This window comes from Dama dama, chromosome 1 (genome assembly GCF_033118175.1).
Source record: "Dama dama isolate Ldn47 chromosome 1, ASM3311817v1, whole genome shotgun sequence".
Lineage (NCBI taxonomy): Eukaryota > Metazoa > Chordata > Mammalia > Artiodactyla > Cervidae > Dama > Dama dama.
The window spans coordinates 29624000-29745674 of NC_083681.1; the positions used below are offsets into that span (position 1 = coordinate 29624000).

General features: G+C 45.2%; 5 protein-coding genes across 10 annotated transcripts in view; all 5 read right to left on the reverse strand.

Moving 5' to 3' along the window:
* The window catches only part of SCN4B (sodium voltage-gated channel beta subunit 4), an 18086-nt gene extending 10647 nt beyond the window's left edge, over nucleotides 1-7439 (reverse strand). Inside the window, exon 1 of the mRNA XM_061129232.1 lies at nucleotides 7291-7439. Coding sequence (XP_060985215.1) covers nucleotides 7291-7351 — 61 coding nt within the window. The 5' untranslated portion in view covers nucleotides 7352-7439. The remainder of the gene's footprint in view (nucleotides 1-7290) is intronic.
* Nucleotides 7440-21562: 14123 nt separating this feature from the next.
* SCN2B (sodium voltage-gated channel beta subunit 2) lies at nucleotides 21563-35603 on the reverse strand. The gene is made up of 4 exons (XM_061129300.1): nucleotides 35096-35603; nucleotides 26147-26313; nucleotides 25621-25831; nucleotides 21563-21759 (listed from the first exon to the last, which is right to left on the reverse strand). Exons 1-4 carry the CDS (start codon nucleotides 35163-35165, stop codon nucleotides 21563-21565), a joined length of 645 nt encoding a protein of 214 aa, XP_060985283.1. The 5' UTR covers nucleotides 35166-35603.
* A 9260-nt stretch (nucleotides 35604-44863) lies between these two features.
* Nucleotides 44864-75430, reverse strand: JAML (junction adhesion molecule like). Its single transcript, XM_061145177.1, has 10 exons — nucleotides 75276-75430; nucleotides 70687-70749; nucleotides 67344-67498; nucleotides 65507-65732; nucleotides 59706-59818; nucleotides 56775-57012; nucleotides 53377-53515; nucleotides 50399-50459; nucleotides 48664-48750; nucleotides 44864-45367 (listed from the first exon to the last, which is right to left on the reverse strand). The coding sequence occupies exons 2-10, from the start codon at nucleotides 70727-70729 to the stop codon at nucleotides 45275-45277; spliced, it is 1155 nt and encodes a 384-aa protein (XP_061001160.1). The 5' UTR covers nucleotides 70730-70749; nucleotides 75276-75430; the 3' UTR covers nucleotides 44864-45274.
* Nucleotides 75431-76394: 964 nt separating this feature from the next.
* On the reverse strand, nucleotides 76395-103215 carry MPZL3 (myelin protein zero like 3). 3 transcript variants are annotated; one of them, XM_061145193.1, is made up of 6 exons: nucleotides 102698-103215; nucleotides 89820-89875; nucleotides 85946-86156; nucleotides 83444-83609; nucleotides 81612-81672; nucleotides 76395-79371 (listed from the first exon to the last, which is right to left on the reverse strand). In XM_061145193.1, the coding sequence occupies exons 1-6, from the start codon at nucleotides 102768-102770 to the stop codon at nucleotides 79345-79347; spliced, it is 594 nt and encodes a 197-aa protein (XP_061001176.1). In that variant the 5' UTR covers nucleotides 102771-103215; the 3' UTR covers nucleotides 76395-79344. The 3 variants fall into 3 exon arrangements, with proteins under 3 accessions (XP_061001176.1, XP_061001168.1, XP_061001173.1); XM_061145185.1 differs by having other exon boundaries at nucleotides 89820-89986; nucleotides 102698-103171; XM_061145190.1 differs by lacking the exon at nucleotides 81612-81672 and having other exon boundaries at nucleotides 89820-89986; nucleotides 102698-103175.
* A 2302-nt stretch (nucleotides 103216-105517) lies between these two features.
* Nucleotides 105518-114629, reverse strand: MPZL2 (myelin protein zero like 2). 4 transcript variants are annotated; one of them, XM_061145146.1, is made up of 7 exons: nucleotides 114322-114620; nucleotides 113188-113354; nucleotides 112538-112748; nucleotides 110058-110205; nucleotides 109410-109454; nucleotides 107358-107433; nucleotides 105518-105868 (listed from the first exon to the last, which is right to left on the reverse strand). In XM_061145146.1, the coding sequence occupies exons 1-6, from the start codon at nucleotides 114377-114379 to the stop codon at nucleotides 107370-107372; spliced, it is 693 nt and encodes a 230-aa protein (XP_061001129.1). In that variant the 5' UTR covers nucleotides 114380-114620; the 3' UTR covers nucleotides 105518-105868; nucleotides 107358-107369. The 4 variants fall into 4 exon arrangements, with proteins under 4 accessions (XP_061001129.1, XP_061001150.1, XP_061001136.1 ...); XM_061145167.1 differs by lacking the exon at nucleotides 113188-113354 and having other exon boundaries at nucleotides 114322-114629; XM_061145153.1 differs by lacking the exon at nucleotides 109410-109454 and having other exon boundaries at nucleotides 114322-114616.
* Between the last annotated feature and the right edge of the window lie 7046 nt (nucleotides 114630-121675).

A 121675-nucleotide genomic window follows, 5' to 3' on the forward strand; every position in this document is an offset into this window, starting at 1 on the left:
CTAAGGCTGCGTGTGAGTAATCTCATAGCATCGTCACCTCTCACCTGGAAAGAGGGTCTTATTAATCACATTTTACAGGTGGGAAAAATAAGGATCAGAAGAGCAAAGTGCCTTGTCCCTTGGCCAAAGTCCTACAACTTAAAGAGGTAGTTGAAATGTGAACTGGAGTGTGACTCCAGGGCTAGTGGGCAGTTGAGCAAACACTTGCCTGCACCACCCCCTATGCCAAAGTTTCCCTGGCACCTCTTCCCAGACTGTAGCTTCTCTCAACTACTTGGACCGTCAGCCTGGCGTTCCCACAGTGTCAGAGCTAAAGGACCTAGGTGGTTTCAGGTTAGAGACACTAAGTTGCCACTGCCTGATTTTAGAGATGGGACAACCAAGACCCAAAATGGGAGGAGACTTGGCTGAACTAACTGGGTTTAGTGGCTGAGCCACTTGACAACCCCTCTCAGGCCAGTCAGCTCCCAGCTCTGCAGGCAATTCCCAGAGCTGTTCTTGTTCCCAAGACAGGTAGGGTCAGTCTTTATTTTAAAGTTTCCAACCTTGCTCCCATCCTCATTCTCAGGGAAGGACCTCTTTTATCAAGCTTAATGTCCTCATCGTATCAATACATCACAAACCAGTTTCCTCTTGGTTTGAACACATGAGGTAAGTATGCCTAGCGCCACCTGGGCAATGCTTTTTAACTTAGAAGGAGGAGACCTCCCCGGCAGTCCAGGGGTTAAGACTCTGCACTTCCACTGCAGGGGGCTCAGGTTCAATCCCTGGTTGAGGAACTAAGATCTCACCTGCCATGTGGTGCAGCCATAAATAAGTAAGAGGAGTTCCATGAAGAGCTGGAAGCCCAACTCTGCTCTTAGGACTCCCTCAGCTTCTTCATGTCCCTCTTCACTTCTGAAGGCAAAGTGGACTGCTCTTAACACAAAGCTCAGAAATGACAGCCCATAGTGCAGGATCCCCTGCCACTGTCAACAACTGCTGGTGTGTGCTCAGCATTTACTATGTGATGGCTACATATAACCCCCACACCCACGCCCTGAGTGGTGTACCGTAATAGCTCCATATTACAGACATGGCAACTGAACATAGACAGGTTTGATGACTTGCCTAAGGTCAGCAGAGGGGCTTTCCACATGGTGCTAGTGGTAAAGAACCCGTCTGCCAATGCAGATGTAAGACACATGGGTTCAGGTTCAATCCCTGGGTCAGGAAGATCCCCTTGAGGAGGGCAAGGCAACCCACTCCAGTATTCTTGCCTGGAGAATCCCATGGACAGAGGAGCCTGGCAGGCCACAGTCCATAGGGTGGCACAGAGTCGGACACGACTGAAGCGACTTAGCACACACACACACAAAGGTCAACAAGAGACATTTCTAGCATCCCAAAGCAAGAAAGCCCTACCTTACATCCTAAAACAGCAGATTTTGCCCACCAGAGTTCCAATTAGTGCTGAGGGGTCATTTCAACTAGCCTTCAATCTTTGATCAGCTCCTCTGTGCCAGGAGTTGTTCTAGAGCAGTGGCTTTCACAAAGGGTCAGAATCAACTGGAGGGCCCTTACAGCTCGCTCTGCCAGCCCCACCCCAGCAGTTTCAGATCCAGCACCTAGAGTGGAACCTGAAAATTTGCATTTCTAAGAGGTTCCCAGAAAATGCTGCAATCAGAGATGACACTTTGGGCCCCACTGTGCTAGAGGATTTCTACCTATTAACTTCAACTCTGATTAGAATGCCAAAAGATGGGTATCATTTTTCTCGTTGTACAGATGATTCAATTGAGGCTCAGAGAGATTAAGTCACTTGCCCAGGGTCACATAATAAATGGTGGATCTGGAATTGAGCACTGACTGTAAAATAGGATGGGCATTTTACAGGCACTGTCTCATTTAATCCTCATGATAATCCTAATGAGGTAGTTATTATTTTTATCCCCAACATGCAAAATGAAGAAACAGGCTCAGAGAGATTAACTTGCTCAAGGCCACACAACTGGTGAGTGGAATAAGCAGAGTACAGACTGAGCTCTGCTTTCCACCACCCTGTGATGGTGCCTCTCCAAGAGAACAATGCTGTCAGGGCCAGCCCTCCTTAAAGCTCCTGGCTTTCTTTTCATTTCTCCCCTCCCTCACCACCTTGCCCCAGAGATCTATGGACAGGAGCTGTCTGCATGTGATTACGCCCTCCTGCCTAAAAGATGGCCTTCAATTTTGGTTTTGTTTGTTTTGGGGTTTTTTTGCCACACTGCATGGCATGCGGGATCTTGGTTCCCTAACTAGGGATTGAACCCACACCCCCCGCAGTAGAAGCAAGGAGTTTTGCTTGCTTCTGGACTGCCTGGGAAGTCCCAAGAAGACAACCTTCTGATGGGAGACCTCAGTTTTGCCTCTCACCGCCCCCCACCACCTCCACAAACCAAAGAATAGAGTGCAGTGTGGTGATGGGGAAGCACTCAGCAGAAGGAGCTTCCTGATGCCTACAGTGCTCCCTCTGAGCCTGAGCACATGTTCCAAGGAGCACCAGCCTCTAGTGTCCAGGATCCTGGGGGAGATGGGGGATCCAAATCAGGGGCCAAACGCCTCCCCCTCAACCTCAACCAGAATAGACTATCCAAGCAACATCAGAAGTGAAATCTTTTTGACCGTTTTAAAAGCAAAAACAAACCAAAAAAAAAACAGTCCAGGACAGAGGAGAAAAGTATTTCTCTAAGGTCTGACTCGTGACGGTGCGCATTTCCGCCTGATTAGTGTGCGCCTGTGTGGATGACTTAATTCTAATGTCACAGGACTCCCAGACTCCCAGAGTGAAGCATCGCCATTCCCACCGTAGCCTGGAAGGGACAGAGGGAAGGCAGAGATGTTTCCACGGTGAAGTTCAGAATCCTGCCTGAATGAAAGCATCAGAGATGGGGAGCAAGCCTGGCTTCTCCACTGCACCCCCTCCAGCAGGCAGAAGTCTTGTCGGCCGTGTCTGGGAGGCTCGTGCGGGGGGAAAACCCAGAGGCCTGGCTCCTGTGCCTTCTTCCCTGTGAGCCTGGGCTGTGGGCAGAGAAGGGGGCAGGGTCAGATCTAGATCCACTAGAGGACTCAGAGAGGTACTTCAGTAGGATGACCAAACCAGGATGGATATGTCAGCAGGCACATGGCAGACCCCACCTGGCCGGCTGACCTTGAGAAAATCGGAAGTGCTAAATCCTCAAACCAGGGATGCCTGTCTTTCCTACCTTCTAAGCTTGGTATAAAGCTAAAAACACATGAGCTTATAAAACATGAGAAGGGCTTCAATGAGTTCATCCCTCTGGCCTGGGCTCTGCCGGTAGAGGAGCATAGTGTTTAAAAGGAGGCAGGCGGACAGGGCTGGCCTAGGTCTGGATGAAACCAAGTCACTCCAGTTAAGGACCAGTGTCAGCCAACAAGATCTCCAAGCCATTCATGCACTGTTTTATACTTTCACCCTGTACTACTTTCTGGAGGTAATTATTTCCATGTGGTTACTTCCTCGGATAAAGAAGGACTTTCTTTGTCCCAAACTAAACTCTTTAGAATTTCTAGTGATCTTGTGTGCGTTTCAGATTGGGGGTCCCTCTCCAGCTTCGTGGAATGGGTGGGAACAAGTCCTCTGATCCATGATCCTGTGGAATTCAATCCTAAACCTTGTCTTTGCTCACTGAAAGTCCCTAACTACTGAACCATTCTCAGAACAGCCATTTTCTTGGCTGTTTTCTGATCGGTCCCCTCCCATCTCATGCGATTATGTCTAAGGATTGACTCAGGCCTCCCATTTAAAGTAAAAACTTTACTTTAAGGCAAATGTTATAAAGGCAAATCTTATCATTAAATACACCAAGGGGGATCTCATGGCTACCATCAGACATTCCAAGGCAAATGCCAAGGCAGTAATCTTCTGCCACCTTTTCCCATATCCGGGTACAGTGGCACCCAACTTAGGGTAAGAGGAGGAAAGAGGGCCAGCATGGAGCACACTCTAAGTTTAGCTCCCCAGGCTTGCCTGGCAAGGCAGGCAGAATCGTGGCTGACTTTAATAGGGAAGCTGAAACACTCTGGCCCCAGGGGAGTCAGGTTCAAAGTAAGAGCTGGGAGGGAGAAAGTGGGCCGAGGCCAGCAGGACAAGACCCCTCCTGGGGTGCAGGCCCTAGGGGCTGTGGGAGGCAGGGCTGAGCCAGGCAAAGGCTCCTGGGCCCAGAGACAGAGGAAAGATTCCAGCTCCCTCTCCCTAGGCAACCTGCCGGCTTCCTGCGCACCCCCAGGAGCTTTGCAGGGATAGAAACATTCCCCTGAGACAGCGCTGGATGCTCAACAAAACCAGCTTTGCAAACAATTCCAAGTGGTGTGCCCACCCCTCCTCTTGCAGGCCATGGAATGGGTGTGGCTTCTGCAGAGATCCTTACACCCTCAGCAGTGGGGCAAGGTGGGAGAATCTGTGCCTGAGTTCTACCTAGCATGCTGGTCCCACCCGCCACAGCAGCCAAAATGACTTGGGACCCCACAAGCCTGCATGTCCAAAATAAGAATGAATCCCCAGTTCCAGATTCCAAACCTGGGGTCTTTCTCCTCTTCCCTGCTTTCCCATCCTCTTTGCCATGAACCGCTTACTTACCCTTTCCTTTTCCTTTCTCTGAGTGGGACTAAGCACCCTCTGCTTAATTGCCTTCTCATTAAACAAGTCCTTAATAAATACATACCCAGGGAAAGAGGGTTGGGCAACAGAGCACCCTCACAAGTGATAATTACACAGAGATCACAGCAATTAAGCAAATCAGGCAATAAGGAAGGAGTGGGTAGGACAGATATATTACCAGTTACAAGCTTAGGAAGGGACTGACACCTTTTTATCCTCAATTGCAATACTGCCGTCTTGAAAACTGTGTCTCAATTTAAGAAAGGAGCGTCTGGTCAGATTATCAAAAATCAGTTTCGTCTCAGCCTAGGAGATTGAGTTTGATGAGGGGAGAGGAAGCTGGAGGGGTAGAGGACTCCTGGGAGCTTATGGCTCTGTACCCAGTTTCCATAGTTGTGAGAACAACAGCTCTGGGCCCCCAAGCCTCTATCCTTCCACACCCAGGCTCCCGAGCTCACTGCTTCTTCAGTCCATCAGCACGACCCCTGCTGACCTTCCCCTTCAGCAGACTTTGGTTAACTGAGAGGCAAGTTGGTGTGATAAAGCCCCAGAGACCTGGATTCTGGCCCACCTGGCCATCAACTGGCTACACACCAGTGAGCAAGTCATCTTCCCTCTCTGGACCGTGGTTTCTTCATCCTGAGGGGAGCTCTGTGCTGTGGCTTCCAAAGCTCCTGCCAGCTCTGATGCTCTACCTGGCTGTCCAGTCGTCTCTGCATCTCCCCTCCTGGACCAAGAGCAAGGACGGCGTCTTCGTGCCAAGCTCAAAGCAATGCCACTGGGAGGTCTTATCTGTGGCTGCCTGGGCAAGGTCCAGGGAGGGACTCAGGTTGTATTCCCTCAGCAGACCAGAGGAGAAATGGCAGAGCAGCTGGGGCCAGTTCCAGGGTCTGCTGGTCTCCCCCTATGAATCACTCTGCACTCTCCTGGGCACCCAGAGGGTAGCTCAGGGAATCTTCCAAACCTGTTCCGATGGGCATCTGTCCCTCCCTAGTCTCTCAGCTCAAAGAGTGCTTAGAGGAGGTGGGGGTTTCCACCTGGAGAAAAGTACCAAGAATCTGTGCCTGAAATCCCAACACACACACACACACACACACACACACACACACACATGGCGTATGGTGGGGTTCCCCACAGAAGACAGGTTCTATGAATACTCTGGCACTCGCATTCCACCAGCCAACCAGGCAGTAGGAGAAAGGGAAGCCAGAGGTGCTGGTAAGCAGGCTAGTTTAATGGCGGTGTGAGTTGGAATTCCCCAGTGACCCATTCCCCTTGCCATGCCCACAGTGATCAGAGATGGGATGAGGGGGAGCAGAGGGCCTCTGTGCCCTGTCCATGAAGAGAAGCCTCAGGCCTCGCAGAGACCCACTTCTTAGGGTCACCGTGGAATCAGCACACCTGTGCCTAAGCTACAAGAGAGAACACCAGCTGTAGGGATGTAACAAAAGCGGTGGCTCCTGAGTGAAGGACATACCTTATCCCCGCTCCACCACGAGGTGCTAACATGACAGGTCAGCACACGGTTTACATTGGCAGGAGCAGCAGCGGCCACCCTTAAAGACTTCTGTCTTCCTGTTTTCAGCCCAAATGCTTACATCGTGTGCCCAACCCGATGGGGGGAGCTGCCAAAAACCAAATCTGACAAATACAAACAGGAAGAGGTGTAGGTGCCAGAGATGGAATCGGCTTACACTGAAATCCAGCTTTGACTTCTGAGAGGCTACATACTGGACTACTAAATATCATTCCCGAATCTCTAGGAGTTTGATGCTCAAAGGTATCATGCATAAAATAGACACTAATCATCTGTTCCTTCTGTGTTCTCCGGATGTGCCTCCTTAGTCTTCATACTCATCCCAAAAATAAAGAGCCAGGAGCAGGTTAAACAGGTCCTACCGCCCAACCCCATGGACTCTTTACCTAAGAAGAGACACAGGATCCTTCCTAAAAGGGGGAATTTCTTGGCAGTCCAGTGGTTCAGATTTGGTGCTTTCACTGCCGAGTGCATGGGTTCAATCCCTAGTCGGAGAACTAAGATTCCCACAAGTCTTGAGCCATAAATAAATTTTAAAGGAGGGCTTGAACGATCCTCCAAGTCCCTCCAACCCCATCCAGTCTGCAGAGAAGGCAATGGGCACTAGAGGAAGTAGACAGAAGAGGAGCCAAACAGAAAAGGGACAGGAGGAAGGGGAGCTCCCCCACCTTGAACTGGTGCACGCCAGTGCCGGGGAAACAAGCATCCAAGTTGCAAGGAGCTCTGGCCTGGAGTAGAAACCAGCATCCCAACAGCCACACGTGCAACCCACCGGGCATCTCCTACACCCGATCCCAGACACGTTCCCCCAGCCGGCTTAAACCTCTGCGGCCCCGAGCTCCAGCTCTAGAAGCTGAAAGCACTAGAGACAGCAAAGAACTAATCGCCGGGCTGGCGGGCGGGATGGGGCGGAGGACGGTGCAAGGTCCCCCCGGCAGCTCAGCAGTCCAAACTGCGTCCTGGAAGAAGCGGGAGCCACTCACTGGGGGCCCCGCTCCAAAGCCCACCCTGTCCAAGGTGCTGTTCTTCTAAGTGTCCCCTCCCTGGGGGGGGGGGGGGGGGGCGGGGGGCGGGTAGGGGGGAAGAGGTAGAAGAAACCAAGCGGGGGCTGCCTTACCCAAAAGCCCAATGCTCAGCCATCTCGCCCGGGCTGCGCCTTGGTCGCGAGCCCCGGGCATCGTTCTGTTCTCTCCGGAGCGCCCCCGGGGCGCGGGGACAGGATACAGGGCACACCCGCGCTCGCAGCCCGCGGTCTGCAGTGGGGCCGGAGGCTGCCGGGGAGCTCTGCGCCGCCGGGCAGGGCTCGGGAAAGTTAGCGCGGGGAGCGCGAGGAGGGGGAGGCAGGGAGGGAGAGGAGGAGCCGGCTGCGGGAGCGGCCACCGGGGGCGCGGGGAGAAGGAGGAGCCCGAGGAAGAGGAACGCGAGCAGGGCCAGAAGGACCGCCGAGCCAGCACCGAGGCGACCGACGCTGCGCCTCTGCTCTGGAAGCTCTCCAGCCGCAGGAGGGGCGGTGGCCGCCGCGGAGCCCGGGGCGCCCCCGCCTCCAGGTCCCGGAGCCCCGGGAGCCGGCCGCACCCCCAGCAACCCCCTCGCGCGCCCCCCCCACACACACACCCCTGCTTCCTCTCCGGCTCGGGCTGGGCAGCTGCGGCTTGGCACTGCAGGGCCGTCCGCAGCCGCCCGCATCATCCCGTGCGCTGAGCTGCCAATTAGGAGGATAGTTTGGGGAGGAGTCGAGGTGGAGCTTCTCGGGTGTTGGAAGGCTGCGATGTCTGCTTTGGGGTACACGAGTTTGGGTAACGGCTCCCTCTCCCGAGGCCGCGAAGGGACCGCTCGGTCGCCCTCAGCCTGCACTGCCGCAGCCGGTGGGCGTGTGCGGGCTTGTATGTACACTGCGGCCGCCGACGCGCGTGTGTGCAGCCCTGAAGCCCAGCTGTGCAGGGTCCCACGGACCCGGCTTCCAACTGCAAACGGCCCCCGCCACCGCACACCAACCTCTCGCATTGCTTCATGGACTCCTCAGAAATCTTGATGCTCCTGGTTACGGAATCTGGCCAGGCTCTACCGTTGGGGCCAAGCCCTGATTCACCCTCCCGGGCACCCCTACTTCCTTTTTCCACCTAGGCCACCCCCTCACCCCCGACCCTCCATTTTCCCCCCTCTTCCAAGGGTTTCCTGTGTACTTCAGAATCCTGGAAGACTCCCTTAGGCTCTCCTCTGTCTTGAAGTGGGGGTGGATTAGCCCAGGGTAGGAGGTGCGTGGTCACAGCCAGGTCAGAGGGCTTTTCCCCAGAACCTCTGGAGTTACAAGGGAGCTTGTCTCCCGAGCCTCAGTTGGTAAAGAACCCACCAGCCAACTCAGGAGACGCTAGAGACACAGATTCAATCCCTGAGTCGGGAAGATCCCCTGCAGTAGGAAATGGCAACCCGCTCCAGTATTCTTGCCAGGAGAATTCCACGGACAGAGGAGCCTGGTGGGCTACAGTTCATGGGGTCACAAAGAGTCCTGAGGTGACTGAGGGCACACTCTCCCACGCATGCACCCATGCACAGTGCTATTCCCGATGGTTTAGTAACTCATGTCTGCTCTCCTCCTCAGGCCCCCTACCAACCATTCCGGCCCCCTCCCTCCACTGCAGGTATTGTCTGCATTCCTGCCCCTCCATCCTTTGCCTGTCTGCACACTGGTTCACACTTGGAAACCTGCTTTCACTTCATGGCCTGACCCCTGCTACAGCCCCCTACCACCCACCTTCTTGACTTGAGGGTTCTTGGTGGGATTCAGAGATCATGGACCCCTTGAGGTTGTATGGGGAATGCTGGATGTCTATGTGTTTTTTTCTTTTTCTTTTTTTCCTGGGAGAAAGATTCGGTATAGCTGTGATAGTGGTACAGTGGCTCTGGAGTTAGACGCTGGGGAATCAAGTCCCAGCTCCAGCGTTTATTGTTGGATGACCTTGAGCAAGTTATACAATCTTCTGCAGAAGCCTCATCTGTAATATGACGAAAGTGATGATATTTACCTCATGAAATTGTTAAGGGCAATGCCACCCTTATACCTGGGCAACAGGGGCCTCAGCCCTGGGCTACTGAGTTTGGAGGGTCTCACTCTGGCCCTCCTTTGATCACACACCCTCCTCCTCACTGGAAAAGTGGTTCCTGGAACAGGAGGGAAGGGTAACCAGACACCTCATCTTCTAGACCATGCTCCAGACATCTGGGATCATGGAATTCTCTGTTCAAATGACCTAATTCTGAGCAGGCCTCTTCCCTGGGCCCATCCTCTCAGGAGATGCCCCTGCAGAATGTGTACCCGCAGGCCTGGGGAGAGGGCAAAGGGCAGCTGTTTGCAGAGGGTGGGAGTGGATGGAATTTGACATGCAGGTGGAACCTGACATCCAGGCACGCATCAGAGACCCTGTCCTCCAAGGACCAGGGAAGAGTGGGCCAGGGAATGGCTTTGGGGCCTGGCCTTAAAATTAAGACTAAGAAAAATCCATCAGAAACAGAAGATAATAGGTAAGTTTTCACACTTTGTTATCTTGATCGGTAACTTATATTTAGACATATATGTAATTTCCATTTGTGTGCTCACCCCAAGCATCACAGACATCAAATGTAGACCTATGGAGACTGGATGAGATGTTGTTGTTTATCCTTTAGTCTCTAAGTTGTGACTGACTCTTCTGCAACCCCATGGACTATAGCCCACCAGGCTCCTCTGTCCAGGGTTTCCCAGGCAAGAATACTGGAGTGGGTTGCCATTTCCTCCTCTAGGGATCTTCCTGACCCAGGGATTGAACCTGCATCTCCTGCTTGGCAGGTGGATTCTTTACCACTGAGCCACCAGGGAAGACCTGGATGAGATATTATCACATGTAAAAATGCTAATACAGTTCTAGGCATAGGGTCAGCTCCCAGTACATTTTAGTTCTTGCTATTCTCAAAGAGGTCTGGGTCCCTAAAAAGTCTAAGCCTCTTTCTGTCTCCAAGTTTGCACGTTCACCCCCTCCTTTGCCAGGAGGTCCCAGACACTAGATCCACAGGGCCAGGCATCGACGCTGCTCAATTTATTTTTACAGCAGAGGTCATGTTTCTCAGGAGCTGGAGCCTGGGGTGAGTCAGGAGGTAAGCCAAAGGGAAGGAACGTGACCCCTGCCCAGAGAAGGGGGATGGGAGGGGACAGAGCTCCCTGGGTAGCTCTAGATCCTGGTGACCCGAAAATGTGCCAGTTTCCTCCATGCCCTCCACCTTCTCAGCTGCATCTCTGCTCACCAATTCTTAGAGCCAGAAGGGTGCTTAGGAAACCCATATGCCTCCCAAATGAAAAAACAGGCTCAGAGAGGTAAGATGTGTGGGCCAAGGTCACAGAGAAAGTGATTCCTCAAGTCAGAATTAGAACCTACCCCATTATTTGATTCCCTCCCTCCACACCCCCAGCTCTCCTCTAAAGAACATCAGGAGGGCTCCACAACTGGTCAGGAAAAGTGTTTGAGAGACGCATTAGCGGCTAGAGGAATTCTACATTTAAAGAGCACTTTCCTCAAAAATTCTCAAAACCCTAGTCCATCGATTGATCCATCCAGGGATGCCAGGGGAGAGGGCAAACAAAGGTCAGAACTCCTCTGTACAACCTTTAGAAAACTACTTCTTTGCGGAGCCCTCCCTGACATAAACCCCCTTCATCCAACTCAAGAGCCCCAGTCTGCGTTCGGGGAGGGGGATGGGCAGGTACCTTGGCTCTTTTTCCTCCTCCTCCTCCTCCTGTTGGAAGTCCCTAGATGGAGGGATGGCAGTTGGGACACAGCCCCCAGCTGCACCCAGCAGGCTGGATTCCTGAGGGTGGGCTCCTGCACACTCGGGTCTTGGGCGGTCTGGCTCAGAAACACCCTGAAGAGCAAGTTTTCAAGGAGGCATAGAGGGATTGGGCGCTGGGCCAAGGAGCTGTCAAGGGAGCTGTTATCAGGTGGGAGGAGATAGGGCCTAGATTTAAGGGGAAAGGATTTTTTTTTCCTAGGGGGTGGGGGTGGGACGAGGGAGGGTTCAAGCGGTTCTTTGAAGCAGTTAGTCCAACAGCCCTCTCTGAGACAGGCGAGCCTCTCGGTTCCGGCGCTGGGCCTCCACCCCCGGCCTTTCCGGGAGCAAGATGGGCGCTAGGAAGGGGCGCAAGCAGGAGATGAGGGTCAGAGTGTCAGAGTGTGGTGGGGACCTGGCCCGGGCAGGAATGGGGGCAGAGCTCTGGCTCACAGCCTTCCAAGGAGATGCCCTTACCCGGGAAGGCGCGCACCCCTGGGCGCAATCCCACCTTCCACGCTGTGGCGGGGCGGGGGCGGGGGGGGGGTGGCGATATTGGTGGGGTAGCATTGGGGGGGTGATGGAAGATTCCATCCCCTATCGGTTCTCAGAAAGCGAGCCAAGACCCCGGCAGGGGAGGAAGGGAGAGATCTGGTGAGGTCTCCAGAGCTATTTTAAGAGGAGTTCCTTCTAAGTAAGGCGAGCCTGGCAGGGAGCCGCGCCCCCCCACCCGCTCCCCTCTCGCCCTTGCCTGCCGCCCGCCTCCCCCGCTCCCCCACAAGCCCTCGCGGCTCCTGTCCGGGCACTGCAGGTAACGGGGCTGGAGGGCAACCCTGCTGACTCGGCTCTTAGAGGCAGAGGACGAGGGGCTCTGCAGGGAGCCCCCCAAGCCCCCCACCTCACAGCCTCTCCCACCAACCTTGGGCCACTTGCATCAACACCCCAGAGCTTATAACCCGGTTATAAACAGAGCCCCAACCTCAGGACCGCGGGACTGCAGGAGCCAGGAAGCTCTGCATGAACTTCAAGCTGAACGCCCCCCAATCCTTCTGCCCCTGAGGTTGGGGTTGTGCGGATGTGACCTGGACAGACGTTTGGGAACGTCTTTCTAGTGTACCTCGGTCTATTCGCTGCCCACCCGTACTCACCATTCCTGCCCCCACCCCCAGGTCAGTGCCTGCTTGCCCTAGCCACAGTCTCAGCATAGGCTGAAGTTTGGCAGGTGCTGAGGGGGTTAACCCGACAGTGTACCTAACCAACCCGCAGGCACGGGCTCGGCAGTCCAGCAAGGAACCAGTACTGGCCACCTTGCCTGCTGCTCCCCAGCCCACCAGGCATCTGAGTTGGGGTGGAGATAAACACATCCTGAACCCTCCTCAGGCATCTCCACTTTCTAAGGGTTCTGGGTACCGGCAGGTAGGCAGCCACCTCCTCCATCCCTCCCTTCCTCTTTTTCTGTTTTCTGCCAGGTTCTTTCCAAACATCCTCTCAGGCAAAGGGGTGGGGGGTGGGGAGCCCCAGACAGATGAGCTCACTGGGAGGAGGAGGGCAGAGAGAGGAGGAAGCTGAAATATCCTGACCAAAGAGATGCTCACCGGACTGTCCTAAGCTGGAGAGGGGTGTGTGCCCCCTTCCAGGACCAGGCTCTGCTTCCCTCACTGCAACTCAGAGATGGGGTGAGTCCTGGGCATCCCTTTATTCTGGGCCACTTTCGGGTGGGGTGTGAAGCCCCACGGCAGGGTCTCTGCCATCCTGCCCAGCACCCCAGAGCTGTGTTTACCTCTCTGCTTCATGGGTTACCATGCCTCCTCACTGCCTTCCCATCAAGGGAGGATGGGGGCTCAGGAGGGCTGGGGGTCGGAGGCATCGGGAAGGTGGTCGTTGATCACAGGGGGACTGCCTTGTCAACTGAATGGCCAGATGTCCTCCCAGAACCCTAGACCTGGTCCTGCCGCTGAGCTGGGCACTGGGACAGATTGACCAAGCCAGAAGCATAAAATGGAACAGAGCGCCAGGCAAGCCTCCCTGGATGTTCTGGTCCCATCCGCTATGAACATCTTAGTGCAGGAGCAGTGGATCTTGTAAAGTGAGGGGAGAGGGAGGACGTGGAGTAGGAGAGGAGCTATGACAGGGGCAGAAGGTCAGGATTTGGCCGAGAGGAAGGGAAGCAGCATGGCAGCAGGGGAGCGTCTGCCCGGAGTGAAGGGTCACCTGGGGAAGCTGGAGTGAGACACAGACCGAGGAGGTGGGGTAGCGATAGAAACTGGTCAGCAGGTGAAGAAGAGTTTTTATAGGTTTTCAGAAACCAAGAGAGGAGAGGGTGGCCGACAAAGGCCAGAGCTGTCTGCACAGAGCTGTGGGGTCAAGGGCCAGGCCAGGCAGGGTGGGATGTTTGGGGCCCAGTGGGAAGGCTTTGCCTCTGCTTCCAAACACTTTTGCCCACCTCTTGTTGTCCACGGTCATTTTGAGACTGGCTCCAAGTCACCCTTCCCCCACCCACTCCTAGGCCTCTGGGCTGCGAGAGGCTGGTCCACTGCCCTTTCTCATAGTCTGATGTGATGGCTTTGGCATCACTCCACCCTGGGTTTGAATTCTTTGCTAGTATTTTCTAGCTGTGTCACCTTGAGTGTACACATACTTAGTATAACAGAACCTTGGTCTCTTTATCTGTAAAAGTGAGAAAATAATGCATACTGGGGGAGCTGTCCTGAGGATAAAGTCAGCTGATGCACACAGAATGCTGAGCTCAGGGCCAGGTACAGAGTAGATACTCAGTACAAAGTGATCATCCTAATTAGTCTAGCCAACTGTCACTCATCCCCCCAACCAACCTGGCCCCACCCTCCAAGCCCTCTGAGGCTGGATATGAACCCACCCTGGCTTCTCCAGTGGCTCAGTGGTAAAGAATCCGCCTGTAATGCAGGAGGCACGCAGGTTTGATCCCTGGGTTGGGAAGATCCCTTGGAAGAGGTCATGGCAACCCACTCCAGTATTCCTGCCTGGAGAATCCCCTGGACAGAGGAGCCTGATGGGCTACAGTCCATAGGGTTGCAAAGAGTTGGAGTGACTGAGCATGCATGCCTGAACCCACCCATGCCCACAGCCCTTCCCAAAAGCATCAGCTCCTGTGAGAGCCCACATGGTATGCATTTGAGCATGCTATGAGACAAGGAAGGGGAGGCTGAAGACTTCAGCAAAGTTGGGAGGGCAAAAGGAGGCAGTGGAAAGGATGGTTACCATTTTCTGCAGTTTTGCTTGAAGGACAGGGGATACTCTGCCCCTGCTGGAGGACCAAGCATGCAAGTTAGGCTTGGTGTGATCTTTGGAAGGAAGCTCCTGAGGCTTCCTAGCTCCAAATTTCCACCCTCTCCCAGCCTATTTCACACTGTGAATAGGGGTTTGCCACCTGCCCTCTCCCCACCATTGCTAAGTCAAGTAAAGATGACCAGGGCAGGCGGGTAGAAGGATGCAGAGGCAGCCTGGGGTAGAGCGTGACTGAGGAACACAGCAGCCAGACAGGAATTTGCCCTTGCATGTGTCCTGTTCATCTTCAGCCAAGCAAGAGTTAATCCCACATTTGTCATTTGAATCCTAAGATGACAGCGGCAGAGGGTCATTGCCAGTAAGTTTAGACAGCATCTAAAAGTATGCCCTAATATATGCATCTTCTGGACAACACCCCCAAGCTAGGCTTGAAGACCTTCCGGGGTGGCGATCTCATTACCTGAAAGAAACTCAACCCTCTGCACAGCTCTGACTTACGCTAGATCTGTACCCGCCTCTGTCCACCAGCTCTAATGTTTCACCCTGGGACAGAACAGGACAAGGCTAATCCCTCTCCCCTGGGGCCACAGCCCTGACCACTTTTGGGCGTCAGCTGTGACGTACACTTCTCCTGCGAGCGGAACCCACCCTCTTCATTTGTCCATTTGCCCACAGGGGGCTCTCAATCTGTTGAGGCAAACAGTTCTTAGTCCTCACGCCACCTGTTCACAGGGAATTTGTCACGGCTGAGAAGCAGAGGCAGCTACGGTCAGGACAAAGGTGATTTGCCAATGAGGCAAAAGGGAAAGGCCCTCCCACGGAAGCAGAGCATCCAGTGTCCACTTGCCCCCCTTCCCTAGCACCTCATGGACCCTCAAGGTCATGATGGCCGGAGAAAAGAAGCTGCTTTGTGAGGCTTCCCACTACTAGCCTAGTGGAAGCACTCAAATCATCCAGTCCCACCACCTCCATCCCACAGTCTTTCTCTCTTTCCTAGACAGAGACGTCCTTGGCCCCGCAGAGGAGCAGGGTTCGAGGCTAGACTAACCTGTTTTGGCACAAGTTTATGTGCCGTGTCAAGATGCCAGGATCTAGTTCTAAGATGAGCTTCCTTCCCCATCACCCTCTGGGACCCTCAATCACTGGGTGACTGGAGCCTGGGCTAAAAGGTGGTTGGAGCCTTGCACATCAGCATCGTAGCAGGCAGGAGTGACTAGAAACTGGCGGGCATCAGGGTGAGGTCTGTGCAGGGCAACGCCACTAGGGCATCTGAGAAGCATGCCTGCAGAGCCCAGCCAGCATGGACCTTCTGAGGTCCTGAAATGCCAAAGGAGGAGGAGGGCAGGAGACCTAGTGGGGGCCCATGCTCCTCCATCCGGCTGCCCAGCCCACATTTCACCAGGCCCTGCTCCTGCTTCCTCTCACCTAAAGGTTTCTAGATACCACCCCCACCCTGCAAGATGGAAGGAAGACAAGTGGTCTAAGAGGGACTGGACACACACCAGCCTGAGGAAAGTCACTCTACTGGGGTGTAGAAGAGGACCCAGAAAGGCAACTAAAGCCAAGCTCTGTCAATAGCCTACTGTGTGACTTTGGGAGAATTACTTACCCTTTTTGAACCTCAGCTTTAAAAACTGCACACTGACAAGAAGCATGGGGCCTCTTGTGCAATTCAAGCCCTCTGGGGAGGGGCAGGCAGGCGCCTGGGCTGGTGTGTGCTGCTGTGCGGAGCTGTGCCAAGCGCTAGGCCCAGATGAGATGTGGGCTGTGGGAAGAACAGGCGACCTGGAGCCTGCTGGGAGATCCTAGATTGTCCTGGACTCATCAAGTGGCCTTAAGCAAGTCACTTCCCCAATCTGGTCCTCAGTTTCCCCTTCAGGATAATCAGGAGACTTGGTCAAGTAGTCCCTAGGACCCGTCTCATGTAAAGATCTACTCCCTCCCCACCTCTGCCATTCTTCTGGCCTCTAAAACTGGTCCTAGAGACTCAGGCCCAGCACATAGACTCCTGTTCCATGGCAACTGGCTGTGGGCAGGCCGATGGCATGAGCCACACGGGGGCTCCGGTGGGAAGCCAAGGAACAGTGGGGACAGGGAGGCTCTTGTACAGGCACTTCCACTTGGGGCCACGGGAGGCTGGTGAGCAATTCTGAACACCCAGGTGGGAGCTAGCCTTTCCCGGACACGGCAGTGCCTTCAGCAATCAGAAACAAACCTCCCCACAGGGCCCAAAATATCAATTTAGGGCAGACACCTGAGCCAAACCCAGCCCTCCCAGAAGCCAGTTGTTACTGTTTAGTCTCTAAGTCATGTCCAACTCCTTGTGACCTCATGGACTGTAGCCCACCAGGCTCCTCTGTCCCTGGGATTTTCCAGGCAAGAACACTGGAGTGGGCTGCCATTTCCCCTTCTAGAGGATCTTCCCGACCCAGGGATCAAACACACTCCTGCATTGGTGGGCGGGTTCTTTAATGCTGAGCCACAAGGGAAGACTCCCACAAGCCAGGCCCAGCTCTGAGGTGTCCTCCAAGGCGCTGATGGAAAAGCCCTGGGCTGAGTTAGATGCTGTGTCCACCCAGAAGGAACCAGCCAGAACCCTAGCACCTTCTACTCCTGAGTCCACATCACCTGCGTCAGTTTCCCTGTTAGAAAGAAGCATCCTATCTAACATCAGGTCCTTGGAAGGACCCAGGGTCTCCGAGGACAGACATCCTTTTAAACTAAGGTAGCTTCAGTTCTGTCAAATACCAGACACCTCTGCTTAAGGCTGCCACCTTCTATCTGGCTTCTTTCTTGGGGAGCAGCTGCCAGCATTAGGACTATGAGTGTTAGGCTCCTCCTGGAATATTCTAAAATGCATCTGACCACTCACCACTGGTGAAGGTCTTTGGATTACTGGGGAGCAGGCAGAAATGAGAAAGAAACCAAGAAAAAAACAGGAACCAACCACTTCAGCATTCCCTTGACATTCAGAAAATTGAGGCTTTTCTTGCCTAGGTAAGCTTCCTAGGCAAGGGGTTGTGTGTGTCTGTGTCTGTGTGTGTCTGTGCGTAAGAGAGAGAAAAATGCAAAGAGAAACATAATAACAGGAGGCAAGAGAGAAAAAGACTGTATGTGTCTAGGGGAAGCAGAACCCCTGGGCCAGGCAGTTGCTTTTGGTCCTAAATTGAGGGCTGACTTATCAATGCATAACTAGGATATAGCAGTTCGCAGGTGGGACATGAGCAACTTGATTCCTCCCCGCAGCCACCCTCATCCGTGAAGTTGCATGAGGGCAGACTCTGCACCAGCTGTTGTCTTATTTTCCTTGAGCCTGAAGCAGATGAAAGAGATGTCTGCCTAGTCAGATGCAGCTTAGCAACAGGGAGCAGGAAGGATGGCCCATCCACCCTCAGAAAGAGTAGACAGCACCGGCATGACAGTCAGCCTTGGGGGCTTGAAGTGTTGTTGTCATCCAGAAATAACCAAAAGCCCTCCAAGAAGTGGGTGTTTAGCCACCCTGTCCCCAGGGTGCTTTCAAGGTGGATGGAGTCTGCCAGGATTCTGGGAAGGCCACGAGGGGAAAAGAGGAAACATCTGACAACAAAAGGGGAGTGGAACGACCTCATCCTTGATGGGGACCTGGCAGCATCAGTGACGTCACCAGGAAAGGAGTAACAGGGGCCCCTGTGACAGTCCTGGCACTGCTTCAACTTGCCCCACCCCCTGAAAAAAGTCACACTCGAGAGAGGTTCAGGGGAGACCGTCTGTTTATTGCAGCCAATACATCCAAGCAAGGAGACACACTGCGGAAGAAACTCAGTCTGCTCCCAAAAGCAGACGCCTCACAGCGGTTGGGTCACAGAGGACAACCTGAGTTTCTCTCCCCACCACTTCTTCCATCACCACATAGCACATCAGTCCTAGAAAATGCATGAGTAGCTGTGTTTTCCCCTCCAAGTGCACAAACAGCCATGAGAACATTCCATAATTTGCCTTTGGTGAATCAACTCAAAACATTGAGAAATGATTGTTTTCCGCCCCCACCCAATGTAACTTTTGGGGTGGATGTAGTGAGATGTCCTATATTTGTATATATAATATATCTCTACCTATATATAGACTATGTACAAATGCATCGGCAAGCTTCAATAAAGGACAACATCAGCAAGAGGCACAGCAAAAGACACAGGCTGTCTATCCTTAAGACACAGATAGGAAGAAAAATCTCTTGATTCATCACCTGTTCCAATTGCATCAAGCCATTCCTATGGCCTGGGACTATCTTTTTTGGACCTAGCCAGTATTTTCATTTGTCCATCTGCTTAACCTGACCTTGCAAATACTTACCAGCCTGGCCTCACCAAGGAGATTCACAAGGAGAAATACGGATCCAGCTTCTCCTTTTTATAAATCGAGAATAAACTGTGATTAGCCCAGAGCCAGGGGGCAGACAGCTATTTCCAAAACCAGTTCCAAGGCACCTCAAGGCATTTCAGTCCTGAAAAAGTGTGCTCTGTTCTTCATAAGCTAAATCCCATGGGTTGGCCAGCCCATCTCTCTTTACAGGGACTCTTAATTAGGAGAAAGAGGCAGGTAGGGGGTTCCGAGAGAGCAGGAGAGGCAGGAGCAGTTGAGAAAACCAGCGGAGTGCAGTGATGGGAATGTGCAGCCAGAAGTAGGGCTTGAGCCCCACGGTGCAGGAGGAGGTACACACTAGAAAGCAGGGTGCCGAGGGGACATCTCACTGGCCTCCCACCTCTACTCACAGAAGCCCCGTTTTGTTCCCAACCTCATTGCCTTGGGGGAGGTAGCTCCATGAGGCCTCTGGAAGAGGCTCTTAAGAGGCTTGGGAAGAAAGAGCATATGAAGATGGGCACCTGGGACAAAGGTGGTTCCTGGTCCCTCCCCATCGGCTCGGGTGTCTGAGGCCCCTGGAGAGGCACTGCTCTCCCTAGGACCCTCCAGGTCAGGGCAGAGAAAGGAAGGAACCTGAAAGTCTCAGGCTTCTTTTATAGAGAGTAGAATTTCTTAGAATAAACCTAGGGAATCTTGCAAATAATTCCCCTAAATGTTATGAAAAAGAAGAGTTCCCAGCATCTGCACAGATCCTTCCTCATCCTGGAAGAGGAGAGCACTTAAGAAGTTGCCCAAGAAAGCGAAATCTGCAAGGGGCAGACATGTTATCACAACCACCCTTGATCTCGGCTGGAGATCAAGGTGCCCACCACCCACCTCTCCCCTCCCGGCTGGTTGGCTTCAAGGATGGGCAATGTCCAGCCACCCCAGGCATCCTGGGGGCTTAGCCCACCCCCCATTGGCAGTGTGTTGATTGGCAGTTAGGTACTGATGACTTAGGATTTCCAAGTGAGCCGGACTCATCCCACCTTGGAGCTCTCAGGCTGTGGCCCATCCCCCGCTCTGTGCGCACTCTGCCTGGCCTCTCACCCTCTTCCCTATTGTATTATCCTCCCTTTTCCCTTCCTTTCTTCCCTTCCCAGGGCCCAGATTCTGGAATTTCTTCCTTCTTCTCCTACCCCAGCCCTGGAAGCAGTAGCTGCAGAGGTGGAATTAGATGCACCAAAAAAAAAAAAATCTTGGTTCCCGACAGTGCTGACCTAGCGGTTCCCAGCTCTGTTATGGCTTTGTGTACATCCCCAGCACCTGGCACAGTGCCTGGCACATAGGAGATGCTCAATAAATGGATGATGAGTTGAAGTGAATTAAAGTGAATCGTCCATATTCTATTGCTCTCTCCCCTTTGCTGGGCAGAGGCAGAGAATGGTCCCAGAGGCTGCTGGAGTTCTGTCTCCGCCCCATTTACCCAGACTCGGGTTCTGGAGTCCTGGGCACTGACTCCCTGAACCTGAGCAGGGCCTGAGCTCTGAGAAAGATTGGGAAGCACTGCAGACGGTACGCCTGGGGCAGGGTGGGGCATTCCGCCAGCTCTGCCCTCCCACTGCCATCACCCCATCCCAGCCTCAGTCACAGCCCGAGGGCTGGGCTCCCAAGAGGTGAGCGGGGCTGGAGGAGCCCGACTCCCTCCCCTCATCTCTTCCACAAACTGTAGCTCTGTTGATTCAAACTGGAAACTGAGAAACCCAAGGAGAAGCAGGGCCCCTGGTTTCTGTGACTCTGACCCTCAGTCTCTCGGCCTGTAGCATGAGTGACTAGGCTAGTTGATCTCCGAGGGCCTTCCAAGGCAGTTTCTCTCTTTCATCCTCTCCTGAGGTTTAAGCAGTTCCCTCTCCGTGTGAGTAAAATGGCAGTGAAAGTTGGCTCCCCACAAATGCTACTCTGCTCTCTCCACAGAGAGAAATCGTCCAGGCGGGGGAGGGTGTAACATGGCTCCAGATGTGACATGGCCACAGGGTCTCAGAGGCTTCCCTCGGGGCCAAAAGCCAGGTGAAATCCTGCTGAGGGTCACGGGAATGTTTGAGCAGAAGCCCTCCGCTCTGCACACCAGCTCCTCCGACGTGGCTCCCACCCGCTCCCTCCTCCTCTCCACACCTGAGGCGGCTCCTGGCCCCGTGAGAGCCGCCACCCTGGGCGAGAAGGCAGTTGACCGGGAACTCCATGCCACAACAGAGCCCCAGACCCTTGTCTGTCTCCGCTAACTTTGAACTTCATCTCCTGTTAGTGGGTAACTGTGGTGAAAAGGGGCCACCAGCAGACAGACGCGACCCCGGCCCCACGGCCTCGCTCAGCAGCCCTTGGGTACTTTTCTCTCGCTTGGCAGCCAGTGGAGACCCGGGGCGTCTGTGGAAGCAAACGAGGGGGGGAAGGGCGAGGAGTAGAGCTCCGCCGGCCAAGGCTTGTCTCTGGCTGCCTCCAGCCCCGGCTCCCGTTCCTTCCACACCCAGGAAACGCACAGGTTTCCTTCAGCAAGCCCCCAAGTTCCAGGAAGCCGTCACCACCCCCGTGACGAGGCCGCCCGGGGCCTCGCGCCCCCGCCTCGGAGGGGCAGCCCCAGGGCCCTGTCCCACCTTCAGGCCCCCCCTGAAGCCACCGCCAGATCAGCCCACGCCCTGGGCAGGCTGCGCAGCGGGCTCCTGCCCTCTGTCCGCGCCCCTCCCGCAGGCCTCCTGCCTCCTCTCAGGGGCCGGCAGTTTTCACCCCGCTTCTCCTTCCCCCCGGCCCCACCCAGGGCCCACACTTCCCAGACGCCCGGCAGGTTTCTCAAGTCACAGAGAGGTGGGTCGCTCTTGGTGCAGGGGACAGGGAGGAGGGGCTCAGGAGGAGGCCCCCGGCGGGCCCTGGGTCCGGGCTCGGGGGAGGCACACGGAGGGAGGGCGGGCGGGCGGGGCGGAGGGCCGGAGCGCGCGCGGGCGGGGGCCGCGGGCCGCCCGCCGTTACTTGGCGTCGTCCGCGTTGCCTTCCCCGTCGGTCTTGCCCTCCTCCTCCGTCTTCAGGTCGTCCGTGCTCAGCTTCTGCTCTTTTTTCCTCCTCACGCACTTCACCACCATCAGCACCAAGATGACCACAGCCAGAAAGCCTCCGACGGAGGCGCCCACGATCACGGCCACCGTGGAATCGCGCTCGGGGGGCTCTGGAGAAGAGCGGAGACAGACCCGCTGAGCGCTAGGGCTGGAGAAGGGAGCCCCGCCCGCTGGCCCCTGCTCCCTGCAGCGCGCGCGGGTGGTCCTGACTTCACTCTCCTCTGGGAAAGCTAGGCAAAGCCAAAAATCTACCCAGCCTTTCAGCGCCCCGCCCACCCCATAATCCCAGGGCACCTGAAATCCCCAGGGGTGGGAGGCCCCATACTGTATCCAAGAGCATGGGCTTTGAGGCCAATGGACCCAATCTGAGTCCCGACTGTACGGCTTTCCCTTTTTTTTTTTTTTTTAAACACTTCTTTAATAACACTTCTTTGCGACCTCATGGACTATACACTCCATGGAAATCTCCAGGCTAGAACACTGGAGTGGGTAGCCTTTCCCTTCTCCAGGGGATCTTCCCAACCCAGGGATGGAACCCAGGTCTCCTGCACTGCAGGCGGATTCTTTACCAGCTGAGCCACCAGGAAATTCAAAAGTAGGAAGTCAAGAAACACCTGGAGTAACAGGCAAATTTGGCCTTGGAGTATGGAATGAAGCAGGACAAAGGCTAATAGAGTTTTGCCAAGAGAACACACTGGTCATAGCAAACACCCTCTTCCAACAACACAAGAGAACACTCTACACACGGATATCACCAGATGGTCAACACCAAAATCAGACTGATTATATTCTTTGCAGCCAAAGATGGAGAAGCTCTATGCAGTCAGCAAAAACAAAACTGGGAGCTGACTGTGGCTCAGATCATGAACTCCTTATTGCCAAATTCAGACTTAAATTGAAGAAAGTGGGGAAAACCACTATACCATTCAGGTATGACCTAAATCAAATCCCTTATGACTATACAGTGGAAGTGAGAAATAGATTTAAGGGACTAGATCTGATAGACAGAGTGCCTGATGAACTATGGATGGAGGTTCATGACATTGCACAGGAGACAGCATCAAGACCATCCCCATGGAAAAGAAATGCAAAAAGGCACAATGGTTGTCTGAGGAGGCGTTACAAATAGCTGTGAAAAGAAGAGAAGCAAAAAGCAAAGGAGAAAAGGAAAGATATTCCCATTTGAATGCAGAGTTCCAAAGAATAGCAAGGAAACATAAGAAAGCCTTCCTCAGCGATCAAAGCAAAGAACTAGAGGAAAACAACAGAATGGGAAAGACTAGAGATCTCCTCAAGAAAATCAGAGATACCAAGGGAACATTTCATGCAAAGATGGGTTCGATAAAGGACAGAAATGGTATGGACCTAATAGAAGCAGAAGATATTAAGAAGAGGTGGCAATAATACACAGAGGGACTGTACAAAAAAAGATCTTCATGACCCAGATAATAACGATGGTGTGATCACTCACCTAGAACCAGACATCCTGGGATGTGAAGTCAGGTGGGCCTTAGAAAGCGTCACTATGAACAAAGCTAGTGGAGGTGATGGAATTCCAGTTGAGCTATTTCAGATCCTAAAAGATGATGCTGTGAAAGTGCTGCACTCAATATGCCAGCAATTTGGAAAACTCAGCAGTGGCCACAGGACTGGAAAAGGTCAGTTTTCATTCCAATCCCAAAGAAAGGCAATGCCAAAAAATGCTCAAACTACCACACAATTGCACTGATCTCACATGCTAGTAAAGTAATGCTCAAAATTCTCCAAGCCAGGCTTCAGCAATATGTGAACCGTGAACTTCCAGATGTTCAAGCTGGTTTTAGAAAAGGCAGAGGAACCAGAGATCAAATTGCCAACATCTTCTGGATCATCGAAAAAGCAAGAGAGTTCCAGAAAAACATCTACTTCTGCTTTATTGACTATGCCAAAGCCTTTGACTGTGTGGATCACAATAAACTATGGAAAATTCTGAAGGAGATGGGAATACCAGACCACCTGACCTGCCTCTTGAGAAACCTATATGCAGGTCAGGAAGCAACAGTTCGAACTGGACATGGACCAATAGACTGGTTCCAAATAGGAAAAGGAGTACGTCAGTGCTGTATATTGTCACCCTGCTTGTTTAACTTATATGCAGAGTACATCATGAGAAACGCTGGGCTGGAAGAAGCCGAAGCTGGAATCAAGATTGCTGGGAGAAATATCAATAACCTCAGATATGCAGATGACATCACCCCTATGGCAGAAAGTGAAGAGGAAATAAAAAGCCTCTTGATGAAAGTGAAAGAGGAGAGTGAAAAAGTTGGCTTAAAGCTCCACATTCAGAAAACTAAGATCATGGCATCTGGTCCCATCACTTCATAGGAAATAGACGGGGAAACAGTGGAAACAGTGTCAGTTTTTATTTTGGGGGGCTCCAAAATCACTGCAGATGGTGATTGCAGCCATGAAATTAAAAGATGCTTACTCCTTGGAAGGAAAGTTATGACCAACCTAGATAGCATATTAAAAAAGCAGAGACATTACATTGCCAACAAAGGTCTGTCTAGTCAAGGCTATGGTTTTTCCATTGGTCATGTATGGATCTGAGAGTTGGACTGTGAAGAAAGCTGAGGGCTGAAAAATTGATGCTTTTGAACTGTGGTGTTGGAGAAGACTCTTGAGAGTCCCTTGGACTGCAAGGGATCCAACCAATCCATCCTAAAGGAGATCAGTCCTGGGTGTTCATTGGAAGGACTGATGCTGAAGCTGAAACTCCAAATGCTTTGGCCACCTTATGTGAAGAGTTGACTCATTGGAAAAGACCCTGACGCTGGGAGGGATTGGGGGCAGGAGGAGAAGGGGACGACAGATGATGAGATGGCTGGATGCCATCACCAACTCGATGGACATAAGTTTGAGTGAAATCCAGGAGTTGGTGATGGACAGGGAGGCCTGGCATGCTGCGATTCATGGGGTCGCAGAGTCGGACATGACTGAGCAACTGAACTGAATTGAACTGAGTAACATTTCTTTTATTAAAAACTTCTCTTAACAAAAATTTTAATTTTTAAAAAGTAAAATATAGAAAAGCTGCAGCACTCCCATATACTCTTCACAGTTTGACCAATTAGTAACATTTTGGCAACACTAACAAATTTGCCAATTTGTTTTATAAATTTTTTATTCTATATTGGAGCTTAGCCGATAAACAGTGTTGTACAGTTGTACAGTTTCACGTGAACATCGAAGGGACTCAGCCATACATGGACATGTATCTGTTCTCCCTGAAACTCCCCTCCCTTCCAGGCTGCCACATAATATGGAACAGAGTTCCATAGGCTCTACAGTAGGTCCTCACTGGTTATCCATTTTAAATATAGCAATGTCTGATTGCACTATTTTTTAAAGTTCTTTTTAAATTATTTATTTGCACCAAATCTGTTGCTGCATGTGTGATCCTTAGTTGTGGCATGTGGGATCTTTAGCGGCAGCATGCAAAGTCTTAGTTACAGCATGTGTGATCTAGTTTCCTGACCAGGGACCGAACCCAAGCCATCTGGACTGGGAGCACAGAGTCTTAACCACTGGACCACCAGGGAAGTCGCTGTACTATTTACTGTGTGACCTTAGGTACCTTACATAGCCTTGGTTTTCTCATCTGTAAAATGGGGATGAGTAAGGGTTGTATGAAGACGAAATGAGATAATGCATATAGAGAGTGTACCTGTACCTATAACTGAGACATAGTAAGTGTCCAATAAATGAAAGCTGTTCTCAGGATTCTTAAGGTCATGATCATGATGGATAGCATCATCAGGACTCTCAGAGACACAGTCCTCAAGGACTGGAAGGAGTAGAACAGATGCCTTCCACCCAGCACACGCTGTGGCTCCCACCCCTCAGGAGGGCACAGCCTCTCCCAAGGCGCCCACTAGCCCTGCTGGAGAGTAGTGGGCTGGGAATGGGCAGGCCCCCCAGCAGCTTCTCACCTTCCATGAGGACCTGCAGATAGATCTTGCCATGGCCGCGGTGGCGGTCGGGCGGGTTCATGATGTAGCAGTTGTAGGTGCCCTCATCCTCCAGCTGCACTTTTCTCAGGGTGACTGACACGTCATACTTGCTGGGGTTCCCCGAGAACTCCACGCGGTCTCGGAACCGCTCCAGCTTCAGGTTAATGATCTTCATGCGGAACTGGAGAAACTGAGTGGGGGCGAAGGACAGGACGGGGTTGGGGGGGGGCTGGATGAGCAAGGAGCTGCAAGGACAGCAGGACCCCCTCCTCCCCCCCCCCCCTTTACCTGGAAGGGAGGCAGTCACCTCCAGATCTCTGCTGCCCTCCCAGGGCCACCCAGGTGTGACAACACACCTCTGCCGATGCCCTGGGGAGCAGGGTATACCCCACCAGGGTATGCCGCAGTCCTGGTCCAAGGCAGGGACAGGTGGTGGGAAAGGGGGGCTTCATGCTGTGGGGCTCCTGCCTCCTCCCCCATCCCCTACCACCATCCCAGGGCTCACCATCTCTTCGGAGCAGTTGTTACACTCCTGGTAAGTCCAGTTCAGGGAGAACTGTTTGTGGTTCACGGTGTAGCAGGAGTTGAAGGTGCAGGACAGGCGGGCATCAGAGCCATTGAGGACGTTGAGGGTGTTCGGTACTGTGACTTCCATGCTCCTCCCTGGTGGCACTGTGGACAAAGTCACACCCAGTGAGGATTCTGGCTGACGCTGCCGGGGAGGGGAGCAGAGCTCGGGCAGCTGGCTGAGTCCCTTGTGGCTGCAATTTGTCAGGGGGTGGGGTGGAGTGGGGAGGCAAAACTCATATGGGGTGCCTGATGTGGCCCTTGGAGAGAAGTGGGGGGAAGGACAAAGCTGGGGTGAAGAGAGATCAAAGCATCCGTCAAGCCAGGGACAGACAGATGGCCTCAAGCCCTCCCTCTACCTGGCTGTCAAGACACCAAGGACTGTCATGATGCCACAGGACTGTCATGGCCACCTGATGGCTGAAGACCTTGGACAAGGCGCTGCATTGTGCTGGCCTAGGTTTCCCCTTCTTCCCACCGCTTCCAACCATCTCAGCAGAGCCCATGCCCTTCCAGCTGCAGCTGCAATGTCTCCAGGGCACGCAGGCTGGAGGACAGATGCAGAGGCCTCATCCCGCATACCCCAGGGCCGAGGAAAGCCTGTGCACTCATCCCAGCCCAGCTCCCTCCTCTTCCCCAGGGTGGGGATGGCAGCTGAACAGAAGAACAAGCACAATTCAAAGGGATCAACTGATGGGTCTACAAGGACAGGAGTCCCTTTTGGAGACATCAGGCCTGGACTGCGAAATGCCAGTGGATGAATGGACTGGATGAATCAAACTGGAATCAAGACTGCTGTGAGAAGTATCAACAACTTCAGATATGCAGGTGACACCACACTTATGGCAGAAAATGAAGAGGAACTAAAGAGCCTCTTGATGAGGGTGAAAGAGGAGAGTGAAAAAGCTGGCTTAAAATTCAACATTCAAAAAACTCAGATCATGGCATATGATCCCATCACTTCATGGAAACAATATGGGGGAAAAAAATGAAAAGTGGCAGATAATATTTTCTTGAGCTCCAAAATTACTGTGGACAGTGATTGCAGCCGTGAAATTTTTTTTAAAAAAGCTTGCTCCTTGGAAGAAAAGCTATGACAAACCTAGACAGCATATTAAAAAGCAGAGACCTCATTTTACTCACAAAGATCCATATAGTTAAGGCTATGGTTTTCCTGTAGTCATGTAGGGATGTGAGAGTTGGACCATAAAGAAAACTAAGTGCCAAAGAACAGATGCTTTTGAACTGTGGTGCTGGAGAAGATTCTTGAGAGTCCCTTGGACAGCAAGCAGAGCAAACCAGTCAATCCTAACGGAAATCAACCCTGAACAGTCATTGGAAGGACTGATGCTGAGGCTGAAGCTTCATTCCTTTGGCCACGTGGTGCGAAGAGCTGACTCACTGTAAAAGACCCTGATGCTGGGAAAGATTGAGGGCAGGAGAAGAGGATGACAGGATGAGATAGTTGGCTGGCATCATCAATTCAATGGACATGAGTTTGGGCAAACTGAGAGATAGTGAAGGACAGGGAAGCCTGGCATGCTGCAGTTCATGGGGTCACAAAGAGTCAGACAGGACTGAGTGACTAAACAACAACATAGAAGAGAAACAGTAATACTAAGTATCAATCATCCATTCACCCATATACCAAATATTTACCAAACATTTCTAAATCACCTTCTCTGCCCCCCTAGACACTCAGTCTAGGTCCCAGGGTTATTGCTGTGATGGAAGCAGGCAGAGATGCCCTAACTGAGTTTGTATTCTAGGGAGGGGGACAGATGTTAACAGGGAAAAGATAATAATGTAACTTTAGTGATACACAGCAAGGGCTGTAAATAATATAAGGTGCAGGGTGCTGTTTGACATCAAAAGTCAGGGAAGGCTTCCCCAAGGGGTGCCCTGTAGGTGACCCCCCACTCGAGTGAGGGAGTAAGAAGTTTTCAAATTTTGAAGGAATCTGGGGCAGGAGAACATCCAGAGGAAAGTTCCAGTGGTTGGAATGAGCATCACGTGTCTGGGGCACAACCCAGCAGGTGATCAAAGGGGCAGGTGGAAAGAGCTGAGGTCCCAGACTTAGGCAGGGACCAGGCTGCCATTCTTGAGATAGGAAGCCACTAGAGGGTGCCCAGGGAGCAGCTAGGAGGCACAGAGTTCCCACTAGACACGGTTCAATCCTAGCTCTGCCTTCTATCAGCTGGGAGAACGTGGGCAGGTTCTTCCACCTTCTGAGCCTCAGGCACCTCCTGTGTAAAATGCACCGATGATACCTACCTGCTGGGGTTATTATAACAATTAAATAAGACAAAACATACAAACCAAAGGGGAGAGGAATTCCCTGGCGGCCCAGTGCTTAGGACCCGCACTTCACTGCGGTGGCTGGGGGTTCAGCCCCTGGTTAGGGAACTTAAGATCCCGCAAGCTGCACAGCATGGGCCCCCAAAAATTAAAAAATAAAGCAAAAGGTAGCCTTAAATTCTCCTCAAATTCTGCCCCATAGAAGGAAGGGCTTCCGGAGCACTCTTCTGGCAGGGGCGCCTTGGAGCCTGGCCCCTCAGGACAGCCCCTTGGCCTGGGATTTGGCACAGGGCACTCCTTCTGCAGAAGCTGTTTTTTGTGCCAAGCTGCGGAAGCCCCACCCCAGACGCAACCGCACTGCAGCCTGGAAGCAGGGATAGCAAAGTCCTTCCGCTCAGCTCATCCCTCGGGATGAGTGGCCAGGGCCCAGTAGGCAGCACTTAAGAACAGGGGATGCTCTGAAACCCTGGCCCCGGAGGTCAGGACCTAACCGTAGACAGCGGGGGCAGACAGGCGGCCCCACCTGCAAGGACAGGCTGCTAGGTGTGCTGAGGTGCACGTCAGGGGAATATAAACTGGGGAGGCTGAGCCCAGAAGAACAAAGCCCAGTTCTTACCTCCCCACTCACAGCGTTATGAAAGCACCGAGCTCGGTGCCAGGCTAGGAGGAGGTGTGCGGCAAATGCCATCTCCACCCCCGCTCTGCAGAGGCGGAGGAATCTGCAGGGAAGGAGCCTGGCAGGGCCTTGTCCTGAGCTTACCTCATATCCCGGGAACACCCTGCTTCTCTAGCACCTTCCCTGGGAAGGGTCTGCCCTTTCCCAGGGCTCCTGAGCCAAAGGAGCCTCCAAGTGACATTAGAGAGTAGGGCGGGTGAATCTGGGTGACCCATCCCTGCCTCTGTCCCGCCCCAGCCCACGACATCACTCCACACACAGAACTTGAACCCCACCAGGAACCCCCTCCATCTTGTAGAAGCTAGCACTCTTCGGGGAGGTCGGGACCCTGGGGAGCGAAGGGCCTTTTCTGGCCCGCAGGAGGGAGGCAGCCAGAGAGGTGCAATGCGGGTCCCTGCGGCATCTCTACCGCACGTCCGGCAGGAGGCACCAGGCGGACACGTGTGCCCTCTAGCGGCCAGAGAGGTCAACCGTCAATTCCCAACTGCAGAGGGAAACTCAGGAATTGTATCACAACAGATCCAGCTCCATCATTTTACCAACGAGGAAAGGGAGGCCTGAGAAAGACACACAGCGGAGAGGGACAAGCCGGGGCCAGAGTCGTGGTCCCTGACTCCCTGTCCAGCGCCTACTTCCACCTGAGGTCTCCCGGGATCCCAGCTCAGGGCAAAGTCTTGACGTCCTTTCACCAATCCAGGCGCTCCTTTAAAGATGAGTAAATCATCATGCAACACAGGCAGAGCTCTGAGCAAACTTCCGGGCTCCTGATGAACTCTGCTGCTTCAGGAAAGTAGCAGAATCCACAGCTCAGGCCACAAAAGGACTTCATAATGATAACAACAAGGCACTTACCATGTGCCAGGCTCTGTTTTAACACACCCCCTACTTTCCAGGTGAAGAAATGGAGCACAAGAAAGTTAAATGAATAGCCCAAGTTCACAGCTAGTAAGTGACAAAGCTAGATTGGAACCCAGACCGCCAGGCTCCAGACAGAGAGGTTTGAGGGGTGGAGATTGCGTGAGGGTGTGGGTTTTGTTCCAAGGGGTCCCAGAGACCAGGCCACCTGCTGTCTGCAAGGCAGGTCCTGTACCATAACTGTCAGCCCCCAGGCTGGCCAGAGGGGATTGGTCTTATTTAAAATGAACTTCCATTCAGTAGGGGGCTTCCCAGGTGGTACTAGTGGTAAAGAACCCCCCTGCCAATGCGGGAGATGTAAGAGATGTGGGTTCGATCCCTGGGTTTGGAAGATCCCCTGGAGGAGGGCATGGCTACCCACTCCAGTATTCTTGCCTGGAGAATCCCATGGACAGAGGAGCCTGGTGGGCTATAGGATCACAAAAAGTCTGACATGACTGAAGCAACTTAGCACACGTGCACCATACAAGGGGAGCCCATCGTCTTCCTGGTTGTCCCATTTGGTACCAGGTCTGGAGCCTGGGTCTCCTGAATTTCAGCTCACAGAAAGGACATGATCAACAGGGGTAGAGTAAGGATGTGGCTTTTGAGCTTAGTTCCAAAACATTACCAGGGCCCGGGCCCGCTCATTTTCTCCTAGACGCATCTGGGCACCATGGGCCCCATGTCATACAATGGCCCATCTTGCAGAGATCATGAACATTTGCTCATTACCTGTCAAACACTTTCCTACAGAGACTAGAATTGTCCTCATGCCTCCTTCCAGTCTATGAGGTAGATTACTTTTTTTCTTGGTTAAAACAAAACAAAAAAAAGGTTTGTCTAAGCAGAGAAATTACCTCCAACCCTTCTGGAGCAGGAAGATCCCTTGGAGAAGGAAATGGCAACCCAGTCCAGTATTCTTGCCTGGAAAATCCCATGGACGGAGGAGCCTGGTGAGCTACAGTCCATGGGGTCGCAAAGAGTCGGACACAACTGAGCGACTTCACTTTCTTCTGGAGCACACGGTCTCCTGCTGCCCCTGACTCCCAGGTGAGTGTGACATGCAGTCCATCTCCTGGGCTGCCTTACCATTTAGACCCATCACCTCAGGTCTCCCCTCCCAGGCCAGGCCACCCCCATGCAGCCATGAGAACCCTTGTCCTTATCACCCCTCACCCCCAACCACCGCTGGCTCCCTGGTACTTTCAGGATCTTGTCCAGGCTCCTGGGCTTCCAAGCCTTTAACCATCCGGGGCCAACCAGCATCCCAGCCTCATTTCCAGCTCCCAACCCTCCACACTTCCTCCACTCCAGTGACTCCAGAGTTCTTCTGTGGTTTAGTCGCTAAGTTACATCCAATTCTTGCAACCCCATGGACTGAAGCTTCCCGGGCTCCTCTGTCCGTGGGGTGCTTCAGGCAAGAATACTGGAGTGGGTTGCTATTCCCTTCTCCAGAGTTCTTACTTTTCTGAAAACACCACCTTCTTCCACTCCTCCATGCCTTTGCACGAGTTTTTGCTCCAGGTTGGGATGCTCATTCACCCTGCTGCACCTGAGCCCTCCTGCTTATCCTGCAGCCCCCAGCTAACAAGGCATCACTTCCCCAGTGCCTGAGCCTTCTCCCCAGCCTTCCAGACCAGAAGGCAGAGCAGTATCATGGCCAAGACTGGCGCTCTCGTACCCTGCTCTGATCTTAGGCAAGATGGTCCACCTCCCAATACCTCAGCTTCCTCATCTGTAAAACGGGAGACAACAATAGGCCCTACCTCCTAGGGCTGTTGTGAGGATTAAATACTAAAACATAAAGCTCATGGCAGTGCCTGGTACATGGTCAGCCTCACCAAATGTTAGCTGCTCTTATTATCACCATTGCTGTTGTTTCATAGCACGTGTAATGTGGCATTGTTATTTATGTTCCCGAATCCCTCTGGAGACTCTGGGGAGCTGATTCTTATCCATCTTGACACCCCTGGTCCTAGAACAGTGAATGACACACAGTGGACACTCAATAAAGTCTGTAGGGGGAAAGGAAGGCCTTTTCCCCCATTTGTCCATGTACAGTGGGCTTGAGTGAGGACCAGACTCCACTTTCTAGGCCTTGCCTAACATGACCCAGGGGCTTCCCAGGTGGCTCAGTGCTAAAGAATCCACCTCCCAAGCACAGGTTCGATCCCTGGGTTGGGAACATCCAGTGGAGAAGGAAATGGCACCCCACTCCAGTATTCTTGCCTGGGAAAATCTCATGGACAGAGGAGACTGGTGGGCTACAGTGTCCACAAAAGAGTCGGACACAATTTAGTGACTAAACAATGACGACAACATAATCCAGACTTTGGTGACCAGTCCAGTGACTACAGAGCCAAGGGTCTAGAGAAAAACTCTAGGAAAGATCAATCAGTTGGATTGCTTCTAATTGAGGACAAGTCTCACGTGCTTCTGCAATGGGTACCGCAGGTTGACCAGCTGTCCCCTGCCCCTTTGTCAGCTCTACGGTCATCCTCACAAACCTAGCCTTGTCATAGCCCCGCCCTTATCACGTGTGGCATCCCCCCATCTCAGGGACTGTTGCTGCTACAGCCACCAAAGTTTCCTTGTCCACCTGACTCCTTGGCCTTGGGGTGCCAGAGCATGCCTCATCACAGCACCAACCAAGTTCAAGTTCAAGGGCCTCACTCTTGCATCCTCCCCCATCCAGGTTTGCAGAAGCTTTAGCTTCCTCCCACCACCACCTCACAGCCCACACCCTGACTTCTTCACCCCAGACTCTATCTTCCCCTGAGCCACACCCTGGTTCAGGTCCCCCAGACACCCTCCCTTTCTTCACTTAGGGAAGGCTCTCCCTCCCACAGGAAGCTCTCTCTAATTCCCAGAAGAGATCGCCTGTCCTGCTTCCCCATCTCCTTATACACTGGTCACACACCCAGCTCCCCTCTTCTTGACCGTACTTAAGATTCTTTAATCCAAATTATTGTTAGCCTGTGCTGTGCTTAGTCGCTCAGTTGTGTCTCTCTCTTTGCAACCCCATGGACTGTAGCCCGCCAGGCTTCTCTGTCCATTGGATTTTCCAGGCAAGAATATTGGAGTAGGTTGCCATTTCCTCCTCCAGGGGATATTCCCAACCCACAGATCGAACTCAGGTCTCCCGCACTGCAGGCGGATTCTTTACCATCTGAGCCACCAGGGTGGCCCGAGAACACTGGAGTGGATAGCCTATCCCTTCTCCACAGGATCTTTCTGACCCAGGGATCAAACCAGGGTCTAGTGCGTTGCAGGCTGGTTCCTTACCAGCTGAGCTAACAGAGAAGCCCATTTTTAGCATAGCAGTACCATTTCTCAAACACTGGGGGGCAGTAGAGTTCAGTGGTTAAGAATGGGCTGAAGTCAGACCACCAAGGGTTCAAATCTCAACTCCCTTTAAACTATTCCTGTGAGCCTATTGGGCAAGTGACTTATCTGTGCCTGTTTCTTTATCTGTACCATGAGAATCACAGCATATCTACCCCACATGATTACCAATTGCCTCAGGACTAAACAAGATACGCAGTGCATGGGCATGTGAAAAGCATTGAGCACCTGCTATGTGCCAGACTCAAAAAACCCCAGGCAGTATATATTCTTCAGTTCACCCAAGAAAGGTGAGTAACTTGGCAATAGTATAAAGTAAATGACAAAGGTGGCTTTAAACCCAGATGGAATCCATCTTTCTACCACCCGAGCTTCTGTAACACTCCTGCCCTGCTAATACATCCAATAATTCAGCAAAGCTTGTTTGCCTCATCGTGCAGGCTGCCAGGGGCCCTGTGCTGTCTCTGTTTAGCACTCCAGCCCAATAGCCAGCATGTATGCTAAGTCGCTTCAGTCATGTCCGACTCTTTGTGACCCCATGGCCTGTAGCCTGCCAGCTTCCTCTGCCCATGGGATTCTCCAGGCAAGAATACTGGAGTGGGTTGCCATGCCCTCCACCAGGGGACCTTCCCCACCCAGGGACTGAACTCGCGTCTCATGTCTCCTGCATTGGCAGGAGGGTTCTTTACCACTAGCACCACCAATAGCCAGCACAGCATGCCAGAGAAGGAGAGAGAAAGAGGGTTAAAGAGAGGGAGTGAGAAAGAGACTGTGACAGGGAATATTCCCACTGACAGTCCTTGGACTGGATCCTCAATTGCTACGCCAGCAATGAGTAAGTTCAAAAGCAAGAGTGAAACTACCTAGAAAGCAGGTTTGCAAGTAACTCCCTCGCCCATCTACCCACCAGGAAGTCCATGAGTGGCCAGGTATGAAATTAGCATTTGGATCTCTTGACAGTCTGCAAGGGGGGCGGTGGGGGCGGTGCTGGGCAGTTTGGAGACATGATCTAAAGGGCCACAACCACCCTCAGTCCATGAGTTGCTTTTTTTTTTTTCTCCTGATCCCTTCACCTGACCCCTCCTCCACTCCATCTGGCCCAAGCCGGAGAGTTTCTTCATCAGTGCCTGCTTCAGCAGTTCTCATCCCAATGCAGAGATCATTCCTCAAGCCTGCTTCCCACCTACGCCCCCACACACAGCAACAAATCAGTGGTACAGATTTACAGGAAGCCAGACCCAGACTCAACTTTCTGCCCCCTACTCCACCACCGAATACTCTTTTCAATACCCTAAATCCACCAGATTCTGAAGATTCACAGACATTAAGTCCCAGATCATCTGTAGCAGCTGAAAGCAAAAATCCATGAAGAGGCTCTGCAGATCAACTTACCCCCTGCCCCCACCCACACATAGGTCCATTTCAGGGAAATCCACAGAAAAATCACCTCTCTTGACACCTCGGGGAAGCACTCAGATCCCCTGACCCAGCGTTTCTGTGACCAGATCACCCCAGCATTATGCAGTCCCCCAGTCCCAGCACCTCTCTCCCCAAGGACACCAAGGGAAGCACAAGCAATGTCTTCTTTCCTGCCCCCGGCCCCCATCCTCCTCCTGTTGCAGCTGCACTTCTGGACCCCTCAGGAGCATGCAGATGTGCAGTCTGACTTACCCAAAGAGAAAAAGAGAGTGAGCCCCGTGAGACTGAAGGCAGGGCGAGGTAGCCAGGCATTTCTGTGCATTTTCAGACTGAGATGTTTGTCGGGTGGGCTAGGGGAGAGGGTGATTTGAGGGGCCGAGGGCTACGAGGGAGGAATGGTTAGATGCTAAAAAAAAAAATGCACGGATGTACTTCAAAGACACATACAACATTAAGGAAGCTTTATTTCCATCTCTCTAATATGGCCGGCTTGTATGTTGCTGCTAAAAAGAGAGAGGGAGTGTGGAAGGGAGAGAGAAAAAAGTGGATGGAGTAAATTTTGTGGTTGGTGGATTTCGAAAAGCAGGTGGGAGGGCATAAAAAAGTCTTTCTGCAAAGAAAAAAGTCCCTCCAACAGCAGCACTAAAGTATGGCCTGCCTTTCTTCTTCACTGGAATGATTGTTGGGGTTTGAAAGTTGTTTGAGGAACCCATTTATCTCAAAGCTGCTGCGGGGTGAATTCTTTTTTGTCATTTAAAAACACCCAAAAAAGGAGATGATAATTTTTGTTTACTTGGAATGGGTTCAGGAAGTAGGCTGGGAGATTTTCAGGAAGTAAGAACTTCCTCATTTTTCTAGCATTTCCACTGAAAACAGAACAGCAGATTGGTGTAAAAATGTCTAAGAGACCTTATAATCAAATGTAATGTGAACTTTTGGGGAATCCTGATTCAATCAAATCAATAGTAAAAAGACATTGTTGAGATCACTGGGGAGAAAACAAATATGGACTGGGTGTTAGATTACATTAACAAAGAATACTTCATTTGGGGAGTGTAATAAAAAAAATTGTGGTTATGTTCTTTAACATTTTTCTGTTATATACACTGGAATGTTCATAGTTGAAAAGATAGGATAGATGAAATTTGCTTTAAGATATTCCAAGAAAAAAAATTATGGGGGGAGGTCAGTGACATAGGAGACATAGTAGTTGTTGACTGTCGAAACTAGAGATGGATGCAAAGGTTTACTGTATGTTCACTCTTTTGTTGTGCATGTTGGAAAATACTTCCTTTGAAAAAAGAAGAAGAAGGAAATAAGCTAAAATCGTAAGAGAATTTGGGGTGTAGTACCCAGTCTTCCAAGGAGACATTTGAGGAGAACACAGATTCTCATGCAGCCACTACACGCACTTGTGATGGGCCACTGAAGAATCAAGAGAGAGCCACTTGCTTCTTAGAGCATTGACTGTACCAAGTCTGAGCAAGTCTCTGCCTCGTTGTAAGGCTGGAAGAACTGATTTCTTCTCTCTTCCTTAAGTTTATTTTTTCATTGGAGTATAACTTCTTCACGATGTTGTGTTGCTTTCTGCCGTACAGCAACATGAATCAGTGTATACAAACGTCCTCTCCCCCTGGAGCCTCCCTCCCTCCTCCCATCCCACCCCTCCCGGTCGTCACAGAGGATGAGTTCAGCCCCCCATGTTACACAGCAGCTTCCCACTAGCTGTCCAGTCTACACATGGTAGTGAAACAGGAGACAGATGCTCCACCCCAGGGTAATGCAGTTGGAGATCCATTCCCTGTGGAACAATATAATATATACATATATATTAATAATATAATTCCCTGGTGGCTCAGACAGTAAAGAATCTGCCTGCAATGCAGGAGACCCAGATTCGATCCCTGGGTCGAGAAGATCCCCTGGAGAAGGGAATGGCTACCCGCTCCAGTACTCTCACCTACAGAATCCCATGGACGGAAGAGTCTGGTGGGCTACAGTCCATGGGGGTGCAAAGGGTTGGACACAACTGAGTGACTAACACAACAATAATAATTGTTGTTGTTCAATAATTATATGAACTATTAATAATATATATGATTATATATTCATATAATATTCATTATATATGTGAATAATTATATGAGTGAATTATAATTACATGCTGTTGTTCAATAATTACAACAATAATAAAAATGATATAATACTGTAGCCCACCAGATTCCTCAGTTCATGGAGTTCTCCAGGCAAAAATACTGGAGTGGGTAGCCATTCCCTTTTCCAGGGAGTCTTCTCAACCCAGGAATCCAACCTGGATCTCCTGCATTGTAGGCAGATTCTTTACCATCTGAGCCACCAGGGAAGCCCTAATATAATATAAGAGCAGGATAATTAAGGGAGGAGGCTGGGCCCTGCCTAGACCACATATTTCTCATTCTTGAAGTCAGGAGATCTCCCCAACCACATGTGCACAGAAAGGCTCCTTGGAGGTTAAAGGGGGAGTGATGTCAAGGGATGCTCTACCCACAAGCCTTTGTGGTAGAATTCATCATGGCTAAGAGATGCCAAGGAACACCCAGGACTGATCTTTAGGATGGACTGGTTGGGTCTCCTTGCAGTCCAAGGGACTCTCAAGAGTCTTCTCCAACACCACAGTTCAAAAGCATCAATTCTTCAGTGGTTAGCTTTCTTTATGGTCCAACTCTCACATCCATACATGACTACTGGAAAAACCATAGCCTTGACTAGACGGACCTTTGTTGGCAAAGTGATGTCTCTGCTTTTTGATATGCTGTCTAGGTTGGACATAACTTTCCTTTCAAGGACTAAGCGTCTTTTAATTTCATGGCTTCAGTCACTATCTGCAGTGATTTTGGAGCCCAAAAAAATAAAGTCTGACACTGTTTCCACTGTTTCGCCATCTATTTCCCATGAAGTGATGGGACCAGATGCCATGATCTTAGTTTTATGAATGTGGAGCTTTAAGCCAACTTTTTCACTCTCCTCTTTCACTTTCATCAAGAAGCTTTATATTTCCTCTTCACTTTCTGCCATAGGGGTGATGTCATCTGCATATCTGAGGTTATTGATATTTCTCCCAGCAATCTTGATTCCAGCTTCGGCTTCTTCCAGCCCAGCGTTTCTCATGATGTACTCTGCATATAAGTTAAACAAGCAGGGTGAAAATATATAGCCTTGACGTACTCCTTTTCCTATTTGGAACCAGTCTGTTGGTCCATGCCCAGTTCTAACTATTGCCTCCTGAGCTGCATACAGGTTTCTCAAGAGGCAGGTCAGGTGGTCTGGTATTCCCATCTCCTTCAGAATTTTCCACAGTTTATTGTGATCCACACAGTCAAAGGCTTTGGCATAGTTAATAAAGCAGAAGTAGATGTTTTTCTGGAACTCTCTTGCTTTTTCGATGATCCAGCGGATGTTGGCAATTTGATCGCTGGTTCCTCTGCCTTTTCTAAAACCAGCTTGAACATCTGGAAGTTCATGGTTCACGTATTGCTGAAGCCTAGCTTGGAGAATTTTGAGCATTACTTTACTAGCATGTGAGATGAGTACAATTGTGTGGTAGCTTGAGCATTCTTTGGCATTGCCTTTCTTTGGGTTGGAATGAAAACTGACCTTTTCCAGTCCTGTGGCCACTGCTGAGTTTTCCAAATTTGCTGGCATATTGAGTACACCACTTTCACAGCATCATCTTTTAGGATTTGAAATAGCTCAACTGGAATTCCATCACCTCCACTAGCTTTGTTCATAGTGATGCTTCTTAAGGACCACTTGACTTCATATTCCAGGATGTCTGGCTCTAGGTGAGTGATCACATCATCGTGATTATCTGGGTCATGAAGATCTTTTTTGTACAGTCCTTCTGTGTATTCTTGCCACCTTTTCTTAATATCTTCTGCTTCTGTTAGGTCCATACAATTTCTGTCCTTTATTAGCCCATCTTTAACTTGAGCCCACTCAAGTTACCTATGATATTAATAGTTAAGGGCAGGGTCAGAGTCAAGACTCAAGCTGTAGTCTGTGTGAAACACTGCATGTATCCAGTAATCCACATCACCTGTTACGAAGGGGAGAGACATGAGAACTTCCCTTGGGTTGTTTAGAGACATAGGGAAGAGAAAACCAGAATAGATGTAGCAAGATGCCTCTGTGTGTGTGTGTGTGTGTGTGTGTGTGTGTGTGTGTGTGTGTGTGTGTGTGTGTGTGTGTGTAACAGAATGCAGAAAGAGACAGGGCACAAAGGAATCAAATGAGAGGCCAGCACAGTGCTCAGCTCAGAGCAGACACAGGTGCTGCCTAGCTGCCCAGGGTACCCTGAATGAATGAATGAGTGAATTTGGAGAGGGATGGGACATTATCCACATTATCAAGAAGGCAATGAGATCTAGCCCAGGCCGCTGAAGCTGTCCTAGGTTGAGGAGGAGTGAAGTGGGTCAAATTTGGGTGGCAGTTGCTGAAGGCAGAGATGTGGGGAGAAGACCTCTGAGCTTATCTGTGCCTGGATCTCACAGAGACTCTGTCACCAAAGTGCCTCTCTCACTTCCCCAGAGTCTGGCACTAGCTGGCTCTTTCACAGAGCTCACAGCCCAAAGGCAGAGAAGTCAGAGAAGGACAGATGGGGTAGCCTAGGAGAAAAGGGTCTCCTGGTGGCCACAACCCTCAGATCCCAGGCCTCCTCTGCCATCAGCCTGGCCTGGCTCTCAGGTGCGCTCACAGGGATACACCGGCATGGCCCAGGGGCCCCAGCTCCCCCCCAGCCCCTCAGCCCCGTCCCAGTCTGCAGCACCACGCTGCCGCAGGCACATGTCAGGCGGAGAGTTTTAGTTTGATGTAGCCGGCCTCCTCCTTTTTCTTAATGCTGTTGAGCATGCCCGTGAGGCCCAGGAAAGCTGCTTGCTTACCCAGCTCCCTTGGTCTCACACTGGGTCCAAAAGCTTCTATTTGGGGGACATCTAAGAGACAGATCTAGAAGTTCCTTTGCCTCTATCCAGAATTTGGCTAGGAGAAGCCAAGCCTGTGACTTAGTATAGCCTTTGTCCAATTCAGCTCTCCAGGACCAAGAGTCAGAAGGCAATGGATCAGGGGAGAGGCACCCTGGCAGGGTGAGTTGGGAGGAGAGCAGACCTTGAGCCTCCCCACAGCTCAGCCGGGCTTCCAGATGCCCATCTGCTTCAAAAAGGTATGCCTTCCCCCAGGAGTCAATAAAAGCCTGGGAAGCAGAAACTCAAAGAGGTAATCAATAGTTTGCAAAACGAAGACACCACTATTGGAGACGGGCTATCTGGGGAATGAGGCCCTCTTTTCAGCATTTCTACCCAGTGCCATTTAACCCTGAAGACTGGATTAGACAGCACTCAATTTTCTATCCTGCTGGTGGGAGAATGTTACAAGTAACCCAAAGGAAGGTGGTTTCCTTTTACCTTTGGAATTCTTAGTTGAGGCTACAGAGAGCCTCCCTGGGTACCACTGTCTTACTGGACCAGCATCCTCAGCTTCACCTGGGAGCTTCTTAGAAATGCAGAGTCACAGGTCCAACCTCAGACCCAAAGAATCAGAATCTGCATGTTAAACAAGATCCTTAGATGTTTCTTGAGCACATGAAAGTTTAAGAAGTAATGCCTTCAATGAATATTAAAAGGTTTGCATCCCAGAAGCAAGAGGCAGTGCAGAGGCCAGGTATGGGAGGCTGGGAAGAAGGGGCTGGCAAGCAGGAACAAGCTTAGGATTAAATGTGTACAGCACCAAGTGGCCTGCCCAGGAATAACAATTTCACTCACCTTTCTTCTCTGCCCCGACCCTTCCCAAGCCATTCTGCACCAGGCAAGGTTCGAGGCTTCTCTGACCCCGTGTAAGAGCTTCACATCATGGTGTCTCGACCTTCGAAGTTTCCTCCTCCAGGAATGCCCTTCCTCCCCTGTCTGCTCAGCTAGCTCCTAGTCCTTCTTCAAAAATCTACTAAATGACTTCTCTGGTGGTTCAGTGATTAAGAATCTGCCTGCCAAAAATATAAGGGACACAGGTTTGATCCCTGGTTCAGGAAGATCCCACACACAGTGGGGCAATTAAGCCCATGAGCCACAACCACAGAATCACACGTGCTGTAGAGCCTGCCTGCCACAGCTACTGAAGCCCATGCACCCTAGAGTCTGTGCTCAGCAACAAGAGAAGCCACCACAACGAGCAGCCCGTGCGTTACGACTAGAGAGTTGACCCAGCTCCCAGCAATGAAGACCCAGTGCAGCCATAAACAAATAAAAAATAAATATATATTTTTTTAATCTGATACAAAGTAACTCCTTCCTTGTTGTACCTACATACTTCTCTCTGTGATGCTATGACTGACCCTGGGTCCGCTCACTCATTTATCAGTTCCTTCATACAACAAACTCAAATATCTAATGTCCCCTATGTGCCAGACTCAAGGCTAGAAAGTAGAGACATAGAAGTGGATGAGATACAGCTCACTCTTTGAGAGTTTACCTTCTAGACAGGGAGGTAAATGTATCAACTCTCATCTACAGTATCCCTGGGATTGCTTGAGCCAGGGACTATTGTCATTTTTTGTTTACATATCTTACCTCCCCAACTAGACTGTTGTTCCTTAAAGACAGGGCTTCTGTCTTATTCTTCTTAGTTTGTGTTAGGCCACTATTAGTCCCTGAGCAGATGAGAATGAATGCATGAATGAATATCTATTTCATATCTTGGGAAAGAGCAGAAACTCCATCAACCTGACCTTCCACAGCCAAAGTGTGGTGGAACCAGGTCTGGGAGCTAGGTTCAGCCACCCCATTCCCTAGGAATTCCATTCAGTGAAGGATTTTCCCACATGGAGTCAGATACTGCAACACTCACAGAAAAGACCTAAAGCAGATTCTCTAAAGAGTTTAAGACCTCTCAGAGAAAATAAAGCCCACACCCATGAAACAATTAGAAAACATCAAATGATAAAATCCAGTAAGTGTAGAGACAAGTAGAAACGGACAATCACCCGAGCGAGACTCAAACAGGTCCTTGAAGAAATGTTTATTTGGGCAGGTAAGAAGAAAAAGGGAATTCTAGACAGGGGAACACCAAGAGCAAAGGCTCAGAAGCACAAAAGACAAAGGTGTGTGAATCATGGGGAAAAAATGGGAGGTGTGGATGGGTAGACAAAATGGTGCCCAATGTCAGAAGGCCATGAGCATACAGTGTGGAGTTCAGACAAGGGTTCTGGGAGTTCTGGGACAAAGTAAATCACTGTTGCTGTCACCATCTAGAAAATATGAAAGGGTTTAGCTTTCTGTGAAAACTCCAAGTTCCCTTATTTTTTGGTGAAGAAGGGATGTTTCAAGAGTTGGCTTTAAAAAAAAAAAAAAAGTGTTGGTTTTTATAGAAGCGGTAATGGATCACCTGATCTCCCTTGAGGAAGAACGAAGCACATTTGCAAACCAACTTGCCAGGACAGAAGGTCAGGAGTTCTGAGAAACTTTGTTTATTCTAAGAAGATAACTGGTCTGGGCTGGGACAAAACTTGCAACCTAAGGTTGTCTAGGTCTAAGTAACTGAGCCAAATCAGTGGCAGGATGACCACTTCCAAACACACACACACACACACACACGTACAAAGAGCTGGTGTTTTATTAAAGAAAATTCCCAGTGTAGACATGTAAGCACACAGACTAGCCAAGAGCAGAAAGAGTGAGGTGGCAAAGAGAAACAAAGACTGAAGCGCTGGCAGAAGGCAGAAGCCTTTTAAAGGAGGCACAGCTTCTGCAGGTTCTCAGGGGACAGGCTGAACTGTTTTCAGTTCCAGTAGCCAAACTCTGATGGTGCCAGATTCTCCATTATTCCTGGGTGGCCCCACCCCCTCCACCCTTAGGCTGCTTTCTGTTGGCAAAAGTTTGCTTGCTTCTGGAAGCCTTTGAATATGGGAGCATCTGGTGTTCTAGAGACTTAAAATACTGCAAATTCAAGTAACATAACTGCTTGGATCTACAAGGAGATCCAGCTTGCTCCATCTCCAGCAGGCGTCCTGCCCTTCAGAATGTCACCCCTCAGAGCTATGCAAAACCCTTCCCCAAGTTTGGCTTCCTAACTCTTTCTTTGGATGAGAAGAAGGACTTAGTTATTATATTTAGGGTTGCAGGGCTTCCTGCCCATAGAAATAAAAAATAATGAGATGGGGACTGAATCATCAGATGACAAATCCACTGGGGAAAACATACTGGAAGGGAATGGAGGATCCAGACCAGGCTCTAGCCCCTAACCAACCTCATTTAGTTCCCATGATTATTTTCTATCAGGCAAATAGCCTCAAAGAATTGACATAAACTTTGTCATGTTGAACAGAGAGTAAGAGGCAGAGCCAAGATTTAAACCAGGTTTTTTTCACTAGAAGCCATTCCCTACACTATATGCCTTCAAGGTCCTGAATTTAGTAGACAACCACCCCTAAGCAAAGGGCATAGGGGGCAGGCAGGTCTTTCCCATGGGCCCCTTCAGGGCTATTTTCGTTTGGGGCAAAATTGTATTTGACAGCTGTGGACTTGCGCTCCCAACCTTGACTCCATGCCTGTGTGTAAGAGGAAGATTTGTGGAGAGGCAGAGTTGAGAGAGAGAGGAAGACTTCCTCTTCTTCCTCCTCAGAATGAAAGCTTAACCTTGAATGAATGGAATTCAAATTTGATGTGTGTAAGTCAAACCCTGGAGGGGTATGTGCACACTTGCCAGGGCAAAGCGTCCTCTGCAGGGAGGAGCACATGGAGAAGCTGCCCAGCCCACTCAGCCCTTATCCCAAGTATTCCCTTCTACTCAGAACAACAGATGTACAATCACCATCCATCCACTTCACTCGGTATCCTGAAGGTTGACATCACATGAAAACAATATTTGAGGAAATAGAAAAGGGCCCCTCAGCTCAGGAGAGCATGTTGCCTAATAAGTCAGAAAGGAAACCACTTCCTCCCCATGAACTCTTAGTATATGAAAGAAGTCCCCCCATCATGTCAACATGTGTCGCCTCTCTGGTATGTCTTGGACAGGATATTGCCTTCAATCCACATATTGTAAATTATTGACATGCTCCTTATTGAGAGCTAAAAATGAGGAAGAAACAAGTCATGACTCTTAGCCATGGCTGAACAAAAAGAGGCTTCAAGCCTCCAAGTGCAGACCAGAGGACAGTTGGTAAAAGAGAAAGTTAATGATTAGTGTGTTGTGGAGGGTCCTTGAAATCTGGAGAGTTAGGGAAATCACTCAAAAATGTAGCTCTGGGACTTCCCTGGTGGTCCAGCAGTTAAGACTCCACACTTCCAATGGAAGGTGCATGGGTTCGATCACTGGTCAGGGAACTAAGGTCCCATGTGCTGTGGGGTGCAGCTAAAAAAAATTAAAAATTACCTCAACTTGAGATTGGATCAGAAATCAGAGACCCACAAAAGATCTGCTCTTTATCCAGGCCCTAAATGGCTAAGAGGGGAAAATAAGACACAGTACATGAGGCAGGCCATATGGGAGTAAAGACAAGGAGATCTGAGCTGAGACCAGACTAGAAACAGGAGTTCAGAACCAGAGGATTTAAAAAAAAAAAAAAAAACTAGCCTTATTAAATCTTACTGCATTAAAGGAACCAAAAAGGAAGGAATCTCACATTTCAGACCAAGAGTTAAATCAGTGGCTGTCCACTTTGGTGACCCAGGAGCGTCGTTTCTGAAAAAGACAAGTGCTCCAGCTCCACCCATATATTCTATCCAGACCTCTGGTGGGGCCAGTCAAGAGCCACCAGCCACTCTGATATCCAGCCAGCATCAAGAAGCACTGAGTTACATCGAAGAGATGTATTCATGCCCCACTTCCAACCCATTCACACCCCCAAACTTCCTCAAGCCTCAAACCAGCCCCCAATGTATGAGTCACAGCAGGGCTTTCTTCCAGTCCCTTCAGTTGTTTCAGGAATTCCCAACTATAGATTCTTCACCAGCACTCCACATGCCCTTCAGCCAGGGTAGAAACACAGCATGATTGCCACAGACTGCATTTATTTAGGGATCATTGGCCAAAGGAACAATCATTTGGGGTAGTTTTTATCTCTGTGATTCCTCTCTGGAACCTTCCACAGAGAGCACTGTCCAAGCAAAGGGTCTGACCTGGATGCTCAAGGCCACTGCAGCAGCTGACCAGGGTCCCCGGGGCCAGGGTCTCACTCCAGGGGGACCACGTCCATGCTCCCCCTTATCAGCCTGTCTTCCTCCAGGCCTGTCTGGTCTCTGCTGGGCTTCGAGCCCTCCAACTTCAGCCCTCTACCCAAGCAGTGAGGCAGGAAGAGGACTGGGAGGGCAGTGGGTCTGAAACAACTGCTACATGGATGGACTCAGGACACACAGCAAAGAGAGTCTCTGCCTCAGCCAAGGGTGAAAGGACCACCCCTTCTTCTCAGAAGGCTTGCTCTGTTTTTGCAATTCCCCCAGTTGACCTTTTGTCTGGTGGGCTAGTTGGTGCTGACCTCAGAGAAGGCCAGACTGGGTGCTGTGGGGAGAGAGAAACAAAGCATATTTGTAAGAAGCATTTCAATCATAATAGTTACCATTTATTGAACTCTTCCCATCTGTCTGGGCTAGTTCTGAATTTCACATGCACTATCTCATTTGTTCCTCACAACCCGAGAGGTAGGTTTTATTAATATTTTCCCCATTAAGGATGAGGAAACTGAAGCTCAAGAAACCAAGTTACCTGCCCAAGATGATCCAGCTTCTAAGTCAGGGTAAAGATGCGGACCCTGGTCTGTCCAACTCCAAAGCTAGGGATCTTAACCATTGCGCCATACAGCCTCAGAAAGAGGACATGGTATGGTGCCCCTCCATTTAAGTAAATTTAATAAAAAGGCAAAGGTTCTGGGACTTCCCTGGCAGTCCAGTAGTTAGGACACAGGGAGGTACAGGGGGGAAGGGTTCAATCCCTGGTTGGGGATTTAAAATCCTGCACACTGCAGGTGTAGTCAAAAATAAAAATCAATGTAAAAAAAAAATCCATGATGAACAAAAAATTTAAAAAAAAATTTTTAAGCAAAATTTCTTTGTTACCCCTGCTCTCTATCAGATAACAGCCCCCTACCTAAAGTCTCAAACCAATGGTACACAGGCCAGAATTCACCTACAGCCTTGTGTAATTTGACAGTGTTTTAGAATAACTTGATGAGCCCCCGAAGGCCTTTGAGTTTGTGGCCCTGGTCTCCCATCACACTTGCTTTATTGGATCTGTTTCAAGGGGACATGGGTGCTGTTTTCTGCAGAGTTTAAATCTCAAACACCTGGCACTAAACATGAGACGCTGGCACTGAAGCTGGCTCACTTCTCCATCATCTCTGTCCCACAGAGTGTCTGCAAACAGTACCACCCAGGTGACGGACACAGATCAGCAGGCACCGTTATCAGCAGGTCTCTAAGACAAGGTTCTGGCAGTTACTGTAGCATCACATGGCAATGATGGGAGAAGGATGGGGGGAGGGGGAGTGACTATATTCAACTTCAGAGGGGAGCCCGTGTTTCACTTGGTGGAGCAAGGCCAGATTCTGATCTCACTCTTCCCTGGCAGAACCTTTCTCTGTTGCAATCATCTGGGAGTCATGTGTCCTTGGAGCTGGTATAACAGGAAAAAAACACAAGCCATCATCCTATAAACAGAGGAGGCCAGCCTTCCTGAACACAGTAGAACACTGTTCCCTGCATGGCTGGGGTGCCTATTGTGAAAGTCCTTCAGTTGGAGCCGACTCTCTGCGACCCCATGGAGTACACAGTCCACAGAATTCTCCAGGCCAGAATGCTGGAGTGGACAGACATTCCCTTCTCCAGGGGATCTTCCCAACCCAGGGATCGAACCCAGGTCTCCCACACTGCAGGCGGATTCTTGACCAAGTATTATTTATCTACAAATAGCATCATGTCCCTCGCCAGCTCATTCCTTTTGTCCTTACGCCTACTCACTACACAGCCAGTGTCTTTTCTAGGTGCTAGACTTTCCTGGAGAGTTGAACAAAGAGAACATAGGAATCAGACTCTGTATTATTACATGAAATCCAGCATGCAGCCTTCCAGCAGTTGGATTATGTCAAGGTACAATAAGTCACAGAGTTAAAAAAATCTAACAGTTGAAAAATACTGACTTTAAATGCAACTGGTGGGTAAATTTAGTTTAGAGCTTCCCAGGTGGAGTTTTGACTCAATGGACATGAGTTTGAGCAAACTCCAGGAGATAGTGAAGGATAGGGAAACTTGGTGTGCTGCAGTCCAAGGGTTCGCAAAGAGTCCTCATGGGGACATGACTGAGCAACTAAACAACAACAAATGTGGAAATACTCTGCCTGCCAATGCAGGAGATGTGGATTCAATCCCTGGGTCAGGAAGATTGCCTGGAGCAGGAAGTGGCAACTCACTCCAGTATTCTTGCCTGGAGAATCCCATGGACAGAGGAGTCTGGCGGGCTACAGTCCCTGGGGCCGCAAAGAGTCGGATGTGACTGAGCGCACACAGGTAAGTTCAGTAAACATTGTAAATTATAGGAAAATACCAGTGAAGGAGAAGCCCACAAGCTAACACTGAAGACATGTAACACTCCAGGATATACTAGACCGTGTATATTTCAATATACGTTGGCCACCTAGAATTGGAGCCAACTAGAAATCAGTGTAAAGATAGAACCATTAGTAATCTAAGGAATTCTAAAAGATATGTGCAGAGAAGAGGTCATACTCAGAAATGTAAAAAAATAAAATTTAATAACATGATAAAGCAATTAGCAAGTATATAAAACATCAGAATGGGCTTCCAGGTGGCTCAGTGGCAAAGAACCTGACTGCCAATGCAGGAGACACAGGTTGGATCCCTGAGTCAAGAAGAGCCCCTGGAGGAGGAAATGGCAACCTACTCCAGTATTCTTGCCTGGAAATCCCACGGACAGAGGAGCCTGGTGGGCTACAGTCCATGAAGTCACAAAAGAGTCGGATATGACTTAGTGACTAAACAACAATAAAATATCCCGACACCATAGGAAAACTGTAAAGGCTATGAACAAAGGAGCATTGGGTAAAATAGCATAAACAGTAGAGTTCTCATAGTTAGTGCTGCATCAAATTAAGAATGCTACTAGCATAAAAAGACTTGGGGAAAGACATGTAATTCATTAAGGGACCTGGGGCTTAAATCGTAAATAGCAATTCCTTAGCACAACACAGCACTAGGAAGTTACTGGTGCTGGGCTTGCAGGCATGTGTATATGAGCATCTAATGGGCATGGCAAATTTGTGTTGCATTCAGTTAATAAAGTGCAAATAATGACCTTATGCTGCAAAAACAAAAAAAAATCTAAGAGTTGGAAGGGACCTTTTGAAAGGGAGGAAAACAGTTCCTCATGACATGATTTTTGTACAGGATCATCTAGTCCCTCTTTACTACATTGTGTTAAACCAGTATTGTGCTGATGAGAAAGAGATCTTTGTCTAACCTCATGATAGCACTCCCTTCTACCTCTAAGATCAACCCTCTGCAGCCCTAGAGATGCTCAGAAGACTCGAAACTGGGTATAAGGACAAGTTTGCTACTACTCTTCTATCCAGCAGAGCTTCAACTTCTTACAATTTCCAACTACCTAGAAAAATCTCTGCCTTCAGCAGAGTGTCCCCTCACCCCACCACCACCGCACCTCACCCCCACCCCTGCTCCCGCTAGGAAACCTAGCAATGTCCATCCCCCGTGAGTCTGCCATATCCTTCCCAAGTCCTTTTCCTGCCTCCAGACACCGGGCTCAGCGGGACTCAGAACACTCCTCACCATGGTCATGTAGGTGGCCTCTGATTTTCCACATGATTCTTCCTCATCGTTCACCTCTTGTGTGGTTATTGAGGAGTAAATATGTTTCTAGAGGGGAGAAAATCATATAAATAGTCTTAAAACTCAACAAATCTTACATGCCAGAGAAAAGGCTATCTTTTCCATGTTCTTATGATCCCCTATGTTCACAGGGCATCAACCCCCAAAATCAGTGGGTTCTGAGGGTTATTGAGAGCTACAGAATGATCATAGGTCACAATAATTCAGTCCTCAGACTTCCTGAAAATTAAGAAAATTAACTCATCGGCAAAGAGCACTATATTCAGAACGAACTTCTTTGGTTCAAAAGTCAAACATCTGGGACTTCGCTGGTGGTCCAGTGGTTAAGACTCCACACTCCCAATGCAGGGGGCACGGGTTCAATCCCTTGTTGGGGAACTAAGATTCCACTTGTCCCATGGTGTGACCAGGGAAAAAAAAAAAAGTCCAACATCTTTGTTTGGATGGGCATTGAGGTAGCAGCAGAGAATTCTTATTTTGCCGAATGATTTGAATTTTGTGGTTATTTCCTCCCAATTAGAGTCTTGGCAGGACAGCATTCATTAGCACCTAATTGTCATCATCTCTCCCATAGGGCTTAAACGGCGGGAACAGCCCTCACTGAACTTCATGTCTGTGAGGTCAGGGGTACTTTGTGACTCCCGTCCCTGTCACTATCTGGGGAAGTGATATCATCCAGTGACAAATTCTTGGACTTCTGGAGTCCCCTGTACTATGATGTGAGAAAATCCTACTCTTGGGTCACAAACAGCCCAAAAGATGAAAAGGTATGCAAGAAGAGTTTTTCAAAAGAAAGAAAGGAAAGAGGGAAGGAGGAAAACAGGAAGGAAGAAAGAAAGAGGGAGGGAGGAGAGAGGGAGGAGGGAAGAAAAGAAAGAACAAAAAGAGTGGGGGGAAGTTCAAGGAAATTAATCCATTTCTCAGTTCCTAGTAGCAATTATTTATTATTTATATACACTATCACAAATTAATATGATCAAGAAAAAGTTCTTGATTCTCTCTTTCTAAAGGTTCCTGAATATTTAATCTGAATTGTTCAGTGAACTGAACTGTTCACTTCACTTAACCCCAGAATGGATCATAATCACCCCTCATATTGATACAATGCCTCAGAGATTATAGAGCACTTGCACATAGCATCACGTTATTTGAAACTCACAGCTGGGCAGATATGTTTGTCCTTCTCCTCATTTTGGGGATGAGAAAACAGAGGCTCGGGGAGTGGCAGAGCTGGGCTTGAACTGGCTTCCGATTCAAGTCCAGTGCGCTTTCCCCGGACCCTCCAAGGCTGGGCTGGGCTGCAGGGCCGGCCCCACCCACCCCACGCGCCTCACTACTCCTGGGCTCTAACTGAGTGATGGAGATCTCCTAAGCACTGCTCTGGGCCAGGCACTGGGGATGCTGAGACATAACAGTGAATGAGACACAGTTCCCAGGAGAATGATAAAGACACCACCTGGGTGCTGGAGCAGTCTCCACCTTGTCCTCACGGGGCACAGCTGCAAAGCGGCATAATTCTGTTTTTTGGTTTGTCTTTTTTTCTTTTGGCCCTGCAGGCATGTGGAATCTTAGTTCCCTGACCAGGAATGGAACCCATGTCCCCTGCATTGGAGGCACAGAGTCTTAACCACTGGACCACCAGGGAGGTCCCAAAATGGCAGAATTCTTCTCTTACCTCTGCACGAGGCTTCTCTGTGTTCTCCAGGCTTTTGACCAGGGTGGTGGAAGTGACTGAACTGCAAAGACATGAAAGCATATGCAATTAACCACCCGGCATTGTAGAGTCAAAGATGACAACACAAGACCACACAGAGTTTTTATAAAAAAGAGACCCCAGAGGAGGACCCACTCCTAGACACCTTCAGATCGCACTACACAGCTCAGCCTAGAATCTGATGGAGAGCAGAGAAGTATCTAGAGAAAGCCTGGGCTGAAGACAGCTTCAGCCTCTCTAGTAAGTGAAAGTTGCTCAGTAGTGTCCAACTCTTTGCAGCCCCATGGATTATACAATCTATAGAATCCTCTAGGCTAGAATACTGGAGTGGGTAGCCTTTCCCTTCTCCAGGGGATCTTCCCAACCCAGAGATCGAACCCAGGTCTCCCGCATTGCAGGCGGATTCTTTACCAGCTGAGCCACAAGGGAAGCCCTCCGCCTGTCTCCTGTCACCCTAATAACTTCCTGTCCAGAACAATTGTAAGTGAATAAATAGAGGGACTCCACGGGATTCGATTTCATCATTTCCGAGGACTAGGGAGAAGAAGCCAGACCAGCAGGGGGCAGCAGAAACTCAGCAAGACACCAGTTCAAAGGCTCTGGGACTCTCCCTGGAGGGAGGACAAGCAGAATTAACCCGGCAAACACCCAGGGCTGGGAGCTCGGGCCCCTTCCTTGCCCCTTGGCCTTTGATCTCTTGACTATCTGGCCTTCTGCTTTTGCTACTGAATAGCCTTCCATTTTTCTACTTTGGCCTAAAGTACAGCTAAAAACAACAACCAGGGTTAAAGCTAGAAGGGAATCTGGTTTTTTGTCTCAAAGTGTAAATATTTTAATCATATTTCCTGATTATAAAGTTGTATGCTCTGATTGTAAAATAATTCAAATAATACAGAAATGTAGACAGTCTGAAGTTCAAGTTCCAGTAAACCTCCTACCCTCATAGGACCCACCTTTTCTCCCAAATAGCACTATTAGTATTTTAAAATTATCCTTCCAAACTTCTCTCAGTGCATAAGTATACTCACACAGGATATATTTAGTATATGTGCTGCTGAAGTGAGAATTACATAATTTGCTTTTTTATTAAAATAAGATCTTACTATATATGGTATATTACTTCTTGGACATCTTTCCCCATCATCACATACAGGGTTGAGCAGTATTTCATCGACTGGAATACCAGTTCATTGGATCATTACCTTTCTGACAGGCACTGACAATGATTTCAGTTTTTAATTATAACCTTTGCTACAGCAACCATGTTTATGCACAAATCTCAACACATCCATCTGATTATTTCTTAGAATAAACAGATACACAGACATGGGAGTTCTGTTCTTCATTTTGAGAGACACTGAGGTCCAGGTCAGGGAAGTGAGCTGATAGGGAAGCCATATTGTCTAACTCTTCATTCTGTGCTGCCCACCTGCCCAGAGCAAAGACTTTCAATTTCAAAACCAAGTCAGAAAGCCCCTGAGGAGTCAAATGCAAACCTAGCAGATACCAGCAGTTTCTGTACGATCCATGTCCCATGGGGAAAGGAGACCTAAAAGTCAGCTCTACTCAGTCTAAATGGGGGTTCTTGCCCCTTGACACTATTTCAAAGGACAGTCAATTTGCCCTAGCAACACAGTTTATCAATGGTTGGATAAACAGAGGGATACGGCCCAGCCAAAACCAGTGAAACGCTAGTGTTCATGCCAGAGGATCTGCCAGTTTCTGAGATACTAGGAGAACTTCAGGTGGTGCAGCTGGTAAAGAATCTGCCTGTTCAGTGCAGGAAACAAACAGGTGCAGGTTCAATCCCTGGGTCGGGAAGATCCTCTGGTAGAGAAAATGGCAACCCAGTCCAGAAAATCCCACGGACAGAGGGGCCTGAAGGGCTATAGTCCATGGTGTCACAGAGTCAGACACAACTCTGAGCATGCATGTACAGAACCTCAAGCCTTTAAAAATACATTCCCTAAAAATAATTTAGGACCTGAGGCTATCCATTCAAAAGTAGCTTCTCATAATTAAAATGTGGTCCTTCAAATAAAGTCACTGACAACTCTCAAAATCTGAGCTTCTCTAAAAAGTGTATATGTGCTATGGGTAACCCAAAAATCATTTCTCTCAGGCATTGAATAGCTCCATTATGGTTCTTGCATAAGATTTATACTCTTAATTATGTTCTACTTGGACAAACATTTGTAAGTCTTTGTAATCTTATAAAATGACGATGATGTGGGAATGTGTAAGGCCTTTCAGGACAACAAAGAACAGAGGAGGCTTCGCTGGTGGCTCAGTGGTAAAGAATCCACCTGCCAGTGCAGAAGATATGGGTTTGATCCCCGGGTCAGGAAGATCCCTTGGAGAAGGAAATGGCAACCTATTCCAGTATTCTTGCCTGGGAAATCACACGGACAGAAGAGCCTGGCAGGCTACAGTCCATGGGGTCGCAAAAGAGTCAGAGACGACTTAGAGACTGAACAGGGAGCAAATGGGGTGGGGTCACTGTACGATGACATCTAACATGATTACCCCAGATGACAGCTATTTTAAAATACTCCCTTCTCGGCTTCCCTGGTGGTTCGCTGGTTAAAAATCCTCAAGCCAATGCAGGGGACACAGGTTGGATTCCCTGGTCCAGGAAGATCCCACATGCCATGGAGCAATTAAGCCCGTGCACAGCTCTGGAGCCCACTCGCCGCAGCGACTGACGCCTGAGCGCGGAGAGCCCATGCTCGGCAACAAGAGGGGCCACTGCAATGAGAAGCCCACTTGTCGCAACTAGAGAAGACCCACCACAATAAATAAACAACACTTTCTAAAAATAAATAAAACAAAACACACCCTTCTGTGAAAATGGTACACATAGGGTCTTATCACTCTCTTCCACTTCAGGCTAGAGGCACCTCAGCCTCCCCGTCCAAGAGATGGGAGCAGCCCCATACCTCTTACTTCCGAAGGCCCTCTTCACAATCAGTATCAGAACCGGAAGCAGCAGGATGGTGGCGCAGACAATCCCCACGATGATCACCAGCTGGTTACCACCCAGGATCTCTGGTCTGAGGGCTCCCGGGGTCACCAATGCTTGGGAAAGGAGAAGAGCAATGACAGAGCCTCAACATTCCAGAGAAGAGCTGGGGGCCTCACCAGTTCTATGCCAAGCAGCAACAGCCACGGCAGGAAGTAGGAGGAGAAGGCTAGACTTCACCCCACATGGAAGCACTGGTACTCCAGCTGACCCCTTTAGATTGAGAACCAGCCTCTGCCCACCCCATTTTACCCTTAAGATATAGATGAAGGTGGGTGGGTAAACAGAATATCACCTGACCTACAGTAGAGTTTCCATTTACACTAACAATTCTATCTTAAAATGTGGTTCACCAAATGACACAAATAACAGACATGTTAGAGGCTGCTGACCTTTCTATGGTGAAGTGATTGTTTTCAAAGGTATCTAAGCTACAACACAGCCCCACAGTCATGATACCAAGCATGAAATTTCCATCCATCTATATAGCACCCTTCACCCATTTCCTCAATTTACTCTGAACACATTTATCAAACATCTCCTGAGTGCCAGATAGTACTAGGCACAGAAGATACAAATAACACCAATTATTATTGGTGTAATAATACCAATACCAATAATGCATGGTCTGTGCCCCCAAGGAGGCAACAGTGTGCGCAGAACACCACACACTGCCATGGGTGCTAGGAGAGCAGCCCACATGGGGGCAAAGCACTGAGAAACGGGCGCCCAATTCTTTGGGGGCAGAACCTGAGAATCTGTCAGCAAGCTTTAAAGTTTGAGTCTGAAAGGAACTATCAAGGATTTTAGCAAACAATAGGAGAAGGATGAGGGTGGGGGAGGTAGGGACATTATACCCAAGGTCTGGGGCCTTTAGCTTCAGGATGGTGCTTGGAGAAACTAGCCAGAGGGCCATGGCTCTGGGTCAAAGGTTGCATTTGAGGGTATGATGGGGAATGAGGCTGGGTAGATAATAGGATCTAAGTCATGAAGCACCTTAATTATCTTGATGAGGAATTTGTTTCAATCTTTTGTTTTGCTTTGTTTTTGTTACTTCCGTAGGTGATGGAGAAGACATCGAAAGACTGTAGGAAGTTCAGATTTGTGATTGAGAAAGATGGCACTGAGAATGAGGGGTAGTGACTAAGAGTGAAAGCAGAGACTGGTGAGAGGACTACAGTCTAAGACAGACAGACAGTCAGAATAAGGGGATGGTGCCAGATAAGAAAGAAGACAGATCCAAAGTCAGTAGTAGAAATGACAGGACTTGTTGACTTGTTAGACTGGGGGTCCGGGGAAAGGGAAAAATCAAGTACAACTCCCAGGCATCCAGTTGGATAATTGTGTAGATAGTGGTGGCATCAACTGAGGTTGGAGAGATGGGCAGGGGACAGGTGTGAGTGGTGGATTTGGATTATTTGTGTGTGAGTATTTGTGGAAAATCTGGGTGGAGTTCATATACAGAGACAGATGGATAGACAGATGGATGGACGGATAGATAGATAGGTTGTGTGTAACAGAATATGTTAAATGTATACAGAACGTGGTGTTCAATACCACTGGGGTAGGGAAGGTCCAGGATGAACAGTTAGAGCACCACTGGTGATCTACACTGGGGGAGAGGGAGAAGTAGAAGACCGCTTGCAGAGTGCTATGAGTTAATGGAAGATGAGACAGGAGACCCCGAGTTCAGTCCTTCAGCAAGCTATCTGGCTGTGTCTAGAAAGAAATGAATAATGTATCATGACGAAAGTCGTGCAACTCAGAATACACTAAAAACATTGAGTTGTACATTTTAAAAGGGTCAACTGTGTGGCATGTGAGTTGTATCCCAATAAAGCTGTTTCAAGAAAAGGTAAAACACTGGCTATCTGTTTTACATATGGTAATGTATATGTTTCAATGCTATTCTCTCCAATCATCCCACCCTCTCAACTCCTCCCACTGAGTCCAAGAGTCTGTTCTTTATGTCTGTGTCTCCTGGAGGGGTGGTGTAAGGAGGGAGGTGGGGGGCAGTTCAAGAGGGACGGGACACATGTATGCCTATGGCCGATTCATGTTGATGTGTGGCAAAAGCCACCACAATATTGTAAAGTAATTACCCTCCAATTTAAATAAATAAATAAATAAATTTTAAGTGAAAGAGTGAAAAAAAGAAAAGGTATGACGTAGGGTGAGAGCTAAAGTAGAGAAGGACACAGGTAAGGGGAAGAGTTGAGTGTACGCATGTGCTTAATGGTAGAAGCCCATGGAAAGTATGAGCTTAAAGAGGCATATTGTGAGGGTCCTGAGAAGGAGGGGAGGGCACCACCTGAGCACAGGGGCTCAGATAAGCCCCCAAAGGGAAGGGAGCTCAGGATGGCAGGGAAAAGATGAGGATGGAGTAGATGTAGGTCTGTTTGTGGGTGTGGAGGGCTCAGAAGTTGCCTGAGTTCCCACTAATGGCTTCTCTTTCCTGTGAAGCAGAGGTAAGACTTCTGAGAGTGAAGAAAGCCATCTGTCCTACTTCCCTCTCCATCTGGGATCCTCCGTAATTGACAAGAAGGTGCCTCCATAGACTTAAGTCTCTGGCCAGAGGTATTGAGGGTAGAGGTGTTTCCTCACCCCATCCCTGCCCCCAACCAACCACAGCCAACCCCTGGGGCCCTCGCAAAAGGCAAAGTCCACAGGCCACATCCTGACAGCTAACTGGGCTCTGGTTTAACTTTAACCCCTCATTTATCAACCTCTCTGTAAACACAATTGAGTCTTTACTCTCCTCCTCACCAATGGCCTTAATACACACTGTTTGCCAGAATAAAGAACCTTGGATCAGAAACTCCCTCTCTTTTTGGTTCTTTCCCCTTACTGTTTCCTTGTTCTTTGCTGTCTCTCACCAGCTCAGGAGCATCTTCCCTTCTACTACAGAGCATAGAGCATCTCCCCTGAAGCCAAGTCAAAATGACCCCAATCCATCTCTGAGCTCCTGTGTCTTTAAATTGGTATGTTACAGAAACCATGGGTGAGGTTTGGCAGAGGGGTTGGCGTTCACTCAGTATTACCTTATTTCCCTAACCTACCATCAGGGAAGCACTAGGGTGAGGCGGGCAAGGTGCCCAGGGCACCACATTTAAGGAGGGATTACTCTCAAGGTCATGCCAGCACAGGGTAGAGTGCTTGGTAAGTACGAGGCTCATCAGGGGCAGGCAGGTACAGGGCCTGAGCGTGGTGCCTCCTTAAACTCTGCATCCCAGAAGCTCTCCAGCTTCACCCTAGTACTGGCTCTGCCTACCAGCTATGCAGTCCCTCCTCCCTGCCCGGCCAAATGTTACATACTTCGGGACTCTTTCAGGATCACTTGCAGCACAGTGGTTTTCCTGAATGTCAGGTTCCCCAGGTAGATACTGCAGGTGTAGTTTCCTCCATCAGACTCCTTCACTCCGTGGAGCATCATAGAGCCATCATTGCGGGAAGTGTCTCCCACCAAGTTTACACGGTTCAGGAAGCGGCCCCAGTTCTGGGGGCGCCCCATGGGCGCCCTGAGTTTGGGTTGATAGCGCAACACAATCTCCTCCTAGAAGGGAAAGGTAAAATGTATGAGACTAAAGAATTGGGGTTGGAGGGAGCTCTCAGGATTCACAGGCCCTATGTGTAGAAGCAATAAATGTATCATCAGAAAGTATCAGAAAACACAAAGCCATGGACACACATGTCCACACCAACCTCCTTGCTGCTCCTTGATTGCTGGCCTCAGGGCCTTTGCACTTGCTGCTCCCTCTGCCTGGAACATTCTTCCCACCTAGACAGACACATGGTTGCCTCCTTCACTTCCCCAAGACCTCTACTCAAATGTTACCTTTTTGGTGAGGCCTCCCTGACCACCTACATAAAATAACAATCACAAAAGCCTACTTTCTTGCTCTCCATAGCTCTTACTATTACCTGACATACTGTGTATATATTTCTTCATTATTACTATTATTATTATTTGGCTGCATTGGGTGTTAGTTGCCCCACAGCATGTGGGATCTTAGTTCCCTGACCAGGGATCAAACCAGTGTCCCTGCACTGCAAGACAAATTCTTAACCACTGGACCACCAGGGAAATTCCTATTTATTCATTATTTTTCTATGTATCTCCCTCCATCTTGATTGTAAGTCTCCCACCAGGGCAGCAGCTTTGAGTGTTCACCATATAACAGACACTTTAAAAATACTTGTCAAATAAAAAAGTACATGAAAAGATGCTCAACATCATTCATTACCAGAGAAATGCAAATCAAAACCACAATGAGGTACCATTACATGCCAGTCTGGATGGCTGCTATCCAAAAGTCTACAAGCAATAAATGCTGGAGAGGGTGTGGAGAAAAGGGAACCCTCTTACACTGTTGGTGGGAATGCAAACTACTACAGCCACTATGGAGAACAGTGTGGAGATTTCTTAAAAAACTGGAAATAGAACTGCCATATGACCCAGCAATCCCATTGCTGGGCATACACACTGAGGAAACCAGATCTGAGACACGTGCACCCCAATGTTCATCACAGCACTGTTTATAATAGCCAGGACATGGAAGCAACCTAGATGCCCATCAGCAGACGAATGGGTAAGGAAGCTGTGGTACATATACACCATGGAATATTACTCAGCCATTAAAAAGAATTCATTTGAATCAGTTCTAATGAGATGGATGAAACTGGAGCCCATTATACAGAGTGAAGTAAGCCAGAAAGATAAAGACCTATACAGTGTAATAACACATATATATATGGAATTTAGAAAGATGGTAATGATAACCCTATATGCAAAACAGAAAAAGAGACGCAGATGTACAGAACAGATTTTTGGACTCTGTGGGAGAAGGCGAGGGTGGGATGTTTCAAGAGAACAGCATCGAAACATGTATATTATCTAGGGTGAAACAGATCACCAGCCCAGGTGGGATGCATGAGACAAGTGCTCGGGCCTGGTGCACTGGGAAGACCCAGAGGGATCGGGTGGAGAGGGAGGTGGGAGGGGGGATCAGGATGGGGAATACATGTAAATCCATGGCTGATTCATGTCAATGTATGACAAAAACCACTACAATACTGTAAAGTAATTAGCCTCCAACTAATAAAAATAAATGGGAAAAAAAAGAAACCATATTTGAATTAGTAATATAAAAAAATAAAAATAAAAAAGTGTCAGAATTTTTCATAAAGGTATATAAATACCATTATTTTTTAGAAGTTTTTAAGAACAGGAAATGAGGATACAGACACAAATATGGATGAAAAGACCTGGCACCTAACCTGTTGTCTCTTGTGATTCAAATTCATAACCCACAAATGTCAACTATCATCCTATGTTCTGCAGTGACTCAGTTTGGTGGATGACATTTAAATATACAATGAGTACCCAGAGGTGAACCTGAAACTACATGTAATTCCCCAGACCCCACCACGAAGCCATCCTTTCTGATCCACTCAGACAGCATGTAGGAATCAACTAAGTATAAATGACATTTTGTATGGATGACCTAGAATATGTCTTCATTTGTAAAAGCTAAATCTTGTCTAAGCTTTGTACCTTAACTTTATTAAAAATAAGTTATGTGGGATGTCTCTCAAGACACGGCTTGACTCATCAGGACATCACCATGCCATAGTTGACATCTACTGGTCTAATGAACTAACCTGCTGATTACTGCTTCAGAGTTCCTGTGAAGAAGCCTCCTCATCTTGGCCTCCAGGACTACTAATCCCAACATTCAACACATTCATGAAGACAAAGAAAATCCTATCACATAAATGGCGTGAAGGGGCGCAAAAGAAAACTCACAAAAATAACCCAAGTAAGACAATCATTCTTATGCCTAACCCATTGCTTTCCTGGCTAGGTCACCAAAATCATTCCCCCTTGTTACTCCATGAATTCTATAAAAAGGAAAAGAGAGAGAAAGGATAAAACCAAGATGCAGTAGCCAAGTCATGAACCAATGTTCTACATCACCATGTCCCAGATGCATCTTGACAACCCAAAAAGTTGAGCAGTAGCAACATCTACTTCTTCATCATCTTCATTAGTCATTTTTCCCAACTGGAAGCTGAAATTGCCCAGCCAAGCTAAGAGGCCCAGTTTTTTTTTTAACAAACTCCGAAGTCCAAGCCCTCATGAGATCAACATGTGGCACCTGATACCTAGGTTCTTGCTGTCCCCACTCTGTCCTGACACCATTGGCCAGGGGCTTCTTCTACACAACAAGGGCTTCTCCTCCTTACCTTGGCAGGCTCTCCTGATGAGAACATCCAGTCTACCCTGCTCATGTGCTTCTCTTCTGTGCTGTGGAAAACACATCCCATCTGAGTCGAATCACCCACATGAACCATGAGCTCTGGGGATAAAATGATAAATCAAGTCAAGCTCAAAGTATAATCTCTAGAAGCCAAAGAACTTCTGGAGGAGATCACGTTTAGCCAAACATCCTCAGCAGTAACATCAATGTCACCACCACATACTGCACACTTTCCTTCTGTGTGATCAGAATATTCAGAGGCCTCTCATCAAACCAACACAATACCCCAAGGATAAGACAGTATCCTCTAGCTGCCAACACACATCAAGTCTGAAGGGTCCCACTGACATCAGTAAACACTTTCTGGCTTCTCTTTAATTCCTTTCTCCTTCTCCTTTTCTAGAACTTCTCCCACAAGCCCCAACTTCACTTCAAGCCTGTAACAAAGAACGGAAAACCATGAAGCCCTCCACTTTCTGTTCACCAACTTGGGTACCCACATCTGCTTCACAGAAACAGGAAGGAGAAATAACTCTCATAGTTATAAGTAACCCACTGGCCTTCCCAGGTGAAAAACTGAATCATGGGTGACTCTCTTCAACTTAATTCTTTTACAAGTTGTCTTAGGACTTGCTTAGGACAATTCTGGCTAGACTACAGGTCACAGGACTGCTTGCTAATTAGGGCAAACAACAGACAGTTTTCCTTTTGACTTTTCTATTTTATTCCCTGCCCCCACTTCCCCACCTGTTCCCCCTTCCACACCTGCTCCCCCTTCCCCTCATTCTTGGCTTCCGAACTCATAGTCTCTTCCTCCTGCTTATTTGTGTAAACAGTTGACCCCATCATATGTTTACTGCTTATGTCATTTTTAAAAGTTCCTGAAAAAGAAAACAATTAGAAAGATACTTCTGATTTTTCAACAGTGCTCTATATGAATCAACTGCAAAGTCAGTCAAGAAATTAAAGGCAGGATGGTATTTAAGGGAGACACAAGTCTAGGTCTTATTTGGACAGAGTTCCTTCAAAAGAGCATTGAGCAAAGCTCACAAAGCAACACAGTACATCAGCTAACTTTTTCATTCAAATTGTGTCCCTGGGAGAACACTAACTTCCCGCTCAGCAGGAAAGATGTACAATGGGAGGAAAGCAAAAGAAAATATTATGAACTTGGAGCTCTATGGAGGGAATTATTTTGGAAGTAATAAAAATTAACTCCAAAGAATATCAATAGCGGAGGAAACGCCCTCTAAATCTATGAGTATATCAAGAATTGAACCCTATGTTTTAAATGCAATAATAAGAACTAAATATTCTGAATTCTTTCAACACACCAGACATGTGCTAGACACCTAGGTTATCACCTAGTCATTACAATATTTTGAGATATGCACTATTATCCTCCCATTTCACAGAGGAAGAAACTGAATGAGCCCAGCGCTTCATGGCCAGTAAAAGGCAGAGCAGAACTCACACCCAGGCCTGAGTGAAAACAAAGCCCACATGTTCTCACTCCCTTTACTGTTACCACCTCACAGAAGTGGAAAGATGGCTGATTCTAGAGCAAAAGTAGAGGAAGTTAACATTATTTTTATTTGTAAGAAAACTGTCTATACAACTGAAATTTGTCTTTCAAATATTAGGAACTTTCTCTAAATTAAAATTTAAAGCCTGTCAGATGTGACTCTAAAACATGGACTTTTAATTATTTCATTATATTCCCTCCTTTCTACTATCATCAGTTCAGTTCAGTCGCTCAGTTGTGTCCGACTCTTTGCAACCCCATCGACTGCAGTATGCCAGGCTTCCCTGTCCATCACCAACTCCCAGAGCTTGCTCAAATTCAATTCCATCGAGTCAGTGATGCCATCCAACCATCTCATCTTCTGTCGTCCCCTTCTCCTCCTGCCTTCAATCTTTCCCAGCAACAGGGTCTTTTCCATTGAGTCAGTTCTTCGCATCAGGTGGCCAAAGTATTGGAGTTTCAGCTTCAGCATCAGTCCTTCCAATGAATATTCAGGACTAATTTCCTTTAGGATTGACAGATTTGATCTTCTTTCAGTCCAAGGGACTCTCAAGAGTCTTCTCCAACAACACAGTTCAAAAGCATCAATTCTTTAGCACTCAGCTTTCTTTATGGTCCAACTCTCACATCCATACATGACTACTGGAAAAACCATAGCTTTGACTAGGTGGACCTTTGTGGGCTTTTTCTAGTATCGTGGGGCTTCCCTGATAGCTCAGTTGATAAAGAATCTGCCTACAATGCCGGAGACCCCAGTTCAATTCCTGGGTTGGGAAGATCAGCTGGAGAAGGGATAGGCTACCCACTCCAGTATTCTTGGGCTTCCTTTGTGGCTCAGGTGGTAAAGAATCCACCTGCAATGTGGGAGACCTGGGTTTGATCCCTGGGTTGGGAAGATCCCCTGGAGAAGGAAAAGGCTACCCACTCCAGTATTCTGGGTGGACAATTCCAGGGACTGTATAGTCCATGGGGTCGCAAAGAGTCAGACACGACTGAGTGACTTTCACTTTCACCTTCACTTTCTTTCTTTCTAGTATCACAGACCTTCATAAATTGAGAAGAGATCCGAATAGAATAAAAATAACTAGAGTAATGAAGTAATGATGTTGAAGCCGAAACTCCAATACTTTGGCCACCTGATGTGAAGAGCTGACTCATTTGAAAAGGCCCTGATTCTGGGAAAGATTGAAGGTGGGAGGAGAAGGGGATGACAGAGGATGAGATGGTTGGATGGCATCACCGACTCAATGGGCATGAGTTTGAGTAAACTCCGGGAGTTGGTGATGGACAGGGAGGCCTGGTGTGCTGCAGTCCATGGGGTCGCAAAGAGTCAGACAGGACTGAGCGACTGAACTGAACTGAACCGAACTGAATGAAGTTAGGATCCAGAAGTCACCTAAAGCTCACCTACTGTGCCACCTACCACATGCATGAGTCTCTTCAATAAGAGTATTTTCTCTCCCTGAACAATGTATTTTCCAAAATGCTAAAGCAAACTCAAAACATTGTTCAGGCAATTCATCTGCTTTGAAAACCATTTTGAATCTTAAAAATACAGATCATATGATTGAAATAATATGCACATGCTTGAGTAACAATTACTTTTGTTCTCTTTATACGTCTCATTAACTATTATATATCTATACAGGGTAATTATATAATCTGTGAACACACACATTCAGATGCCTTAAAATCCTTTCACAGAATACAAGGAAGCAAATTCTTTAAAAAAAAAAAAAAAGAGAGAAAGAGAAAAGAAAAAAAGAAAACTGTCTCTAGCTGTTAAAATAAGAACTATGAGTAAAAGAGTTGAAGTAGTAGAAAGACAGAAGAATTACAAACTGAAGAGTAAACTTCGTGGAGGAAGCTGTACATGAGTTACCACGTGGGAGGAGATGGCCACCAGGCAAATGGCTAACACTCAGAGCTATTCCCACTCTGGCTGGAAGGAAAAAGTAAATACAAGTTGCTCCACTGGCTACTGGGAAATATCTGCCTCCCCTAACATTGCTCTAGCCTGCTCCATGGACTCAACTCTTAAAATTGCCTCCTTTGGATTTGTTCCCTCTGTGTCTCTTCTAAGCAGGAAAAGGCACCATTTTGTAGGACATGCATGCATGTTCTCAAGGTCAGCGTCAGAGAACAAAGAAGAAAGGAGTAATTCAAAGATAATCCTTGGGAGACACAGGTAACTGATTCATTTCTTCTTCCTGGAGAGCCCTAGCTTTGAAATCAAAAGAAAAAAAGTGCAATTGATAAAAAGTATTAATATGAAGTTAGGAGTGAGGTCAGAGGCCACCTTCCACAATTCCTCCTACCACTTCATTTTTTCAGAAATCAGATTCAAGTGAGAGATGCTAATTTAAGGATTTCATTCATCTGACGAATGCTTATTGACTGCGTTCTGTGTCCGGTGCTGTGCCTGGGGCGGTCCATGGGACAAGAACACAGATGCAGGTGGACAGGGGAGACACACCTGAACAGGTGTAAGGAGTGTGTCACCAGAGAGGAGAGCTGGGTGCTTCAAAGGAGCTCACTGAAAGGACAGACCTAAGCAAGCTGGCTGGGAGTGGGGTCTAAATCCTAGCTCTCGCACTAGACAGCAAGCTCTCGAGGCCACAGACTGTTCTTCCATTTCACACTTTTTTGTTGTTGTTTTCTTTTTTCACTTTTTTACTTTTGGTTGCACTGGGCCTTCATTGCTGTGTGCAGGCTTATTCTAGTTGTGGAGAGCGGAAGCCACTCTCTATTTGCACTGTGCAGGCTTCTCACAGTTGTGGCTTCTCCTGCGGCAGAGCATGGGCTCTAGGGTGCACAGGCTTCAGTAGTTGTGGTGCACAGACTTAGTTGCTCTGCAGCATGTAAAATCTTCCTGGACCAGGGATCAAGCCCCTGTCCCCTGCATTGGCAGGTGGATTCTTATCTACTGTACCACCAGCCAAGTCCCCATTTCACACATTTAAAGAGTATACCTAATTCTGTGATTTTCAAACTTTTTAAAGGAGCAGAATTCTTTCTTCAAACAAAATCTTACCTGGCAGTCCAAGAATACAACAGAAAAAACGAAAAGGACTCTGCTGTAGTGGAGGTGGAAACCTGAGGTCCTGGCATGACTAGGTCCTCTATCCCCGCCTGCCTTCTTCTCACCCTCTGTGTGGCCCACCAGCTCCCTTGGACCCTGAGTGTTCTACAGAGCGTGTTTTTTAAAACCAACAAACTACTGAAGCTATTTATAAATAGGAACATGAGGTCCTAGGAAGTTAGGGAAACCTGCTCATTTCTGTTATATCCCCCAGAACACTTAACATAAAGTGAAAGAAAAGTGAAAGTGAAGTCGCTCAGTCGTGTCCAACTCTGCGACCCCATGGACAGTAGCCTGCACCAGGCTCCTCCATCCATGGGATTTTCTAGACAAGAGTACTGGAGTGGGTTGCCATTTCCTTCTCCAGGGAATCTTCCCGACCCAAGGATCGAACCCAGGTCTCCTGCATTGTAGACAGGCGCTTTATCATCTGAGCCACCAGGGAAGTCATAGTTACCTATAAAATATGGAGACAATATCAATCTGCAAAATTTATAGGGAGTATCAGGGTATAGTGAAAAGAACATGAACTATGTTGACAGAGGCCAGGGTCCAAGTATTGGATATGCCATTTAATAAATATATCTCCTCAGGCAAGTCACTTAACCTCTCTAAGCCTCAGTTAACACGTCTATAAAATGAAAAGGAGAACACAGTACTTCCTTCACTGAATTTTCATAAGGATGAAATATGTTAAAGTAATGATAAAATAATGATCATCAGAATTTTTATTTAAAGAGCACCACTGGGACTTCCCTGGAGGTCCAGAAGTTAAGAATCTGCCTGTCAATGCAGGGGACACAGGTTCAATCCCTGGTCTGGGAATTCAGATCCCACACACCATGGGGCAACTAAGCCCATGCACCACAACTACTGAGGCCATGCACTAGAGCTCATGGTCCACAGTCTGAGAACCACAAGTAGAGAGTAGTCCCTGCCATGAGCAGCAACAAAGACTCAGCGCAGCCAAAAATAATAAATAGATAATATTTTTTTAATCATCTATGGGTTACTTTAAAAAAAACTAATAATAAATAGCAAGCACCATTTATTGAGGACTCATTTCGTGGTAAGTACCTAGCCCACTGACTGGCATTTGCTCAACAAAATCAGTTCACATCCATCTTTGCACACCAAATCTCTTGCCCTTTGCCCTTCTCTGAGTAAGCATTCATGTTACCTTTGGGTTCCTCTGGTAGTACATGCAGAACAATCACTTTTTTGAACACAAGGCTCTCCATTTGGAAGCGGATTTCACAGGTAAAGTTTCCTTGGTCGGTCTCTTCCACATTTTGGAGCAGGAGGGAACCGTCATGGTGTAAGATGTCCCCCACCAAGCGCACTCGATTCTGGAAGCGCCCCAAAGGCACGCTGATGTTGGAGTAATAGTAGAGTACGTACTCATCCTGGAGGGCAACACAACATCAGAGGAAATCTCAAGCCCATGGCACCAGACCCAGAAGTCTGGGTTCAAAAGCCCCTGCTCCATGGAGGCAGCATAGTCATCACCACCATCAGGATCAAAAAAGTACTTGGTATCCAATTAAGAAGAAGAAGAATGTGCCAGACAATACATTAACTGACACAAGACTCTGTGGTTTCTATTAGACAAAGACAATTGGAGAAACAGGGTGGATACATTTTCATTTCTTATAGTTTAAGGTAAAATGTAACACCTGCTCTGAAAATCACTTTGGGGATTCAAACTCACCACTTTTAGTGTTTGTTCTGCCATGCTGCACAGCATGTGGGATCTTAGTTTTCCAACCAGGGATCGCACCTGGACTCTAAGCAGTGAGAGTGCAGAGTTCTAACCACAGGACCTCCAGGGAATTCCACAAACTCACAACTTTTGAAAAGTACCTCCCTGTGTTCTGCCATGGGCCCTGGATTCGATGGCATCTAAATACAATCCCACAGACTGGCTGTTGTAAGAATGCCTGCCATATTGGCTGGCACCCCTCTCCTTTCCACCCTCCTCCAGGCAGCACATCAGAAGGCATGAGAAGGAATCACCAAAGGAAATGGTTTACAGACTGGGGGGAGGAACCACAGGGAATTCTTATTTTCACTTAGACCATAGGTATACCCCTTTTATAACAATAAACAGTCAGGTGGTTAAAACTTCACCTTCCAAAGCAGAGGGTGAGGAGGGTTCAATCCCTGGTCAGCGATACAGAAGAAATATTGTAACAAATTCAATAAAGATTTTTTAAATGGTCCACAGCAAAAAAAAACAATCTTTGAAAAAAGTAAATAGTAACAAAAATTTGAGTGACAGTAACATTATGGAAATAACATGCTCTGAGCTACTAGAACAATATTTCATTTGAAAACCTTAGGACTTTATTGCTAGTCATACATTACTTGGAGTATATTTCACAAATGAGCCCGATACACAAGTATCTCCACAGAATCTCAGATGAGGCTTCATATACTTTTGCTAATCCAAAGAGCTCCCTCACTCAGCCATGCTGAACCTGCCAATCCTAACAGTTTAAGCAGCCATGAAGGAGAAAGAGTTGATTCCCCAGCACTTAAATGGATCAGCAGAATGCCGAAAGAATCTTCACCCTCCTGAAAGATTACTGTGACATCATTCCTGTGCCTGGGCCATAACTCTTTCTGTCTAGACCAATGTGTTTTCATTCTTCTCACCGATCCCACCCACCTATGCTACTCCACAAATGGGAGAAACAGAGGAAAGAAAAGAAACTAAAAGAACTTTCTGTGTATGTCTCCCATTAGCTTCTCAATGACCCGAAAAGTAAGCATTACCATTATTCACAGATGGGGACGTGAAGCTCAGAGAGGTTGAGTAACTTGCCCAGCTGACTGTAATCAGCTGTGTACAGCCACGAGACCAAACTAAAAGGAGGCTCAGTTCTGGTGAGCTCCAGAACCCAAGTCCTGAAACCCCACCTCATAGCACGGGATGACCTGATTCTCCCTCTCCCCACATTCTGACCCCATTGGCCAGGGGCTTCTAATACACAGCAGGGTTTCCTCCTTGTTACCTTGACGTGCTCTCCTGATGAAAACAGCCAGTCTACCTTGGTCACATGTTTCTCTCCTGTGCTCTGAGAAACACATCCCAGAAGGGCCGAGTCACCCACGTGGACTGTTAGCTCCATGGCGGAAATAGTCAAGTCATTCAGGCCCAACGAATAACCTAGAGAAGGCAAAAGGCAAGAGAGACATCATCAGACAAACACACTCAACAACAAAAACTAGTATTAATCTCCAAGTAGATGCAGACTTTCCTGGTGGCTCAGATGATAAAGAATCTGCCTGCAATGTAGGATTCCTGGGTTCAATCCCTGGGTCAAGAAAATCCCCTGGAGAAGAGAGTGGTTACCCACTCCAGTATTCTTGCCTGGAGAAGTCCAGGGACAGAGGAGCCTGGTGGGCTATAATCAACGGGGTCACAAAGAGTCTGACATAACTTAGCGACTAACATCTTCCCTCCCCAGATGACCCAACGTGAACAAAGTATTCAGAGGCCTTTAATTCAACCCAGTGTGGTATTCCCAAGGGTAAGAAAAATACCCTGTGGTTACCCCCATGTAGCTCAAGTCAGAGGACTTGTACATACTATCCTATGCTCCTAGCTAGACCCTCCCTCTTTTCTAGACTTCATCCCTGAAATCTCCTTTCTAAAGAAAGAAGAGAGGGAATTCCTTGGCAATTCAGTAGATAGGACTCTGTGCTTTCACTGCTGAGGGCACAGGTTCAATCCCTGGTTGGGGAACTAAGATCCTACAAGGCACATAGCAAGGCCAAAAAAACAAAATAAAAATAATAAGAAAGAAGAGAAACCCTGAAATCTCTCCCTTGAGGTCATGAATTTAGACACCTATAAGCAGGTAATGTGATATCTCTGGCTCCTGGTTTCCCACCAGCCCCCTAACTGAAAGGCCAGTTCACAGGTAACTATGCTTCCCTCAGTTTTTCTCCTTTTTTCGTTCCTCTACAAAAGCTTATCTCTGAATGTGCTGGCTGATTCTGGCTGTAGTGCAGATCTTTGTAATTAGGTCATTACAGAGCATGGTTCCTCCCTTGAATTTCCTTTGTTTGCTTTCTCCCCACCTGCCCTCTCTTGTTCTGCCCTCAGTCTGGCTTTCCAACCTCTAGGGGTTAGTCTACATCATACCCCTCCAATATCTGTCCATTGTTCAAGTAATTTCTCTTTTCACTTAAAGAGAAACCATTTCTAAAGAGAAAACCATCACATGGATTGTTTTCTGTTTTCACAAGACATGCTCTGTGCAGAGACAACCACAGCAAGACACAATCAGATGCTGGCCAGTTCCCATCAAAGAAGAGCCAAGTGAATGGATTTGGGTATAAACAGAAAATGCGCCAGCCTCTCCATCCAAGCTGTTGTCCCAAGAGAAGAGTGTTAACTTCCTGCCCAACAGCAGGCATGCACAGTAGGGAAGATGGGCAAGAAAACATGAACTCGCCACCCACTGGAGGGAATTATTTTGAAAGAAATCAAAAGTACCTCCAAAAATGATTTGGAATTTTCCTGTAAGGAAGAACTGAGCAGCTTCAAGTGTGGTTAAGGGGATAAGAAGCTATTTAATGTGATATGAAGAGTGCTGACTGTAGAATTAAATGAGCTTGCTAGATGGTAAGAGCAGCAAGCTAAGCAGAGAGAAACTTAGACTTGACAGGTAGTCTTTGTACAGAAATAGCTGAAGAAACCAAGACTTTTCTACAGAGGAGGAAAACCTCTCCATCAGGAAGTACAATCCTGGTCGCCCAGTGTCACCAGGCCACTCCACAGGGGGTTAGATTGCTAAGTCTCTGATGGAAGGGCAAAATGCTGCAGGCTGCTTCACCCATCTCTGGAAAGAAAAGAAAGTGAAAGTCGCTCACAACCCCATGGACTAAACAGTCCATGGAATTCTCCAGGCCAGAATACTGGAGGGGCTAGCCATTCCCTTCTCCAGGGGATCTTCCCAACCCAGGGATCAAACCCAGGTCTCCTGCATTGCAGGCAGATTCTTTACCAACTGAGCTATCAGGGAAGCCCCTGAGACGATTATAACCCTGATTCCACGGTGAAAAAATTTCTCTAATATGGACTATTTTCTTGTATGTGCACGTGTCTAACTGCATGTGTCTGCAAATGCTATGTTGCCTGGAATTAAAGCAAAAACCATTCTTTTGTGCACTTTTCTGAGTCATTCTTTAGGTCACCATGCCAAGTCCAAAAAGCTAATAAAAAAAGAGAAAAATGGAATGGATAAACAACAAAGTCTTACCGTATAGCACAGGGAACAACAGTCAATATCCTGTGATAAACCATAATAGAAAAGAATATGAAAAAGTATGTATATATGTATAACTGAATTGCTTTGCTACATAGCAGAAATTAACACAACATTATAAATCAACTATACTTCAACAAAATAAAAAGTTTTGGACTTCCCTAGTGGTCCAGTGGCTAAGACTCTGAGCTCCCAATGCAGGGACCTTGGGTTCAATCCCTCGACAGGGAACTGGATCCCACATGCCACAACTAAAGACCCCGAGTGCTGCAACTCAGGCCCAATGAAGCCAAATAAATAGAATAAATTTTAGAATAAAATTCAAAAAAAAATTTTTTTTAAAAAACAAATTTAAAAGTCATGAGAGTAAAGCACCTAATTAATTTATTCTTCCGACAGAGCCATGTCCATGGGATAAAGAGAGAGACAAGGGACTAAAGGATGAAAAGACAATGGATGAGCAAGAAGCAGCAGGCTTGAGCACTGTAGGAACAGGAGACTCCAACCCAGTTCAAGGAGGCAACCAGAGCAGGCTTTTTAAAGGGAAGTAGAGCCTATGGAGAACACTGAAGGCTTAGGCAGGCTTGCTAGGGTGAAGTGGAGAGAGAAGGTCCTAGACAAAAGAAACTGTCAAAAATTGGGCAAGAGCTCAATGCATTTGAGGAACTGCAAGAAGGCTGGCATGGCTAATGCAGGAAAACAATTACAGGGACTTAGGGACTCTCTTTGATGATTTCATTTCCTGATCTGCAACAAGCTGTGGTTTTAAAGATAACAGTTGAAAGTGCAGGAATGCCAGTAAGAAACTTTCTTCATATTCTGTAGGAAGGTCTTAAAACACCCAGTCAGGACCAAAAAGCATTCTGTTTTTAATAGAAACAGAGGAATATTCAGCTTTCCAAGAAAGAGTCTGCCACCTGGCTTCTAAAACAACTGTTTCAACAAAACTATAAAGTTCCAGGCTGGGGTTTCCGTTTTCAGCAAAGCAAGGGAAAATGAAAATACATAAAATTGACTTCTGAACACACATGAGACTAGAAAGAAATCAAATACCCTCCTTGGTCCCTTGGCTTCTACTTACCCAGTAACACTGGCATCAGGACGACTTTCAGTGGGTAAAACATGCTGTCGTCAATTTTTCAATCTTAAAAAAAAAAAAAATCAGAAAATAGTGTTAGGAGGAGTTCATTCATTTAACCAATCAATAGTGAGTACCTCTGTGAGCCAGCCTTTCTCTGAAGCACTAGGATGCAGCATGGAACAAGGAAGACAAGGTCCTAGGTCACATGCAGTTTGCATGTGGCAGGGAAATGGAGAGAAAAAAGCAGCAAATGAATGAATAAGAAACAGCAGATGCTGGTAACCGCTATGATAAAACAGAGTGGTGTTTGGAGAGTCACTTGGCTCAGATTGGCTGTAAGGGAAGATTATATGAAAGTTGCTTTTCGAGAGAATAAAAGCAAATAATTCCAGGATAACCTTGAGATGACAACCTTAAACAATCTACAGTCTGAGAGTTTCATAGAAATGAAAGATTACAGGATACTCAGCCTAAAATGTTTACCTATATCTCCAAGTAAATTAAAACAGCTACCTTAAATATATAAAAAACATTCTGAACATGTAAGAAAGGAGATACACAAATAAGGTGGAAATTTTTAAACTCAGCTAAGGCATTCACCAAGTTCTATGACACAAAGAAGCCACTTGAAAGGTCCATGGCAAGATTTTATTTTTTCACTTTTTCAGGCAGGATAGCGTGAGTAGAAGGAGAATTGGGCTGTACATGGGCAAATGTACTTTAAAACCATCTCTATTATCTCTGTGGTATAAATATCACTGCACCCACCATTTCCTGGGAATAGACTTGCTGTTCTACACAAAGCCCCACAGTTTTCTTAACAAAACAGAAATATCTTAACTCCAAAGAGTCACAATTCAACCAGCCTTAGGCTCCGACCTACCACTGTAGTGGGCCTCAGCCATGATCTCTGAACCCTTAACACCCTGGAGTAATTCCACCTCAGAATTTGCTGAAAGGAAAGGTCTTCTTGGTGTATTAATATCATATTACCCTAGCCAGCTCTGCTGGAAGTCCAGCACATACATGGTGGCCATTTCAACTTATAAAAAAATGATTACCTAAGAGTTTCTTATCTGAATTTTAATCAACAAAATTCTCCATCTGGGTCTTCCCTGGTGGCTCAGTGGTAAAGAATCTGCCTGCCAATGCAGAAGACATGGGTTCAATCCCTGATCTGGGAAGACCCCACGTGCCGCAGGGCAGCTACCACTCTGTGCTCCAGAGCCTGGGAGCCACAGCTGCTGAAGCATGCGTGCCCAGAGTGCGCGCTCCATAAGAGAAGCCACAACAATGAGAAGTCAGCGCACCACAGTTAGGGAAAGCCCGTGCATAGCAACGAACACACAACACAGCGGTAAATAAATAAAACCACTAAAAGAAATTCTCCATCTGGAAAATCAGGGTCAAGCTTTTCAAGGCAGCCCTACCTAGGTATTGCTTATGCAGAAAGTCAGTTGACCTTGATGAACCTCAATTTCCTCACCTATAACATGGGGATAATGACTCAAGAATCAGATGTAAGAATGTAGATTTCAGTGCTTTAAAAAATAGAAAGCATTACTATATAAGATCCTATTTTTTATAGCCTAAAAGGCATATAGGAAATAGAGTTATTAGCTTTAGAGGAGATTTTGGACTCTGAGAATCTACCTTTACAAGAATGGCAAATGATGAATCAGAATGAACTGGAAACTTCTTAAGTTTCGGTTCTTGAATCCATTACAACAATGAAGGTAACAATTACACTGACTCAGATCTACCAAAAGTCACATTAAGTTTTCCCAAATATAAGTATTTCTAATGAAAATACAGATCTCTCTCAAGATAGCCACAGCGTGCTTTATTCCAGCTCTATATAAGATACACCCACCTTATCCCACACATACATCACTGAGCATGAAAAGGGGCTTCCTGCATAGTATAACTTTAATTCATCATATCTGGGACAACTAAGATCCCTGTTGTATTCTGGATGAAATTTTTCTCCAGGAAGTTGGTTGCGCTCCCTTCATTCCCCAGCAAATAGTTGTCCTATATTCCCCAAAGCAGTGCACTATTTGCACCAAGGAGTAATCATTGATTAGTGTAGATTTACCTACACCCTCAAGGGCAGGACCAAAATACATCTCATTTATGATTGTCCCATGCCTGTGCTACAGCACGGGTGAAGTGTCTGGCATATACTGGATACGTACTGATAGCTGCCAATATACCCATCAAATTGAAATCAGCGTCGACATCCTGCAAATGTACCATTCTATTCTAAGAGGAAACCAGCGACCCCAAAAAGATTCTGAATCTAGTCACCAAACTCAAGACTCACCGAGCCACACCCAAACCTTTTTCAAACAAATTCTAAGAAATGTGCCAACAATCTGATAAATAGAAGATACCCATTTTCAGTCCTAAGTACTCAAAGACACCTTTAGAACTCTGTGTGAATGAATAGAGAAGCAATGACTTAACAGTAAAAGCATTAAGTTTTTTAAAAGTTCTCTTCCCAGATCAGACATTCATTAACTAATTCTTTGATATTTGGGAAACCACTCCATCACCCTGGGCCTCTTTCTTCACATTAAAGGATCAGACTTTTCCCCTCTAGTTCTAGCACCACACTGGGAGTCAGTAGCTGACACTCATTAAACTAGAGAAGAGTATGTGAGACGCACTGAGTGCTCTGCACATTAACCAATTTAATTCTCACAACCCTCTATGAGGTTTTACACAAGAGGAAACTGAGGCGCAAAAGTGAAGTGCTCTGCCTAACAACACAGAGCAAGTGGCAGAGCCAGGATTCAAACCGAGGTCTTCTGGATCAGAGATTGTGTCCTTACTGCTATGGACGTCTCCTCCATGCATGTGAAAGTAATCAGTGTTTTAGAGCAAAGCTTCCCTGAACTTCATTTAACAAAACAAGATTAATCTGATCCCCCTGACTGAATGTTCTTCACACCCCCTGTCCCTAGTTAACTCCTGTTCATCTTTCAGATCTCAAATTAAATGTAATTTCATCAAGGAAACCTCTCCCGAAACACCCTATCCAGGGCACATCCTAGCCACATGTTTTAATAGTACTATTATTTCTCTTTCTTTTAGGGCATTTGTCACAATTTCTAATTACCTATTTGCTTAAGTGCTTGTTTGAGTAAAGGCTTGTACTCCACCCTCACCCCCCAAGACTATAAGCTTCATGAGGGTAAGAGCCGTGCTTATCGGCCAGTGCATCTCCAGCACCAGCACAGAGTAAGACCCAGAGTGAAAGTCCAGGGACCACTGATCAGATGAATTAATAAACACTTAAATGAGCCAAGAAGGTGACTCAAGTTAAGTTTCAAGTTTCCTAGTTAGTTGGCACATATTCAGAAATCCCTACCATGTAATACAGATAGATAAATAATAGATAATCTTTTATATATATATACACATATAGTTCAGAATTTTATTATTCAGATACATAATTCAGAATTCATATATGAATCTCAGTCTCTAAAAAAAATCTAACGAAAGCACGCAGATGAACCTTAAGCACCTTGATGGACTCCATCTGAATCTTCGACTCTGCCAACTTCCTTCCCAGGTGCTAATTTATCTTCTCACCAGCATGTTCTTGAGGTAATTCTGCATAATAAGTTATCTCATGTGTTGGTCAAATGTTTGGAGCTGAGCTCATGGTTCTTTCACAATATAACTCTTGGCAAGTATCTTCTATCACCCCTGGGGAGTTGTAACTATCAGGACCCCCTTTTCTGTTATTAAAAGTGTAAGGGAATTGTTGTCTTTGGCACAATTATAACAGAAAAAAAAATCTCAGAAAAACAGAAAAAAAAGAAAAGAAAAAGAACAGGAAAAAAAAAACAGAAAAAAAAGAGGCTCATGGCAATGAGATGACCACACAATATGTGGAAATGACCTCCTCAATATTATAATATTACAGGACAAAATAAGGGAGAGGAGCTCTCTCTCTCAGTCAAGTGTCTGCCCCTAGTAAGGACAAGTGCCCACTGAGCCCACCCACAACCTCACCACCTCCCCTCAATCAGGCAGTCGTTACTCCTGCTCTCTCCTTATAGACCAGCTTCTATCTAAACCATCCTACTTAATAGTCCCTGAGATCCGGCTATGCAGATGGTAAGGCAAGCATGAACAACAGCCTAGCTCTCTTGGGAGGTTTAAGTTCCTGACTTCTTAAGGTTAAATATTGGCCTGTGTAGGATTGGGAGAAAAGAAACAGTTCAGGAAGAGTTCTGCCATGAGTCCAAGGAACAGCCAGCCACAGCTCTACTTAAAGCCACAGGCAACTTAAAAGCTAAAGCTTATCACCATCATCATCATAATTTACTCTTTTATTAAGAGCAAACCTTACTGTTTTTTTCTCTGAGGATCTTAACACAGGTTACTCTACACTGCAGAAAGGAAAACTGGACCCACTAGACTACCTTATGGCAGTCCTCCTGCAGAGGCCCACAGTTCTGGGATTGCCTCACAGCCCAAAAGGATGGCCTTTAAATGAAAACCTTCAGAACCAGCCTTCTTCCGAGTGAGAAAAGTTCAAGTCACTGCTTAAGAAATACAAAGCAGGCGCTTACCCAAGATGATGAACACCAGGAGAACTCAACACCAGCAACTCAATTCTCCCACCACTGCAGTTCCCAAGTCCAACTGAAGACACTTCTGCCTGCACAGAAGGTCAGGCTCAGATCAAACCATATGCGTGCATCCTGAGGTGGCTGCAGCGACACAAACAGGAACCTCCAAATTAAGGTTCTCGTTTCAGTCAGCTGGCCTATTACTCAATTTTTATTTACACTTTCATTCTAAAATGAGGTAATAAATTCACCTTACTGAGGCAAGCCTCATGTTTCAGACCTCTGCAGGTGTCATCTCCTCTTCTAGGCGACAACCTCCTAGGATGGGATGTTGAATGGTCCCAGGTAAACAAGCTGAGAAATCAGCTTTGTGCAAACAAAACACATTTAAGATTAACACAAAACATTTTGCTCTGTATCTAAAATATAGCAATCTTGCAACTTTATTTTTCCTCTCAGTACACCGGGGCAATATAGCTAATCCCTGTTTCCAAAGATATGCCTGTCCCGTCCTCCAGCTCACCACTGAGGCATGTCAATCTTCCCTGACCATATGACATCAGCATTTCTAGCATACAAGAAGCATTTTATTCCTCAGAGAATCCCTCAGGTGACTTGGACATCCTAGATTAAAAACTCAAAGCTTCTTTGAATTAAGGTATCTTTTGCTTTCAAGTCACCACTTCAAAATAAGTGTTTTTAGTGTTTTCACCACCTTCAGTCTTGCCTGCACTGGTTTGACTTACACATGGGCATACTTGTTTTTTGAAACTTGTTCTGTATCATTTGACAAGTTGTTGAATGCTTGCTCTTCTCCAGGACTATGTCGCATGGTTCTTGAGAATGGTTATGCTGGTGAGCCAGCAATTGAGCAAATACCCGCAATGTGGTCTATTTTAGACTATCAACATTTTAACAGTTGTTAAAAATTCCTAAAAATTTAACAATCAACTCTTAAGGTGTGAGCTGGCTCCAGCACATCTCTGCAGCACACCTATGCAGATTTTTGCTGGGGTACGGCTCAGAGATGAATCGTTACTGGGTGCTGAAAATCAGAAACCACCTCCCTTCTCTTTCACATGACAGCTCTAGTCTTGTATGTACACACACACCAAAAAGTAGCCAGAAAGTGCAAAGAAGTTTATTAACTATGATGTGGTAAAGATCTCAAGAGTTACAACGTCTGTGCATATGACCCAATAGTGCATATCCTCCTACAAAAATTGACAAACAAGAAACAAAGTGAAATGCAGCAGTTAACAGTCCAACACTAGAGTCAAAAGGATGGAGTTGCCTCTTCTAGGAGCAAAGTTTTAAATTGTGCAATTAAATGAGAGTCTTGTGCCACACGCTATTAGTCTTCTTACAACTCCCCTTTGGAATCATAACTGAGTGACATATAAGAACATGCAGACTCAGGATTTGGCCCCCAGAATTTTTTCTAAACAAAGACATGAAACATTCCCTTGTGGAGCACAGAGCCCAGTTTAAGGACTGCAGAGAATGTGCCCCCCAAGAAGCTTGAGGTACCAGGTCACATAGGAAACACAAAACATTTTATAAGTTCACATTTGGTAACAGAATTAAAAACTCAAGGCATGAAACTCATAAGGCAATGTAGCCACAAGTAAAGACTTCAGCAGCCAAAGAAAAATTCTGAAAGGCTTTTAACCCCCTCTGAAGGTTCAGAATTCAATTCCCTTTCTAGACAAGGCTGGTCTCCATAAAGTGTGATAAGAACTCACAGAGAAGCAAAATGAAAAAAATAAAAAGAATAGCACCTTAGAAAATATTAAAACAGTAAGTTAAAAAAAAAAACAAAACTTTTTCTTCCTTTCATCCTTGAAAGCCTTAAAAGGCAGGTATATCCAAACACTACTTTGTGCTTCTTTGAAGGAAAAAGAGCTGTAACTCAGACCCCAATAAAAGGGCTGAAGAAGGAGACAGAGCGACCTTAAGACTGTGATGTGACCACAAACCCATGGAGCAGACTAGGTGGTCAACTTACTCTCCTACCCTGAAGGATTCCATCATTCAGTCACTTAAAAAGGAAGGGACTGGTTCAAACCCTGATCAAGGCTACAAAATAACATGACCAGGCATTCACACAGTACTATTTACCTAAAGTGATAAACATATCCCACTGGATGAATCCTTATAACATGCCTGAAGGGAAATTGCCAGAAAACTCAGTCAAAACTGGTCCTTCATTGAATGGGATATAACTTTACCTGGGTTTCTGTAACATCATCTCTTTCTCAAAGAATGAGGACCCACAAGAAGTCTATCTCACAACTAGATCTCTATCTTCAAATGCCCTAGAGCCCAAATTATCTACTCTTGTTGCTCAAACTGTTTTCCTTTCTGCATTGAGGTGTCAGACTAGACTGTCTCACTAGATTGGCCCCAGACAACCACATACTTAACAAGTAGCTCAAGACTGTGAAACTTAACCACTGTAGATGCAGACTGACAATCTTGCTTCTGCCTCTTCTTTCTTATATGATCAGAGGTAAATTATAACATCTATTAACTAATCAGACTCTCTCATTAACAGACTAGATTAACATAAGAGGCCAGGCCAAATCTATGAGACGGAATAACCTAAATTTTTAAAAATAGATCTTGGCAAAAAAATATAAAAGTGATTTTTGTACAGCATACAATGTATTGTGCTACAATATGGAAACCTCCTGAGTCACCTAGCAAAGAATCATGGAAAGGGGCTACCCTGTTAAAAAAATCAAATTATGAGAGACATTTTTTGTCTCTCATAATTAAGAAGTGAACTCTATCCCTCTATTACAGAGGACTAGACAGTCAACCCTTCCTGATATGTCATACATATTTCTTAATGGCTTATAGAAAAATCCCATGTAAATTAATATTTGAAATAATTTGGTGCAGTAGAATGAAGGAAGTTGATAGAAAGTATCAAGAGACAGAAGAAGGAAGTAAAAGTTGTGTACACCCTCACTTCCTTATCTCAAATATTATGCAAAAAAGGGATTGTAAACACCTTCTTTCACTCATATTTTCTGCATTTTAGAAGAAAATCTTGAAGAACAGCATAGGTTAAAAGATAATTTCATGGGGGGGGGGTGGATCGGGATGGGGAACACATGTAAATCCATGCCTGATTCATGTCAATGTATGGCAAAAACCACTACAATATTGTAAAGTAATTAGCCTCCAACTAATAAAAATAAATGGAAAAAAAAGATGATTTCATTGCAAATAACTCGTAAAGTTATTCTATTTATCCCCACTAAAAACCCTATGAAGAGTTTTTCTTGCCTCTGATCTGAAAAGTCAAGAAGGAAACCATAAACCACTCAGCTATAAGAAAGTAAAATAAAAAATTGCACCTAGTGAGAAAAAGAAGGGAACCCCTCTATCTCAGCATTTCTTAATTGTAAATTGTTGACAGTTTAATACTTTAAAAGTGCAGTCAAATAAACCACTGACTCCTGATCCTACCAACTCTAAAAAACTGGGGTTATGCACTCCAAGCCTCCCAAACACAACTGATGATGAGATAATTAAACCAATGAGTATATGCTGTATGCTAACTCACAGCTGAAAATATTCATGGAGCAAAAAACAAAGAATAACTATCCCCAAAAAACATTTTGTCCAGGAGCACATCAGGAAGCTCTAAGATCCATTTCAATAAATACATATATATGTATATTGGCATCAGCAGTGTGGCCAAAATCTAGGATTCTCCCTCATAAAAACTGGAAGAAAACATGTAATACATTCAAGAGCAAAGACTAAACAAAAAGTTATCTTTCTATTTAGGAAAAGAATTCCTTCATTCAATTAGAGTATAAGTTATTAACAGGGGTAGTTATGAGTCTCTTCTTAGAGTTTTTGAACAGTTTATAAATACAAAAAGAATATTTCTTCAATAAATAAGTCACTCCTAAAGTCTTTACTGATGACTTCCAGGATTCTCCACCATTATTGTCCAAGCCAGCTCCACTTCTCTGGGAGGCTTTAGCTGCCAGTGGAACGGAACATCTTCTGTTATTAGGTGACTCTTCTTCTATCATGCAAACTTTCATCAATATGTCTCTTCATAGTCTGAATCCTGGAAAGGAAAGAATAGTAGTTGCAGTGTGTATATGAAGTACACACCACAGTCAGAATTCAGGTAAAGACCACACAGTAGGGTCCCCCAGATGGAACTCAGCTAGGGGCTTCATTAACAGTAAAATGGCACTGACTCAATCCACCTAAGTTTACTAAGTATCTCAAATTTAATATATCCAGACTCAGCTCCTGATCTTCTGCCTAAAATTTGTTCCACCCACAGGCTTGTACATATTAGAAAATGGCAACTCTATTCTACCATTTGCTCAGGTCAAGAACTTTGAATTTATCCTTAACTCCTCTCATTTGTTCACAGACACATGCAACTCGTCAAGAAGTCCTTCTGGCTTTACCTACAAACTATAACCAGAGAACAACCACTTCTCACCATCCCCACTATCACCATCTTGGTCCAGATCAACACCCTTTCCCTCACCTCCATTATTGCTAAAGTCTCCTAAATGGACTGTGTTTCTGTCATCGTCCCTCACCACCTGTTTTCAATACAGAAGCCAGAATAACATTTTTACCACTTAAATCAGCTCAGTGTTCTCTTTGCAAAAACCTCCAGCAGATTCTGTTTCAGTAGGATTGAAAGTCTAGGTCATTACAGTCATGCAATGTTCTATAAGATATGACATTAACTCTCTGAAGAAATGTTATTCTTTGCCTTGCTCTCTTCATTCCTGCCACATTGGCCTCCACACTGTTCCTAGAACATGCCAATCATGGCCCCTCCCCAGGGTCTTTGCACTGACCATTTCCTCTGCCTAGAATAATGCTCCTCCATGGTAGCCATGCCTCTTGCTTCTTGTTTTAGGTGTCTATTTAAATATCATCTCAATGAGGGTGCCCCCAACCATCCTATTTTTTTTTTTTTAATGGCCACACCTTGTGGCTTATAGGATCTTAGTTCTCCAACCAGGGATTGAACCTGGTCCACGACAGTTAAAGCATCTAGTGCTAACCACTGGACCACTAGGGAATTCCCCCAACCATTCTATTTAGTATTACACCCCCTTATCTAGCTATTCCATCTCCTTTTCTATTTTATTTTTTCTCTATAGCATGAAGCACTATCTGAAACACTATATCTTACTAATTTTAAAAAGATATAGTTAGCTATTATTTGTACCCCAACTTAAGAGAAGGTAATATTTCAACTGTGTCCTAAAGGATGAGACATAACTAACGATGTTGTGTAGTTTCACGTATATGGCAAAGTGATTCTTTTTCTTTTTAATTTTTATCTTATATTGGAATATAGTTGACTAACAATGCTGTATTAGTTTCAGAAAAATTATTCTTTTTCCTCTTTTTTTTTAGTTTTTATTTTATCTTGGAGTATAGTTAATTAATAATGTTATGTTAGTTTCAGGACATTAGCTTATTTTTTTTTTTACATTAGCTTATTTTGTGTTATCAAAATATTCAAATCCCAAAGGGTTTTAATTAGATTCTATCCACTGGCACTATCCACCTTTCTCTCATCAGAGAAGCCACTTATAATACTCAAGTACATGAGAGAAAGAAAGAGAGACAAAGAACACTGTGATGAGTAACTGGGCTGCCGTCATCTGGCCAAGTGCTGAGCTCAGCAATAAGTACAAAGAAGGCTCAAGCTTAAACCCCGAAATGACAGGTATGCTTCATATTAGATCATGAGTTGCTTTTGACCTGTTTTCAACAGTACCACATCAGAAAGCCTGTCCTCCTAGGATCCTGAGGCAGCCACGCAAGCCTACCAGTCACAGCAAGTGCTTTCCGCAATTTCAATCAAAACTCAAGCCTTCCAACATGGGTATTTCTTATGCACAAAACAATCGAGTCACCTAAACGGTGATATCACTCTAATTTCCTGGGAAAACCTGAGGCTCAGCAGAAAAGCTCAGTTCTACCGGCTTTGGGTTCAGCCAGTTCAGCCAGCTCTCCCAGTATGACCTTAGCAACACGGGACGCTCCTCTTTCAGGATGCTCCCCATCAGCCAGCAGAGGCTGCCTACACAGTCCCCTTCCCTAACCTAAGGACACCACTCAGTGCCCACAAGACAGAAAATAAAATGATGGTTAGAACTGGGAAGGGTCCCCTGAGACTAAAATGCTTTGGGCAAAGATCTTGGTTCATACTTTGCTGTAGACCTACCTGCATGCCCCTTGCTTCTCTGAGGACAAGGGCTTACCTTAATTAAGCAGGAAAATAAAGCATGAAGAGTGAACAGTGAAGCAGCACGGGCTTACCACACACTCAGCACAACGAACACAAAACTTCGCCATGCAGTCACCCCCTTCCTGGTCAGTGCTGTAGAAAGAGGACAAACCAAACACGGGCAGTCACCATCCTCGGTAGTGATCCTTAAGAGGACAAGTGCTGAGGTCAGACGGGTGTGGCTTTAAATTCCAGTTCTGCCACTTACTAACAGGGTGACTGGGCAAATTATTTGAGCTCCAGGAGCCTGTTTCCTCATCTACAAAATGCAGGTATTACCATCTACACTGAAAGAATAGTGGTGAGGCATATGTGCAAAATAAGCACATGTAAAATCATGAACCACAGTGCTTGGCACATAGTAAGTGCTCAATAAATAAGAGCTAATGGCAACTGCTCATTTAGAAATATACTCGGCATCAACCATGTCTGGGCACCGTCCCTTGAGCTCATGATTTCCTGAGGGTGAGAGACCCATTAGAACGTAACAAGTATGTCACAATACAATGTGATAAATGTTTTCAGAGTTAAAGTCAAACTGCTGCGGCAGCAAAGGGGAGAGAGAGATTAGTTTACCCTGAAAGAGCCAGGGAAATTCAAGAGAAGGAGAAGCTGCAGCAGGGTCTTGGAAGATAAAAGAGTTTTCCAGGCAAACAAGGGAAGGAGGGAGGGGAATCCAGGTGAGAGGGAAGCACATTGAAAAAAATTTTTTTAATATCTAAATAGTGATCTAGTGGTTAAGAATCTGCCTTGAAATGCAAGGGACACCAGTTCAGTCCCTGGTCTGGGAAGATCCCACATGCTGTGAGGCAACCAGGCCCATGTGCTACAACTACTGAGCCTACGCTCTAAAGCCTATGCTCTGCAACAACAGAATCCACCACAGTGAGAAGCCCATGCACCACAACTAGAGAGGAGCCCCCACTGGCTGCAACTAGAGAAAGCCTGTACACAGCAACAAAGACCCAGAGCAACCAAATAAATAATTTTTTTTTTTAAGATCTAAATGAGTATAGTCGGTTTGGAGAAGGAAACAGCTCACTGGAACCAATGAGAAGAAATAGCAAGAAACAATGTGATTCAGGCTTAGACCATAAGGAGGTCTTACTAGACCATGCTTAGAAATAGACATTTTAGTATTTTTTACCAAGAGTTCTTTGCCTTGTGGGAGGCCACAGATTCCTTTAAAGGAGACTCTTACCCCCATTATATAAATGTGTACATGCATACACACACATACACACACAGAGAAAGATTTTAGACTCTCTGAAAGTAAGATTTCTCTTCCAAGGTTCCAAGCCCCCGAAATAGACAAAATGAAGAATCAACAGAGTTTTATGTAGACTTTTGTTACCTTTTTTTTTTTAGTGGATTTGTTCTTAGGCAAGATACTGGATCACACCTGCTCACCTGCTTTGGATAATCAGAATCCAGTTAACCCCTTTGGAGCATTTGCTGACCAAGAATAGTTCTTGCTTATTTAAATTATGTTGCCCTCCATGGCTGTTCTAAAGCCTCTCTCACTGCTCAGGCATTTCTGTCAGCTTGGTGCCAAAATAAGGAAAAGGAAAATATAATTGACTTGGGGATTTCCTGTTCATTTGGAAGGAATGAGAGATTCATTTCAGAATTTACACTCTGAACCACCGCACTGTACAATCTTATTTCCAAAAAAAAGAGACTAGGACCATGCTATTAACTCCTCTGTCTCTTTCTCTTCAAATTAATATCCACAAGTTTCCCTTTCAGCAGAACTGAGGTCAGCCTGGAAGAAAGGAAGGCATGGATGATGCCGAGGTCTGGTGCTGTCCACAAAGCATGGCTCGGAAGAGGGCGGACGGCTCAGGACTGCAGCTGGACTTACTCATCTGAAACCTCAATAGACGACTTCTTATAGCCAGACTTGCTCCTCTTCTTCAGCCCTGCAGACTTCCTCCCCATTCTCACCAGTAGCAGAATAACCACTACAGTTGAGGGAATGAAGACAAGAATGGAAAGAAGGGCCACAGAGGACAGCATCGTGCCAAAACCTGAAGGAGGAAAAGAGAAGGTAAAAGAGAGGGATGTGCAAAGTGCTTCCTATGACATGAGATAGTCTTACTTTTGCTCCAGTTTTCTTCTCATTACAAAAGGAATAAATTCATGGTAGAAACACCAGAAAACACACAAAAACACAAAGAATTAAAATTTACCCATAATCTGGATACCTAGGATCAACATGTCAGTATCTACCTGTTCACTCTTCTTTCTAGGAGTCCGTGTCTCTGTTTTATGTTTTGGGGTTTTGGCCACGAGGCAGGTGGGATCTTAGCTCCCCTGACAGGGATGGAAAACAACACCCCCAGCATTGGAAGATGAAGTCTTAACCACCGGACCACAAGGGAAGTCCCCAGGGCATGAGTGGGAATATAGGGAGGAGACTATATGTTCAGAAGTGCACACCATACTTTACAGACTTTTTCTAACCTCTTTTTTATTTACTATATAAATATTTTCCATAAATATTCCATCCATGTGTGATTTTTTTTTCCATTTTATTTATTTTTTTAATTGGAGTATAATTGGTGGCTTCCTTGGTGGTTCAGGTGGTAAAGAGTCCACCTGCAATGCAGGAGACTTGGGTTCGATCCCTGGGTTGGGAAGATCCCCTGGAGAAGGAAATGGTAACCTACTCGAGTATTCTTGCCTGGAGAATCCCATGGACAGAGGAGCCTGGCGGGCTGCAGTCCACGGGGTCACAAAGAGTGACTAACACACACACACACACACACACAATTGCCTTACAGTGTTGTGTTAGTCTCCGCTGTACAACAGTGTGAATCAGCTATGTGTATTCATATATCCCTTCCCTCCTGAGCCTCCCTCCCATGCCGCTAAGTCATCACACAGCACCAAGCTGAGCTCCCTGGACTCTACAGCAGCTTCCCACTAGCTATTTCACCCGTGGTGTGCATGTATGTCAATGCTACTCTTCCAATTCATCCCACCCTCTCCTTCTCCCACTGTGTCCACAAGTCTGTTCTCTAAGTCTATGTCTCCTCAGATGTACAGAACAGACTTTTGGACTCTGTGGGAGAAGGCGAGGGTGGGATGAGCTGAGAGAATAGCACTGAAACATGTATATTATCAAGTGTGAAACAGATCGCCAGCCCAGGTTGGATGCATGAGACAAGTGCTCAGGGCTGGTGCACTGGGAAGACCCAGAGGGATGGGACGGGGAGGGAGGGGGGAGGGGGGATCAGGATGGGGAACACATGTAAATCCATGGCTGATTCATGTCAATGTATGGCAAAAACCACTACAATATTGTAAAGTAGTTAGCCTCCAACTAATAAAAATAAATGAAAAAAATAATAATAATAAGTCTGTCTCTTTTCCTGCTCTGCAAATAGGTTCATCAGTCCAGGTGTGACTTTTTTTAAGGGCTGCATAGTATTCTGCATATTGAATAATTTATTGCATCAATCTGCTAATGCTGGATATTAAAGTTGTTTCCAATTCTTTGAATCTATGATTTATGTAATGATGATCATCCTTGTATATAAACATTCATACTTAGCTCTATTTTTTAAAACATTTTAAAATGGAATTGCTGGATCAAAGGATATATAATTTTAAGGTATCTGATTTATACTATCAAAGAGTCTGCCAGAAAAACTATACCAGTTTCTACTCCCACCAGCAGTATGAATGTGCCCATGTCTTTGAAATCTATAAGTTGTCCTAAAAAAATAAAGAAAGAGAAAGGCAAGGGAGAAAGAGACAGAGAGACATACAGAAAGATTTGAGAAATGACAAGGTAGCTATAATGAACCATAATGCAGGTCTCTATATCTAAATCTTTGGTTCAAATCCAAATAAGGACTAGAATGACCACTCAACAGTCACCAGGGAAGGGTGGGAGAAAAAAGGTCAGTCCTTATCCCACTCATGTTTCAGACCGAATGCTGCTCTTTGCAACAGAAAAGAAATGTGCAGCCTCCATATTTAAAGGAGGTACCCTTTCAAGACTCAGGAAAAAACACAGTCTCATAACTGAAGGTATGTATACATTAGGGAAACCAGAATGACATCTGTTTCACAAAGATAGCAACCCTCTATTTACTCAGGGGTTTGCATTACATTCCACAAGACTCTGATCACCTGAAATGAAAATTTAAAGAAGAATCATGGCAAAACTATGACGATATTTGGAAAAAAAAAACTTTAGTTTGCAAAATAAAGAACTCATCCTCAAAGACAATTCAAGATGGTAGAATGTTCTGATAAAGATAAGTTAAGTTCTGCTTATCACTGATCTCTCCACAAACCACCACAGAAGTCCCAGAGCACTCACTGCAGCACAGGTTGGCGGCAGTTAGCTTACCCCTTTCTGTGACTGTCAGCTCTGTCGCCGGAATATTATGGTGCACATCTGGGGGGTTTTTCACAGCACAGCTGAATGTCCCATTGTCCTTCATGGTAGGATTGCTTATGCTTATGGATGCATCCCCTTTGTATACATCTCCAACCCAGGAAATCCGATCCCGAAAAGTGCCAGCTGTGGTTGGGTACTGGAAAGACTGATAATGAAAAATCTAGGAAAGCAACACCATGAGAAAATAAAAGAGTTAATATGGAAAATGCAATGAAACGTAAAGCTGCTGCTGCTGCTGCTAAGTCACTTCAGTCGTGTCCGACTCTGTGCAACCCCATAGACGGCAGCCCACCAGGCTCCCCGTCCCTGAGATTCTCCAGGCAAGAACACTGGAGTGGGTTGCCATTTCCTTCTCCAACGTAAAGCTAAGTAAGTCCAAAATAAAATACAAATGTATAATGGGTTTTCCCAGTTGGACAATTTTTTCTTACACTTTGTTCACTTCTGTACTATAGGTTAAAAAGATAGGTTTATGAAACTTGTCCCCAAAACAGTCCTAACAAAAGAATCCAAGGATTCTGATTCTCGAACCTCTTCTCCCCAACGTACTAAAGTGGCAGGTCTCAACTAGAGGCAATTTTGCCCTCAAGACATTTGGGACCATCTGGAGATGTTTTTTGTTGTATTACTAGTATCTGGAGGGTAAAGGCCAGGGGATATTGCTGAAAATCCTGCAGTGCATAGACTAGCCCCCCACAACAAAGAATTATCTGGATCAAAATGCCAATAGTGCCAAAGTCAATAAATCCTATTCTAAAGCAGCATCTACTATCACATGGTACTTTATAGGGTGCAATCAACCTCTACACATTCACTTATCTGACCATCACAACGACACTGAACTATCCATGGGGCAGACAGGGAAACAAGGCCAAAAACAAAAAAATTAAGTGAGTTACTCAAAAGCACCTAATGAATAAGTGGGAAAGGGGAGATTTTTCATTTATCCTCAAAATCATCAAGAGGCTATAACATACGCCTCTCTCAAGTCATCTATCTTGGAAATTAATAAAACCCCAAGTCAGATGTGTGATTGGTACTCAATGAATATACATTGAATTAAAACAATGCTGCTTCAGATTGGTGATCACATACCTAATCACCAAAAAACACTTCATTACACCTGGTGGTAGGTTGGGCAGGCACTACAATACAATATCTTTCTCTCTTATGCAAGACTCAAGCCTTTCCTTGTTCTTTTCTTACTTGGTATCCTCCCCACTTAGGAACCCAGGCTTTTACAAACACTGCATTGCCCAATTTTGAAAAGCAGTTTCCCAGAGAAGACACTAAATCACTTCCTGGTTCAGGCATTCATTCAATGAATACTTGTTGCACACCTACTACATGCCCTTAGTCACTGGGTTTAGCAAAATGATACAGTGGGATTCAGGCAGGAATTTACCAGCTAGTGGGAAATACAGATATTAGTAACCAATATCTGTTTACTAATTGATTTACACAGCTGGAACACTCTTTGAGTGTTCCAAAGAGGGAGGTAAAAAATACCTATCACAGTTTATCAGCATCAGCATAAAAGGGTTTAAAATTCCTTATTGACAAAACAATTTTTGTTCAGAAAACAAAGATCATGGCATCCAGTCCCATCACTTCATGGCAAATAGATGGAGAAACAGTGGAAACAGTGGCAGACATTATTTTGGGGGGTTCCAAAATCACTGCAGATGGTGACTGCAGCCATGAAATAAACAGACACTTTATCCTTGGAAGAAAAGTTATGACCAACCTAGAGAGTGTATTAAAAAGCAGAGACACTACTTTGCCAACCAAGGTCCATCTAGTCAAGGCTATGGTTTTTCCAGTAGTCGTGTATGGATGTGAAAGTTGGACTATAAAGAAAGCTTAGTGCCGAAGAATTGATGCTTTTGAACTGTGGTATTGGAGAAGACTCTTGAGAGTCCCTTGGACTGCAAGGAGATCCAACCAGTCCATCCTAAAGGAAATCAGTCCTGGGTGTTCATTAGAAGGACTGATGTTGAAGCTGAAACTCCAATACTTTGGCCACCTCATGTGAAGAGCTGACTCATTTGAAAAGACCCTGATGCTGGGAAAGATTGAAGGTGAGAAAAGGGGACGACAGAGGATGAGATGGTTGGATGGCATCACCGACTCAATGGACATGAGTTTGGGTGAACTCCGGGAGTTGGTGATGGACAGGAAGGCCTGACGTGCTGCAGTCCATGGGGTCGCAAAGCATTGGACACGACTGAGTGACTGAACTGAACTGAACTGATTGACAAAACAAAGCCTGCTGTGAATCTTCAGGATTAATCTAACCTGTAAATTTCAAGTTAAACTGCTGCTGCTGCTGCTAAGTTAAACTAGTGATACTCAAATCCTGTTATCTGATTAGTTTGATAGAATCCTGACTGACCACATAACTGCAACATAGCATAATGCAAACTTTAAGGATCCAATAATTCCAGCTTGGGTGCGTTTGCTGATTTCCTGACTAGCCTCACAAAAAGCAGCACCATATGAGAACTGCAGTTTGCATTTCAGGTTTCTACCCCTAGAAAATCCCCATTGTTTATTCTGTCCTACTTTTGGCCAAGGAAGAAGAGTCATATAAAGCCAGCCATAGTTTCCTGGCCACTCAAAATAAAGTGACCTATTTTAAGTCTAAAGAAAAAGGGACTGCAAATACAGCCTTGCTTCCCTCACTGGAGCTACCTCCACTAGAACAACCTACTGGGACACCTACTGTAGCTACTGGGAGATGCTACATGGCATTCAATAATGGCTCCTAAAACAAAATCCAAAGCTTACACATTAAAATCAAAGAGAAAGTACTTCCAGTGAAGAAAACAGGATAACAAATGAAGGATACTTTCAAAGACACAATCTTACATGCCGCTATGACATTCACATTCTTGATAAAATGTATCCTGACCTAGGATGTTGCTGGAAGCATACAGAGAAAGTATTTTTTTAATAGCACTGCAATCTTCAATTAGACATCCACAATGGATTTGAGCCATAAATGTGCTTTATATGTGTGATTAAAATATATTGCTTCTAATATTTCAAGACCATCTGTCACCAACGGCATCTGTCATCAACATAAGGTGCCACCACTTCCTTCAAAGAGAGCTGTGTAAATCAATGCAGATGTTTATACACTGGAGAAGATGCCAAGATAAATCTACACAGTACTGATATGCAAACAGATACACCCACAGAGATGACCTCACATGACAGGAAATGAGAAGTATTCAGCGAAAGGATGTCTAAGACTGGGACCTATAGAATTTTTCTATCCAACAGCCTGGAGGTACCCTTTTTAGTACAACAAATCTGAAACCCAAGCTATGAAGCCAAGCAAAATGAAACAACAAAGGGGAAACAAAATTAAACCACATTTCCTCTGAGTTTCTGACTGGTTTTTTCCTATAGCATGTTTGCAAGATTCTTACATAGAAGAAAAAGCCTTCCATGATGAAAAATAGCTGTCATACAGAGTAGAAGCTCATCTCCTTCTATTTAATAGAAGCTCATCTTCTATTTGAAGATGAGATGGCCTAAAGTATGCCTGTGACTTAGAATAAAAGGGTTCCAGAGTTGTTGACCACAGAAAGCTCAAGGAAAGAGCCTTAAAAGTATACACTACTGGGATTTCCCTGGTGGTCTAGTGGTTAAGAATCAACCTTGCAATGCAGGAGACGTGGGTTCTATCCCTGGTTGGGAAACTAAGACCCCACATGCTGTGGGGCAACTAAGACCATGTGTCAGAACTAAAGAGCCCATGTGAGTCAACACAGCCAGATAAATAAATGTTGTAGAAATTAAAGTACACACTTACCGATTCTGTGCGGCTGCTACTCGGAGGCCGGTATGTCCAGTCTATGGTGAGTTTGTCTGTGATAGAAGAGGATGACTTGAAGGTGCATCTCAACTTGATATTTTCTCCAACATAACCCCGGACATGGGCATCCGCTTTAATCTCCAGGGAAAAGACGACATAAACACCTAATCAAAGCAAGCCCAAACTTTTAAAATGTGTGCATTGGATGGAATACATAGATGTGAGTGAACAACACAGAAGCACTAGGTATCATTTTTAGGTCTCTCATCAAAAAGCCATGGGAATAAATATCTTCTCAGGCAGGCCCAAAAGGATAAGGAGTGGATACCTACATTAATTAACAGTGGGGTGGTGGTTCGTCATTTTACGAAATGAAGTCATAGAATGAAAGTCTGGGTAAAAATTTTAAACCTGGTCATAACAGCATTTTTCCAATAGACTTGTGGTTAAGTTAACTATAATGAAGCATGTCAGCCCACGGAAGGCTAAAAGGCAATGCCACCCACTCCCTTGACACACTTATACTGCAGGAGGATGACAACTATTGTGTCTGAGGGATTTACCCCAAATACAGCTCGGCTGTTAACCTGAAGCTGTCACTGCCCCAACCATCAGCAGAAATAAGAATTGGAATTTTTTTCAAAGAATTTTATAAATCTACCTCAAGGTGCTATCTGGTTTTGTTTTGTTTTTCCCTTTCTTAAAGCCGGTGAATGAATCACATATCCATTAAAAGTAAATCAGAGGCAGGAAAAAGTTTATTAACTTTGCAATTTAATGCATTTTTTTTTTTTGGCTTGGTAAGGTTCTTTTTATTTTTTTTTAATTGGAGGATAATTGCTTTACAATGTTGTGTTCATTTCTGCTGCACAACAACGTGATTCAGCTATAAGTGTACACGTATCCCCTCCCTCTTGTGCCTCTTCCCACCCCCATCCCCCATCTCCTCTCTCTAGGTCACTACAGAGCTTAGTATTCTGTGCTTACAGCTGCTCCCCACTAGCTCCCTACTTTACGCATAGTAGCATATACATGTCAGTGTCACTCTTGTCAATTTGTCCCACCCTCTCCTTCCCCAGCTGTGTCCACAAGTCCATTCTCTGCGTCCCTATTTCTGCCCTGCAAATCTGTTCATCAATACCACTTTTCTAGATTCCATATATATATATATATATATATATATATATGTTAATATATGATATTTTTTTCTCTTTCTGACTTACCTCACTCTGCATGATAGCCTCTAGGCAATTCAATGCATTTTAAAATGTAAAAATAAGATATGATTTTAAAATTCTCTAGAGACTTCCTCTGTCCAAAACCACCCCCATAGATCCAACTCTGAAACCCTGTCTCCCCTAAAGGTGTTGGCACTTTCTTTAGACAATTCCCTCTATTTTCAGAGAACAGTAGTAGAAATTTCTCCCCCACTAGGGAGCCATTTTTTTTTTTTTTTTGGAAAGTAAGCCACTAGCAGTTCGTTTTTCCTGCCTCCTTCTCCACCACAATGAGCTATGATTCAGAGCAGCAAGGTTTCAAAAGAGAGCAAACTCACACACCATCCTGAAAACCAGAAGTCCCTCTGGTTGAGACAGTATGCAAATCCCAGCCCTATCAATTGCTGACTCTGTGGTCTTCGTACTTGATCTCTTCAGCTTCTCATTCTGGTAGGAATGAGAATAATAACACTTACCTTAGTAGGTAACTGTGAGAAATATTGGATTAAAACAGGTGCCACACTAAGAAGCCTACCTAACCCAGAGTAAGTGATCAATGCGCATTAGCTAGCTTCATCATCCTTACTGCCACCTCTTTAGTTCTGTCCTTAACCACCTCAGAAATGGAGAGGATACCACCCTAATGCCAAAAAAGTGAAGAGGAACTAAAGAGTCTCTTGATGAGGCTGAAAGAGAAGAGTGAAAAGGATGACTTAAAACTATTCAAAAAACTCAGACCATGGCATTCGGTCCCATCACTTCATGGCAAACAGATGGGGGGAAAATGGAAACAGTGACAGACTTTATTTTCTTGAGTTCCAAAATCATTGAGGACAGTGACTTCAGCCATGAAATTAAAAGACACCTGCTCCTTGGAAGAAAAGCTATGACAAACCTAGACAGCGTACCAAAAAGCAGAGACATCCCTTTGCAACAAAAATCCATAGAGTCAACGCTATGGTTTATCTAGTAGTCATGAAGGGATGTGAGAGGTGGACCAAAAAGAAGGCCTAGAGAAAAAAAAAAAGAAGACTGAGCACCAAAGAGTTGATGCTTTTGAACTGTGATTCTGTAGAAGACTCTTTAGAGTCCCTTGGACAGTAAAGGAGATCAAACCAGTCAATCCTAAAGGAAATCAACCCTGAATATTCATTGGATGGACTGATGCTGAAGCTCCAATACTTTGGCCACCTGATGTGAGGAGCTGACTCATTGCATGAGACCCTGGTGCTGGGAAAGACTGAGGGCAGGAGGAGAAGGGGGTGACAGAATGAGATGGTTGGATGGCACCATCAACTCAATGGACATGAGTTTGAGCAAACTCCAGGAGACGATGAAGGACAGGGAAGTTTGGCATGCTGCAGTCCATGGGGTTGCAAAGAGTCAGACACAACTTAGCAACTGAACTGAACTGAACTGAACGCTCTCAACCTTTCTTATCACAGACATACTTATGAGTCATCCATTCCACTGCCTTTACCTCTGCTGCTTTTAATCACGATTCTCACTCCTCTCTGGATAATCCAGTCTGTTCACATTCCTCTTAAAAGGAGGAGACCAAGACTAAGCTCACAAGACCAAGACTAAGCCCATCCCCAAAATGAGGACTATTTCTGGTTCATCTAAAACATCCTGACTTTGTCATGCTAAACTTGTCATTCCTCCCATGCCTTTGCAAATGCTGCTCCTCTGCCTGGAAAGACTTCATCCTTCAAAATCTAGTCGCTCCTAAGCCCTCACTCCTGACCCAAGATATAGGGTCTCTGTACTAAAAATACAGCTCTAAAAACTGGAAAGCAGAAATAAATAATAAACAGATAATCTACACTCTCCTCATATCCTTTATATATTAGGATTGGCCAAAAAGGTCACTCGGGTTTTACATAAGAACTTACGGAAAAACCCAAACCAACTTTTCGACCAGCCCACTATCTTTATCTTAAAACATAAGAATACCAGAGAGATTTTAAAGTTTGGATTTAGAATTAGACAGACTTGAACTTGAGTTCTAGCCCAGCTACTTTCTGCCTATGAAATCTTGATAATAGTTACCTAACCTGTTCCAGACTCAACTTCCTCACTTTAAGTGGGAATAATAAAAAAGACCTACTTCACTGAGTTACTGGGAGGATCTAATAAGATTAAAGAAGGTAACACATAAAATGTCTAGCATAGAACCTGAAACTGAAACTTTTGATAAATGCTAGCTATTATCATTAAAATGAACACCACAAAGATTCAAAAACCTTCAGGAATTTTCTATTGGGCTATAACATAAATTTTAAATAGTGCCAATCTGGCCTCCAACTTCTGCTACTCTACCCACTACCCATCCCATCCCCTTCACTGTTCCCAAAATGTCCTACCATTTCCCAAATTTACTATATCCTTCATGCCACTGTGACTTTCGTTGAATATATCTTTGTCTAGAATGCTCTCCCCATCCCTACCAAATCTGCCTGGGTTGTTCCCACAACACCACATCCCCAGTACTCACACCCTTCAAAACTCAGCTCAAATATCAGCTCCCTTACAATGCCCTCCCAAATTCTCTGACGCAGTTTATTATTTTTTTCAATTTTCACATAATATTTAGCATATAATGCTACTCAAGCACATATACCACTGTTTGTACTCAATTTGTAAAGATGATTTCCTCCATTAAAAAGAAATAACTTAAGGGCAAAATTCAGAGGAAGAGAAGCAGGCAAAGAGAGACTGAGAGAAAGAGGTGGACAGGTCACCAAAGTTCTCATATAGGAACAAAGTGTGCTTATTAGTCCCTCACTTTCCTCTTTCCCCATTTTTATAGTATTTTCAACATTTTTAAGCCTCCTAGACATCTATCTTTCCTTTGCACTGATTCAGGAAAAACTCAGCCTAAATGACCACTGCTAGACTATGGCTGGTGTCCACTGAAGGAGAAAAATCACACCGTTGCACAAATAGTTACCATAAGAAACTCGTGAATTCCATCACAGCTAAGCCTTTAACGAGGCAAGATGACATTTTTTTTTTAATTATCTAGATTTTTTTTTTCCCACATTGCACAGCATGTGGGATCTTAGTTCCTTGACTAAGGATCAAACACACAGTCCCTGCCCAGAGTCTTAACCACTAGACCACCAGGGAAGTTCCAAGTTATGACGACTCTTTAACCAGCCTTGGTCAGCTCCTCTGACTCCTCAAACTTTGTCATTCTCTTTTACCCCCTGTACAACCTATAAACACCTCATTCTCAAAAGAAAACATTTCTCTTCTTCAAGAAACTTGAAGCAATACAAACTGCTTAGTCACACAACTTCCTGTGTCTGTACCCATGCTTACCTCCAATCTGAAAAGGTGTGGTGTCTCTTTTTCTATGCAAGGTCAAGCCCTTCTTCTCTCCCTGGATCCCTCCCTTCCAAGCCCTGCTCCAGAAAAAAAAACAAAAACAAAAACTCTCTCAATTATCTTCAGTTTACCCCTTTCAAGAGGGGCTGTCTCTTCCCTCAGCCTCTAAAAACACAGGAGTCTCTTCCATCTATAAAAACAAATATATAACTATTGTTACAGTATTACAGTTACAGTATGACAGGGTTAAGGAAAATTTGAACAATAACAAATTTTCCTTAACCCTGTCATACTACTCATTACCAACCACTGCCCTCTCTTTCCTAAGCCAAGTTAGTGCAAGAGTTGTCTACATCTAACATCTCCCTCTTTCTTGCCTATCCGCTCCTGGAACCCTACAGCACAATCTGGACTCCACTACCACTTCTAATAAAAGGTAGTATTGTCTTAAACCTGAAAAATCCAAGGGATCAAAACTGACTTTTCTCTCCTGACTTTACTGGCTCCCTCTGCAAGAGTGACCATTTGCTCCATGACCTTCTGTCTCAAAGTTTCCAGGGTGATACTCTCATTCATTCACTCATTCTTCAAACATAGATTTATTGAGCATCTGTTTTGTGCCACCCTCTGAATTTGAGATTAAATGTGAGCAAAATACATATACTCCCTGTTTTGGAGCTTAAAATGCAGCAGAAGGGGACTTCCCTGGTGGTCCAGTGGCTACAACTCCACACTCTCAGGGTCAGGGTTTGATCCCTGATCAGGGAACTAGATCCCACGAGCTACAACTAAAGATCTCACATGCCGCAACTAAGACCAAGTATAGCCAAATAAACAAATTTTTTTTTAATGTAGCAGAAGTTCAATATACTAATCAAATAATCATAAAGACAAATGTATAATTATAAACTCTGATAAGCACTACATGGAAAAGGCAAAGAGAATGCTATGAGAACTATATCAGTTATGATAGGGGAGCAGGGAGTGGTTAATGAAAGTTCCCCTGAAAAGGTTACTTTTGAGTTGAGTTCTGAAGGAAGGGTAACAAGGTGAGGAGACCGGGAGCATTTCGGGCAGAGAATCCTGCATATGCAAAGGTCCTGTGCCAGAAAGAGGACAGTCAGTAAGGGAACAGAAAGAAAAGCAGAATGGCAGCAACACAAAAGCACGAGAAAGAAGAATGAGACGTGACTAGGAGGTAAGTAGAAATCAGATTAGGCAGGACTTTAGAGCTTGGGATCCTTATTCTTAGAGTAATGGGAAGTCATACTTTCAAAGTAAGTGGAAAATACTTAAGTATGGGACGGAGTGAGAAGGGGCATGACGAAGTTTGCATTTTTAAAACATCACTCTAGGGAAGACATGTAGAGTGAACCAAGAGTATATATAAAGAAATAATCTAAGAAGCTACTTAATAGTCAAAGGTGGAAATAAGGAAAGCTTGAACTAACTTGGTGGCAGTGGAGGTGGAGAGAACTCAGAAGACAACAGTACTTACAAAGTAAAACCAGCAAGAGCTGGTGACAGGTCATATGTGGAATGTTTGGGGAAGAGAATATCAAGGGTAACTCCCAAGTTTCTATCTTGGTGATACCATTCACTGACACAGGGAAGACTAGAAAAGTACCAGGAAAGAAAATGAGTTTGATTTTGGATAAGTTTAAGGTGACTCTGAGATATCCAAGGGACAATATTGGGAGGGGGGGGGGGGGTGGGAAGGCAGTTGATTCACGGCAGGGGTCAGCAAACTATGGACCACGGGCCAAATCTAGCCCACATCATCCTTTTTTTAATCATCAATTTGCTTTATTTATTAGGATTACAAAATGGTTATATTCTATACTATTCTCTACATTCTTTTTTAAAAACTTTTACTGTTGGTTTACAATGTTGTGCTTGTTTCTGCTGTACTGTAAAGTGAGTCAGTTATACATATACAGGTATCTACTTTTTTAGATTCTTTTCCCATATAGGTCATTACAGAGTATTTAGTAGAGTTCCCTGTGCTACCCAGGAGGTCCTTATTAGCTATCTATTTTATATATAGTAGTGTGTATCATAACATCTTTTTATAGAGAAAGTTTTACTCAAACACAGCCAGCTCCATTTATTTATGTATTGTGTAGGGATCCCTTTGTGCTATTCCAACAAAATTGAACAGTTGCAACAGAGATTATGTAGTCTACAAAGCCTAAAATACTATCTGGCCCTTTACAAAAGTTTGCCAATCCTGGTTTATAGCAAAGAAGAAATATGGATTAGAGCTATAAAATCAGAATCTCATTAGTCTCCCTCCAACCAACTCTCCACACTGACTGTGTTACATATACATACACACGTACATACTCCACTTCTCTGAGAGTTTCTATCAAATTTCTTTCTAAGGCTCCTTTTTTCCTACCCCATCCCTTAAACATTGGTGTTGCTCAGAGTTCACCCTGAGCCCATGGTCCTTCTTTCAACATGTTCTCTTTAGACAATCCTATCCACTTTTACAGATTTCACAACCAACAATGGGCTAATGATTCCCCAAAGTATGTTGCTTGCCATGACCTGCCTCTGAGTGTCCAAATATTACAGGATATACCCACTTGACTATCACCACCACAGGACTCTAACCTGAAGGCAGTGAACTCTTGTTAGTTACCAGCTCAATACTCATTCCCCTCATCTCCTTTCCTCACAATACCCAGATTTTCTTGGGATATCCACCTCTCCCACATAGCCCAAGAGCCTGGAGACTTCTGTCAGGGTCCAGGCAGGAAACAGAAGGCAGAGTCAGGTAAGACTTTGAAAAGTGTATGGGCCACTTTTCAGAGGGACTTTTCTCAGGGTCAGGGAAGCCAACAAAGGCACAAAGTCTTTACCACTCCAGTCCTGACGGGTGAAGGGAGGAAATGGTGTTACTGCAGCCTCGTAAGAGGTGGATGTGTGGGCCATTTGACAGAAGCTGTAGCCACAGTAGAACACAGCCACTATCAACCATGGCACCATGACAGGGAGGGAGCAGGGAAGAAAAATGTCTTTCTCCTCCTGCCTTCCAATCTCCTGCCAATGCCTCCCATTGACCAAACCTAATTGGAAGCCAGAGGACGGGAGCCTGGATGATGCAGTTTATAGGTTAGCTTTCCGGGGAGTAGGAAAAACAGAGAAGAAAAGTGAATGGATTTGGTGAGAGAGGAGCAAATTAAGAATAAATAGACCCTACTTCCAGCTCTGGATGGTGCCTCAGACTGGCCTAAACCAATCATTACATCCAGAGGTATGCTGGTGAAAAACTAAAAATAGAAAACCCAAGTGTGTAGGGTTTGACAGTTCCTGTGGTACAGATACTCCCACCATGGCCATTTTCAAGCTACAAATACTAAGTCTCTGAATGCTGAGTTAGGAAGACACGTGCATGATCAACTCTTGAAAGCCAGTAGGAACTAGATCCAGCACACCATCCTCCTGACCATAGAGATATACCTGGGGTTAACACGGGACTTAGGTTAATCTAATCAAATTTGTTTTGAAAATTACTTTATACCACCATCCCTTGTTTGTGTTTCTATGTCTGGAATTTTCCTTACTCCCTTTCTCTGTTGTTGTGTTAGTAGCTCAGTCCTATCCGACTCTTTGTGATCCCATGGACTGAAGCTCACCAGGCTCCTGTGTCCATGGGGCAGCCAGTCCCTTCTCCAGGGGATCTCCCAACCCAGGGAGCGAACCTGGGTCTCCTGCATTGCAGGCAGATTCTTCATCATTTGAGCCACCAGGGAAGCTCCATTTTCTATTCTCCAAGATCTAACTCTTATTCGTCTTTCAAGATTTAATTTTTGAGACACCTCCAGGAAGTCCTCTTTATAGCCTCTTAGCAAATTAAGGGCACCTCCTCTGTGATGTCATGGTTTCTAGTGCATTTTGCTCCTAGTACTAGATTCTAAAATAATCTGTTGACTTGTCTGTCTTCTTCAATAGACCCTGAACTCATCCAAATGGAACTTAGCATATTACGGATGCTCAGTAATATTTATTCAATGGAACAAAACCAAGGGTTTCCTTTTACAAAATTAAAATTGCTATAAAGTAAGCATAAAAATGACAAGTTCTGAGCAAATTTTGATTACTAAATTATAGTAACCACACCTTCAATAAAACTACCTACTAGAAATGTCTTTCTTCTTTATATAAACTCAATATTCATGAACATAATTTTGCCACAAAGCAATCAATATGTAAAGTCACTTACTGAACTTTAAACACTAGATAAGCAGGTCTTCAATGTATAGTTACAGAAAAGTAACCATAATATCCATGGTGAACTAAACAAATCTACACTAACATTCGTTCCCCTGGAGGAGAAGGGAGAAGGCCTGAAAGAAGGCATGAGGAAAGTTTCTGGAAAGTCAGTAACAACCTACATCCTGATTTTGGCTCTGGTTAGTCACCCAGATGTGCTCAGTTTCTCAAAATTCACTAAGCTATACATTTATGACATGGGCACTTTCCTCTGTATGTTTTACTGAAATTAAAAGTATTCTAAAATCACTGGATAGAAAATAATTTGTCTCTTCCACTCAAAAAAAAAAAGAGAGAGAGAGAGAAAAACATCAATCCAAAGTTACATTCATTCAGAAACTTTCACCCTAGGCCTAATGTATTAATGGATATTTATCTTTTCCCCAGAGAGAAAAGGATTTTCCAGGTGGTACTAGTGGTAAAGAAATTGCCTGCCAGTGCAGGAGACATGAGATGCTGATTCAATCCCTAGGTTGGGAAGATCTCCTGGAGGAAGGCACAGCCATCAACCCCAGTATTTTTACCTGGAGAATCCTATGGAGAGGAGCCTGGCATGCTACAGTCCATAGGATTCCAAAGAATCAGACACGACTGAAGTGACTTAGCACACATGTAGAGGGAAAAAGCATTTTGCCAGGTAAAACTAGCCAACAATAGAAGTGATATATAAATTTAAAAAAATTTTTAATCTGGAAGGAAAACAAGAAAATCATACATGGAACAACAGAATGGTTCCAAATAGGAAAAGGAGTACATCAAGGCTGTATATTGTCACCCTGCTTATTTAAATTCTATGCAGAGTACATCATGAGAAACGCTGGGCTGGAGGAAGCACAAGCTGGAATCAAGATTGCTGGGAGAAATTATCAATAACTTCAGATATACAGATGACACCCTTATGGCTGAAAGTGAAGAACCAAAGAGCCTCTTGATGAAAGCAGAAGAGGAGAGTGAAAAAGTTGGCTTAAAGCTCAACATTCAGAAAACTAAGATCATGACATCTGGTCCCATCACTTCATGGCAAATAAATGGGGAAACAGTGGAAACAATGGCTGACTTTATTTTTCTGGGCTCTAAAATCACTGCAGATGGTGATTTCAGCTATGAAATTAAAAGACGCTTACTCCTTGGAAGAAAAGTTATGACCAACCTAGACAGCATATTAAAAAGCAGAGGCGTAACTTTGCCAACAAAGGTCCAACTAGTCAAGGCTATGGTTCTTCCAGTAGTCATGTATGGATGTGAGAGTTGGACTATAAAGAAAGCTGAGCGCCAAAGAATTGATGCTTTTGAACTGTGGTGTTGGAGAAGACTCTTGAGAGTCCCTTGGACTGCAAGGAGATCCAACCAGTCCTTCCTAAAGGAGATCAGTCCTGGGTGTTCATTGGAAGGACTGATGTTGAAGCTGAAACTCCAATACTTTGGCCACCTGATGTGAAAAGCTGACTCATTTGAAAAGACCCTGATGCTGGGAAAGATTGGGGGCGGGAGGAGAAGGGGATGACAGAGGATGAGAAGGTTGGATGGCATCACCCACTTGACGGACATGGGTTTGGGGAGTTGGTGATGGATAGGGAGGCCTGGCGTGCTGCGGTTCAAGGGGTCGCAAAGAGTAGGACATGACTGAGCGACTGAACTGAACTGAATTTTATACATGGAAGAAATGGGGGGAAATTATGAAACTCCCAATTTTATACACCCAATTTTCCAAAACACAAATCTCTCAAACTTTGATTCATAAATTGTACACTTAGATGGAAAACAGAAAAGTGTAAGCGCTAGGAGTCTTAATCTACTGGCTCTACATATTTGGGCTTCCCTGGTGGCTCAGACAGTAAAGAACCCACCTGCCAAGTAGGAGACTTCGGTTCAGTCTCTGGGTCCGGAAGATCCCCTGGAGAAGGAAATGGCAACCCACTTCAGTACTCTTGCCTGGAGAATCCCATAGACAGAGGAGCCATTACAGTCCATGGGGCCATGAACAGTCGAATACAACTGAGCAACTAAACATCAACAGCAACAAAAATATGAAAAGGCAAGGCAAATAAATTGGAATGAAACCAAAGTCTATTACCTAATAGACTCAAAACAAAAGTAAGACCTCCCAAAAATGGATGAACCTTGAAAACACTAAGTGAAAAAAGAAAACTAGGCACAAAGGAACACATACTGTACAAGTCCAATTCTATGAAATATCCAGAACAGGCAACCACAGCAGTAGAAAGTAAACTGGTGTTTGCCAGGACCAGAGGAGTGCAAAGAATAAGACATGACTATTAATGACTATGGAGTTTCTCTTTGAGATGATGAAAATGTTCTAAAATTGTTGTAATAATTGCACAACTGTAAATGGTACACTTTATTTTTCTTTTTTGGCTGCACTGCATAGCATGCAGAATCTTAGTTCCCTATTGTGCTCATGCTCAGTCATGTCTGACTCTTTGTGATCCTATCGACTTTTAGCCCACCAGGCTCCTCTGTCCATGGGATTTTCCAGACAAGAATACTGGAGTGGAGTGCCATTTCCCCCCCAAGGGATCTTCCCAACCAAGGGATAGAACTTGAGCCTTGCGCCTCCTGCACTGGAGGTAGATTCTTTAGCACTGAACCACCACCAGGGACCAAACCCCTGCCACCTGCAGTGGAAGCAAGGAATCCTAACCACTGGACCATCCCCAAATTCCCTGAATGGTATGCTTTAAATAGGTAAATCATTTGGCATATGAACTATATCTCAATAAATCTGTTTTGGTTTTTCTTTTTTCTTAAGGCAAAAGATGAATCAAGAAGTATATATAGATCATAAACTCAACTTTCAACACTTGGATTTTTTGGCCTGCTGAATTGATGGATGTTTTTTAATGTGAAATGACTTCAAGTTTGTGAAATCACCCACTATTTCTAGAATTTTTTTTTCAATAGGGTAATATTTGAACATTCGTGTGAGAGTGAGAGAGAAAAAGAGGGAGACAGGAAACCAGGATTATTTAGAGTGACAGCAGTTCAGACTAAATAGTATATTGCAAAATAATTTAGCTGAAAAGCTGGGAGGGATCAGGGAGTGTCCTGGCAGCATAAATACTAGTCATCATCAAATAAATAAGAACTCCCTAGCCCTACCTGCTGAGACTTACAACACTTGAAGCCTTTATGTCAAAGGTCCTCTTCAGAAATTCCCACAGGGAAATTTTTTACAAAGTTAACAATTCACTCTAATGCTAGCTCTACTAACATATGATTTCCTGGGGAAGACAAACACATACATACACAAAAATCCAGGAAATAATTACACCCTAGATGAAGGTAATTAGGTTGACTGAAATTTATGAAACTTGAAAACTGCATGAAAGCAACACTTATCCAAATTTTAAGATTATGTCATAGAGTGAATATTAACTGATACTATTTAATTGATTAAAATTTTAACAGAATTGACATTCCCTGCCTTCTATTAAAAAAAAAAAAGAAGAAACTTATCAAAATAATAAAGCAGTTGCTTTTCCTCAACAAATGCATCACTATCACGCGATCAAAGAACATTCTTTCTGCGGCTAACAAATGTTTTACTTCCTAAGCCCTGACAATCTCTTAGAAAAAATAAAACTGCCAACAATCATGAATCTACTTTCCCAAAATTACTGGGACAAACTACTGAAGACTAGAACTGTTCTCTCCTAAGCAGGAGATAAGGCCCACAAAACCACAGCCGAGTCAATCGTTGATAACTCATCACGAGATAATGCCAGGTGCCCCCAAAGTCAGGGCCCTCCGTGTTTTCACCAAGTCGCGCCATCGCCCCAATATACAAGAGTCACGCAAGGTGGTCGAGCTCTCAGGGGCTCGAGAAAACACTGAGAAGCCACCGACTCCGCTCAGTGGGTGGTAATTACGAGAACATCCTTCGCACTGCCTCCCGCTTCCTTCCTTCCTTCCCAGAAGCTCAGTGGGGGCTTTCCTGAGACCCCCACCGGAACCGGAAAAGCGACCATCTTCCCTGAGCCCCCGGCCGGAAGTGTAAGTTGAGCCCGCCGCCGGCTCTCTTACCCTGGAAGAACAGGACACCCAGCAGTGGGCACAGAGCGCAGCCACGGCTTCCAGGAACCCCGCTCTGCTGCATCCCGACAGGTCTCCAGAAGTTTGCACACCTTGTTTACGGCTCCCGATAACCACACAGGTAACACCGGAAGTGACGCGAGGGCGGGAGGCCGCGAGAAGACCTAAAATGGCGATTCAAGTTGCCATAGCAACGTGGCTTCTTTCCAGAGCCACACCTGGATTTGCTCACTTCCAGTCAGCGATGCTTAACTCTCAAGTAGGAGTTCATTATTCTCTTTTACTCGAAATGAAGTCGGACAGGCTTTGGAGAATTGACTGTTGTAATGGAATTCTGCAGGACTTTATCGTCTTGACTCTAAGCCAGAAATCCTTTAACTCCTTACAGATTATTTTATTGAATGCTTTCAGAATAGATTTCTATGCATTTAAGAGTCCACAGGAACCCTGGAGAGCATACAGGGTCATTCGGTGAATAGATAAATTTGTATTAGGCCTTCGTGGGCAGTTTGTACAAGACTGATTTGTATTCTTGGGGGTGTGTGTGTGTGGAACCCTGGAGAGCATACAGGGTCATTCGGTGAATAGATAAATTTGTATTAGGCCTTCGTGGGCAGTTTGTACAAGACTTTTTTGTTTTCTTGGGGTGTGTGTGTGTGTGTGTGTGTGTGTGTGTGTGTGTAGCTAATAACAGCATCCATCTCATGTCATGTGTATGTGTGTGTGTGTGTGTGTGTGTGTAGCTAATAACAGCATCCATCTCAGTACGTACCTAAATTTAAATTAGGTGTGTGTTAAATTACTGGAGACTCGGGTTCGATCCCTGGGTCGGGAAGATCCCCTGGAGAAGTAAACGGCAACCCACACCAGTAATCTTGCCTGGAAAATCCCATGGACGGAGGAGCCTGGTAGGCTACAGCCCATGAGGTCGCAAAGAGTCGGACACGACTAAGCGACTTCACCTTCTTTCATTTAAGTTTCTGCTGACAGTGGCAATGATGAAATCATTACAAAAAGGAGCTGAGACTTATGCTTCTTTTGGTTAGAAAAGCGACAAAGTGTTTTCACAGTGCTTGAAGTGAAATGAAGAGGTGATGTCAGATTCTTCTGAAAAAGAAATGGGATAGTACTGTCCTTTAATTATTAGTCTATTCTCCTGGAATCTACATATGTTTAATGAAAGCAAGGGAACGAAAATATGCTTCAACTTTTGGGGTATTTAATAACTTTACATTTTTCAACTCGCATTTCTTTACTAGATTTGAAAGCTGGTAGTTTTCTCTATTAAGAAGGTAATGTAAGAGTATCAGATGGAAGAGATGATACTTACTGTTCCTTCAAAAGAGTCCCCAAACTAAGTAGTTTGTTGTGCTCAATTCTGTTGTTCAAAGCAATGTGAAAATTCTGTGGAAATTCATATAGTTTTATTTATCCAGTAGAAACTAATTCTATTATTGACTTCCAGGCTGCCCCTTAGAAAATTTTTCAATAGAGGTAAAATACATTCCCATCAGTTTTCTGTTACCTGCTATGTAAAAATTTTAGATTTTCATATAAGCAAATTATATAATTGTAATGCTTTATTACTGACAGTTATTTACATAGTGTTTAAGGCACAATAAAAAATAAATTACAATACAAAAGTTCTCTTTAAGTAGAAGACACTGAACAATGGGGCTGTATTAACCCTTGAGCATTTAACCAAGACACAGAAACTACAAGTTTCACTGGAAACACCTTCCATGAGTTTTTAACTACCTCTTTACATTTTATCCAGGCCATCTGTTTGAAGAAATATCCAGTTACTATATTTTCAAAGATTTAATATAGAGAAAAAAAGAAAATGTGAATGAAAGGTAATATGGACTTTAAATTTGATTTTTAGTTTCAAAACTGGGTACTAAAACCACTTTTTTAGACAGCATAAAAGGCAAAATGAGACAGGTAAGAGAAGCATTTCAAGTTCATAAGTAAATTATACCAGGGTGGGTTTCTTTTAGTATTGGGGAAAAAAATCAAAGTTCATCATCTTTAAATACAAATAAACTGCTTTGAAACTCCAGTTTGTTAACAGAAATAACATTTTCAGCCTAGTTGGTGAAATCAAAGTATCAAGCTGTATTAAAACAAAAAATATATAAAAGAAAAAAATTTAATCTCTTCCAGTTCTCAGAGCTTTGTATAACACTAGAGAAAATTATCACCATTTAGGGTTGATTTTTTTTCACTAGCCCTAAATTCTTAAATTGTAATATACTACTTCAGAATCCTTCCATTTAACTGCTTAATGATTCCAGTCTACAAATGAGCATAGATTTTGCTCTGTTGTTATAAATAAGTGAATTGGAAGTGGGGAATATAGTAAGCTAAACAGTCATTCACTGCTTGTGAAAAATCAGAGCTATGGGTCACTTATCAAGAGCACAGAAAAAAGGTGACAAGCATTTCATCCTGAGGTGGCATTTGTCAATCTATTAGCATTTATGTCACCTTCCCTAGTTATTCTGTGGTTTCGGCTTGTGCTACTGTAAACCTTGGGTCAACTGACCAAAAACAAACAAAAACAAAAACCTGCCATCTAGGGTACTGAAAGAAATTCAATAAAATAAGATGTGTCTCATACTTAAGGAGAGCCATAAAAATCAAACTATTCTTTAACAGTTTGAATTTAGGATTTTCTGTTAATTAATCAAAACTGTTGAGAGAATTAGCTCACCTTTTAACCAAGCATGTGAGAAGGAAAGAATAAAGATGTTAACTTTAGTAGCTAGAACACTGCTCTAAAATTAATATATCAAAGTAAACGAGACAGACAGTTTGGTTTTTATCTCATTTGAGGCCAATATATGTGAATATAAATCATAATCCACAAGGAATGTTTCAGGGCAAAAATATAGCTTCTTAGTATACAAAACCTAGTGAGCATTTGAAAAATATTTGCACTCTGAAATTAAATAAAACCTTAGTAACAGAGCTGTTTCTGAGTCTGGTGCTATCTGCTCAAGAAGGGCCCTATGCTGGCTCCAGAGGAACGTTGCTCGTCTAGGTGGTTATATACTGCAGCGCTGGTTGGAAGACAGGTCACAACTGGAAAAGCCAAAGCAAAGCTTCCATTAACTCCAGCGTATCTTAGGGTTCTTGTTCTGGGAAATATTCAGCTTCCTGAAATACAAAGCAGAAGTTTAAATGGATAATGCATTTAGCAACAGTGCAATAGGAGTACCTGACATGAAGACATACATATTACTAGATCTACTTTCCATTGTGAAGAAAAATATTCTTAAGTATATTTGTCCTCTCCTAATTTAACTTTTTAAAAAATTTCCTGATCTTTATTACATCGTTCTCAGGGTCAGTGTCCTTAAGTCATAGTCCCTGCCTTCCCTAGACCCTTGGATGATCAATATCTGCTTACTCACATATATACATTCTCTCTCTGTCTCCCCCCAACCCCTTTATAATAAAGAAAATCAAATATACAGAAAAGCAAAGAAGTCAGTGTGTAGAATACACTCTCACTTAATTGTATAGCTATAAATTGTACCTGCTATAAATAACATATATGGGGGGGGCTAGAGTTTTTAAAACAAATTACTGACATTTTACCCATAAGTACTCCAATATGCATTTTTAAAATATGGATGTCTTCCTGTGTAAGCACAATATCTTTATTATACCTAATAAAAATTAATGATAACTCTCTAATATTATCCATATTGACATTTTTCATATTAAGACTTTCCCAGTTGTACCCCCAACTCTTTTTACAACTAGTTCATTCAGACTAGTATCCATCCAGTCAGAGATCATACACTGCACTTGATTGTATCACTCTCTTAAATTTCTTTTAATCTTAAACAGCCTCTGTCTTTATTTTCCATGCCCCTGACTTAGAAAATCTGCTTGATTTTAAAAATAGCCCTTGGTAAAAATCTCTGTGATACCAATTTTTTTCCCCTAGGTTTACAATAGAATCATTTTTCTCCATGTTCTTTTTTTTATAAATTCTTGTGAACTTTCACTGGAGCTTTAGGCTGTAAAACTGTGGCTCTTTTTGCAAATGATAATAGTGGATCAACTTCAGGGAATAGAAATTATAATCATATTAAAATAAATCAACCTACCTTTTAAGCCTAATAAACCTAAAAACTGGAAAAACAAAATTACACACCACTATAATTGGGTTCATAGTCCCAATAACTAAATGAGAGGAGTTGAAATCAGTTCCAAAGAATATAGAAGTTCTCTTGTCAAAATGTCGAGCATATCTATTGAGTCACTCTTAACTGCCATGATTAGTTTACAAGAAAAGAAAAGAAAAAAGCAAATATTCTTTCATTAAAAAAAAATTTACTTACATATTGAAAGTTAATTTATTATTCTTAAGGGTGGTAAATATAACCTCAAAGCTTCAAATAATCATAGAATTCTCAGCTTTAATGATAGGAGGTTCTAGCTTTCTAGTCCTTTGCACAAAACAGACTCAAAGGGAAAGCCATCCATAACACAGGAAAAGACTTTTATCTTTCTGCCCAGCTCCTCTCATTTCATACAGGAAACACCTAACAATCATATCATCTAGGAGATCTACAGTAGAGATTAAACATGCAAGTAAGCTAAGGAAAGAAAGCAACCCAGTTGTGAAACTTACCATGTAAGAATGTTAATCAGTGTATTCTAAAGAAACAGAAGCCTTTTTTTCCTGGTTGAGCTTTTCTTCTTCTTTTCTGTAACATAGAAGCAGAAACCAATGTCAGGAGAACAAGACAAGGAACAAGGGAGGCAAATCATACAAAGTTTCAGGTTAGATATATTCCCCCAAATTTGGGGAAGTATATGCACCTGGGAGTAGATCAGGCTTACAGAGCACTAAACCACTAGTACTGTCTAACAATACTCATGCCTCCACATGACCCTTTTCAGAATATTTCTAGAGGGGAATATCATTTGGGAACTCCAGGTATTTAAAACAGACACTTTAGTTTAGCATTAGTATTCTAATTCTACTTCTTATTCAAAAAAGTAAAAAGCATAAAATTAAAACCAAAACAAACAAAAACAAAGACTGACCTAGAAGTCATGTTTATCAATTGTATTCTATTCAAATCAGCTCAGAGTTGGGTTCATTAAGCTCCTTAAAAATCAGTTCTGTTTACTATTGTAAATATTTCTTGAGGGGAAAAAAACAAATGATGCTGGGACAGCTGAAAAAAATTACTCTGTGAGAGAATGAATTTGGACTCCTACTTCACACCATATACAATAATTAATTAAATGAATTAAAAATTCATTAATTAAAAATGAATCAAAAAAATAATAATAAAAGAATCAAAGACATAAATATAAGAACTAAACTGTAAAACTTGTGCTGCAAAGGACATCAGTCACGATAATGGAAAGGCAATCCACAGAATGGGAGAAAATAATTGCAAATCCTTTATCTAACAAGGTGCTTTTGTATACTCCAAAAAATATAAAGACCTTCAAAACGTAACAATAAAAAGACAAATACCCTAACTTGGAAATGGTTTCAAATATTCAAAAATTCAAATATGTAACATATTTGAATAATATATTTCCAAATTAGATATTAAAATAGCCAATAAACACATGGAAAGATGCCCAACATCATTAGTCGTTAGAAAAATACAATTCAAAACCTTAATGAGATACCACTTCACACACACTAGATGGCTATAATCAAAAGGACAGGCAATACAAGTATTGTTCAGGATGTAGACAAACTGGAACCCTCATACATTGCTGGCAGGAATATGAAGTGGTGCAGCTGTTTTGGAAAATAGTCCAGCAATTCCTCAAGAAGGTAACATGAGTTACTATATATCCCAGTAATTCCACTCCTGTTTATATACTCCAAAAAATTGAAAACATATGCCTACACAGAAACTTGTAGATGAATGTTCATAGTAGCATTACTCCTACTAGTCAAAAAGTGGGGAAATTTTAAATGTCCATCAATTGAATGAAATAACAAAATGTGGGGACTTCCCTAGTGGCTCAGTGGTTAAGAATTTGCCTTCCAATGAAGGGGACATGGGTTCAACACCCGGTTGGGGAACTAAGATGCCCCGTGCCCTGGGGCAACTAAGCCTATGTGCTCTGCAACTAGAGAAGCCTTTGTGCTCTGCAACTAGAGAAGCCTTTCATGCTGTGAGCAAAGTTCCTATGTGCCACAACTAATATCTGACACAGCCAAATAAATTAAAAAATAAGTACTTTTTTTAAACGTGGTATGTGAATACGATGGAATATAATGAAGCCACAAAAAGGAATGACATACTATCACATGGTTGAACCTTGAAAGCATTATACTAAGTCAAAGAAGCCAGACATAAAAGGTCACATATTTTTTAAAATAATAAAAAAATAATTTTTTTTCAAATTACAAAAATGTAATTTTTTTTAAGAAGGTCACATGTTATATGATTCCCTTTACATGAACTGTCCAGAACAGGAGAATCCATAGAGACAGAAAGCAGATTGATTGGTAGTTGTCAGGGGCAGGTGGGAGAGGAAGCTAGGGAGTGATGGCTAAAAGGTATGGAGTTTCTTTTGGAAGTGATGAAAATGTTGTGGAATTAGCAGTAATGGTTACACAACTTTGTGAACATTAAATAATGAATTTTATTATATGTACATTTTATCTAAAAAAAAAAAATATATATATATATATATAATGTACCTTACATCAGCATGGCTGTCTTTCCTAGGCACTGATTCAGAGGCCCTGCGGACAACCCAGTGGTTCTTAGAAATGTATGCTTTACATTAAAAGGAAGGAATATCCTAGAAAAGCTTTACATAAGCAAATTTTTGTATATCAAATCCTACATAGTAAAGAAAGCCTATGATGAAATCTTCCCTAAAATTAAGAAACTAAACACCGCAGAGGAAACAAACTTACAGCTACCAAGGGTGAAAGGGCTGGGGAGGGGTAAATTAGGAGTTTGGGACTAACATATACACACTATAATGTATAAAATAGTGAACCAACAAGGACCTACTGTATAGCACAGGGAAATACACTCACTATTTTGTAATAACCTATAAGGGAATTGAGTCTGAAAAAGAATATATGTATATATGTAAATAATTGAATCACTTTACACCTGAAACTAACACAACAGTGTAAATCAACTGTATTTCAATACAGAAACAGCTAAAGTTACTAATTCACACCCTAATTTATCCATCCTGTGGATTTGAATTCTGTATGAGATTTACCCAAAAGAAAGGACATTTGTTCAAGAATGATTTAGCCCCGCTATAAAATACCAAGAGTTGCCATAAAACAGTGTTAGAAGACTTTTCCAGAACTGCCCAGCCTTACGGTTTTATCTCCACCACTTTATGAGCTCTTTCAGCCCGTCGCTTTTTCCGGAAATGCTGGAAGAGGACCACCACAATTACTATTATGACCATCAGTGCACAGGCGGAGCCGATGGCCAGAGCCAGGAAGTGGATCTCAGAGAAGCGAACTGTAAGGAGAAAAGATCAGGTTGGGATTCTGAAGAGGAGGACTGTGATGAAATCTAAAGATATAATAGGGATGTGTTTTCACCAAATGAAATATTCCTTTCTTCTACCATATTAACTGTGTAAACTCTGGTAGCAATAGGAAAGCCATAGAGGCACTTCAGTGGTTCTCAAACTATGGTCCTAGGAGGAGCAGCTACAGAATGACTTGAGAACTTCGAAAGGCGAGTTCCATCAGGCCCCACCCCAGATCTACCCAATTACAGGTGGGGCCCAGCAATCTGTTTTAACTTGTCCTCCAGGTGATTCTGATGCATGCAAAAAATTTGAGAATCACTGGGGGCAGGTAACCTAGCTAATGGGGTAAGGTTATTGCTGACCTAATCAAATCCAGTGTTGATTTCTCCCTGAATCCTCACCTCTGTCATTCAGTCAGTCATTTATTCAGGTTTATTAAGAGCTTATTATGTTCTAGTACTTTAGTGGAAATACAAAGCCAGAAAAGACATTACCTTCAAGGAACTGATACCCACAGGAAACAGAGACAAGTAACTGTAGTCTAGTGGATCAATGATGTAAGAGAACCCAGAGGGAAGGGTCCCTAAAAAAGGTTAGAGACTGTGAAGGCTGGGTCTCTTGATCTTGAGCTTGATTTCTGATTTAAATTTCAAAAAACCTACAGAGCTAGAAAAGACATTAGCGAATATCTAGCCCAGGGGTTCCCCAGCCTCGAGTCTGTAAAGGAAGAGGGTGGGGAAGGGGGGGGGGGCATGGTGAAGGAGAACAAACCCACAAAATCCATGTCAGATTGTGTGCCTTGTTTGTGGTAAATAGGGGTTATGGCTTTCATTAGGTCCTCAGAGTAGTCATCCTAGTATGTTTAAGACCCGTGGGTTCTTATCTACCTGTTCATTTTGCAAAGAAGAAACAGACCCAAAGACATTACATTACTTCTTTCAACACTCAAATGACTTCTCCAAGGTCACACAGCTCTCTATTGATAGGACCTTGAAGGATGATACTAGGACTGAAAGGGGGAATTCATACCATTTTATAGGCTTTTATGTTTTGGACAGTAACGTGTTGGTTAAGAGAATACACCAAAGACAGCTAGGTTAAAATACCAGCTCCTATGTGACTTGGGTAGTTAACTTTTTTTTTGAGCCTCAGTTTCTTCAATGTATAAAGTAAAGATAACAATACTCATTTCTTGAGTTCTTATAAAAAATAAAATTGCTTATTTAAATTGTTCCATGCTGTGCCTGCACATAATACTTTCAATGTATGGTAGCTATTATAATTTTCAGTACAATTCAGACTTTGGGGATTTTTACTTTTATTATGTCATTTTTATCCTCATCATAATCTTAGCTCTATTATTCTCACTTTACAGAAGAAAAAAATTTATTTATAGCTGATAAACTGTAGCAGTGACTCAGACCCAAATTTACAACTCTCAAGTTCTGTGGTCTTTTCTTTTTGTTATCTGGCAGTTTTCCAGGTTGTCCTTTCTAGGCCTGCAGGCAATACAGTGCATTAGATGGAGCACAATTTTGGAGACAGAGATGCTTGGGTTTGAGTTCTGAGTGATTCCATTTATCTGCTCCATGACTTTGGACAAGTGACTTAACCTGTATGAGCATTGGTTTCCTCATTAGTAATAAGGGGGGAGGGAAGCACTAAGAGCACAGTAAATTGATATGTGTAAAGATAAGACAGAGGATGAGATGGTTGGATGGCACCACCAACTCAATGGAGATGAGTTTGAGCAAACTCCAGGAGATAATGAAGGACAGGGAAGCCTGGCACGCTGCAATCCATGGGGTCGCAAAGAGTTGGACATGACTTAGCACTGAAAAACAACAAAGATTAGATGTGTTACATAAATCTCCTAGCATGTGGGAAGGGCGCGATAAACAATAACTACCACTATTGGTATCTACTTCCAACAGTGATTGTGAGAATTAAATGAGATAGTACCTGTCAAGCACTTTGGACAGTGAGTAGGTACTCAATAGTATCTTGTGACTAAATGAGTGGATGAATGGACTTATTGTTAGCCTTTTATCAGAGAGTTGCTTCCTCTCCCTTTCACGATCTCAATGCCATTTTTGTAACCGATTCCCTAGGTCCCTTTGCCTTATTTTCTGTTTCTTTCCACAGCCAAACAAAGCCTTTCTCTTTTTACCCCAGGACTCTTCACTCTTCCTCTGCAATTTCCAGATCCAAAGAGTTGGTCCTCCTCTCTTCTCTTTCAGCCATCACAAAACTTTGCCCCTCTGTTTTCTACAAGCTCTCACACTTTCCAAAAACACTTGTCTCTGCGTCACCTACCAGTCTGCACGACGCTGAGCTGGATCTCCCCTATCAGTCCATCAACATCAGGTGGGTTCTTCACCTGACAGGTGTATGTCCCATTGTCATCAAACTGCAGCTTCCAGAGGAGGATGGAGACATCATACCGCTCAGGGTTGCCATCCCAGACCACTCGGTCCTTGAAACGCCCACTCATGGGTTTGAAGGGATCCACATGGTAGTAGAAAACCTAGAGAGGAGTCATGACCAAAGGGTTTATTCGGTACCTGGGCAGGGAGACTGAGATAGCAGGAGCAGAAGAGAAACACCTTCCAGTGCACAGGCTGTGGGTTTGATCCCTGGTCAGGGAGCTAAGTTCTCACGTGCCTTGTGGCCAAAATACCAAAACAATAAGGCAGAAACAATATTGGAGCACATCCAGTAAAGACTTTTAAAATGGTCCACGTGAAAAAAAAAAAAAAAAAAACTTAAAAAGAGAAACAGCAAGCCTGACTGCCCGGTCTGCAGTTCTCCTGCAACAATCTCTGGCTTTCCCCCTCACCAGCCTCTCAGTTCTGTGTGCCAAGAATTGTTCCCCAGCTTTACCCTGTACTTATCGCTAAGAAAAATATAAAAGGGCCAGGAGAAATGGACTGGCTTATTTTTCTAATCAAGGGCCCCAAACTTACAAACTGCTCAGGGCCCCCATCTCGAGGACGGAAATTCCAGGTCACCGTGAGAGCATCACCCACTGGGGCAAAGCTGGAGAAAGTGCATTTTAACCTGACATCTGTCCCATTGACAGCCTCCAGCACCCGGGGAGTGTAAATTTCCACAGCTGCTACTGGCCAAAGAGCTGCAATGGAAAAAAGGCAATGAAGGGTTAACAGGAGATGTGTCTTAAGAGAATTTCTGCTGACACTACCAAAATAAAGGTCTGAGTAGGGCATCAAACAGATCTGAGATGCCCCAGCTCTCACTCAAACTCAGCTTCACCCACCACATATTCCTACCTACATGTAACCTTGACCCTCCCATTCATTTAACAGCTAAAAATAGCACACCATAAACTTTACTTAGCAGTCACACCTTCTCTAAAGCAGGATACCCTAGCCTCATGGTACCTTCAAAACTGCTCTAACAAACTATAAACATTGGCAAATAAGATTAAAGGCAGAAACAAAAAAATTAAAACTAATTAGACCTCTGTTCAGATTAACCATAATACCTTATGTGTATAATGGTCCCCTAGCAGTAAGTTTTTCAGAAAGGGTCCTTGTTAAGTGAATTTCCTACTATTCCTAGTCTTCTGCAAAAAAACGGAATTAATCAGCCCCAGACAGTTTAGCTTGCTTGTACCCTGGAAACTTTATACCATGTAGCATTTTTTTTTAGCATATTTACATTTAGTATGTGCATGTTGGGGCAGTTAGCAAGCCACAGTGGGTCTCTCTCCTTAACCGTCTCCAGTTTCCCAATACTGCCCAGAGTCTCAGACAAGACCCACACACAGAAATCCAAGAGCCGGGTTCTGCCTGTAGTAGGGGGTGGAGAGCAGCCACCAAAAAATGGAGTGTAACCTGAGATTAGAAAACCCGCTCTGTGCCCCAATCACTGGCAACCAGAACACACCGAAACCTGTTTTTCCAAAAGCAGTTCCCCCAAAACAACCCCCCACTTGAGTTTCATTAAAGTCAACACTAAAGCGAAATGTCACTGTGGCTCAGGCTCCAGTAAAAGACTCCTGCAACTTCTGCAACAGTGAGCTAACTTTACAGGGTAGGCAGTGGAGGAAATGCTCAGAGAAGCCCGCGAGCTCTTACCTGTGAGCTGTACGCCAAGGAGAAAAAGCACAGCACGCGTAGGGCTCTGGCCATACATGAGGGAAACCCAGGCCTGGCCCCAGAGACCAGACCGCGCAGACGGAGCGCGCCAGCACCCTGCCAAGGCCGCTCCTGGCGGAGAGAGCGCCTCGGCGTTTTCCGGGGAAAGCAGTCTGTCGCCTCACCTGTGGGAACCTGAGCTCCCGCGCCTGTGAGTCATTCCTGCTCTGCTGGTGCTCTTTGCTGGAATGAAAGGTGGGGCTTCTGCTCCCAACGCCCTCCTCCCCTCCTTCCTTGCCTCCCTCCCACCCTCCGCGCTACAGACACGTCTACACAAAGTCCCAGACTCTGCAGTCCTGTCTTTTCAGCTCCTCTGGACCCTGGCCTCTGGATGGCCTCAGAAACAGCCAGAGGAGGTGGTGCCTGTCTGAAAGGTCCCAGGCTGCTTTGGGTCTGGCCCACACGCACACATTTTTTTAAAAACAGGTTTTAGGCTTGCCTAAGAAGTGAATGTTGAACATACCTGCAGTGATTTCACTTATCAAAGCACCGCCCTCAGGCCACAGTAGCCTGAACTGGATTACCACCTCCAAAATAATCAAAATTCCTTAGGACCCTCTGTATTCAAAAAGTCCTAGAGTTTGTATGCTTGATTTTAACCAAATGTTACCACAAGGATCCCTGTGCTTTTTCTAGCTGGTAGATTTCCCCTGAAAACCCCCTTCCCCCTCCCCCGCCCCATCTAAAACAGACTGACCGAAATAAATCTCAGTGTTTAATGTTTGAAGGATTTAAAGAGGAATCATGTGCTATCTCAAGACACTTCGCAAAGTGCTTTCACTGACAGGACACTGCCCTGAAGTGTTCCCCTTTCACCAGGGAAGACAGACACGAAAAGCCCAGAGGTGATTTATTTGCACAGCCAATAGGTAGCAGAACTGGAACTTTTTTTGACTTTTTCTTTTTTGGCCACACAGCATGTGGGATCTTAGTTCACCAGGGATCGAACCCATGCCCCCTGCAGTGGAAGTATATGCCTGTTAACCACTCGACCACCAGGGAAGTTCTCTTTTTTAACTCAGTCTAGTGCTCTTTCCACAAAAATCTAGTTTATGTGAGCAATCAGACAGAGGATCCTCAAGGAAAAGCTTTTCCTAATAACTTTTTTGTACCTCAGGTTTTATTTGCCATTTTGGGGGCAGTCATCTGTCTGAGAAATTTGAAGAGCTGAAGATTTGAAGTGAGACAAGGTGTCTCCTTGTCTCGAAGGATGACAGGTAATTGTTAAAAATTAGTGAAGCTGTATGGAAACTCAGTAGAAGGAGGATGAAGGTTACCATGCAATTAAGAAGTAAGCTCTCACTGCCGTGGGTCCAGGGTTTAATCCCTGAGGGGGGAACTAAGACCCCACAACCGTGTGGCACGGCCAAAAAGAAAAGAAGCAGGCTTGACCAGTAATCTAACCCAGAACAAGAGAAATAAATTGCTATCCCTGGATTAGTGATCTAGAAACTCTTAAGTGATTCATAAAATCTCCCAGTGAAACCGCAGAACAAAGAAGTTTCTAGGACTGAGAGGAAGGGGCAGGCTGACTAGAAAAAATAAAACAACATAAAGAGGGAAGCAAAGAGAAAATTACACAGAGAGAGGCAGATTACAGAAGAAAAAGAAAAGCAAAAGAGAGAAAAGCAGCAGGAGAAAGATGTGTCATAAAAAAAAGTTTAACAACAACCAAAATAGCCCCCATGAGGACTGAGAAACCAGGGGCTCCACACATGAAGAGGCGCGGTGTCCCAGCGTGAGTGTCCTAACAAGAGTGTTCTGAACACAGGATGTTTGGCTCCTTTCTCAGCCTCTAGGTCAGAAATCACATACACGCAGTCAGCAGTCAACCTCAAATCAAAATGCTGGGGAAACATTTTAAATGGTGATCCGATAAAGGAGCCTTTCTAGCATGCAGGTCCAAAGAGTTCAGCTCCAGGAGCCAGAAAGAAAAGGAGTTAAGGAAACTTGAGCCTCTGCTGGCTTTCAGCTCGCAGGCCAGTGCCGCTGTAAAGGAAGGAGATGAGAAGCCTAAGGTTTTGAAGTCTACCACAAACTGCAAATTTTTGGTGAGAGGTAGAGTTACTACAGGGCTCAGGGGATGCAGCAAACAGCAGCAGGAAAGGAATCAGGGCAGGAAGAGCTGAACAAATTGTTGTCAGGAGGGAAGACTCTTCCTCCCCACCCACCCTAGGTAACCAGGCGCCCTGTGAGCAGGCAGACAGCACTGCTCTGGGAGTCAGCTGCTGCCCAGAGCCCATTCCTCCTCAGCAGAGTTCAAATTCCTGGCAGGGTGCCCAACAACGCCCAGTTCCTTCCAGTTACCAGGAGAGCGAGCCGGTTCCCCTCCCTGGGTGGGGAGGGGAGAGGCCAAGGGCTGGACGTGCTAAGCAGAGAAAACACTAAAGAAAAAGGAGGCTTGTCCCTAAGAGTCCCCAGGGCGCTGGTCAGCAGGACTCTGATCAGAGATGGAGGCACCTGGGTGAGGCCTTAGTTATAGTTTGTATCTGGGCAAGTGAGAGAAAAAGAAGAGGACTTCTGGATATTGAAAGGAAGAGAAATGGACTCCCCTGGTGGTGCAGTGGATAGGAGTCCGCCTGCTAATGCAGGGGCATGGGTTCAATTCCTGATCCTGGAAGATTCCACATGCTACAGAGTAACTAAGTCCACATCCACAACTACTGAGCCCACACTCTAGAGCCTGTGCTCCGCACAAGAGAAGCATCACTGCAAGAAGAAGCCCCCACTCACCACAGCTAGAGAAAGCCCACGTGCAGCAACAAGACCCAGTGCAACCAAAAAAAAAAAAGAAAATTAAAAAGGAAGAAAAGTGAAGTTTTCAGAGACATCACTTTTTCTCTTTAAACTTTTCCAGACAAAAATTCTGATCATTATTAAAATTTTACGGTATACTAAGTTTTGAAACCACCTCATCTATCCCTTCCCCTACACATTCCCTAAAAATATTTCTTTTTTTTCTTTTTTTCCAATTTCACTTACTTATATATTCATTTGGCTATACCTGGGTCTTTTGAACTGTGGTGTTGGAGAAGACTCTCGAGAGTCCCTTGGACTGCAAGAAGATCCAACCAGTCCATCCTAAAGGAGATCAGTCCTGGGTGTTCGTTGGAAGGAATGATGTTGAAGCTGAAACTCCAATACTTTGGCCACCTGATGCAAAGAGCTTACTCATTGGAAAAGACCCTGATGCTGGGAAAGATTGAGGGCAGGAGGAGAAGGGGACGACAGAGGATGAGATGGTTGGATGGCATCACAGACTCGATAGACATGAGTTTGGGTGAACTCTGGAAGTTGGTGATGGATAGGGAGGCCTGGCGTGCTGCGGTTCATGGGGTCGCAAAGAGTCGGACACGACTGAGCGACTGAACTGAACTGAACTGATACCTGGGTCTTAGTTGTGGCATGTGGAATCTAGTTCCCCAACTGGTGTCAAACCCAGGCCCCCTGCATTGGGAGCCCAGACTCTTAGCCACTGGACTGCTAGGGAATTCCCTTCTAAAAATATTTATAATGGATACCTAGGCTTTGGTCAGTAGGAAACTCACTGGGGGCTCAAAAGACAAAAAGGTTAATTGACCCATATCAATACATGTAAAAATTGTTGTCTTAGCATCCTAGGCAAAAAAGTTTTTTTTTCACTACAAGATGAAAATAACACTCTGTGAAGCAAAGAAAACAGATAATTTAGCTCTTCAGTTCAATTCAGTTCAGTCGCTCAGTCATGTCCCACCCTTTGCGACCCCATGAATCGCAGCACGCCAGGCCTCCCTGTCCATCACCAACTCCCGGAGACTACTCAAACTCATGTCCATCGAGTTGGTGATGCCATCCAGCCATCTCATCCTCTGTTGTCCCCTTCTCCTCCTGCCCCCAACCCCTCCCAGCATCAGGGTCTTTCCAAAGAGTCAACTCTTCACATGAGGTTTGGAGTTTCAGCTTCAGCATCAGTCCTTCCAATGAATACTCAGGACTGATCTCCTTTAGGATGGACTGGTTGGATCTCCTTGCAGTTCAAGGGACTCTCAAGAGTCTTCTCCAACGCCACAGTTCAAAAGCATCAATTCTTCGCTCTTAGGGTGGTTTAAATAAAGTATCTATTTACTCAAAAGTTTTGGTCCATATGTCTTTCTTACTAGAAAAGCTTTATGAAATTTTTATTACTATGTTGCTAGGCTAGAAATGCAAAGTAGAATTAGACATTTCTGCCTGAGGCTGGGGCAGGGAGGAATCAGTCTGAAGAGGATTGGGAGGTGGAAGGTGGATGTAAACAAGTAATCACCATTTTTGTGACTTTTGACCTAGCCCTAAAAGGATGAATAGAGAGGAGAAGCAGATGGGTGGAATGTGGTATCCACAGGGTTGTTGTATATGTATAGTCACTAAGTTGTGTCTTTGCAACCCCATGGACTGTAGCCCACCAGGCTCCTCTGTCCATGGGATTTCCCAGGCCAGAATACTGGAGTGAGTTGCCATTCCTTCTCCAGGGGATCTTTCTTGACCTAGGGATTGAAACTCAGACTCCTGCATTGCAGGCAGAAGACCTTTTAAACCAGAAAGAGTTAAAAAAAAAAAAAAGGAAAAGGAGCTGTAGATTGGAATTGTTGTTTAGGGAAGGCGGGGAGTCTGAGTTTTCAGAAAACAGGTAAAAAGTTTAACTTTCATTGTGGCTCCTAGGCCAGGGGCCTATGAGACAGTTGGTAGAATATGTGCTGGTTGATGACTCAAAGCTTTCCCTTCTTACTTTTTAAAAACCATTAAAATAATTCAAATATAGTTAATTTGCTACATTGTGTTAGTCGCAAAGATGAGTGTGTGTGTGTGTGTGTGTGTGTGTGTGTGTGTGTGTGCGCGTGCCACTCAATCATGTCCTACTCTTTGCAACTCCATGGACAGTAGCCTGCCAGGCTCCTCTCTCCTTGGAATTCTCCAGGCAAGCATACTGGAGTGGGCTGCCATTTCCTTCTCCAGGGGTTCTTCCCAATCCCGAGATTGAACCCACATCTCTTGCATTGCAGGCAGACTCTTTCAAAGATGAGAGAGGATGTCTAAGTTCTGGATGAGAGGTGGGCTCTCAGCCCAAGGGAGACATGTGTTTGCCTGGATCCTCCTCCTTGCCTCAAATTTCCTACAGATGGTCCAGGGCAAGTTGGGATCTGAAACTGAGTTCTACTTAGTAAAACCGTGGGCAGGAATGTGCTCCTATCTCTCGTCTCTTGGCAGCTGATGTGAACACTTCCCCAGTAAAACCTCAGACTCTTTTTTCTTAATTATAGAGAAGAAGCATCATAATCTAATTAACCAGCCCAAGGAAGAGACTCTGAAGTTTAACCCTTCATGTTCTAAAGAGACGTTAGATGGACTTGCGCAGAGCTGGATAGATGGGGTGTCTTTAAGATAACCTTGAAGAGTCTCCCAGGAAGATAAAGAGTCCTCAATGGATGTATCTGCCTATCTCCCTGTTTATCATATGCACCGCATCTAAGTAATGGAGAATTTACATTTATATAGTGTTTATTGATGAATTCAGTATCTCTTGTTTACCAGGACCAATTTTCATCCTTAAGAAAAGAAATAGCCACTTCCTTCTTCTTTTTTTCTGTTTTGCTATTAAATACTAGAATCATGAGGCAGAGGAACTGGAGTCCAGATCCAGCCTTGGCCACTTACTAGCTGTGTGACCTTGGGCAGATATTTAATTCTCTGTGGCTCAGTTATCCTACCTGAAAAATGAGAATAATAATTTCTTCCCCATACGCTTGGTATAAGAATCAGGTAAAATGCTATATTTAAGTAAAGCTCTATGCTCAGTTCCCATAGAAATTTACACTCAGTAAATTTAGTTGTTTGTGGTTATACTTAGTCGGCTTTTGAAAGCTGTTCCCATGACCATGTTGAAGAAAGGTGTAGCAGTTTTTTGTTTGTTTTTTGGCTATGCTGGGTCTTTGTTGCCGCAGGCATGCTTTCTCCAGCCGTGGCAAGTGGGTGCTACTTCCTAGTTGTGGTGTTTGGGCTTCTCATTGCAGTGGCTTCTCATGTTGCAGAGCAGGGACTCTAGGTGCATGGGCTTCAGTAGTTGTGGCACTGGGGCTTAGTTATCTCAAGGCATGTGGGATCTTCCCAAGCCAGGGACTGAACCCATGTCCCCTGTATTGGCAGGTGGATTCTTAACCACTGGACCACTAGGGAAGTTCAAAAGGTCTAGCAGTTTCTTATAAAGCTAAGCTTCATATAAAGCTAATCCCCTTAGCAATTCCACTCCTAGGTATTTATCCATGAGAGATGAAGTTATATACCCACAGAAAGGCTTGTGTAAGAATATTTGAAGAAGCTTTATTCATATTAACCCCAAATTGGAAATAGCCCAAGGGTCCATCAACAGATAAATACTCTGTAGAATACTCATGCCTTGGGATACTACTCAACAATCAGTTCAGTTCAGTTCAGTTGCTCAGTAGCATCCAACTCTTTGCGACCCCGTGGACTGCAGCACACCAGGCTTCCCTGTCCATCACCAACTCCCAGAGCTTGCTCAAAACTCACGTCCATCAAGTTGGTGATGCCATCCAACCATCTCATCCTCTGTCCTCCCCGTCTCTTCCTGCCTTCAATCTTTCCCAACATCAGGGTCTTTTCCAATGAGTCAGTTCTTTGCATCAGGTGGTCAAAGTATTGGAGCTTCAGCATCAGTCCATCCAATGAATATTCAGGACTGATTTCCTTTAGGATGGACTGGTTGGATCTCTTTGAAGTCCAAGGGACACTCAAGAGTCTTCTCCAACAATAAAAAGGAATAAACTACTGATACATACTGCCATATTGATGAATCTCAAATATATAATGTTGAACAAAATTAGCCAGACATAAAGTAATACTTACTCTTTGATTCTATTTATATGAAGTTCTAGAACAGGCAAAACTAATGTTTGGTGGAAAAATATCCTAACGGTGTTTCCCTTAGGGAAGTGGGGGAAGGGATTGACTGGACGGACAGGCATGAGGGGAATTTCTAGAGTGATATTTATGTTCTGCATCTTGATATAGGTTTGGGTTACACAGGCTTTGAATTTGCCAAAGTTATTTGAATGTATATGCTTAAGTCTTCTGTGTTACATTGTATTCAAATTTTATTTCAGTATATTCTTAAAAAGAATTGTAAACAAATATTGAACTCTCACTAATGCTGAAATATATAGGGAGATGTGTCCCACAGTCTGCAATTTTATTTTTTTAATTAATTAATTAATTTTAATTGGAGGCTAATTACTTTACAATATTGTGGTGGTTTTTGCCA

Bases quoted from the DNA above. Each gene is read 5' to 3' on its own strand.
- SCN2B (XM_061129300.1), bottom strand. From the start codon at position 35,165: ATGCACAGAAATGCCTGGCTACCTCGCCCTGCCTTCAGTCTCACGGGG. The intron at 26,314-35,095 runs GTAAGTCAGACT...CTTTGTCCACAG, and splicing joins CACTCTCTTTTTCTCTTTGG to TGCCACCAGGGAGGAGCATG. The intron at 21,760-25,620 runs GTGAGAAGCTGC...GCTCTTCTCCAG, and splicing joins TCTGCAGGTCCTCATGGAAG to AGCCCCCCGAGCGCGATTCC.
- JAML (XM_061145177.1), bottom strand. From the start codon at position 70,729: ATGTTTTACCCACTGAAAGTCGTCCTGATGCCAGTGTTACTGG. The intron at 57,013-59,705 runs GTAAGGAGGAGA...TTTCCCTTCTAG, and splicing joins CATCAGGAGAGCCTGCCAAG to GAGGAGATTGTGTTGCGCTA. The intron at 45,368-48,663 runs GTGAGGAGTGTT...CTCTCCCCACAG, and splicing joins AGGCCACCTACATGACCATG to CACCCAGTCTGGCCTTCTCT.
- MPZL3 (XM_061145185.1), bottom strand. From the start codon at position 102,770: ATGCAGCAGAGCGGGGTTCCTGGAAGCCGTGGCTGCGCTCTGTGCCCA. The intron at 83,610-85,945 runs GTAAGCTAACTG...TTCCTCCTTCAG, and splicing joins GCTGACAGTCACAGAAAGGG to GTTTTGGCACGATGCTGTCC. The intron at 81,673-83,443 runs GTAAGTCCAGCT...CTCTTTCTACAG, and splicing joins TCTATTGAGGTTTCAGATGA to CACTGACCAGGAAGGGGGTG.
- MPZL2 (XM_061145146.1), bottom strand. From the start codon at position 114,379: ATGTATGGCCAGAGCCCTACGCGTGCTGTGCTTTTTCTCCTTGGCGTA. The intron at 113,355-114,321 runs GTAAGAGCTCGC...TTTCCATTGCAG, and splicing joins CCTTGGCGTACAGCTCACAG to CTCTTTGGCCAGTAGCAGCT. The intron at 109,455-110,057 runs GTAAGGCTGGGC...GGTTGTCCGCAG, and splicing joins AAAGTGGTGGAGATAAAACC to GGCCTCTGAATCAGTGCCTA.